Genomic DNA, 144,179 nt, shown 5'->3' on the forward strand with positions numbered 1-144,179 from the left:
AGCAAAGTGTTCTAGAATGGTAATGACTGTTTTGTCAGCATTAAGTGAAAAACCATCAGTTTGTAGTAAAAGGTTTCCAAATAATATGATAACACTTCTAATAAATGAACAATAATGACTGCAAACCATGAACTTTATGTAATTTTTGTTGTTGGGAAAATGACCAGGCCAAATAACATTTGATTTTCTCTGCCTGAGTCAATATCACACTGCAAAGAAGGCACTTCCTACATTGCTTGGAACCCTCTTTTTGTTAAACACTTGAGCTGCAAATATGGGAAAAGCCTAAAAAATAACACAACTGTCACAAATAAGAAGCAATTTTAATTGCAACAGAGATTATGTTAGATTTTAATACCCAGAGTCTTTTCTTTAAACTCATAGGATTGGAGAGTGTTTGTCCAGCTGTTGTACATTGTCCACATGTTCTGTCTAATCAGTATAAAGTTTAGCTTTCGGATATGAAAAAGAAAAAATAAAGTATTTAGACTAAGACTATTGAAGGGCTTTATAAACTGCTTGAACGATCAAGACTGTCTGAAAATGAGATTGTAATCCCACTGACCTTAAAAGAAAACCAAAGAAAAACATGATGCAAATACTCTCATCTGTCATTTATTGCTATATAATAGTCTCTTCGAGTGTATGACTATCAAATGTGCAGTTGTTTGTATGGTGTACACATAAACACTCAAAAGTCAAAAACTTGTGACCAGCTGCCATGGTGTGGACTCTCTAAGACCTCTGAAGGTGTCGTCCTGGTATCCGACTCCAGGATGTCAGCTGCTGCTTCTCGAGCTTCTGTCATTTGCAAGATGGAGCCCCCACCAACCAGACTTGTTTCCCAGACCCCACAGGTCGGATTTGGAGGCAAGGGCAATATGTTGAACTATTTGTTGTGCACATCAAACCATTCCCAAACACTTTGTGCAGTGGGCCGTTGCACATACCCAGCTCCCATCATCGAATAAGGTTTCTGTGAACGGGTGCCCTTGGTTTGCAGTGATGTCCATTTAAACTCCCCAATGCAGGGATTCCCAGCCACAAGCAACATACTCCCTCCTCCGCCTTGTCTTCTTCCCACAGTGCATCCTGGTGCCATCTGTACCCCCAGTTAAGCAATGCACATGTACCCAACCATCCATATGATGCAACACAAAGTGGGATTCATCGGACCATACAACCTTATTCCATTCATCCAAGGTGTAGTTTTCACAGACGTCTATTGCAGGCACTTACGACAGTGGAGTAGGATTAGCCGTGGGCACTCTGACTGGTTCAATGCTCCCTGTGTTGTGACACATTACCCCTGTAAATATCATTAAAATTATCTGTGATTTATGTCACAGTAGGCCTTCTGATGATTTATACCAGACTAAATAGCTTTTGTTATCCACTCACATCACTACTTTTTAGCTGCCCAACACCCTATAGGTAGTTTGCATTTTTTTTTCTTCTTTGTATCACAATTTATAGGTACTCCCCATGAAAGAGCAACGCACAAAGCATGCTGTTTCAGAAATGCTCTCACACTGTCACCTGCCCGTCAGCTCTTATCAAAGTCACTAAGTTCTTTACACCTGCCCATATCTCCTGCATTCGCTCATTGACTACGCATACTTGATGTCGGCTTTCTGGCTAACGTATCCCTGACCGTAACATGGGATGTTGTTTCGGGATTGTCTCAGGGATTCCCAAACTTGGTCCTGGGTGCCCACTGTGGCTTCAGGTTTTTGTTCCAACCAGTTTCGCAATCAGTGACAACACCTATTTTTTTTTCCCTCTTCTCTTATTCTACAGTACATCCAGAAAAGCAGAGCAGCATGATTTTTACATTCATAAGACATCTAGGAACATTTCTATTTTTGCTATGCATTTCAATGCTCAACTCTCTTTTCTTGATTTCATTATACAGTAAACCCTCATTTATTGTGGTTAATCTGTTCCAGACTCTACCGTGATTAATTAATTTCCACGAAGTAGGATTCTTTATTTATAAATCTAATATTTTCGCAGTTAGAGCATAGAAAACCTGTTTACGACCTTCTAAATACGTTTTTTAACATTATTAGAGCCCTCTAGACATGAAATAACACCCTTTAGTCAAAAGTTTAAACTGTGCTCCATGACAAGACAGAGATGACAGTTCTTTCTCACAATTAAAAGAATGCAAACATATCTTCCTCTTCAAAGGAGTGTGCGTCAGGAGCAGAGAATGTCAGAGAGAGAGACAGAGAGAGAAGCAAATAATCAAAAATCAATAAGCCTATTGGGCTACTGCGATAAAGCGGCCGCAATGAAGGGATCAATGTGAAGGTAGTCTTTCAGCATTTTTTACGAGTGTCCGTATCTTCTAAGCAAACAGCCTCTGTGCAAACTGCCCCTCTGCTCACACCCCTCTGTCAGGAGCAGAGAATGTCGGAGAGAGACAGAGAAAAGCAAACAATGAAAAATCAATACGGCTGTTAGAGCTTTGAAGTGTGCGAAGCACCACGCGGGAAGCATATCGTATATCATTGAGGAGTTTTAATACGTAATACGTGCTCTGATTGGGTAGCTTTTTAGCCATCCGCCAATAGCGTCCCTTGTATGAAATCAACTGGGCAAACAAACTGAGAAAGCATGTACCATAAATTTAAAGACCATTGTCCGCAGAAATCCGCGAACCAGCGAAAAATCCGTGATATATATTTAGATATGCTTACATTTAAAATCTGCGATGGAGTGAAGCCGCGAAAGTCGAAGCGCAATATAGCGAGGGATTACTGTATTTTGCCTTTTTTCTGTGTAGTTTGCTCCCTTCAATGTATCTTAATAATGACAATTAAAAACGAGCAGAGCGGACACCCAGGTAAACACCCAATCCTGAAAGGCTGTACCTATTTTAGTGTCAGACCCACTAATTTAGTAAATAATTAAACAATTAGAACTCCTGGAAAAGTAGAATGAAAATCAAGATGAAAATATTGTTAAAAAGAAAAAAAATACATTACTCCCATACAACTGCTTAGTACATTTTATATATATATATATATATATATATATATATATATATATATATATTATTTACCAAACTTAGTTTTCTCATTTCTATATTGTTCCAAAACACAGAATTTGGGAAATAACACATCACTTAATCAGCCCAGGAGTTCAATTAAAAACAGAAGATGGTTGGAACAAAAACCTACAGCCACAGTGGGTCGCCAGGACTGGGTTTGAGAATCCTGTGGTCTAAGACAGGGGTGGGCGATGTCAGTCCTGGAGGGTCACAGTGGCTGCAGATATTTTTGTTCCAACCCACCTTCTTAATGAGAAGTCAGTTATTGTTAATGAAGCATTTATTCTTCAAATGACATTTTTCTACTTCATTTTAGTGGTCTCGCTTGTGGAGGTTCTCCACCCTTAATTGCTTGTCTTAAACCGCTGCATTCAGTATTTTTATTGGCTTCTTATTAGCAATAAGATGCAAATGGCAATGGGTCGTATATGATATGAAGCCTAAAACAGATCATTTTCAGTCTGTCACATTTTACTCTTAAGTGTTTTATTAAACCAAATAGTGTGCATGATGAATCCACACAGATGTAACTGGAAACAAGTTAGATGGAGAAGCGCTGACTCCATTGTCATTTGCATTTTATTGCTAATAAGAAGCCATTAAAACAGCGAATGCAACTGTTTACAACTGAAATAATTAAGGGTGGAGAACCGTAACAAGTGAGACCTCTAAAATGAAGTAGAAAAATGTCACTTGAGCAGCAAGTGCTTCATTAGCAATAATTCACTCCTCATTAAGAAACAGGGTTAGAACAAAAACCTGCAGCCACTGCAGCGCTCCAGGATCGCCTTTCCTACCTTTAGTCAGTGTCATTCGCTTCATAGGCCAGTGGCAGGTACCAGGGGTCGTCAAGTCCAGTCCTGGAGGACCACCGTCGCTGCAGGTTTTCATTCTAACTGCTTGTTAAATGGGTGCCCTGTTTGTGCTGCTAATTAATTCCTTCTGAATTCATTTTAATTCACTTGCTTTTTAAAGATTTATTCCCTTGAATTTGTTCCTCGCTCCTCTGAATTGCTTCCTATGTTTCCTTAAACGGCACCCAAACAGAAATGAAACGTGAAGTGAGTGAGCCGGCAGAAGACCAACTAAGTCAGGGCCTCAAACTCCAGCCAGCTGCTTAATGAGGCACCGATTCTTGTCATTAAGTAAACTCGTTCTTTAATTCAATGGCTTGTTGCTGGTCTTGTGCTGCATTAGCATACATTTCTGAAATTGTTGATTTTCACTTTTTTTTTATTAATTTTATTACAATCCATACATAGCAATCAAGTTTTTACAAAAAGAATTATGTTAAGAACAGATCGATCCCCACCCCTGAGAGAGAGAGAGCAAGCCAAACGGTATAAAATTAAGGCTTGTAAAATACCTAAATTAATAAATTCTCTGTGCAACTTATTTTAAAATATTACTAATTAGATCCTGCCATGTTTTGAAAAAGGTCTGTACAGATCCTCTAACTGAGTATTTGATTTTTTCCAATTTTAAATAATATAACACATCAGTTTCCCACTGACTTAAAAGAGGAGAGTTTGGGTTCTTCCAGTTTATCAGAATAAGTCTGCGTGACAACAGTGTAGTGAATGCAATCACAATTTGTTTGTCTTTCTCCACTTTAAACCCATCTGGAAGAACCCCAAACACAGCTGTTAATGGGTTAGAAAGGGATTGTGAGTCCAAGACTGTCTGAAAGGTAATTAAAAATTTTGGTCCAGAATAATGTTAATTTGGTGCAGGCCCAGAACATGTGACCTAGTGAGGCTGGGGCTCGGTTGCAACGCTCGCAGGTTGGATCTGCCCTGGAAACATTTTGGAGAGTTTTAGTCGAGACAGATGTGCTCGATATATAATTTTGAGTTGTATAATTGTATGCTTTGCGCATATGGAGCTCGAGTGAATTCTCTGCATTGCTACTTTCCACTCCTTTTCTGATATATTAATTGAGAGATCTTTTTCCCAGTGTCCTCTTGGATCTTTGAAAGGAAGGGATTGTAAAATGATTTTATATATTGTAGAGATAGAGTCTAATTCCTTGAGATTGAGCAATATTTTTCCAGCATGGATGAGGGTGCAAGATGAGGAAAATCTGGAAGGTTCTGTTTAACAAAGTTCCTGATAATGAAGATAGTGAAAGAAATGTGTAGCTGGAATGTTAAATTAGGAATGTAATTGTTCATAGGAAGCAAAGATGTTGTCTATATAAAGATCTCTAAGCAAGTTAATTCCTAATTTTTCCAGATATTAAAAACTGCACATGTTTGTGAAGGTTGAAAGAGGTGGTTCTCTTGCAGGGGTGCCACAGATAGAAGCTTCTCCATCTTAAAATGCTTTCTACATTGGTTCCAGATTCTAAGTGAGTGGAGCACAATTGGGTTATTAGTGTATTGCCGATAACGTGTGTTTATTTTCGCTTTTCTAAGAGCACAGTTAAAATGCATTTTATTGCATTAATTTGCAGCAAAAACAGGTCACTCATTAAGAAAGGGTTAGAATGAAAACCTGCAGCCACATTGGTCCTCCAGGACTGGAGATGGCGACCCCTGGTGTAGATGGTGCCTATAAAAAATTTCACTCCTTTGGACATTTCCACATTTTGCTCTTCTCCAACACCGAATCACAGTGGATTTGTTTTGGCTTTTGTGACAATGAGCAGCAGAAAAAAAAGACTCTTTAATGTCAAAGTGAAAACCGACCTCTGCAAGTTAGTCTTAATTAACTACAAGTTATAAAACACAAAATTATTGATCACATAAGTATTCACCCTCTTCACCTCAAAAAATGAAATCTAAGCAAGTGAAAGTTTTTATATCATGCAAATAAATCTTGTTTTTGTTATTGTAAGATTTACTGACTAATCAGAAAATGTGCATTTACGATTATTTAGCTTACTTTAAGAAATCTTGTCAAGTTAATTTTGCTTGCCAGACTGTCAGATTCTTTTTTGGCTAAACAAAAGCAAAACAACTCCCATTTCAAGTTTGTTTTTTTATTCTACTTTTTGCATATGTATTTTTTGCAGTATTTAATATGACATGTCTAAATTATGCTTGGTGCAGACAACTGGTGTTAGAATTCACATCATCATTAGTTCGGTTGGAATCTCCTGTCTGTGGTTTCAGTTGCTCGTACTATAAGTGCACCTTATCGGGAAGATCTAACTTATGGTGAGCCACTATGGTGGCCTAACCTTCACAATGAAGACACAAAAACACTCTAAGCAACTCAATGAAAAGGCATTTGAGAAGAACAGGGCAGGGCTGAAGAAAAGAAAATATCCAAGTTATGGAATATACAATACAATAGAATTTATTTTTTGTGTAGCCCAAAATCACACAAGAATTGCCGCAATGGACTTTAACAGGCCCTGCATCTTGACAGCCCCCCTTGATTCTAAGGAAAAACTCCCAAAAAAAACCCTTGTAGGGAAAAAATGGAAGAAACCTTGGGAAAGGCAGTTCAAAGAGAGACCCCTTTCCAGGTAGGTTGGGCGTGCAGTGGGTGTCAAAAAGAAGGGGGTCAATACAATACAGTACAATACACAGAACAGAACAAATCCTCAATACAGTATAAAAATACAAATTTTACAAGTACGGAGCAGAATTTAACAGTAGATGAAATCACATAATATGATTTGGATTTGTTTCTAGTCCTGGAGACCTCAGCCATCAAGCTGCCTCCCCCATTTGGCCATTCCACAGCTGAAACAGTGCTGGGACAGCCAATCTGATTAAAGGACCCCTCTATTCCACGATCCCTGTGATCCTCCATCAGGGATGACTTTACCTTAGGCAGGCAAAACAACTTGGGTGGTGGGCCGTGGCACCAAGTACCTCATTTGAGTACCGAGAAGAGAAACAGAATAGGTGAGGGTTAGTAACAAATTATAATTATCATGTTACTTATGTTTTAGTGCTAATGACTAACAAACAGAGATGCATTCTGTATAGTTAATCAGCAGCTCTAGTCGGGGTATGTTAAACTGAAGTAGGGAGTCTTCAGCTGAGACCGAAAGGGCATCTCTTGTAGTAGCAGGCAGACCATTCCACAGTTTAGGGGCCCTGTAACTAAAAGCTCGACCTCCCACTGTTATTTTATATCCTTTTAAGAATTGGAAAGAATATGATACATATGTAAATCTAATGAGAGCAGGCCATCCACAAACACTGAGTGATTGTACCAGAAGAAGACTAATGTGGGAAGCCACCAGGAGAATGCTGAAGGAGCTTCAATTATGAGCTGAAATTAGAGAGACTGTGCAGCTGGCAACTGTTGCTTTAGGGGTGCTTCACCAGTCATAGCTGTTATGGGAGAATGACAAAGAGATAACCACTGTTAACAAAAATGTATGTGACATCTCAGCTAGAGTTTGTAAGAATTCACGTTGGAGACTCTGAAGAAGGTTCTCTGGTCTAATGAGTCTAAAATGGAGCTTTTTGACCATCAGACTAAACACCATGCATGGCATTAGCCAAACACGACATAATTTCTAAAATACACCTTCTCCACCATGAAGTATGGCAGTGGCAGCATCATGCTGTGAATATGTTTCTCCGTAGCAGCCCCTGGTTGGCTTGTGAGGGTAAATAGAATGCAGCAAATCCTGGACTGAAACCCAATACAGTTTGCAGGAAACCTGCACCTTAGGAGGAGATTTATATTCCATCAAGACAACAACGTCAAACATAAAGCCAAAGCTACACAGGAATGGCATCTCCTATATACTGACTGGAAGGGGGGTGTACTTACTTCATCGATTATTTTGTGTTTTATTTTTGTAATAAATTTAAATCACTTGGCAGAATTCGGTTTTCACTTTGACATTAAACAGTCTTTTTCTTTTGATTGGTGTTAAGAAGACCAAGTTAAATCCACTGTGATTCAATATTTTAGAACAATGGTCTCAAACTCCAGTCCGGAGGGCCACAGTGGCTGCAGGTTTTCATTCTAACCCTTTTCTTAATTAGTGACCTGTTTTTGCTGCTAATTAACTTATTTTGAATTCATTTTAATTGACATGTTCTTGAAGACTCAGACACCTTAATCTTTTCTTTTTCCTTAATTAATCAGTCAAACAATAATGAGATATAAAATGAGTCAAAACATAACCAGCAAACTGTGTCCATCATATAATAGCTGAAAATAAAGAAAGATGAAGATCTCAGGAATGCTGGTCAGCTCAGATCCACAAAACATTTTAACTGTGCTCTTAGAAAAGAGAAAATCAATAATTTTGAAAACATCTGCTATTGCACAATGTGAGCAGCAGCAAGCCATGGAATTAAAGAACAGGCCTAATTCACAACAAGAATCGGCTCCTAATTAAAAAAAAAAACTTGTTGTAGTTTGAGGCCCTGACTTAGTTGGTCTTCTGCTGGCTCACTCATTTCATATTTCATTTCTGTGTGGGTGACATTTATGGAAAGAAATGAAGCAATTCAGAGGAACGATAAAGAAATTCAGGGGAACAAATCTTAAAAAACAATTCAATTAAAATGAATGGAAAAGGAGTTAATTAGCAGCAAAAACTAGTCACCAATTAAGAAAAGGATTGGAAGGAAAACCCTGCAGCCACTGCGGCCCTCCAGGACTGGAGTTTGAGACCACTGTTATCCATCCATCCATTTTCTAACCCGCTGAATCCAAATAGGGACGCGGGGGTCTGCTGGAGCCAATCCCAGCCAACACAGTGCACAAGGCAGGAACCAATCCTGGGCAGGGTGCCAACCCACTGCAGGACACACACAAACACACCCACACACCAAGCCCAATGTAGAATCGCCAATCCACCTAACCTGCATGTCTTTGGATTGTGGGAGGAAACCCACACAGACACGGGGAGAACATGCAAACTCCACGCAGGGAGGACCCGGGAAGTGAACCCGGGTCTCCTAACTGCGAGGCAGCAGCGCTACCACTGCGCCACCGTGCCGCCCCGAGACCACTGTTATACAACATTGAATCACAGTGGATTTAACTTGGCCTTCTTAACACCAATCAAAAGAAAAAGAGTGTTTCACGTCAAAGTGAAACCGATTTCTCTGCAGAGAAAGACCTACAAGAGCAATGTTTTGTGTGTTGTGTTGATAAATATGCTAAATTCCTTTTGTATTGAGTGATATGTTTGAGTTGTGGTCAATGGGTAACCCGTTTTTGCGGAGGAGTAAGACCTACAAATCTACTGATAATCTTTGGTGTTTGTAGAGAAAAGGAAGATTATTGTTACACTTTATCTAAATTCATTTTTAAGTGCAAAGTGTGACACGATAAACCCTTGTAGTGGAGTGTTAAATAAGTGATATCTAGCATGTAAGTTTAAAGATATTTTGCATGTTTATATTTGTAAGCTACAGAAATTGAGTGTAATAATAGTAGACAGTGTTTCAGGAGACATGCTTTGCTTTATTAGTAAGAACAGCGTTGCTTTGATGTTTACCTACCCAAACTCCTAGTCTTTAGGATGGGTTCAGGATGTGAAATTCATGGCTGAGGAGGTTTCTGCGTGTGTCAAACTAATTCAGCAAGGATTACTGTGTTTGGATTTGTATGAGCAAATTATCAATTCTCCACAAGATGGATATAAACTGCCTAAACAAAGCAACTGGTGGATGAGTTGTGCCTGAGTGCTGTTCTTGGTAAATGGGACAGGTGGACTTATTCTATTGGTTGTTGGAATTGGACTGTGGCGGAAATAGAACTGGATGAACCAAGGGAGTTGGCTGCACCCACTGGTCTGGGATTTGGATGGGAATGGTATAAGTTAGTCACCCCATGTTTAAGTCTTTCTCTGACTTTCTGGCCGTGAAGAGACAACCACCTCTCTCTTTTGTAATTTCCCCATGCTGAAGACAGCTATGCCTTGGCAGCCATGTTGAGACATGCATGTGGCCTGTTTCAATAATCCACTTGTTGCGATGGAAGATTTTGCATATAACTTGATAAATGTTTTGTATGTCTTTATTTATAATTTAGGCAAAGCAATGTAATTTAGTGTTACTTTGGTGAGAGGCATTCGTGTTTGCCATCCCCAACACTTTATGACTAAGTCTCTTTGTAATTATTAGACAGGATTTGGGTGATGTGTCTTAAACCAGTTTGGTGAGTGTTTCTTTGCTAAAGTTTTTCTACCCCCACAAGTAGGCTAAGGTGTACTTTAACATATGGTCTTGGGGGGGTGGTCTCTTTGATGGCGGTAGGTGTTAAGATGTTCTATTTCCCCCATTGGTCTGAGGTATGGCTGTTTGGAATTGTCTCAGAGACCTTTAAGTACCATGATGTCCTATTGGCTGTAGGAGCTGGACAGAAAACCCATAAATTTGCTTGCTCAACCACATACTCTCTCTCTCACTAACTTCTGAAAGAAGCATCTCTTGCTAACCTGCGATGATGAAGAAGTCTCTCTCTTTCACAATGAAGAGCAGAGCTTGGCAATCATATTGAACAGGCTTGTGGCCTGTTCTGAAGAAAACTGAGCACCAATGATGCCTTAACTAGAGACATTAAGTAACAAACAAGTCTGTGTGCCACCTGAAACTACACATCACCGTTTAATCAGGTTGTATGGTTACCAATATTCAAATGTACTTTGCATTTTCTTAGTATTTATGAATATTATCAGTAATACATTATTTTATGTGTAACTTAACTCCTGCTTGTCTTTTTACTACATCTAATTGCCTGAGGTTATAGATATAGAAGGGAAGGTGGGGATAAGTTATATAAAATAATACCTTATAAACAGTGGTAAGTCTGTGAGATTAGGCATTCTAAGGCTACGTATTAATAATACAATAGGGGAAAGTAGAGCAAAATATATTACTCTACCAAGATAAAACACCATTCAAAGATCATGTGGTAGCAAAGACAAACCTAGACTGAAGAGAGCCACCTATGGACACAAGATGCACTGCTACTTAGGCTGCAATGGTACGTTTGTCATGCTCATTTTATTTTTGCCCATTATTTTGGACATATTATCAATAATACATAATTAGAGACCCTGGAGAGGTGGAGATATGCTCTAGAGAGGAAAGGAATGAAGGTCAGTAGGATCAAGATAGAATACATGTGTGTGAATGAGAGGGAGGTCAAAGGTGTGGTGAGGATGCAAGGAGTAGAGTTGGTGAAGGTGGGCAAGTTTAAATACCCTGGCAGGGTGGAGTGGGTGGAGAAGAGTATCAGGAGTGATTTGTGACAGACGGGTACTAGCAAGAGTGAAAGGGAAGGTTTACAGGACGGTAGTGAGACCAGCTATGTTATATGGGTTGGAGACACTGACCAGAAAGCAGGAGACAGAGCTGGAGGTGGCAGAGTTAAAGGTGTTAAGATTTGCATTGGGTGTGATGAGGATGGATGGGTTTAGAACAAGTACATTAGAGGGTCAGCTCAGGTTGGACGGTTGGGAGACAAAGTCAGTGAGGTGAGAATTTGTTGGTTTGGACAAGTGCAGAGGGAAGATGCTGGGTATATTGGGAAAAGGATGTTAAAGATAGAGCTGCCAGGAAAAAGGAAAAGAGGAAGGCCTAAGAGAAGGTTTATGAATGTGGTGAGAGGGGACATGCAGGTGATGGGTATAACAGAACAAGATGCAGAGGACAGAAAGATATTGAAAAAGATGATTTGCTATGGCAACCCCTAACAGGATCGGCCTGAAAGATGAAGAAGAAGGTCAACATTACATAATTAAACATGTATTTTAACTTAAGCTTGTTTCTTTACTCTGACTAATTGCCTGAGGTTACAGATATGGAAGGGAAGGAGGTAGAAAGTGCTAAACGTACCTGACCACAGAGGTGCAAGTGTATGGGATTTTAAACATTTTATTAAGGTCTACACAATAAAGAGTATAAACTGGGAAAATAAGGTCACCACAGGATCCTAAAAGACAAAATAACCTTCTTTTTTCTTAATAACTCTAAAATGAAACAAGTCAAAGATGTCTCAGTAAGTCCAGTGTTCTGGATGTGGTTGGAGACTTCTCTACAAATACATACATGTTGGTAGGGAGAAGCTTAATTGTCCTAATTTATTTGATATTTAATTGAAAGCCGACTTTCAATTAAAAAGGCTAAGCAGTGTAAAGATTTCTTCATCTCCAGCTGTGAACTGAAGTAAGATGTTGGTAAAGTACTTACATGGCTGAGTGGAAGAGAGGGTAGCTTGTCATTAGTAATCATGATATTGAAGCTGAATGCAAGTGGTAAATTTAAAGCTGTATATGTGTTATGTAAATGGGTTTACTGCCAATTGACTAGTTGTGTTGCCATTTTTTGCTGATCCAGCCCTTCATTATAGTCTCCCTGCAAACAAAAAATGTCACTCCTATAAATGTGTAAAGCTTCTGCATTTCAGATATTACTTGATTAAAAAAGTAAGATAAGCTAAGGTGCCGACAAGGGTCAATATCCTGAACATGCAATAGTGTAAAAACCTTGGTGATGAAATAGTAATAAAAGAAAATTAATTAGAGAATATAAACACGTTTTATTCTGATAAAACACTTGAGGCATCTAAAGCTAAAGCAATGACAATACGATGAGCTACAAAGGAGCATCAAGTTTTGGGCTCTCTGAAGCATTCTAGGTCTTCACTCTCTGCTCCCTTCTCCAGTGGCGAGATCTCAGGCATGCTTTGCACTCTCCTGGCTACTGCCATCCCCATCTCTTCATCATTTGGCCATTGTTCCTCCTCTTCGTTAGCACAAGTGGCAGTGTTTCTAAAAGGATTAATGCGCAGGCGAGACTTGAAGGACATCAGGGACAAGCTCTTGGTTCGGCGCTTATCCCAGTGATGGGGTGGTGGTTTGAAATCCTGTTTCTGCTGAGGCTCTTCATCAAGAGTATCACAAAGAACACTGCGGAATATGCGAGACACCTCATGAACATCAGGCTCATATTCTGTCACCAATTTGCGAAATCTGCAGAGGAACAGTTGCAAAATAATTACCAAAAAGGACCTGAAGGTTCAGAGGAGTACATTGTTCAGATCCAGCATGAATGCTTAACCTTCTGTTGAGTTATGAGGACCACACCACTGGACAGTAACTGTGTTCCATTAATGCCATTAAATTCCACCAATGTACCAGGCGTTACCTACTTGTGTTTAACAAGGCTGGCTGTTGCAATATTATATAAAGTTTATACTTTGCCAATTTCCTGAAAGAAAAAAAACATACCTACTGCGGAAGGACTGTAGTAATAAAACAATATAATTTAATGCTTTGATGTAAAAACTAGGAACAACCTGTTCATCCAGTAAACAGCCTTTGTGCTTAGTTGTTTCCTGGTAGGCAGTAATATAATTTCACTCTTTGAAGTGTCAATGCTTATTCAAAGAGTGCCAGTAATGTAATTCTAACTGTCTGACAAACACATACAGGTAACAACCTTTTTATCTCCTCAAACTGCTTCTCTAGAAAATATTCTCAGGTTTGGACAGTATACTGGACTGCTGGCTCCCAAAGCGCTTTGTAAATAAGTCTTAGTACAAGTGGATACAATAATCTATTCCTTGGAAAGTATCCAAAACATTCTGCACTTTCAAATGGATTTTAACATTTAATGGCAAAACAAACACTTAAATCTGAAGACTAAGCCTACATGTTACCTAGACATTATTAAATCAACAATTACCCCTACCCTATTTGTGGTGCACACAAAACCTGTTCTTAATACAAACACATTAGCAGGCATTTGGGCCTAATTTCCTGTTTGTAAAACCATGTGTTTATTTAAACATCCATGATATACCTGCATTGTCTAGTGACAGCACAGAAGGTGATTTAAGTTCATTCGTTAATGATGTGTTAACATGTTGCAGTGTTATGCTATTTAATCACTGGGGCATTACATTTACTGTTCACTTTTTATTGATTATATCAGAATTCAAGTGTGTCTCAAGTTTACACTTACACTTTGTTAACTACGCCTTTAAACAGCTCAGAAAATTCCAGAAAATGGTGACAAGCCTTTAGGCTATTAGACAATTAGCTTCTGATATCCAGTTATGTTAAGGCTTACTATCAAACTCACTGAGTCTTTGCTTAACATAAAGGGAAAATCAAGAAAACAATTGTAGACCTCCATTAATCTGGTTCATCCTTGGGAACAACTTCCAAACATCTGAAGGTTTCACATTCATCTGTACAAATAGTAGTACATAAGTATAAACATCATGGGGCCACACAACTGTCATACCACTCAGGAAGGAATTGCATTCTGTCTCTTAGAGAAGAATGTACTTTGGCATAAAGACTGCAAATCAATCCCAGAACAGCAGCAAAGGACCCCAATGAAGATGCTGGAGGAAACAGGTAGACCAGTATCTATATCCATAGTAAAATAAGCTCAATATCGACATAACCGGAAAGGCTGCTCAGCAAGGAAGAAGCCACTGCTCCAAAGCCACCATATAAAAGCCAGACTGCAGTTTGCAATGGCACATGGGGGCAAAGATCTTACCTTCTGGAGAAATGGCATCCGGTCTGATGAATCCAAGATGAATTGTTTGGTTCCTCCTTGGTTTGGAGGAAAAAAGATGAGGCTTGCAAGCCAAAGAACACCATGCCAACCATCAAGCATGAGGGTGGGAGTATCATGTTGTGGGGGTGCTTTACTACGGGAGGGACTGGTACACTTCACAAAATAGATGGCAGCGTGAGAAAGCAAAATTATGTGGATATTCTGCAGCAACATCTCAAGAGCTCAACAAGGAAGCCGAAGCTCACTCACAATTGGGCAGCAAAATTTGGCTTCTAATTGAGACATTTGATTGGAACAAAAACCTGCAGCCCATCAGGACTGAAGTTGGAAACCCATGAATTATAGCATTAAAATTATAATTGAAACCCAAACATGACTTCTTTTGTACTGTACGTCTGATACCTGTAACTTTTTTCTTTTTTATAAATGATTGTCTTCTTAGTCTGCCTTTTAACTGTAAGTTCTTACAGTTCTTCATTTTCTGCCATTAAAGCTTAAAACTTATCTTTCTAACTTACATACTAGTAAATGGTGTAACTAATCTTTTTGTTCTGGAACACAGTAATACTAAAAGAGTATTCTGTGATCATTTACCAAGAGCTAAAGAAGATTAAGTCTTGCTGTGAGTCTAATGACTAAAAGACTTGCTCAGACTTGGGCTCAGCATGAGGATGAAGACATTATAAAGCATAGTCTACCCATTTGAATTTCTGGGGCCTCATGTGTAACCCCGTGCATAGAATTCACACTAAAACATGGTGTACAGGCAAAACTGGAAATGTGTGTATGCAAAAAAATTCCACATTCATAAAACTGCATATGCCAAGTTCCACACACATCCCTTTTATAAACCCCAATGAACATTAAATTTAACATACATGCATGTGACAGAGACACTCGAAAGTTCAAGTTCAGAAAGTCGCACAGTGCTCAAAATACAAAAGAAGTAGTTAGATATCAAAGTCACAGTGAAAAGGCAAGTTGCATCCCACTGCCTGTTTATTCTGTTTCAGACAATATTACAAAAGCCAACCCCTATACTGAGGACACAAATCCATGTGGTGATGGTGTTGCTGTGCAGACACCTCTGCCTCAGAAACCGCTTAGCGACCATCTGGCTGTGTGCTCACAGATGCTGTTCTGGAGTCACAAAATACAATAATGGAATAAGGAATATAAAGGCTATATGACGTGATATTGACAACAAATTAAATGAATTGGTTAAAAAATAAGTGCTGCTGTATCTGATTACCTGGTTTTACATTCTGCTAATTACATTCAAGCAAAGTGGCAATGCTGTCCAATTTGGCAGATCATTTGGTGGGTCAGGGTTAGGGTTAGATTCATCATACCGCATCTCTTCAAGTACGGGCAAGCCATGATTATGTGCCACATTATGCAGCACACTAAAGGCTTAAACAATGTGACACATTTGTCCACACTGTGGATATAGAGCAGCACATTAATAGAATGGCAATGCTTTCTATTTACATAAGCAAATTAATTATCTAAAGGCACCTTTATAGTGTACCGTCTCTGCTCTTGTTCTTCTGCAGTTCACCCAAAGTCCCAGCCCCTTGATGACATCACTACAGGTCCACCCACTGTTGATGTCACTTCTGGCCAACACCGATGACATTATTTCCCATACTCAGAATCCATCATACTGCCACATCAGTTCCTGTTCTGGTCATCAATACTCCACCTCTTTCTTTTGTCCACCATATTTAAGCTCAGTTATTAGCCTGTTAGCCAGTTCCATTTTGAACTCCTTCTTTAAAGATGTGTTTTCTTTATTTTTGCAGTATATGGGGAGGTCATCCCCAAACCTTTTTCTGTCTGCTTTCTGCTTTTTACTCCAGTAACATTCATGCACTATAATAACTTTTAACACCCAATGTGAATGTGGTGCAGTATCCTTGGCAGTCATTACCTACCTTAGTATTACAGGCCCACACTGTGAGGGCAGAATCTTCACACAGAGATCCTGTAACTCAAGGAGTTCTCCTGGGGATAACTGGAAGGTGACACGGGGAGGCGATGCAAGCCAGCTATAGTCTACACTGGACCTCGCCGACCTTCCATAACTCGTTCATGCTGTAGCTTCTCACAGCGCTTGAGAAGTGACTCGAACTCCAACATTAGCGTCTCTGACACCAGTTCTTCTGTTGAACGGGGGCTGGGCAAAGGTTGGGAACCCAGAGAGGTAAAGAGAGACCATGGGAACATCTAGAGAGAGAGAGAGTGAAAAGTATTACATGGAGCAAAATTGTTGTTTTGTAAGACTCTTTACTTTTTTCCATATTGCACGTGATAATTCCCTAAGATCCTATTGTTAAAGCCTAGCAAGAGTGCTTGTTAGCACCATCTCAACGCTTCATTAAGATGTGCTCCTATGCCATAATCAGGAGACGGAGATTACCTCAGAGATCTAACAGTATCTATGGATACACCTGAAAAAGCTCTAGTGATCAGTTCACTCCACAGAGTCACCGGAATTACGAGGGCTCACCGCCTTCAGATGCTGTGTTGCTAGGAAAGGGAATACTGCAAGGGTAAACTAGTAAATTGTTTGTCTAAGTATCTGTGAATCGTTCATAGCTTCATATTTCAGATTTTTCCAGGATGTTTTGGTCTTTAGTTTTTCCATCCTAAATATGATAGCTTTTGGTTAGTGCTACTCCCAGCTAGTTTCAGGAGAGAAGGCTCAGTCATGTGTATAACAAAGATCTGCTACAAACCTCTATATTTTCATATTTGTGAAGAAAGGGACTTCATGCAGAATGATGCAGACTTATTTCCATATGATCCATGACAATCTTGGGGTAATAATAATTGTTTACATTTATATAGCGCTTGTCTCACTACTCAAAGCACTCAGCAATTGCAGGTTAAGAGCCTTGTTCAAGGGCCCAACAGAGCACAGTCCTCATTGGCATTTATGGGATTCGAACCGGAAACCTTCTGATGGCCTAGCGTTAACCTAGTTGGAATCCCACCCTGGGCTGTAACATCTATTTGTCCCTTACCCTGCCCTGTTGGTAAAACAACACAAAATTGTGGAAAAATAACGTAATGGGATGAAAAAAAAAACTGTCAAACCCAAACCTAAACCAAAACAAGCTTTACCCCACTTTGCAAGTCACATGATTTCAAGAAACTTAAAGGAGGAAGAACATGACAGCTTGACAGAGATATCTACTTCAGTCAGAACAGCTCTCATACCCTCCATTAGTGGGTTTGCAATGAAGTAAAACTTTGAGAAAAGCAGCTTTTGGTTTTTATGTTGCCACTTTGATGCTGAAACACCCATTATCCAACCCGCTGAATCCAAACACAGGGTCACAGGGCACGAACCAATCCCGGGCAGGGTGCCAACCCACCGCAGGACACACACAAACACAGCCACACACCAAGCCCAATGTAGAATCGCCAATCCACCTAACCTGCATGTCTTTGGATTGTGGGAGGAAACCGGAACACCTGGAGGAAACCCATGCAGACACGGGGAGAACATGCAAACTCCACGCAGGGAGGACCCGGGAAGTGAACCCAGGTCTCCTAACTGCGAGGCAGCAGCGCTACCACTGCGCCACCGTGCTGCCCGATGCTGAAACATTGGCATCTTTATACTGATATTTTTCAAGCTCCTTTCTAATCCAGTAATTTTACTTTATCTTCTGCAGCAGGCTGCCTGATCTGTGATGATAATAATCGGTGGATTGATTATGTCCCAAGATCAATGATTCTACTGACGGTTCAGATGCTGGACCCCATGTTGAGGGTGGAAAAACAAGTCTAGCAGAACCAGATGTTAACTCATCCGCCATGTCTGGTAAAGCAATCAGATCATCATCATTGGACCTGGTTGAAGCTATCTTGTTAAAATAGCTTGTCAGATTGGGTATCTTTTGTGCTAAAGATAAGGAAAAATGCCTTGAAGCTTGTTTAGCCTTGCTTAAATTGACAAACCTGTCTTATTTCAACCAGTGTGAGTTCTAGCAAGGAGGATTAGGACAAATCATGCTCAGTAACTGAGGTAAATAAGCATCACCTTTTAACCTGCTTTATAACAGGCTAAAGATGAAGCTTAGTGTAGTGCTGCGGATGGAGAGTTAATGAAACTCACGTTTGACAAAAAACTCATGTTTGATGTGAAATTCAAAAATTTCTTGAGCATATCCAGTGTTGCTGCATTCTATCCTTTAAATGAATCTGATTTGTTTATTACAAAATGGTAAGCCATTATAAACTAAACTATCCATCGAAAGCAGTAGGAATTAATAATACATAATATCTAAGTTATGTCATTTGGCACTATTGTACCCTTTTGTCAATGAGAGGATATTCTTTGAGCATATTTAGTGACGGGGTGTGGGAGACAGAGGAATGGACTTGCACTCCGACAACATTGGTGGTAGGTGGTTCATAAAAGGAGCACTAGGGCCAAACCTGCTGTCTCCTTCTTTGGCTGCCTTGTGTGTTCTTTGGCTCCTTGCTGTCCTTATTGCTTCCCCCCATGCCTGTGCATACACACATCCCCCATAGTGTTGCGCATCATTTTTACTCAGGGATCAGCGTCGACACCATCTGCCATACTTTTCTCCAGTCAATACAAATCCAGGATCGTATCTGAGGCAGCCACACACGTTTAGCAGTCATTTTCCTGTAAATGTGTCTCTTACAATTCTACCTGAAGTCCCCTCTTCCACATATGCAGGAGTAGCTTTTATAGACGTAATGAAAAAATGCCATGTTTTTTTAGGATCAACTATATGTGCTCTTTTACATTTAAGTCTTATTGAACTTGAAGCTCACATACAATGTAGAGCTTTTAAAACCACAAGACCAAATAATAATTACAAAAAAAGCCGCTTGTCATTTTTAAGAAAATTGTAATGACAATGTTTGTATGTATCTTTAATAATAATAAAGAACAAAATGCTGCACTCATTCATTCAACCTCTTCCTTATTTTCAACAGTCCAACTTGCTCTTTTTTTACTAGAGAGAATTTAAAAAGACAAAATGCTACCTTGAGGATGTTTTGAGGATCAGCCAGTAAAATAGAAACACTAATAATAACAATTGGAAAGGATATCCTGGTATTTTTAAAGATGATTTTCACACAGATGTTTGTGGTTACTTTCAATGCATAAAAAGTCAATTTGCTTCCAACAAACCTGTAGGATCTTTGGGGTTGACACCACCAGTTAAAATACTGTTATAGGACAACTTGACAACTACAGCTTTACAAAAAAAAAACTTTCTATACAAAAGCAACTAGTAAAGTTGTCAAACCCATTAATCATGGCATCAGGGAGTGGCAACACATTGCAAAATGATTAGCACATGCAAGTAAAAATTTCACTGTACCACTGCATATCAGTTTGCTCATTTTTGCATCTGCTGCATTTCTGTGCGGTATTGGCAATGCAAAGAATCACGAAAAGGTCAGTATGCAATAAAGAAGGCTTTTTTTGATGAGTGAAACGATGCTAAATGTATTTATCCAAAGTTTTGTCAGTGATGATGGGTAATGTTCTTTAGGCTTCCCAAACATCATTGGCACAACAGACTGCACTCATGTGTGAATAACTACACCACCCGCTCATTAGAGGTGGACTATGTAAAATTCAAATCATTCAGAACATCAGTGCATAGTTTAATCATTTTAAATGGCATTGGCATATATGACCACTCATCATGTGCAATATTACATTGTGCTGAGTGCAAATTCCTTCAGGAGCAAAATTGGGGCACCACACCAGTAACAGAAGCTACAGCTCTCTTTTTGGTTGTTAAAGGTCATGTAGAAAGACAATTTTCCCTTGGGGATTAACAAAGTATATTAATAATAAAAAAAATAATGTGCAACCTACAGTATGTTTTCAAATAAATGTATATACTACTTCTCCTAGTATGTGCATGCATACAGTGCATCTGGAAAGTATTCACAGCGCATCACATTTTTTTCCACATTTTGTTATGTTACAGCCTTATTCCAAAATGGATTCAATTCATTTTTTTCCTCAGAATTCTACACTCAACACCGCATAATGACAATGTGACAAAAGTTTACTTGAGGTTTTTGCAAATTTATTAAAAATTTAAAAACTGAGAAATCCCATGTACATAAGTATTCACAGCCTTTGCTCAATACTTTGTCGATGCACCTTTGGCAGCAATTACAGCCTCAAGTCTTTTTGAATATGATGCCACAAGCTTGGCACACCTATCCTTGGCCAGTTTCACCCATTCCTCTTTGCAGCACCTCTCAAGCTCCATCAGGTTGGATGGAAAGCGTCGGTGCACAGCCATTTTAAGATCTCTCCAGAGATGTTCAATCGGATTCAAGTCTGGGCTCTGGCTGGGCCACTCAAGGACATTCACAGAGTTGTCCTGAAGCCACTCCTTTGATATCTTGGCTGTGTGCTTAGGGTCGTTGTCCTGCTGAAAGATGAACCGTAGCCCCAGTCAGTGGTCAAGAGCGCTCTGGAGCAGGTTTTCATCCAGGATGTCTCTGTACATTGCTGCAGTCATCGTTCCCTTTATCCTGACTAGTCTCCCAGTCCCTGCCGCTGAAAAACATCCCCACAGCATGATGCTGCCACCACCATGCTTCACTGTAGGGATGGTATTGGCCTGGTGATGAGCAGTGCCTGGTTTCCTCCAAACGTGACACCTGGCATTCACACCAAAGAGTTCAATCTTTGTCTCATCAGACCAGAGAATTTTGTTTCTAATGGTCTGAGAGTCCTTCAGGTGCCTTTTAGCAAACTCCAGGTGGGCTGCCATGTGCCTTTTACTAAGGAGTGGCTTCCGTCTGGCCACTCTACCATATAGGCCTGATTGGTGGATTGCTGCAGAGATGGTTGTCCTTCTGGAAGGTTCTCCTCTCTCCACAGAGGACCTCTGGAGCTCTGACAGAGTGACCATCGGGTTCTTGGTCACCTCCCCGACTAAGGCCCTTCTCCCTAGATCGCTCAATTTAGATGGCTGGCCAGCTCTAGGGAGAGTCCTGGTGGTTTCGAACTTCTTCCACTTATGGATGATGGAGGCCACTGTGCTCATTGGGACCTTCAAAGCAGCAGAAATTTTTTTGTAACCTTCCAAGGATTTGTGCTTCGAGACAATCCTGTCTCGGAGGTCTACAGACAATTCCTTTGACTTCATGCTTGGTTTGTGCTCTGACATGAACTGTCAACTGTGGGACCTTATATAGACAGGTGTGTGCCTCTCTAAATCATGTCCAATCAACTGAATTTACCACAGGTGGACTCCAATTAAGCTGCAGAAACATCTCAAGGATGATCAGGGGAAACAGGATTCACCTGAGCTCAATTTTGAGCTTCATGGCAAAGGCTGTGAATACTTATGTGCATGTGCTTTTTCAATTTTTTTATTTTTAATAAATTTGCAAAAATCTCAAGTAAACTTTTTCATGTTGTCATTATGGGGTTTTGTGTGTAGAATTCTGAGGAAAAAAATGAATTTAATCCATTTTGGAATAAGGCTGTAACATAACAAAATGTGGAAAAAGTGATGCGCTGTGAATACTTTCCGGATGCACTGTATAATTTTCACTTGCTTCCAAGTGCTCTTCACAATACTCACATTACCACATAAATAGTGTTTAATGTGTTACATTCATAAACTAGCAGACGTATTTCCACTTTTGTTTAATTATAGATCATATATAGATAAGTTCTATCTTCTTCATTTTATAAAAATGAAATAAAACTGTAAATGTTTCCAGGCTATCTCATAATGCACCATGCATTCTAGAGCTTGAAGTAGAAACCTGATGGAACTGTTTTTATAAAGGCAGAGTTTTTTTGCAGCCTTTGTTGATTTTTGTAAAGCCTTCGACACAGTTCATCAAGCTGCCCTGTGGGACATCCTGAGACTTTGCGTGATCCCCTCAAGGGTGTTGAATACCATGTACACTGTTGCTGAATAGCCTATACACTGGTACGGTGAGTGCTGTGCAGAGTGGAGGCAGAACCTCTGCATTTTTCCCAGTTCATTCTGGGGTTCGTCAGAGGTGTGTTCCTGCTTCTACTCTGTTCAATGCATACATGGACTGGTAGTTGGACAGGGTCACTGGGTCCAGCGGTAGTGGGGCATCTATTCGTGAAGAAAGATTCACTGATTTTGACTTTGTTGACAATGCTGTGATCTGTACAGAGTGAATGGAGGCTCTGATTGGGGCTCTCAAGAGATTGAGCAAGGAGTCTGAGTGTCTGGGCTTGCGAGTGTCCTGGATAAAAATCAAGATCCAGGCCTTTGATGACCTCTAGGGCACAGCCATCTGCAGTGTGTCTGTCAGTGGAGAGGGTGTCGACAATGTCGAGATGTTTACTTACCTCGACATGACATTCATATCTGTGGTGACTCTTCCTATGAAGTCAGTAAATGTATTCGGAGAGCATGTGGGGCCATGAGGTTGTTGGAAAGGGGCGTGTGGCGCTCCCGATATCTATGCAAAAGGATGAAGGTCAAAGTCTTTAGAGTCCTAGTGCTTCCTGTCTTGCTTTATGGTTGGAAGACATGGACACTATCCAGTGACCTGAAACAGGACTCCTTCGGCATTCTGTTGCTTTGGAAAATCCTTGGGTACCACTGGTTTGACTTTGTGTCGAGTGAGTGGTTGCTCATGGAGTCCCAAAAGGGAAGCATTACCTGCATTGTGGGGGAGCATTAGTTATGGGACTATGACCATGTGGCACAATTCCCCGAGGGTAATCCAGCTCACAGGATCCTCATTGTTGAGGACCCGAGTGGCTGGACCATGCCAAGGGGATGCCTACATAACACCCAGCAGATAGATAGTCATTTTGGGAGGGTAGGACTGGACCGCATGTCTGCCTGAAGCGTTGTCAACCAGGATCCCAAGCTGTTTTGTTATGTGGTGAGCGTGGCAATGTGCTTTACCAGTGCATGCTCCCCAACAAGACCTGACCGGACCTGACTGTTTTTATAACAATACAGTGACATTTGATGAAAGGGTTGATGAAGGGGGAAGTGGCACATGAAACTCAGAGCAACAGAATACATCAACATGTGATTGAAGATAATGAGGTGAGAAGACTGTTGGTCCCCCATGACAATTCACAAGATGTTTGGTTATGATGGGAAAGGTAAAGGTACAGTGAAATTAATATCGCAATATAAGGCAATCTGTCAAATTTGGGCCCCATCGTGAAGTTTCAAGTGCCAGGAAACATTAACATGTGATTGAAGATGATGAGGGGAGAAGACTGTTGGTTTCACATGAGGATTCACAAAGAAGTTCGATTATTTGAAAAAGGATGCTGGTACAGTGAAAGTTGTCTATTAAATTTGGGTTCCACCATGAAGCTTTGAGCACCAAGAAATGTCGAGGATTCATGAAAAGCTGCTGGTAGTCTATGTTAAAAGTGGAGGAGGTCAAGGTACTGCCAGCCAACTTCAAGCAGTGATCCATTCAGCTTCCCACTTAAAGTTATAGGTATTGAATCTGCAGATGTTTCACTCCTCTGATAAATGTTCTCAACAATTGTTTCTCTGGGTGGTTTAAATTTCACAAGTGTGCACAGTCATGGATGATCTAAGCGTGTTCAGTTAATATGAAACATATTTTATGGAACTCTTTAAGCCTCAATAAGTCCATTGCAAGTGAGAGTTACTCCACTAAGTCTAAATTTCATAAGCTTATTTTGTGAAATACACTCCTTCATTCTTTAAGCTTTTCTTTTTTTCACCTCACTGTCCTGTTGCTTGCAAAAAGTTGCCAAATTTTAGGAACTTGTCTCTGAACAGCTAGGTTAAAGTTCCATATATTTTTCTTAGTTCTTTGAAATTAGATTTTTTAAGCATTCAGAAATGATTTCCTGATTTTTTTTTTAAATCATAGCCAGTTTCCTCTACTCTCTTAGGGCCCTGGGTCTTAAGCCAAGGAAGCCTGTGCTTTAATCTGTTCCTGCCTCTGGAATACAGATGGAAAGCCTTCTTGGTTTTAGTGCATTGCTCACAGATTCAATAGTATGCATTTTTCACCAATTGGTAAACTGTGCTTTTTGCAAGGAGTGTTTGCAATGGAATATTGTTCTACAAATTGTGGCTAATGAGTACAACAACCTTACCTTGAAACTTCAGTCTTAATTACCTGAAAAATCTCTAAGTCTATTTATCATCACCTACCAGCAACAAATTATATACCAAATGTGGTAACGCATTCTTATTACTGCTGCCCCTTTAATAATTGCAATGCTGGAAAAATTTAGAGTGGCTAATGAACCAATGATAAACGTTATTAGGGTATTAGTCTAATTATTGTATTAGCCTAATAGACATAATACAAAAAACTCCATACTGTACATGAGAAGGTATAATTGGAAATTCAACTGAGAGTCTATGACGTAGGAGTAATAATCAGGAGACAAATATGCTGCTCTCACCATAAGTACAGTAGGAGTCTTAGGTACATGAAAGACCTTTAACTTGTGATCTGGAGAATGAAAGAATACACATTGTGCTCATAGAATCAATAGAGCCTTCTGCTGGCTTATTTAATAATTGAGGGTGATCAATTATCCATGACATAACCCACATAACAGATCTGGAAAAATGAACAGAGGACAATGCTCAGTTTCTAGATAGCTTTTTTGATTTAAAGATGTAATGGAATACTGTTTCAGACAACCTACTACTACTTCTGCTACTAATTAACTTCTTTTAATTTATTTGCTATTTAAGGCGCAGGCCCTTTAAATCAGGGCTGAGCAATGAAGGGCCACAGTGGATTCAGTTTTTTGCTCCAACCCAAGTGCTTCTTAAGAAATCATTCATTGTTCATGAAGCACTTATTGCTCAAGTGACTTTTTTTGGCTTCATTTTAGTTGTCTTGCTTGTTAAGATTTTGAACCCTTAATTGCTTATTGTACTCTTTAACAGCTCTATTCATTGTTTTAACTGCTTTTTATTAACAATAAGAGGCAAATGACAAAGGAACCAGCAGTTCTACATCTAGCTTGTCTCCATTTCTACCCGTGTGTATTCATCATTCATGATTTGGTTTAATTAAGTACTCAGAAGGAAACTGAAGGGAAAATAAATAACTGAAAATGATTCATCTATTTTAGGCATTAAATCACTGCATGTATCATTAGAAAGGGAAAAAATCTATGATTTAAGAATGAACTGACATGGTAGAGTTAAACATAAATAAGCCATGAATTAAATAAGATCTGTTACTGGTGAGGATTGGCTTCTAATTAAGCAACTGGCTTGGAGCAAAAACCCTGCAGCCACTGCGGCTCTACAGGAGCGTCATGCATAATGCCGTGCATAGAATTCACACTATAACATGATGTAAGCACAAAAGTGGAAATGTGCTTACACACAAAAAAATCCAGATGCATAAATTTGTGCGAACGCCAACTTCCACATTCTTCTGCTACATAAATCCTGGTCAGCATGAAAAGTAATGCATGTGCACGAGCCTGCTGTCCTGCCCCGTCTCCTCCCAGAATTATGCCTCTTTGAATATGCAAATCAATATAAATAGCCCTGTTCTGTTCTGTGAAAAGGCAATGGCAAAAGCGCAGGGGAATATAGAAGAATTTCAGCAAATACCAAGTGGTGGCAAGGAAAAACGTACTATTTTTTGGTTTAAACAGTGATATAAACAACAAAAGGAAGTTGATCAAGTGACGTAGAGTGTCGGAGAAACTCGAAAGCTCAAGTTCACAAAGTCGTACAGTGCCCGAAATAAAAAAGAAGTTGTCAGATATCAAAGTCGCCATGAAAAGGTGAGTCGTAGCACACCATTTGAGTGTCATATGAAAGCTTATTAGGGTACAGAGGAAAAAAAAATAGGCACACAGTGGGGAAAAAGCACAAAATGTCAACTTTAATCTCTAAATTTCCACTTTAATGACATAGTGTATTTTGTCATTAAAGTAGAACATCATAAACCTCATCTTAAAATTGTTTAATTTACTAGTTTCTCAAATCCCATCGTAACTAAAGTACACGTTAAATGCTTTGTTTTGTATTTGTTCTTCTATGTGCTCTATGTGTGTGAATCACTACGTGCTTCTTAAACAAGCTTTCTCTACCTCTGACAGGACATAGAATCCATTACATTTGTGATATTACAGCTCTCTGAATAATTAAAATACTGAGATGTATACTTGATATCATTTTCATGATGATAGGAGTTAAAGCATGTTATTAAACATGGGAACACGGTGGCACAGTAATTGTTCATACCTCACGCAAAATGCTTGCTGCACCGTGCGTGACCTTCAATGAAATAATTTATTGCGGCAGTACTGTCTCTTTCAAATGTACTAACCTCCAATTCCTGTCCTTCCTTTTCTTTCTCCAAGTAACCAATTGCCACAATCAGCTCTGTAATAGACGTTAATCCATCTGTAAGCTTAGAACACTGATTCTTCAAAACTTTTAAGGAACATTGAAATATCTTCGTAGTACATGTTTAATTATTCCATCCATCTATCATTCCCTTATCGCACCAGCCCCGGCAAGAATACAGTGCAAGGCAGGAACAACCTGTGAACGGAGCGCCAGCACCTCGCTAGCTCTGCGACACCGTGTCCTCACATGTTTAATTATTAACAATATAAATTATTTAAATGAAGTTAACGTTTTATCTATATAATTTAATAAACATATTTTGCTGCACTTCATCTTCAAAATGATATTGTCATCATATGTAAATACACGCTTTATAAAGTGGCTCAGATTGTGCAATATTATAACTGTATCGCAAGTTTACAGTGAGATAATTGTACTTATAAGTACAAAGTGTTCTACAAGGAGCACTTGATGGACTGATTGAGTGCGTTTATAATTCTTGGGATGAAAGTTTCTGAATCGTGGGGTCCGTACAAGAAAGGCTCTGAAGCGTTTGCCGTTTGAGAGCAGTTCAATAGACAGCATGGCTGAGGCAGCGTGTGCTTGATGCTATATACCGATAATTCTCTTTCCAGTCAGCTGCTGCAGAGCTGTGATTCCCCACTCAGATACAGTGATATAAATACTCCTAGTGGTGCAGTGAGAGTAATATGGAAAAAGATGATCTGCTGTGGCAACCCCTAACAGGAGCAGGTGAAAGAAGAAGAAGAAGGTGCAGTGAGAGTAACAAAACTAAAGCAGTTATGGTATTTAGAATAGTTTGACCATTCCGTGGACCATTATATTGTTACAGGTTAATTACAATCAGATGCATTAAACTAATAAACAGTATGCAGTTAATTTCAGTGTATTTATAAAGCCATGTCAGGGATGTGAATCTAAAAAAAAAGGGAAACCACACTGGAACAGTAACACTGCTTTGATGCTGGGTGCCGCCAGTTTGCAAACCTGAGCGGAGAACTTGCGTATGCCAGGGTTGGAGCTACCGTGAAAATGTACGTGGCTTTACGTCAAGTTTAGGTTTTATACATCGCGATTTGAACGTGGAAACGTTCGTAGGCAACATTTTTGTGCGTAAGCACTGTTTATACATGAGGCCCCAGGATTGGACTCGGCCTCCTCGATGTAGATGTTTGCCTACACTGGGCATTTGTACATTAGTGAGAAAATCCCTGAAGGGATGGTAGCGCCACCAATCAGGAGATTTATTACAAAATTGCAGTGACTGCCAGTTTTTTTGCCTTTTGTGCACCTAAACAGCATTCAGACAGCACAAAATGAAATTTAGATATGTACAAGTAAAGATCAGAACAAGCACTATAGAAAGCAGCACCTCTATGTCCGCATGTTGGATTATAGTTTTCTTCAATGAAGGATGACTGATCAGGAAAAACATGCTGTAATAAATAGAATTCAATCTGGGAAAACGTAAACATGGTGTTGACGCCACTGATTGAAAACATAAAACAACAGTATAATCACTTTGAGTGCTGCAGTCAAAGAACTCACTTTTGAAGTTCCAGAACAGACCAAGATTTGTCCCAGTTTTGTTTTGTTCAACATGATAAAACGTTACTACTCTTTTGAATAGAACAAGTTATTCAAATCAATAAGTTTGCCAATCCAACTCATCTAATTTCTCCAAAATAACAACAAATTGAGTTTTGAAGGTCTTCAGAGTAATACCATCTACTTCATTTGCTAGATTAATTACCAACCAGCCAATATTAAAGGGTTTGCAGCTATTATATGCAGGGAGTGCCTATCCTGTGGTCTGAATGTGGATCCCAATGCCATGGCGCTGTGACTGGAACACAATGCTGTAAAAATGGTGTCATCTTTCGGATGAGATATAAAACTGAGATCCTGACTCTCTGTGGTCATAAAAGATCCCTGGAAATCCTTTGTAAAGAGTAGGGTGTATCCAGATGTCCTTGCTAAATTGTCCACCATGGCCCCTAATCATCCCCTGTCTCTGATTGGCTAACTATCTCTCACCCATTAAACTCTAACAGCTAATGTGTGACAAGTGTACTGGTGCAAAATGGCTGCCATTGCAGCATCCACCTGCACATTAGTGGTAGTTGAAGTGGCTCCCCACTCACTGTGTACTCTGAATACCTTAAAAAGTGCTATATAAATGTAATGAATTATTATTATTATTATTATAAATAACCATGCATCTGTTACAGAAACAGTCTGCTTTCTGGAATTCCTTGGTGCAGTTAGTACAAAACACAGAGAGGCCAGATGTATTTTAAAATAGTCTCCCTCATTTTATGTTGCCTAGTTTGAAATACTTTTCCCCAAGACACCACTAAATGTTTCTTATTGTCATTTGTCTCAGTATGAAACACAGTAAGGGTACAAAGCATCTAATTTGTAGAGCCTTCTGAGAAGGATGATGGCATAGTGGATAAACTGTCTGCCTCACTACTGTAGTGGACTGCAATTTGAACCGTGTCCCAATAGCAGCCTATGTTGAGATTTTCCTCTCTTTACATAGACAATGCACAAAGCTATGTGGATTAGTTTAATAAGCAACTCTAAACAGTAATTTTAAACATCCAAGTTTTACAATTACAATCTACAGTTGAAAATCACTTGCTTTGCTTTACTGTCACCTTCTTCCAGCCAAAAACAAGAAAAATGTGTTATAATTTTGTTTAGGGCCGCTCATTATATGTTCTATCTGTGCTAAAAATTAAATATAAAAAATTTAACTTAGCATTAGTATAACATATATATTTTAAAACATATCACATATCACTGACATATACTGCAGTTTCTTAGTAAAATAACATAGTACATTCTCAAATCAACTTAATCTAAGGCAGGACTGTGGCAGAATCAGAATATATGACAGGAGTCAACCCTGGATGGAATGCCAGTCAATGACAGAACCCACTCAAATCACAAACCCAGACAGAGCCAGAGAAGAGATGCCAATTATCCCAATACACTTGTCTTTAGGGATGTGGAAGTAAACCTCATACGAACACTAAGGGAATGTGAAATTCCACACAGACTACATGTGTAACACTAAAAGGTCTCAATATAAAGAAACAGGAGTCAAGTTGTCGTGAAATGTCCCTGACATTACATTTAAGCACAATAAGTATACTCCTTGATGCATGGCACACCTTGATGTCCTATTTGTGTTGTATAGCATGAACAAGTCAAATTGAAAGGTGAATTGGAAACACTAAATTGAACCATGTGCGTGTGTGTTTGTGTTCCCAAGATGGACCGACACCCTGTCCAGGGTTTGTTTCTGTCTTGCTCCTTATGCAAGCTGGGAAAGGCTCCAGCACCCTCCGTGACCCTGACTTGGATTAAACAAGTTAGAAAACATGACAAGTCTTCTTGAATGCCCCTAAGTCACTGTTGCTTTGTGAGACTTGAGGAGGCTCTAGACAGAACAGCTTGGTCACCTGAAAAAGTGCTTGACACACCAGTGCCATCTGTGATCTGATGTTATATTGCCAGGTGGATTGCAATCCACCTTTGACTCAGTTTTCACAAGGTAACATTCCTTCTTTTCAGTTTTATCCAAATTAATTTTCCTAGGGAATGAAACACTACTTAATACAGAGAGAGAGAGAAAGAGAGAGTGAGATGCGTGGATGGGATGTCAGCAAATTGCAGGGCATATAAGCAGTAAACCTTTAAGAAAAAAGCCATAACTGCATAGGAAGGTAGCATGCAACTCCATTCAGAAGAAAAATAAATAATAATTTCATTTTATATAATACCTTTCTCTATCAACCATTATCCAAGAGCACTTTAAAGATAAAGGTGGCACAATGGTGCAGTGGTAGCTCTGCTGCCTTGCAAAAGAAGACCAGGTATCGCATCCTGGGTCCTCCCTGCATGGAGTTTGCATGTTCTGCCCATGTCTGCATGGATTTCCCAGTAAAGTCCAAAGACTTTAGGTAAGGTGAATTGGTAATTGGGTTGTGTGTGTGTGGATGGGTGTATGTTCACCCTACCAGCGTTTGTTCCTGTCTTGCGTCCAATGTTAGCTGGGATAGGCTCCAGCAGCCCCACATGACCCTGTTCAGGACTAAGTGGGTTATAAAATGAAAGACTTTAAAGATATAAAGCTATAGCACAATTGCTTATATTTTGCACTGTTGGTGTAAGTGTATGAAGTGACTTGCTCATGTTCATACAATAAGTTAAATACAAGGATTAAATTGACAACATTGTGGTTTAAAGTTCAACATTGTAGCCAATCAAGCCACGCTGCCAAAAAATTAAATAGCCTGATTGACAGTCACATCCAGGTTATGGCAGTCAGTCAGCCAAATTCTAGCTAATAGATTTGTGGGTTGAAAATTAAAAAGGCACCCTTCCTACAACCAAATCAGGAGCAACCAACCTGTAAGAAAGTAATATGGAAATTATGAATGCAGAAAATTTGTATGTAAAATTCCAAAAAGCCTTGATGAACTTATTTTAAAGATAGATTATTGTATCTGCGTTATTTAATCCACTTATCATTTTAAAAACTTATATTCTGTCTTTCATTGTAATCAAGGTTTCTTTATCTATGTTTTAATGGAGATTTGCACCCTTTTGTAAGATGCTGAGCCTTGCTTAGTTTTTTTCTGATTTGACTCTGTCATTTGTTATTTAAAGAATTTAACTTTTCCTGCTTACCTTTCCAGTATTGCAGTTTGGCAACAGCAGCTGTCCTTCTGAAAGAAGAGGCTAGAATTGTCTTTGTGGTATACACAGTTTGTGATTTCTATATTTGTTTTTGTAAATGCTGCCCTGTGTGCTGCAGCTTGCCCGTCTGAAAGTGCTGCACATCCCCAGGTATCAGTCTATGGTTGCTGTCTTATTCTAATCCTTTATTAATACTTGCTAAGCTGCCAGATTTCACTTGCCTCAGCAGATAAATTCAGTGAGCACTGTGTATGAGGAAGGAAGTCCATACTGTTGCTGGAATAAACTTGCAGACATCATGTGGTTTATTATTCCAAGAAAAGAATTTGCTCTATGAACGTGTTTGATAGCTGAATAAACACATCAGGACAGTGGAATACAAGCAAATTACTTTGTGATACAGCATTTTCTGAACCTGCAAAGCCAAGAAGATGGCATGAAAATAAAGACGGGGTGCAAAAGCCTCTGAATGGCACTGTTAGCTTTCCAGAACTTCAATAAGCTAGTAGGGAAATATGAAGTCACTCGTAATTGAACCAAATATGTAAAAAATGCATACTCAAAAGGAAACAAAACCTAGAAGTCAGTATGATCAGGACCATACAGTTTAAATGACATGCAGTAAGGTATTAACTATTCTTTTATGCATCCATTAACCTATTTATTCAGTCCAGTTAAGGGTCATAGGGGCTGGAGCACCTGGCGCAAGGCCAATACAGAACTACTCATTACAGAACTCTCTCACACTGGGCACTGATCCATTTAAACTAAATATTTTTGCAATATGGAAGAAAACCAGAGAACTTGGAATAAGCGCACACAGACCCAGAGGGATTGTGCAAACTCCTCAAAAATGACAGTGAGATTTGAAATTGGACTTTGGAACCATGAAGTAGCAGTGCTAAGCAACATATGTTAGTAGTTGTAACACACTGCATAAACTTAAATGAACATTGGAAAAGTTTTAAAAAAAATTACATTAAAATTTTGTATTGGGTTGTCCTCAAACTTGATTAATAGTAATAAAATAACATCCTAACTTGTAAAATCACACACCTATACAAGTGTATAGAATGGGATCCCATTTCCCAACATATACACTGCATTAAAATGCACTGCAACTCATTCTTTGGGGTTTTGGGGAACTTGTGGCCTTATAATCTGGCCAACACACATATTTTTGTTTTTAACACATGTGATGGTGAGGGTTGGCTCCTTGATTCCTCTTCAAGAATGGGAGCCTCTTGAACCCAACATTGTCAGTACCATAACCGAGATGAGCATGGCAGATGAGGACAAACCACACTTGGAGCAAGGGGATGGTGTAAAGGTGAATCAGTGCTTTTATTAAAAAACAAATCCAAACCAAATGTTCAAAAAGTACAGTACTTCATCAAAAATAAATAATCCAATAAAAACAAAGGATAAGTGGAGGTTAATAAATCCATTAAAAATGACGTTAAAATCAACTGACAGGAAACCGTCTTTACTAAAAGGCCCGATGCTTTCTTTCTCACTGACAGCTCCTCTGCTTATCTGATACGGGCCTTGCAGCAGAGGAGTTGCCCTAACAGCAGATGCAGCTGACCTTCCTCAGCTCCAGGTCCCTGCTGTCCCATGGCTACGGAAAGGCTCCGACTCCAGACTTCAGCTTGGGTCCCCAACAGCCAGGGCGCTCACACTGGGGCTCTCCTCCCAAGCCTCCTTGACCCCCACTGTCTTTCCGGTATTCCACAGTGAGCCACCTAAAATTCTGGTCACTCCTGCTCCTCATGCAGCTCAGCCAGAGAGACCATTACCAACCGCCCCACAAAGTGTCGGCCATATACCCCTTTCCAGTGCTCACTTCCCAGCTGCCTCCTTTCTCTCCCTAAAGCCTGCTCTCCTTAGCTCACTCACTTCCGCACCTGCTCCTTCCGCCTCCTGCCTTCTTTCTGTGTCAATTAGCACCTCCCGGCTCCAATTAGGGTCATGGACGATCCTGTACCTGTGCAGTTAGTGTAGGGCTGTCCACTCCTGCATTGTGCCTGGGAACCACTCTTGCCATGCTACCATGCCCCCTCCTACCAAGACGTGAGTGCAATGATTATTTATTTAAAAAGATGCAGATCAGCCACAGACCTCCGTTAACCACAATACATTATGCCAAATTATATTTCATAAATTCCAACTGCCATGACACAGCCAAGTGCATCTTTTGTACCTCAGTCTTGATCAGGCTATGTGGAAACCATATCAAGTTCTCCACATTTCTCAAAGATATCGATAATTTTGATCTAGCAGAGATCCTTTCAGTTAAATAACGAATCATTTACTTGAGGAAACTGGTGAATTTATGACTGAAGGCAGGAAGCAATTTTGCACAGAAAGAGTCATGGGAGTCTGAAACAAATTACTGAGTCAGTTGAAGCAGAAACTTTGACAACTTCTAAAAAGTATCTGGATGAGATACTGCGATAATGTAACTATTAGTCAACCAAACAAGCTTAATGAACTGTGTAGTCTGCTCTTGTTTGTCAAACTTCTTACATAATGTTTTGTAGCATTTAGTAAAAATTATTGACAAAAGTTCAAAAGATCTGCAAGCAATAGAAATTTAATGTAATGAGTTCCAGACTGAAACTAGAATGGCAAGTCCCTTAGTAATATGATGTGTGGAGGCCACTCCGTTTCATCGTAGTATTATAGAAAAATGAAAAAACCCTCAGAATGAAGAACATGTGTGGAATTACAGTATTCTAAAGGAGGGTGAACTTTATAGTTCTTCCTAATTATATGTTATGAGCAACAGATTTTAGAGTTTGGGTGCTATTTAGGGGAGCTCTGTTTGACTGTGAAGTAAAATAGACAGAGAAGTTCATCTGATGTGAGGGTTCTTTTAGCCTGGCCATTTGCTTGCTCACTGAATTCACATAATTAATTTAGATGTTTTGGAATCTGAATCTATTCCCTAATGTCATAACTATGGAAGAGAAATATGTTTCCGTTTAGTAGAATCCTTCTGCTAAGCACTCCTTAAACATTTTAGATAAGCAGAAGCAGAAGTAGAAAAAGTTTAAAATGACTATTTGTATTGGCCAAATAATTTTTTGCACTGAAACATTTTCTTATTAACACATTTCTTCCCCAGTCCCTTTTTTGCACACATTTTTAAACATCTCGTAAATGAAAGATTTACTAGTCAATGGAAATCACTTTGTAATCAATTACAAGTCTTCCCACCTACAGGACTCGAATCTACATCCTCACCATTATTAGCCTTAGTATGGAGTTGAAATCTGTGACCTATGAGAATATTTCGATGTTTTCACTCCATAATTCTATTATAGTGTACCCTGTTTATGACTGTTAACTAAAATGAAGTATTTCTTCTTTCTAGCACATGTCTACTAGCTTTGCATTCCATTCATGTCAGGCAAGACTCCTCTTGGTTACTAAGACCACTCTGCCACTGAAGGTCACAGCCTGCTGGTCTTATATTGTAACAGGTTCTTGCACTAGTTTTGTCAGAACTTCACCCACTTAAGATCTTTATCTGTAATCAAGGGTATCTGATCTCTGTCACCAATGTAAAGGTTTTTCATTGTTCCCTTGCCAAGGCTCAAATCCCATGTCTTTATGCTTTTTCTCTTTCTGGCAAAATGGAAAAACTATTGACTTAGTTGGCTCAGAAGGCCACTATGTGTTTTATTAATAAGTCATGACATGACTGAATCTGCTGTGACAATAATATGTTTATTTAAAAACAATATTTTATATTCATTTTATGATAATATTTTGTGTGTGTGGGTGTTCCCTGTAATTTACTGGACCTTTATCAAGGAATGGTTCCTGTCTTGTGCCCAGTGCTACCAGAACAGACTCCAGCCCCAATAAATTTGAACAGGATTAAGCTAATTTAATAATAAATGTATGGATGGATTGATTTACCTGTGAATAACAAATTAGTTGTCTATCATTCGCACAACCTGCTTCAACCAATATTATGTTGCAGAAAGTCAGAGCCTATCTTGAGAACATTTGGTGATAGTAAGAACATAAACTTTGCAAAGGCTAGCAGTCTGTCATAAGGCACACTCATTCAAGAACTCACTCATGCAGGGTCATTTAGACTAGACACAAGAGGCAATTTAACATGAATATCTTTGGTATGTGAGAGGAAAAGTGAAAAGGTCAACTGAAATGACACATGTACAGAATGCCACAGCTCCCCCACCAAATACATACAGACTTTCAAAATCAGCTCTGTAGCTGAAAGTGCAGTTTGCAGCAGGCAGCTTTTTGGTACCTCTTCATAACCATATTAGACTCAATGCTAGAACAAGAATTATTATATGCTGAGGTGATTAGTACCAATAACTGCACTGTTTCATATTACCTGAACCAACCAGACAACAGCACTAAACATATACAGGATAATGGAAGTATATCAGTATGCAAAGACTATTCTTCTAGATAAGCAGTGTGGCCAAAGTATTAGATTTCAAACATATAAACCTGCTGGTTTATGCTACCACTGCCTGGTTGTGGGACTTGCAGCATACAATTTAAACTATACTGTATGTCTTAATAACTGTAAGAGATATACATGAAAAAAATGGTACTATAGATACTATCTATATATCAAAGCTGCTATTCATCTAAAGGAAAATAAAAATGCATTTTGTTAAGTATCACGAATTAAACACCTTATTTTTATTTATTTGATATTTTCCTTTTTATGATTCATTATTACTACATCCCTGGCACTTTAATTATGTTTTTTCAGTATTATATCCCCAGGTCACTAGATTCCACAATGTCTAGTGCTGACAGCTTCATTCCTTGTTCAACATTTTCAGCCTCAATGAAAATATGAGTCTAATTAATAACACTACAGATTTTTTTCCATACATGTTAAATTTGCAGGGAAAACTTGGGGGTTGGAGGCAGAATTGGCACTCCAGCCACTGTAAAAAAAAACTCACACTGCTCCAGTGTGTTGGTGAGGTGTCACTTGTTGCATGGATGTACTTGGATCTCAGTCAGTGGTTTGCCATATGGTGGGTGCAGCAACACATACAATATAAGCGCATGCTCCCATCCTCTTCCTCCTCCTCCTCCTCCTGCAAAATAGCAAGCAGACTGAGGTAACAGGTAGGTGTTTTCTATCATGGAAATAAATCCAGATTAGATTACAGCTCTATATTCATCTTCATCAGTTCTGATACAGTTGATCAGTGGTGGCATTTGTCTACAGTACAAGATGAGAGATTATTCTAACATGGAGATTACAAGCTAATATGTCTGCATACGTAGCTCTGGAACACAACCATTCAGGGCATTCTCAGGGCATTGAAGGTGCTGAGGTATGATGAGACAGCACTTATGGTTGACAAACCTAATCAGCATAAATAGATGAACTATTTATGGATACCCTTTCATAACACAATACGCACTCTTGGTCCATCCGTTTTGCCTGGAGTGGGTACAGCTGCTTAGAAGCATGTTGTTGTCCATATACCAAAACAAAACCACCTTAATCTATCTGTCCTGTTTACTTCCTCGGCCTACCTCTAATTTATTCTTTCTGCATAACACCCTTATACACATTAGTTCCCTTCTGTTAATATATTTAAATAACCCTGTTTTGCTTGAAAATTATTATTCAGGTTGCCTCATGTGGTAATTCAACTGATATCATAGATTGCACTGAAAAAAAACTCAGGTTATCATTTAGTGCATCTCCTGGTCAGTCCAACTACCTCTAAACCAAAACTCATTTGTGCCATTAAAAAGACGGAGAGACCCTAGATTCTGGATTCTCCTGGATTCTCCTGCTCTGGCATGGAGATCTGTAGCACCTGGTAATATGTAAGTTTCTTGGTGCACCCACCCTTGAAATCCCTTTTTGGATTCAGATCTGGTGGTTATAGGCAAACAAATAAGAAGGCAAAGAAGACAGTGGTGAGAGCAAATACACAGGCTTTGGAAGATGTGCATGACAAAAGATGGAGAGAGATGATGGAGAGAGAGAATGTTATTTAGAATAGCAAAGGCTTGGTACAAAGCTAGAAAGGAATTTAGTCAGATAAAGCAGATAAAAGGTTAGCAAGGTGAGGCCTTGAGTGAGCAAGATAAGATCAAGAATAGATGGAAGTGATACTATGAACAGATGCTGAATAAATAAAATCCAGAGGTAGTATTCAGGGATGGATTCCCAAATGAAGGGTAGTACCAAGCATAAGAAGGGAGGAAATAAAGGAGGCACTGAAAAAATGAAGAATAGAAAGGTAACAGGACCAGTGGAAGCGTTAAAGGGTTCAGCAGAAGAGGGAGTAGATGTGTTTTGGGATCTAATGCAGAAGATCCATGAACAGGAGAGAATACCAGAGGAGTGGAGGAAGAATGTGATTGTTCCCATTTATAAGGAAAAGGGAGATATTCAGTATGGGGGAGCCATTGAAAAGAGTGGATAAGTTTAAATATCTTGAACCAGCCCAAGATGCAGAATTAGATGCAGAGATAAACCACAGAATGCAGTATGAATGGATTAATTTGAAGAATATACATTATCAGGAGTATTGTGTGGTCCAAGAATTAAGGCAAATGTAAAAAGTAAGGTTTTTAAGACAAGGAGTGGTAAGGACAGCAATGATGTATGGAGCTGAGACATGGACAGTTAAGGGAATACAAGAAAAGATAATGCCTGTCATAGCATTGCTGCTCTCTTGCATTCAATGTTTTTTCTGTGTAATGCACAAACAGAGGAAGGCAGGTTCAAAGTGCTGCTAAAGTCTGAATTAGAGCCAAACAGACAGATCATATTACAGTCACCTGTCTTAAGAAGCTGGTTGGTGTGCATTTTATAAGCTTCGTCAAGAAGGCGCTACTTTTAACTTGAATATTCCTCAGTACTGGTCTAAACTGCAATTTGCTCGTAAACATGTAAAATACCTGAAATTTCCCGACTCCATCTTTCTCACTATGATAAACAAAAATTTTGGCAAATGAGCATTCAGCATTTACATCACTCATTCTAGGATTCTATCTTTTGAGCTCCGTCATCTATTAAGCTCTTTGTGAGGTTAAAGATCCATTCTTTCCCATGTGCAGTTTAAAATATTAGGTTCAGCTGTTAACATATGACACTTCGTTTTGATTTTAACCCTAACATTTTTGATATTCAGTTCTGTTGAATTCACACTGTATTCTCTGCAGTATACCAGTTTGTTACATATGAATATAAACAGCAATTTGTTGTACATAAAATTTAACTATCTTTCATTGTAGTTGTTGTATTGTTTGCTATGAAAGCTACTATATAAAATGTTGAAAGATTAATGATACATTAATTGCAACTGAAAAGGATCGAAAACTACAAATTACTGAAGCCATTTGTTTCCAATTTAATAAAGTTCACCATTCTACTTTTATAAACACGAAATGATGCCCCCGGCAACAGTATGAAACTTTCAAGAAGATGAAGAAAATGACAGTTACAGAGAATTCCTTAAGTAAAACTATACAGTATGTGTAACGAAGTAGACAAAAGACCCCAAGAGAGCACCACCTGTTATCATTTTTGCCCGCACTACAACTTGATATATAAGTCACCCACCAGAGGAAGTCGCATCAGTGTACACCTCAGTCTTCTTTCAGAGAGAAACTATTCACACAAAAATAAGGAAGAAGGCTGCATCAGGTACTCTAGAAACAATGGCTATAGAATACTGTGAACCAATGGGAAATAGTAATGCCAGACTTGCCTAGATGTTTACTGTACATAAGATGTTCCAGCTTAGAAAGAGAGGTTAACTGTGAAAAATTGTCACTTTCTGAACCCCTCTCCCTGACTGTTTATGAAGTTCCCTCAGTCTAACATTCACATTTGACGCACCTTTCGTTCCTTGTAAATGATGTTTTTACCTGTTCAGTCTATTTTGGTTTCTGCCAAATACTTGCCCTGTTAATGGACTACCCATATGGCTATAATGAAACTACCCCAATGCATTTTCTATACTGGCTTTAATTTTATTATACTGTCTATTTTGTTATGTAGTCATTGATGACCAGTTGGGCAACAGCTTCACAGGCTTATCTCTCTGTGGTGCTATTATTAAATTGTTAGCATTGCATTTCAGGATGATATCTATTTAGTGTTAGATGGCTTTCCAGTTTACTGTAGCTGTTTTGATTACTCCAGTATACTCCAGTATTAATGACTTTCTAAAGCTCTTTGCGTTAGTACTCTCCTAACATGCCATATCAATAACTGTTCTCTTACAGGAAGTTTTAACTTATCATCAAAGGCTTATGTTAATTAACAAATTATGTTAATTAAATCAATGTAATAATCTATAAATTCTACCTCCTAGGGAATCCTGTCATCATTGCCTACTTCATATCATCCTGTCAAACTCCTAAAATATTCTTACAATACCAAAGCTCATTTAGTTTTGATGACCCCTGCTCTGGAGGTTTCTTTCTTGATCTTTCTGCAAGTCCCAGTAGGTTTAAATGTTCACACCACACATGAAAAATCAGCCTGATGAAGGGCCCTTAGCTGCCTCGAAAGCTTGCATTTGTAATCTATTTAGTTAGCCAATAAAAGGTGTCATTTAACCCTACTTTCTCCTGTACCATACTGCCAAGTAAACTAACACACATGCATTTGGGAAGTAAGCAGACACAGGTAGAGTGTGCACACGCCACACAGACTAGGACAGCATTCTAGATTTACTTCACCACTAACACACTCTAACTATATGTGTGTTTATTTTAAACTTATGTATCTTTTCTGCATAAGTGGAAATGGGTAAAGAGTACATCAGGTAAGCTGATTTGTGTTTTCTGTTATGTAATGTGAAGCTCTGAATTTTAATACTTTCGTGTTTACCATGGCAGAGAGAGAGAGAGATAGAGAGAGTGCATACTGGATGTAAGTAAGCATTTCACTGTACTTGCACACATAACAATAGTACTGCTACTTCTGGGGATTTTCTTCTCTATGCATTCAGTTCTCATATTCTTTACACTTTTATTTCACTGTGGGTTTATCATGCATTTGAATTATTTTGAAATGTTGTTATATTATTTTGCATCGTGCACTGGTTTGATAGTTAATACAATCCCATTATCTCATTCAAAAACATGTTCTATCACAGTTGCCAAATTTTATATACACACCCTCAACAGGTCAATTGACCTCAAAATGCTTGTGCTTGGGGTGTGGAATGAAACAGCAATACGCACAGAAACAGTCACACAAATGCAAAAACATACAGATTCCATTGTGATTTGGTTAAGTAGTGATCCTCAGTTCAAGGAGTCATGAGCCTAAAATGCTTTACCCACTTTACAGATCGGACTGACGGAAAGTGTCTGAAATTATAAAGTATGATATTTACCAGGGCTGGGTAAGATGGAAGGTAACATTAGCACATTCTGCTTGCACTGGATAGCACATCTACTTAGGCTAAAATTATGTTGTTTACATGGCATGTGCATAATGGAAAACAAGGTGGACATGAAGTAGCACAGTGACAAAAGATGATGATATGATGATATGATTATCTGAATAAACATCAAGGCTATCCTAAAATCAAATGGAATGAAAAAGATGTGTGCAACCAGCATGAGAAGGTCTGTAATATATGACGACATGCTTAATAATATAGCTTTTAATCATATAAAGCATGTGGAAATAAGCTATATGCAATACAAATCAGTTTCAGATCTTTGAAATGTACTGACATCCATTCCAGAGTTTGCTAGCTGCATTGCTTCTATCAGCAGCACACAGCCCTATTTGGCAAAATATATATGCAAATTAATGGATAAAAAGGGAAGAATCTTGCAACCTCGGCAACGAAAAAGTAACTGCAAATCTATATTTCATTGCATTAAAAAAGGTAAACAGGAAAATGAATCATGGTTGATTCTAAATTATATACGTGTAGTCTGGATTTAGGAAACAGGGTGCCCATTGAGGGACTGGCGTCCCTTCCAGTGTTGTTGCCACTTTGTGTCCAATGCTGTTGGGCTTGGCTTCCCATAATGCTAAATACTGATTAAGTGATTACAGTAACTATATGAAGGACGACAACGTTTTAAATTGCACGTCCTGGGAGCCACACTACCTGCACCCTTTGCATGGAATTCTTTATGAAACACCATTTTCCCCACTAGGGGGAGCTATGTCGCACTCCTCCCACGCTGCTCAGAAACAGCAGGCGGCTGATTATGAAGGGTGAAAAAAAAGTTGATGACGTCGCCCGTAACTCCACCCCTCTCCGTGGATAGGCTAGGAGGCGCGAGCTCGGAATAAGCTCGTGAACGAAATGGGATTCGCTACAAAAATAAAAGAATGTATATGAAATACGCTGTTCAGGGTTATGAACTACAAACTGTATACGGTAGGCGGAGTGGCTTTTAAAAAGAGTTTTCCTTTCCTGAGGACAAATATTATAGAAACGCATAAAAAGGTAAGTTCGAACTTTTTTGTCATTGCGACGGTTTTCAGTCTTTCAACAAAACGTCAGCACCACAGCTTTGTTTTATTTCAGGCATAGTTCATCGGTGTAGACCTCTGAATGCCACGCTGGGAATAGTTTCAGTTTTTTTTAACCACGCTAAACTGTCGTGGATAGTGGCATCGCTTTAGATGGCCGTTAATGATGAGTACGTTAATTCTTATGTGGTGAATTACTCGTTACACGTGTCGTTTGTTGTTAATATGTTATGTTAACTTTTCTTACGTTTACACGTACTGTGCATAAAAAAAATAAATAAAAAAGAAATGCTTTGTCCCGCCTTCCCGGCGAGACGTTTGACTCTGATTGGAAAGGTGGTCAGAGTTGGCGTATGAGAAGTCTATCCTTGGAGCGCTGATTGGCTCATTTGTGCCTTTAGGTCGACCCATCCGCGCTTTCTGCCACAGATTATAGATGGCACGTGTTTTTTTTGTCAGGGCTCTCTGCCTGGGTATTGTGCAAGCGATCTGTTGTCCCACAAGGCTGAAGATGGAGATGGTATTTACATATATCATAAATATGTGACTTTAATGACTGAATAATAGAAAGGTGCCGTCTGGTTTGAGATGAAAGCATCCAGTCAGATCACTTATGAGATGCTGAAGGATTTGAAAACTAGGACGTTAATTGTGAACGAAGATCATTAATATAAACAATACGGGTCTCCGTGGCTTTCACATTTTCTGAAACATATTAACAGGGGTCTAAAAGTGCCTTCTTTTCAACATGAACTGTAATTGTTAAGTTTAATTGACAGACGTAAGGGGAGACTTTTAGATTGGGTTTCTCAAAGCTGAAAGAGAAATGGCCAGTCTTTTGTAACAGTAAGACAATCATAGGTGGAAAGATCGCACAGGCTTCTAGATGGAGTAAGAAATAAAAACGAGCCTTGAGGGGTTGTAGAAGAGGACTGAAGACTTTGCAAAATTCGCGTAGTTGAAGCACATCAGGGTTGTACGTTTAAACCAGATCAGTTACAATGTGCTAAGAACAATTATCTTAATTTTTTTCCATAATACTTTTCAAGCAACACATAGTGCAGATTGCCATGTAAGGTAAAATATACTGCATTTAGTTAACGGTACAAAATAATTTAAAGTAGGCACATTTTAATATTTGTATTTAGTTTTGTTTATTTTTGAATAAATATAAAATAATTAGTAAATGTAAAAACAACTGATGGATAAGCTTGCATGGCATAGGTGTAGTTTATGCAGGTTTTCAAGGCAACTGACATTCATTCATTCATTGTCAAACTGCATATTCAGTTTAAGAAACCCGGACCTTATCCCTCCAGCACTGAACACCAGTTTGTTGCAAAGCACATTCACACATGCTGGGACAATTTAGACTGCCATTCCATCCGTCTGTTCAATTTCAGACTTGCAAGGGTTGTGGGAGGCCAAGATCTACATCAGCACCAATGGATGCAGGGTACTGTATGAACCATCCCTGGCCATACTAGTCAATCACAGAGAACACTCATAAACACAAAGTCCCAGGTTAACCTAACATGAATATTTTTTGGGTGCGAAAGAAAATCCAATAAGATATAAAGATAACATCAAAATTCCACACAGGTAGAAGATGTACCTGATTCAAACCCATGACTCTGAAGCTCTGAAACAACACAGTGCAGACAGAACATGGAATTTAAAGTATAATGTCAGCAGGTTTTATGTAAGGAAAGATCGATTAGATCCAATACACTTAGAAATGGGAAAAGTGGGCAAATGAACAAGGAAGGCTGAATTAATGCATTTTTACTGAAGTAAGACATCTTCTGTTCATAAACAGTCAGCTAAATGGCATCTGAGACGGCCACAGTTCAAGAGTTAATTAATTTACAGATATGAGTTCCATTTTTTGTTAATCAGTTTCAAACTACTTTTGTTTTCATGTCTGCATAAACAAATCTGTGACTTTATAAGTACTCATTAGGTAATTAGTAATTTGTAATGTTGGTATCTGAATTTAACCTGAGAACTTGTCACAGTGGTATACATCTGCTCTCAGTGAAGAGCACTTTACAAAAATATGATAGTCAAATGTGTTTCAAAATTTGATTCAAAATAAATTTAAAAGACCCTGCAGAATGGTAAACATTTACTATTTGTAAAACTTTAAATTGTTGTTTTGAGAAATGATCTCTTTCTGTTAATTAAACTAGTATCACCTTTTTTCCTTTGTTGCCCCCTGTTTATGTTAAAAAAAGATACAATTCTTAAAGGTTCTGCTTGTGCTTACTTGAACATCTGGATTCATATCTTGTTAGGTCATCTTCTTAAGAAATGTATACAACCTCAGGTAAAATACCTCACGTTCTCTTTAAAGGTTTTCAGATGACGTAATATTTCACCTGTGGGTGAAACAGGTTCAGATGTTGGCTTTTTGTTGCTTTGTATAGTATACTATGCAACTAGCTAAACCAGTTACTCTTGATTATTTTATGTAGTTGTGCACGCTATACTATGGAAAATAAACATAGTTTTAAGGAAGCTGACCATTAATACATAAATGCTGCCGAAATGCTGAAAATGTGATTATAATTGTGAAAAAAATGAGAGGGGGAATATTTACATATTAGAAAGAGTCTGTGATCACAGGGTGACTTTAAATGCCAGAGCTTCCTCATGTAGATTTTAAATGTTCTTTACTTATACAAATTATACAGTATATCAAGTTTACAAAAGTCTGTATGTTCAAAACGCTTATTAGATTAAATGAAAAAGCGGTACACCTCTGGGGGTTTGTTACTCTAGACACATGATGTCAGCTTGTTTCTGTGTGGCAGCACACTAGCAGCACAAAGTAATAATCATCCAACCCTGTTGCCATATGGTGCAATCACATTTCTGTGTAACGAGACGGTTTAGGAAAAGGCTGGGACTGTCTGCCCTGAGAACAATAATGAGAGGATTTGCATCTTTAGCCAGAATCAAAACACAGGTATGTTAAAAGTTGTTTTTTCATGATAGATACCAGCTGATTAGAATTCTTTCCCTTTTGGCAGGCCTATTTACTAGGATGCATTGTTTATGCACTATTAACACCTACTTGCACCATAACAAAAGTGAAAAGCAGAGATTACATTAATAGAATTTCTTTTCCTTAGTTGTCTGTAGTAAACTGCTATTGGCTATTTGTACAAAGTATAAGTGTTTGCATTTTATTGGCTTTTCTTTGCTAGTATTTATCAATACTGAACCCATTGTACTGTAATACAGCACTGTTAATGAGATGCTGTTACTATGTGTCTCCTTTAGATATGTTTCATTTGTGAGCAGTTATGCCTAGGGTGTGGCACCAGCCTGGTGATATTTTTCTTGTTTTAAGGATTTATGAGAGTGTTGTGTTGGTGTGCTTTGATGTATGTGAATCTCACATATGATAACATAAACATGTTTTGACCCTATAATGATGTTTTGACAGATATTAGCTACTGCAGTTCCAAATTGGTTTACTAGGACATATTTAAAGCTTATGAAAAGGGAAAACCCTTCTTATTAATTTGTGAGGCACTTGTTACAAAGTAAACTTAATCATAGGTCCCAATCAGTCTTCTAATTGAAACCCATTTATCAATAAAGCACACATTTCAAATAACTGAAAAACACTCTGCATTCCATATTTTAGCTGCAGTCACCCCTATAATTGAATATTGGTGAAAGTATTTTAATTATTTTACTGCAGCAAAATGTCATATTTTATATTATTTAAATTTTAAAATGTATGAAACAACAAAATATAAATGTATGATTCTTGACTTTTAATAGAGAATACTTTGTGTAGAAATGAATCAACATACCAGGTTGAACTGTAGTGATTTGCTTCTTGTTTCTTGGTTTAGTGACAATTAGTAAAATGACTAGGCCACTTGTGTCAATGTCTCTGACCAAACAATCAGAAACATACTTCATGAGGGTGGCCTGAGGGCCCACTTGGGCCCTGTGTTCACTGCCCGGCACCGTGGAGCTCAATTGGCATTTACCATAGATTACCAGAATTGGCAGGTCCACCACTGGCACCCTGTGCTTTTCCCAGATGAGAACAGGTTCGTCTTGAGCACATGATGTGACAGATGTAAAAGGGTCTGGAGAAACCGTGGAGAACATTATGCTGCCTGTAACATCATTCAGCATAACCTTTTTGGTGGTGGGTCAGTGATGGTCTGGGGAGGCATATCCATGGATGGACACACATACCTCTAGAGGCTAGACAATGGCACCTTGACTGCCATTAGGTATCGAGATGAAATCCTTGGACCCATTGTCAGACCCTATGTTGGTGCAATGGTTCCTGGGGTCCTCCTGGTGCACGACGATGCCCGGCCTCATGTGGCAAGAACATGCAGGCAGTTCCTGGAGGATGAAGCAATTGATACCATTGACTGGCCCCCACACTCACTTGACCTAAATCCAATAGAACACCTCTGGGACATTATGTTTCAGACCATCTGACGCCATCAGGTTGCAGCACATATTGTCCAGGAGCTCAATGATGCCCTGGTCCAGATCTGGGAGGAAATCCCCCAGGACACCATCCGTCATCTCATTAGGAGCATGCCCCGACGTTGTCAGGCATACATACAAGCATGTGGGGGCCATACAAACTACTGAGTACAATTTTGAGTTGCTACAATGAAATTTCAGCAAAATGGACTAGCCTGCCACCTAATTTTTTCACTTAGATTTTCAGGGTGTCTTTGAATTCAGCCCTCTGTAGGTTGATAATTTTCATTTCCATCAAGCAATGTGGCATCCTTTCATTCCTAACTCATTGCCCAGTCCATATCAGTATAGCTGTCCAACATGATTTTTTTCCCATCTTGTGTGTTTTCAAAGTGTTCCTTTCATTTTTTGAGCAGTTTATTTTGTCAAAACAAAGTGGAAATTGTGTAATTGTATTCAAAATTCAGAAAAAATACATAGGTCTTTTAAAGGCAGAAAATTCAAAGTGGAGTGTCATAATTGAAGCTGGCTCGTTCTGTTTTTTTGAAGTTTTGCTGAAGGCTCTCTAAATTGTCTGTGCTGATGTTTTGTATTTTTTCTTCTATTAAAAGATAAAAAGGTCATGTAATAAATCTATCCATCCATTATCCAACCCGCTATATCCTAAATACAGGGTCGTGGGGGTCTGGTGGAGCCAATCCCAGCCAACACAGGGCGCAAGGCAGGAAACAATCCCCGGATGGGGCGCCACACACCAAGCACAATTTAGGATCGCCAATTCACCTAACCTGCATGTCTTTGGACTGTGGGAGGGAACCGGAGTACCCAGCGGAAACCCTCAGACATGGGGAGAACATGCAAACTCCATGCAGGGAGGACCAGGGAAGCGAACCCATGTCTCCTAACTTCGAGGCAGAAGCGCTACCCGCTGCGCCACCATGCCGCCATAATAAAGCTGTTGTTATTATTATTACTTCATAGAGTCTCTTGTGTCAGGCACTTTACAAGATTTTTTTTTTAATCTCCACACACCTAATTATGTTTGCATAGGGCACACGTCTCCATCTCAATGATGTGGAACTCGAAGATCAACCTGCACATTTGGCAACTAGTAGAGACAACTCATTATTTATGGTATATATGTTTCTTAAAAAATATTTTTTAAAAACCTGCATTATTTACTTCTCTTTTCCACCTCTAACTAAGTCCAACAGAGCCTGTAATGCAAATGATCAGCATTATATACCTGGGGGTGGTCCCATTCACTGTTGGCTGTTACTGCTCTGGAGGATGTCGCTCTGGCCTCGCAAAGCATTATTTCTCCTAAACAGGCTGATTAATCAGTAATTCAACAAGCAAGAGCAAACCTAGCAAATTCGCTGTGAATAGTGCTTTGGCGAAATTCGCTGATCTACACTAGTTAAGACATACAGATAACAAACCAAATTGTTGCAACCAGCATTTCCAGTAATATGCCTTTAAAGTGTGGAAGGAACCAGTGTGGACATATCCTTGACATGCAAAGTTAACATGTCTGATGGTGGCCTGGCCTGGACTAGATGGTACATGCAAGATCTTTTTAATTCAGCCAATACACTAGGATTTAGTTATATGCAAGCAATGCTCAGAATATGGAATTTGCTTCTAAGGTGTCCAGTGTGGATTTGCTTGAATGTGGTAAACACATTAGGTGAATCTAAAACCTGCAAATCAGAGCTGAGATTAGTATTTTATTTTAATCATTTTTCAGTGCTTAAGTAAACATCTAATTCTGTGTAAAGTATAAAAGATACGTTTTTTTTTTCTTCAGAAAATTGATAGCTGATTTTTAGTTGTAATGGTGCATTGATGCAGTGTTTAATGTTTCAGGGTTACTGAAGTTGTGGCTGCAAGCTAATTGATGATAAAGATAAAGCAACAGCCTGTGGCATTTGATTTTGACTCTCAGTGAAAATGAGCTGGACTCTGGATAACTGGAAAGCAGATCTGCCTCATCGAGCCTTACAGAAAGTTGAGGACTTGGAGGTACAACTTGAAAAGCTGAAGAAGGAGCGCCAGCAGAGGCAGTTTCAGCTAGAAACTTCAGAGACAGCTCTTCTTAAGCTGAAGCAAAAGGTAAGGATTTGTGGCACCATAAGTCACACTGGCTAGTTGTTTGATATGAACTTTTATAAAACATCCTTTTTCTGTTTAATTGAGCATTAATAATGGTCAGTTAATAATTTTGGGAGTTTTTCCTTGTCTTTCTGGAGAGTCAAGGCCGGGGGGCTGTCAAGAGGTAGGGCCTGTTAAAGCCCATTGCGGCACTTCCTATGTGATTTTGGGCTATACAAAAATAAACTGTATTGTATTGTATAATAATAACAAAAAATTGCACATTGGCCTGCTAATCTCAGAGTCTATTATTTGAGTTTTATATTGCAAGCAGATTACAAGTGGGTTAGTATGGTTATTGATTGGCATATTAATTCTTGCTTTTAATTTTTTTTCCTGGGATACATGCTTTATGGTATGGGACTATGCCTAAAAGATTAAAGCCATCCATTAGCTTGAAACTTGTTTTCATTTTTGTTACCATTCCTTCTGATAGGGGGCCACAGTTAACAATCACTTAACCTCCTGGCACCTCTGGCATAATACCAGAACAGTTCTGGGCAGCTGTAAATAAAATGTAATGCCTTTATATTTTTTAGATGTTGCATAATGTTCAAAAAATGTGTGCTTGAAGGTTATGTTTAACTCAGAAAAGAAAAGTGATTTATTTATAAAGATGCAACCGGATAGTCTCTTTTCTGGAAAAGGTATCCAAAATGCAGCATTGAACAAGTTTACATTCGTATTATTAGTTACGTGTTTTTGTAATAAAGGTTTTTTTTTATCAAATAAATGAATTAACCTTTGTTCAATCAAATGCTATTTCCAGAAAAGTTTTTCTTGATTTCAGTGTTGCTCCTCTTGATGAAAATATAAATGTTGCACTCTCTTAGCTACTTGTAGATTCAGCCATTATAAGGTACTTTTTGTTGCTTTGTTTTTCAGTATGATGAAAGCTGTAATGAAGCCTCCTCTTTAAAAAAAGAACTGAAGAAGCTTTTAGAAGACACAACTTCCTTGGAACGAGCTAAAGGGCGTCTATCTCATGATCTACAGGTGAAGGATGCTCAGGTGTGCAGTTTGGAGGGACAGCTTGGCTCTGCACGTAAACAGATCGACTCTTTGCAGCAAGAGCTCAAACGGTATAAAGAAAGCCTAAGCAATTATTTACAGTGGGAATCTCTTTGTTACCTTGTCGTGGGTGAACAGCTGGCTTTGTTTACCTTTACTGAGTGCTGTAAAAGCAAACTGAGAAACCTCTTCAAATAATGCACTGTTGCCCTTTTCCCTGTTTTGGTTCTACAAGAATGCTGGATGACTTTGCAGAATTATTGATATTAGTTAACTCCAGAAATACTTACCGACACACTTAACATTTCTGTTTTAGGTGTATTTTTAGATATATTTCTGTTGATTATATTTCAGAATCCATATATTCCAGTATAGGGTTGTGAGATGTTGGAGCCTTTTCAAGCACAGTGAGCAGCATTAAGCAGTGTATCATAGGTCACATACTCACTTACAAGTAGTCAAATCAAAATTGCATACCAAATTAACAAGATTGTGTTTGGAATGTGAAAGGCAAGTTGTTACCTAGTGAAAACTACAAGAACACACGTTCACTTTCTAGGCAAGGTTTTGAACGCAGGCTTCGGCACTAACCACTGTCCAGCTGTGAAACACTGTATGCAACAAATATATTACAATTTATGTTTTGTACTTGCATTTTTGTCCAAAAAATTATAATTATTTGGGATTATATTTTTATGTACACATTTAATTGAAGAAATATCAGTCGTACTGTATATTTCAGAGAAGAAAATAAACAAATTTATTTTAAATGTCCATTGATGTATAACATAGAGTATTGTCTTATATACAATGCAAAGTTAATTTTGTATTATGAAAGTTGCATTGCTGTTGCTGAAGCTGCTCCTCTGTCTGGAGATGATACTGTTTAGTACGGTGAATATGTAATGATTACACAGTGAACTCTTATTATTTGAGCGACTTAAATGTTAGGAGTTGACTTAATAAATGTCGCCATTCTGTCCTGGAACCCCCTTATAGTTCTTATTGTGATTTGGTTAACATGTTTGACTAAGAAAACACTATTCCAGCTTAGGAGCATACTAGTGTTGATCACTACCCAATTTAGTTTTTTTCCTTTAGAATATTCAAAACGTTTTGATGAAAATATTCTAATTTGCTTATTTAATTTTTTGTAAGAAATTTAACAACATATCTACGTTAATATTCATAACCAGTTATTGATGATGTAACTTCTAGATCTTTTTAATTGTAATGGCCCTGCATAAATTTTAACTTGCTGAATCCAGATATGTGGGTTTTAAATATCAGTTGAGGAATTCTCATTTTTCCCTTGTGTGTTCTGAATTCACTTAGTGTACAAGCCGAGCTGGAAAAACTACAAAATGCAGAACATTCAGGGGAATCTGTGCTTTTTTCTACTCCATCCTGGAACTATGCAAGCTTTTCAACACCTAAAAGAGATCAAACCGGTTTGTAATCACTATATCTAGTGCGGTTTATTCTGGTCTGTGATGGACTTATCCTTAAAGTAACATTTGTGTGTTTTATTTGTACCATAGAATACCGAGGGGATGGTAAAGAAAGAGGTTTCTTTGAAAAGCAACCTGCCAATCAGGAGGTTAATGCCAAGGTGAATACAAATACAGTGTGCTCTGGTTATCTGCACTGCATAGACATCATTTGTCCACTTTAAACAGAAAAAACAGTAGAAACAAGATTTAGATTTTTATATTGCTTAATAGTTTTTGGTGACCTCCAAAATACACTCTGGTGTTCATTTCATTTTATTGATTTTTAACATACTGTATAATACCTTGCTTGGTTCAAGGGCCTTCTTAATGCATTGTTCTGTCAGAGAGTTTAGAATTGGTTTCAGTGGTTGGACCTCAACATTTGCATCTAATATTAAAATGTAAGTGTATGGGGTGATCTATAATGTTGAGATATAGACAGTTGTGAGTGGCTACAGTTTTATGTTTGCTTTCAGCATTAAATGTCACTGTCCTAAAATATTTATTTTATGAACTATGTAAGTTTTTTTCAATTATGAACTTAACAATTTTAAATTAATCATTTTATTTTAATTGTAGATTCTTTTTAATACTTTATTTCAAAAAAGTAACACAGTTACAATCAAGCCGATAAAATTGGCAGAACTTAGTCAGCAGCTTAAATAAACACATATTTAACTAATATTTAGTTTAACACAATGAAACATCCCTGCAAGTAGTTTTCCTTTGGAAAGTCAAACTGTACTGTTGTAACACATATTGTATGGGCAATATGAGCAAAAACATTTCTTTCTTGAGCAAACATGAAGTTAATTTTATATAAGATTTGTTTCCTTAAGTGTGTTTGGATTTCCATCCACTTAAATGTTGAATTATTATCTTGAAATCAGAATTAATAGGCATAAACTGACATGACTTCGAGCTTCTGTATGTTTTAGTCAGAAATTACTAAAACACTATGGCTGCGAGTAATAAAAGATATACTGTTTGTGTCTTTTTAAACTGCAGTGCTCGTTACAATTATCTGTTGTTGAAAAGAGCCCTAATCATGGAGGCAAAGTCCGCACAATGACAAATTCATGTCATCAGGATTCAACACCAGTCTCGCACACAAACTGTTCATCTGAAAGAGCAACCAGGAGGGGAAGGACAACTCCAAGTTCTCCCTCCTGTTTGTTTCCCTGGGAGCAAGATGATGGACCTCAGAAAACAAGTAGCCAGTCAGGGTATAAACCTCCACATCTTCAGACAAAGAGCACAGAAGACAGAGTTAACAGTTCTGAGCACATGGGGATAGAGGAACAAGAGTTAAGAAAAGGAAATGAAGGTGAGTGCTGTTGCATTGATCATTTTTAAATACCAAACCAAAATGCATTTTTCTTTATTTTATTCAATACCTGCACTTGTTTCCTAATATACAGTACATAAAGGGTAAAATGATGATACAGCGAGTAGTGTCATTATGTCATATGGCCTGGAATGTGACATCTGTGCTTCCCAGTATTCACAGTGTTTGCATGGAGTTCCTGTAGAAATTCTGATTCCCACTTACAGTCCAAAATCTTCTGTTAGGTTGCCCAGAAACTCTAAACTGGAACAATGTTAGTTTGGGTGTGTTAATGAGTGTGCCGCACAGTGAACTGGCATCATTTCCAAACTTGGCTCCTGCTGTATTCCATGTTTATGCTTGTGTACACTCTGGCCTTCTGTACAAGAGTACAAGGCGGTAAGGCATAAGGTGAAGAGAGAGGTGGTGAAGGCTAAAGAAAAGGCATATGATGAGTTGTATGAGAGGTTGGACACTTAGGAGGGAGAAAAGGACCTGTACCGATTGGCTAGACAGAGGAACCGAGCTGGGAAAGATGTGCAGCAGGTTAGAGTGATAAAGGGTAAAGAATCTATCTAAATATACTCACAAGCGAGGAGGGTGTGTGGAGCAGATGGAAAATAGTACTTTGAGAGGCTGATGAATGAAGAGAATGAGAGAGAGAGAGAAGGTTGGATGATGTGGAGATAGTGAATCAGAAAGTACAACTGACTAGCAATGATGAAGTTAGGACAGCTGTGCAGAGGATGAGGAATGGAAAGTCTGTTAGTCCAAATTACATACCTGTAGAAATATGGATGTGTTTAGGAGAGATGGCAATGGAGATTTTAACCAGATTGCTTGGAATCTTGGAAAGTAAGAGGATGTCCAAGGAGTGGAGAAGAAGTGCACTGGTGCCAATTTTTAAGAATAAAGGGGAGCTGTACTAACTACAGGGGGATAAAATTGATGAGCCACAGCAAGTTATGGGAAAGAGTAGTGGAAGCTAAGTTGAGAAGGAATGGTGATGATTAGTGAGCAGCAGTATGGTTTCATGCCAGGAAAGAGCACCACAGATGTGATGTTTGCTCTGAGGGTGTTGATGGAGAAGTATAGAGAAGGTCAGAAGGAGTTGCACTGTGTCTTTGTGGACCTGGAGAAAGCATATGACAGGGTGCCTTGAGAGGAGTTGTGGTATTGTATGAGGAAGTCAGGAGTGGCAGAGAAATATGTATGAGTTGTAGAGGATATGTATGAGGGAAGTGTGACAGTGGTGAGGTCTGCAGTAGGAGATGCATTTTAATTTGTGGAGGTGGGATTACAACAGGGATTGGCTCTGATTCCTTTCTTATTTGCAATGGTGATGGACAGGTTGACAGATGAGATTAGACCGGAGTCTCCTTGGACTATGATGTTTGCTGATGACATTGTGATCTGTAGCGAGAGTAAGAAGCAGATTGAGGAGACTCTGGAGAGGTAGAGATATGCTCTAGAAAGCAGAGTAATGAAGGTCAGTAGGAACAAAACAGAATGCTTGTGTGTCAATGAGAGGAAGGTCAGTGGAATGGCGAGAATGCAGGGAGTAGAGTTGGCAAAGGTGGATGAGTTTAAACACTTATGATCAGCAGTACAGAGTTACAGGTGCTATGAAAAAGATCAGTTCAGACAGGGTGGAATGGGTGGAGAAGAGTGTTAGGAGTAATTTGTGACAGACAGTTATCAGCAAGAGTTAAAGGGAAGTTCTAAAGGGAGGTAGTGAGACCAGCTTTGCTATCTTGGTTTTAGACGGTGGCACTGACCAGAAAGCAGGAGACGGAGCTGGAGGTGTCAGAGTTAAAGATGCTAAGATTTACATTGGGTGTGACAAGCATGGACAGGATGAAAAATTAGCACATTTAGGTTCGGCTCAGGTTGGACGATTGGGAGACAAAGTCAGAGAGGCGAGATTGTGTTGGTTTGGACATGTGCATAGGAGAGTTGCTATGTATATTGGGATAAGGTTGTTAAGGATAGAGCTGCCAGGCAAGAGGAAAAGAGGAAAGCCTAAGAGAAGGTTTATGGATGTGGTGAGAGAGGACATGCAGGTGATGTGTGTAACAGAGCAAGATGCAGAGAACAGGAAGATATGGAAAAAAGATGATCCACTGTGGCAAACCCTAACGGGAGCAGCCGAAAAAAGAAGACGACTCTCTGGCCTCCTTTGACTCAATAGTGTACAAAATATGTTTAGAAGTTAATACTAGATAAAATCCTGGTCTTCTCCAAGTTAGGTGAACTATTTAAGTTTAAAAAGTTGTTTATCTTGGTGTCTGTAATTGCTTGCTTTATTACATTTTCAATTATTACAGTCATTTTTGTTTTATTGCTTACTCAGCATTACCCAAGGTAGAATAAAGTGCAGATGCAGTAACTAAATAAATTTCCCAAATGGGAGAATTTTGTCGACCAAACCAAAATTTCACTGACTAAACTCACTATGATGAACAACTTTACATACCTATGCCAAGTTTCAGAAATAGGGGCACATTCCTCATAGAGTATTGGTGTGGTCACTAAATAGTTCCCCAAGAGGAAAATTCAGAACAAAACATGTAATTTTTTTTAATATATTTTATAGTTGATTATAGATTGCATAATTTAAATTGTTGACTTCAATATATTTTACAGTAGCACTTTGAGTGTGGTAGAGAGTCCAGCCCCACTCAAGGAGATTGGTTCCAGAGTCCAAGCTGTGCGTCGAGGTGAGTCCGACTAGATCTAGCCGGAACCTCTCGACCTCGCGACTAGTTCAGGCTCCTTCCCCTTCAGAGAGGTGACATTCGTCGTCCCAAGAGCCAGTTTCTGTAGCCGAGGATCAGACCGCCAAGGTCCCCGCCTTCAGCCACCACCCAACTCGCACTGCAACCAACCTCCTTGGCCCCTCCCATAGTTGGTGAGTCCATGGGGAGGAGGACCCACGTTACCTCTTCAGGCTGTGCCCGGCCGAGCCCCATGGGTGCAGGCCCGGCCACCAGGCGCTCGCCATCGAGCCCCACCTCCAGAGGGGGGGCCCCGGTGACCCGCGTCCGGGCAAGGGAAAACGTTGTCCAGAGTTTTTGCTCATCATTGGAGGTTTATTGAACCGCTCTTTGTCTCATCCCTCACCTAGGACCAGTTTGCCTTGGCTGGCCCTACCAGGGGCATAAAGCCCCGGACAACATAGCTCCTAGGATCATTGGGACACGCAGACCCCTTCACCACGGTAAGGTAACGGTTCAAGGAGGGTGGTGACAGTTTCTCGGATTCAGGAGGAACAGTGTGGTTTTCGTCCTGGTCACGGAACAGTGGACCAGCTCTACACCCTTAGCAGAATCCTGGAGGGTGCATGGGAGTTTACCCAACCAGTCTGCATGTGTTTTGTGGACTTGGCAAAGGCATTCGACCGTGTCCCTCGGGGAAACCTGTGGGGGGTGCTCTGGGAGTATGGGGTACCGGACCCCCTGATAAGAGCTGTTCGGTCCCTGTACAACCGGTGTCAGAGCTTGGTCCGCATTGCCGGCAGTAAGTCGATCCCGTTTCCAGTGAGAGTTGGACTCCGCCAGGGCTGCCCTTTGTCACCGATTCTGTTCATAACTTTTATGGACAGAATTTCTAGCCGCAGCCAAGGCGTTAAGGGGGTCCGGTTTGGTGGACTCGGGATTGGGTCACTGCTTTTTGCAGATGATGTTGTCCTGTTTGCTTCATCAGGCCATGATCTTCAGCTCTCTCTGGATCGGTTCGCAGCTGAGTGTGAAGCGGCTGGGATGAGAATCAGCACCTCCAAATCCAAGACCATGGTCCTCAGCCGAAAAAGGGTGGAGTGCCCTCTCAGGGTTTGGGGAGAGATCCTGCCCCAAGTGGAGGAGTTCGAGTATTTCGGGCTCTTGCTCACGAGTGAGGGAAGAATGGACCGTGAGATCGACAGACGGATCGGTGCAGCATCCGCAGTGATGCGGACTCCGCATCCGTCTGTCATGGTGAAAAAAGAGCTGAGCTGTAAGGCAGAGCTCACAGTTTACCAGTCGATCTACGTTCCTACCCTCGCCTATGGTCATGAGCTATGGGTAGTGACCGAAAGAACGAGATCGCGAATACAAGCGGCTGAAATGAGTTTCCTCCGCAGGGTGTCTGGGCTTTCTCTTAAAGATAGGGTGAGAAGCTCAGTCATCCGGGAGTGGTTCAGAGTAGAGCCGCTACTCCTCCGCATCGAAAGGAGTCAGATGAGGTGGCTCGGGCATCTGATCAGGATGCCTCCTGGACGCCTCCCTGCTGAGGTGTTCCGGGCGCGTCCAGCCGGGAGGAGGCCCTGGGGAAGACCAGGACACGCTGGAGGGACTATGTCTCTCGGCTGGCCTGGGAACGCCTTGGGATTCTCCCGGAACAGCTGGAAGAAGTGACCGGGGAGAGAGAAGTCTGGGCCTCTCTGCTCAAGCTGCTGCCCCCGCGACCCGACCCCGGATAAGAGGAAGAGAATGGATGGATGGATTTTGAGTGTGTATTTGTATTTATAGAGGAATGTAATTTTAAGAAAATGTTCATAGTATTGAATCTTTGAATTCATTAGCATAATATTAGTTAAATATATTGGATGAAAATTAATCCTTTATTGTATTTTTGCCTTTAATTTCCTCACTGATAACTTATGTTGCAATTTAAGGCATGAGAACCACATTTTGCATTAATACATTAACAGAACCAAGGAAAATGCTCTCTAAGATGCTCTATATATTAACATTTTCTTTTAATTCTCTTAGAATTTGTAATGTTTATTTTAACTAGTAGAACAGTTAAAGAATTAGTCTGACCTTGGTTCCTTTTGACTCTTGTTTCTATGTACAGTGCAGTAATTGCAGTGCTCAGTGAGATTAGGGACTTGTACACATTAAACTATTCTATGCTACTTTTTTTTTCTTCCACCTAGTGAATGCTTTTATTGTTCCTTCTTGGTACATAATAATTTATTTGCAGTTTAAAGTTTTAGTTTTCACCTGTGCTTCTTGTAAAACATTAGATGTTGAGTTACATTTCAGATGTCAGAAGAACAAAACAATTCTCAAAAAATGAAAACACTTTAGATATATTTTGGTCTTTTTTTGTGAGAATTTTCATTTACAATAAAATTACAAGTCTGTCTAGAAGTTTCTAATGGATTAATATACAGTAATCCCTCCTCAATCGCGAGGGTTGAAATTAGCATTTTCATTGCTTTATTTCATTTTACAAGTGCTGGGTGTTAAGATTGTACTTGCACTCATTCATTGTTAAAATATTGCCATCCAAAACAAAAAAAAGAGTGACTCTGGTAAATCAGATTTTACACAAGTAATCTAAAATAAGACAGGTTTTGTTTATTGTTTATGTTACACGCACTTACACTTGTTCTGTCACTAACATAATAAAAAAGGTTTGGTTAAAATATTAAACTTAAGTAATAAATGTACCATACAGTATAAATAACTGGGGAAAAAAAGCTTTTGTGCCTGATGATTCTGTTAGATAAGCCTGTGTTAGAGGTTTATTTTGTCTAAATGTGGAATGCTGTCAGACACCCGTTTTGTTGATTAAAGCTGTGTTTAGTAATTTTATACAGTACTGTATCTACTCTTATGGCTTAGAGACTCGAACATCAATGGGCTACTAGTCTAAAGTCTTAAAAATGACTAGATATATCCAGTTCGATCTTGAGGTTTGGATTTCACATATAATAAATAAATGCTTATATTAAGTGCTTTCAGTAGGAAATACTCCATTTTTTAAGACTGACATTTTTGAAAGAAGGACAAGATACTTTTATCCAAGTTCTCCTTCTCTCCTGTATGCACATCTCCACCACCACTCCAGTGCTGTCTGCGGTGGGCTGGCGCCCTGCCTGGGGATTGTTTCCTGCCTTGCACCCTGTGTTGGCTGGGATTGGCTCCTGCAGACCCCCTTGACCCTGTAGTTAGGATATAGCGGGTTGGATAATGGATGGATGGATGGATGGATGGATTTGTGCTCTGTAAATATGGAACATAAGAAACGTTATACAAAAGGCGGGATGAGGTACCAGCTGGTTACTCAGTTTAATGACTGGGTGAATAAAAGGTCAAAATAAACAGCACTTGAAGGTGCTTAAAAACAAAAATTGTAGATCATTGAGAGCTCTTGGAAATCTCAATCACTGAGTCCAAACTGAACAATCATGCCCAGTGAAGTCAATTATATATCGGCGTCCTGGAAGAGGCAGGACTTCAGGGTAGTGGTGGAAATGGGTCAGAAGTCCTCCATTGAGTGAGCCTTGGAATTGCGGGAAACAAAGGAAGAGTGATTAATGAAAGTGTCCCCTCACTACTTGGGATGACAGTACAGCCTTTCTGGGAGCCTTTAAGATGTCCCCAAAACACATGTTGGACAGCATGTACAAAAATGATTGTGACAAAACATTCAGAAAAAGAGAAAGGCCTAGTTGGTAAGAACAAGAAAGGAAAATTTACAGCTACTGTTTCCCATAATGAACAGCAAGTAGTGGTACAAATATGGAAAATTTAAAATAATAATTCTTGCTGAGGATGGTTGCTTTTGTTGTTAGAAGTGGTACCTGTGTCTAGTATAATTTGAAATTTTAGAAAGATCCAGCAGCAGCGTTGCTTTGTCCTGCAAGACTACAGTATTGCTTCATCAACCATAATGTTTGGGAGATAATGTTAAAAATAAAAAAGGATTGAATGGAGTGTTCAACACTAGAGTATCCAAATCAAAAATCTGCATTTGAGTATTTCTAATTACTGACTTTTGTTGGCTTGTAAGGTCATTTCCTGGCTAGCTGTTTGTTACAATGTGACCTTGTAGATTTGATTGATGACTGATTTGTTAATAAATTTTGTAAGATGTTTTACTACATGCTTATATAATTTCCTGATTTACTGAATTAGTCGTAATTGACCAGAGCAACTACATATCAACCAAATATCTCAATTTACTTTTCTAGAAAACTAAATATATATATATATATATATATATATATATATATATATATATATATATATATATATATATATATATATATATATATAGCTTTTTATATAGTTTTTTTTTAACTTCACTTTCAGTTGCAGGACTAGAATTTGTGTGGTCAACAGTAACTATAGTTGGCTTCAGGTGGAGGTGATCTAGAAAACCTTTTTTTTTTTTTTTTTTTTTGTTCTCTTAGGCAGCAAGTTACTTACTTATTACTTACTTACTGCCCTTATGCCCTCTGGCGTATAGGGCAGCAACAAAGTTCATCCACAGCTGTCTGTCTTTGGTTATTGTCTCCAGTGTACCCCAAGTATAGTTCATAACTTTCATCTCGTTCTCCACTGTTTTTTGGCAGATTTTTTTTGGTCTCCCACATTTCCTACTTCCTTCTGGTGTCCAGAGTTTTAATGATGGTTTCAGCATCTCTCTTCATCACATGGCCCAACCTCTTCCAGCGCCTCTTCATTATGATACTACCTAAGTCCTCTTGTTGACACTGGAGGAGGTCGCAGTTGGAGCTGACCCATACAGCAGTGTAGATAGGACACAGTTTAGATATTTTTAATTTGGTGTGAATGCTTTACTTGGATGACTTCCACACACATTTTACATGGTTGTGAAGGCATTCCTTGCTTTTCCTAGTCTGCCCTTTATGTCCTCACCTGTCTCTCCATCTTGGCGGACAACACTGCCTTGGTAGTTGAATTTCTCTATCCTGGGTAGGTCAGCACCATATTATTTGATTGGTGCAAGGAATTCCACATTCATTGTCATGATTTCTGTTTTCTCCGTCCCATATGGTCATCAAAGAGGCATAGGCATTCTGTTTTTTCCTTGTATGTGTTGGGGAGTGTGGGACAGCAAGGCAAGATCATCTGCAAAGTCAAGGTCTTCTAAGGTGAGGAATAGAGTCCATTTGATACCCCTCTGTGTATCTTCTGTTGTCTTTCTCATCACCCAGTCTATGCCAGGTTGAAAAGCATGGCAGACATCACACAGCACTGTCTTACTCCTGTCTTGATGTCAAAGGATAGGCTAATATTACTTATTGCACAGGTAAATTCTGCATAAAAACTTCTGATGATATGTGTAATCTTGAATCTGCTATAGACTTTCTCAGTGGATGCTGTCAAAGGCTTTTTCCACAATGTTTATGTGTAACTGCCTTTGCCACTCTGTACATTGCTCTTTGATGTTGTGCAAGGTAAAAATTTGGTCAGCCTCTGTTCTTTCTGAAGCCAGCTTTTTCTTTACATAGGCAGTTGTCAACAGCAGAAGATGACCTTGGTAAGAATCTTACTAGTTACAGACAAGAGTGTGATGCCCAGCCAATTGCTGCAATCTGTCAGTGCACCTTTCTTGAGAATCTTAAGTTATTCATTTTGTCCATTCTTTTTATATCTGCTCTTTGTTCCAAATTGAACAGTGGTTGCAGGATTTTGGCTGCCATGCCTGGTTCGACTTTGAATAATTCAGCATTCAAGTTGTAATTTTCTGGTGCTTTGCCATTCTTGAGTAGTTTAATTGTGGCTACAATCTCGTCTCTCTCTGGTGGATCTGTGTTAATCTTGAAGTCTTATTTTGCTTCTCTAATCTGATACCTCATCTGCTAGTGGTCTATTCAGGTCTTATATTTGATCGATCTTGACTCTTGTTCCTTCTCGTGTTGTTAACAGCTTGCTGTTCTTGTCTGTCACTGGTCCACTGGCCCTTGTTTGAAACTTTCCACTTATCAGTTTGGTGATTTTGTAAACCCTTCGTTGATTTCCTTGTTCAGCTGCTTCTTCAGCCTCTTTTGTGAGTCTATCTAGGTAGGATCTCTTGTTGGTTCTTGTAAGTTTCTTAACTTTTCTGTTGGCCTCAGAGTAGTCTGCTTGGAGTTTATTCTTACGTTGTACTGATTTTGCATCCAACATCCTCTTCTTGATTTTATGCCTTTATTCTATGGCTGACCATCTTGCTGTATCCATTTTCTGCTCTTCTTTCCCTTTCTGTACCCTAGACTTGCTTCACTACTCTGTTCATTGACTGTTGCAATATTTTTCCACATAGTGTCAGTTATATCTATTTCTGATACTTACTCATGCTCTTCTCATTTTGAGTTTCACCACTGCTACAACAAGATGGTGGTCGCTTCCTACATCTGCACCACTCCCAAGTTTCACATCTTGTAGATATCTTCTCTGTGTGCCAATAATTTTCTCTCCCCGTGTATAAGACTGTTTCTCCAGTGACCGTTTTTAACTTGACTGATCCTGTCCATCTGCTTTCACTGACACCAAGTATGTGTAGGCTGTATCTCCTCATCTCTGCTGTTACCTGTGCGAGTCTGCCTGTATCATACAGTCGTGGCCAAAAGTTTTGAAAATGACATAAGTATTGGTTTTCATAAAATTTGCTGCTTCAGTGTTTTTAGATATTTTTGTCAGATTTTTTATGGTATGGTACAAGCATTCCACTTTCCTATCTTGGTCTTGGTTCTCACTGTGTTCAGAGCTTCCCTTTATCATGTCAGTAGCTTCCTCTTGGCTTTCACTATTGGCAGTCTTAGAAGCCCCACATGGAGACTCAGGGACTCCATCGCAAACAGCTGTAGACTGTTTCTTTGTTGTTGTTTCCATAACAGGGGTTTTTTATTTATTTTTTTAAACCAGTTAGGGTCATTGGCCCTGAGCTGAAACCCCAAGACTGGAGGACCGTTGGATCAAGATTGGTCTGGTCTCTACCCTTTGACCTGTCTGTCTTTGGTGGCCCTAACAAGAGATATATCTCCCACCAGCATAGCTCTCAGGGTCATTGAGACACACAAGCCCCAGAACTACGACAAGGTTTTGATCTTTTCTGAAGAGGAAGCATGTTAACCACTTGGAAAAGTGGGTATTATAAAGTATATTCTTGTAACATCTTTGGATAGTTCTTTAACTAGATTAATGAAATGTAATCAAAGCCCCACCTCAGAACATTTGCAGCTAGGTCATTAGTATCTCTTATGTGCTCTGTGATTATCATAAGAACTTTTGAATGGTAAAGACAACAAACATTTTTTCCTCAGAAAAGATGGTACCAGTATTCTACAGTATTTATTTTCTGCTTCATTCTGTTGTCATGAACACACCTTTAACTGCCAAAAATTTTTTGGTGAACCTTGAAACTTTGTTGATTCTGAGTGTATATCTTTAGTTAAGTTTTAAGGTTTATGTGTATCTTGTAGACTAGTCCCCTATTGTTGGTGTACTGACTTGACTGCCCTATGTAGTATCAGTATGGATATAGAAATGGAATCAGGAAATGTTTGTGGTACAGAAAGCTAGCTAAAGTCAAAGCAGGTATCGAATGTGAGACAAACCTCATAGTCAATATTAAAAAAAAACAACAATATATATGTAAACTGAGCCAAGACTTAAGTCTTAAAGGAACAAAAAAGAAGAACCTGAAAGTTTCTACTCCGATTTCAAACTAAGATTTTAAGAAAATAATGATAAGAATTTTAGGTTGTATTCACAAACGGGACAAACTAGCCAGTGTCCAATTTATATCCACAACCCTGTGATGTTACATATTGCACACTTTCTGTTGACCTTGCCTAGAAAATGCCTAGCACAGGGAAAGTAAATAGCTCAGGATGGCGATATCCTTATGTGACAAGTCGCATCAATGGATTGCTTAAATGGATAAATATAGATATTTATAGCTTGTTTTCTTTTGTGAATAGTTATCTTGGGTCAGAAGAGGAAGCAGGGTGGTAAAAGCTCCAGTAAGCCGTTAATTCACAGCTTCAAGGGTGTGTACCTCAGAGTGGGTGAGATCATTGGTCCATTGCAGTTGAGGGGCTGCAAATAAATAGAAGAGTTAAACTGAAAGAAAGTAGTGAGATTTATTGGTCCTGGGAAAAAAGATTAGTACTTTCTGGAGGGAGTAGAATGACAGCAGCTTGTATGTCAGCAGATGGGCATGCAAATATGTTCAAAAGAGAGTATTTGATTAGGTATAGAGTTCTGTGAGAGGGAGCTTGGCTTGTGGCTGGCATCATAATGTAGAGCCCCATTATATATTCTCACACATTAGTTCAGTTAATTGATATTGACAGTTAAACACTGCTTAAATATAAGTATAAATGCTCTTATAGTTTTAATAGTTTTTAATCATTAATTGCACTACTGTTTTTTGCTGCTAAAATATACATCTACAGTATTTTCAGTATACACTTGTAGACATTCCTAATTCCTGAAGTGTTATAAATATGAATTACCATTTTAATTAGGTAGTACTTTTTTTGCCATAACTTATATTGTGTGATACTCGCAAACTAATAAAAAAACTCACAAGTCTATCAAATGTTCATAAGATGTTTATCAAGAAGACGCAACACAAACATTCTTAACCAGTAAAATATACAAATTTTGCTTTTAAGTTTGTTGTTTATTGTTTATTGTTGTTATTTTTCTAATGGAAAATGTGACCTGCTGTACTAAACACAAGCTTGCTCACCATCCAAACTCAGACCAACCATGTCAGTTTTAATTGACGGACAAAATAACAATGTCTGAATTTATTAAAATAGCCTGTCTTGTTGTTTGTCTTATTTCACAGGACAACTTTCTTTTCTTAAAGTTTATTTTTCCACTTTCTCTAATGCAAAGGCAGGTATTTCGGTCTACCCTGTTCTTCTGGAAACGTCTGCCTTACTGATCCCTGTTTACAGGAATTTAGCAGCAAAAAAAACAAAATTGGCACGCATGTTACCTGAACTACTGTAATACTTTGCAAAAGGGAGCGCAACAACTAAATTACTATAAAGCTTAGAAAAGCAGATGCTGGAAAAAAACTAAGATTTCTAAAATGCACAAAGGGGAGCTGAAGATGGTGGCTGTCACAAAGACAAACTTTGTATTTCCTCTGTGTTTCCATCATGTAGTTGCTGCATAATAAGTGTTATGATGCAACAGGCATAGAAGTGGGCTGCTGGGGCAAAAGAAAGTGCTAAAGTCCAAACACTATACCATTCTTGACAGCCCAAATCAGTAAGTTAAGTCTCCAGTCTATTCTGAAGTGTTCAGACCTTATATTTGCTACTCTTTTCCTTTGTAAGTTTTGATTCTTTAGTGACAGAGGGATTGGACTATAAACCCCAAAGTTTCTGGTTTAGTCTTTACTGTGACTTGGTATAATAAGCCTTACCAAATAAATGAATCTACCCATGAACCAATTTAAAAAAAAAAAAAAAAAAAAAAAACTTTTACTTTAGCTCTGTTTGTAATTGTGAAGTGCCTTAGGATGGTATTTTGCTAAAGAATGATAGTGAAATTAAGATTGTTCTATTCTTTGTTTATGCCTATAAATTATAAGAGCTCTAATGAATGGTTAATGAATGTGATTTCATATTGATTAATTTATGTTTATTAAAAGCATTGCAGAATACTGTGCATAACTTAGAGATATGGATCCAAACCCTTGAAAAAGAGGCCCAGGCTCATTCTCAGGAAGTTCAGAATACACAGTCTCAGCTGAAGATCCTCAAGGAAAAGCTTGCAAGCAGTGAACAGAGCCTCAGCAAATCCCAGGATGAGCTAGCTGTCAAGACAACAAATTGTGATGCAGCTCTATCAAAGGTATTTTTGTTACCTAAAATAATATTTCTGGCTTTCTTTCTTTTAAAGACCTTTGTATTTTAATTATGTTTTTAAGCTAATCAGAACTATACCATTCTATCTTACATTACAGGAAATTTAATTTTAACAGTATTTATATTTTTGTAGTGTACAGTGCATTGCAAAAACATAGTTTTCTAATTCTTCAGTGTCAGTGTGCAAATTTATTGTCATGTGTACATAGTGCACTGAAATTCTTAATTGTCTTCCTCATAATATTGGCAGTAATGTAGTACCTACAACAGACAAGAAAAAAGACAATGAATGCAATGTCAGACAAAAATATTTTGTTGCTTTTTACTGTGAGTAAAATTGAGTATCAGAATAATAAAGTGTGTTAGATCGTAAATCATACGAATAATTGTTTTTCTGTAGTGAATAATTTACGACAGGGGTATTATTACATGGGTATGTCTTGGGTCTTATGAATTAAATACTGTATCTATACTAATAAAAGGCAAAGCCCTCACTCACTCACTCACTCACTCACTCACTCATTCATTCATTCATTCATTCATTCATTCATTCATTCTCCAACTTCCCGTGTGGGTGGAAGGCTGAAATTTGGCAGGTTCATTCCTTACAGCTTCCTTACAAAAGTTGGGCAGGTTTTATATCGAAATTCTACGCGTAATGGTCATAACTGGAAGCAGTTTTTCTCCAATTACTGTAATGGAGATGAGCTTCAACGCCGTGGGGGAGTTTCGTGTGACATCATCACGCCTCCCACGTAATCACGCAGTACATAGAAAACCAGGAAGACCTCAAAAAAGCGCTCAAGAAAACATGCATTATATAATTGAGAAGGCAGCGAAACAATAAGAAGCGAGCGAGTGACATATACAACCATATTCATGAGTTCTGCTACTTCGGAAACAAAGCACGATGTAAACCTACACTTTAAATTAAGTTCATAGACAGGCTGCCGCTGGCGTTTGTAATTTAGTGCCTGCCCATATAAGGCCGTCCGTCAGCGGCAATCCAATAGCAAACTGCCACGGGTAAATATTCATGGGTGAAGGACTGTGCTTATGGAGAGGAAGATGAGATGGTCAGGGTGGTGTTTGACACAAACTCAGCAAAACTGCGAGAGAAAGTTTGAAGTGCCAGGACTAAGGTAACATTAAATAAAGCTATGGACATAGCACGAGATGGCACCAGCACAGCTGGGAACCTTCGATGCAAGTACACCAAGTGGCTCACGTGAACTGACGCAGTGCACAGATAAGAAGCAACAGTTCCAAAGAGCTGAACAAAACCGAATTACACAATTGAAAAGGCAGCAAAAAATATGAAGCGTCTGATAAGCATATTCATAAATGCAGCTACTGTGGAAACAAAGTACACGATGGAAAAAGTCAATGTCCCGCTAAAGGAAGACAGTGTAAAAAAAACCCGTGCATGCAGTGTGTCAGGTCTCAGATAAAGAAGAAGACGAGCTGTTTATTGATGCAGTAAGAAACGAATCGATGAATGAAACCTGTCATCTTTACAACGATTGACAAACACGGAATGTAACTTGAACACAACACATCCTACACATACGAACCTGATTGAAAGAAATAATGATAATCAAATCCTTGATGATAGCAACACTCAGTAACACTCACAAAACAAATACTGTATATTGACAGTCATGTTACGTTATTTTTAAAATGTTCCCTTTTCTTTTTCTAGCTTTTTTAACACACTACTTCTCCACTGCGATACGCGGGTATATATATATGTATATATATATATCCCGCTCTACATACTCGAATAATGGATACTTTATTCGCCATCAATGATTGTTTTGGTAAAGCCATACTCAGTGTATTCATTAGATGAACGGTAAAAAAGTAAGAGCGAAGGGAGGATGACTCATTGAGGCATGCAGGCTGTAGTGTTGGCGTCAACTCTATCTGAATTGCGCGATCACATTTGAAAAATATATCTTTTCAAGTTCTATTTAGTCCATATGTGTCAAACTCAAGGGCGGGCCACATCCGCCCGGTGTAATTATATCCGCCCGAGATCATTTTATATACTGTATTATTGTTATTAAAGCCCGGGTATATGAAGCGCTGGTAACACAATAAACTACAGATCCCATAATGCAGCGCTTCAGCTGCCTTGGCGAACACTTACCGCTTACTAGAGTTATTGCGCACTGAGTTTACACGGCGCTTTGGTGACTTTGAAGAACAAAAAAAGTCCGTCTACATGCGGCTCGAACCTTGTGCATGTTTGGTAGCACATATCTGTGTGAGAAGCTCTTCTCAGTGATAAAGACTAACAAAACAGCACACAGGAGTCGCCTCACTGATGAGCACCTGCAATCCATCCTGAGAATCTCCATCACAGAACCTCACACTAAACAGAAACGAACTTGTGGCCAAAAAAAGATGCCAGGCGTCCAGCTCTAAAATGACATATGAGCAAAGACAACTGAATGATTTGATTTGTTATTGCACGTAAGAGCGGGAGTCAACCGTTTTAACAAACAGCGTATTGCACTGATACGAAATAGCTGTGTGTGTATATATGTAGATATGTATGTATATGTATATATATGTTTATATATGTGTGTGTGTATGTATGTATATATATATATATATGTATTTGTGTGTATATATGTGTGTGTATGTGTGTATATATGTGTGTGTATATATGTAGATATATGTGTATATGTATGTTTGTGTGTCACAACAGTGACAAAACAATTACACTGACAATCAGGTTACGTTATTTTCAAAATGTTTCCTTTTCTTTTCATTGCTTCTTTAACACACTACTTCTCCGCTGCGAAGCGCGGGTATTTTGCTAGTATCTATATATAATATGTTCATTTTCTCACATGCGTAAACCTTTACTGTGATAATGGTGGTGTGGGGCCTATCCAAACACAATTAGGTAAAGTATAAAAACCAACCATCAATACAAGGAACAATTACACATCAGTTGTACAGTAATCCCTCACTATATCGCGCTTCGACTTTCGCAGCTTCACTCCATCGCAGATTTTTTATGTAAGCATATCTAAATATAAATCACAGATTTTTTGCTGTTTTGCAGATTTCTGCGGACAATGGGTCTTTTAATTTATGGTACATGCTTTTTCAGTTGGTTTGCCCATTTGATTTCATACAAGGGACGCTATTGGCGGATGGCTGAGAAGCTACCCAATCAGAGCACGTGATAGATAGATAGATAGATAGATAGATGCTTTATTAATCCCAAGGGGAAATTGTATGAAATTATGTATTAATTAAAACTCCTCAATGATATATGATATGCTTTCCACATGGTGCTTCGTATACTTAAAAGCTCTAACAGCACCTATTGATTTTTGATTGTTTGCTTTTCTCTCTCTCTCTCTTTCTCTCTCTTTCTCTCTCTCTCTCTCTCTGTTCGCACACTGACCTAGAGGATACGGACGCTCTTTTAAAAAATTCACATTGTTCCCTTCCTTGCAGCTGCTTTGTCAGGCAGTGCTTCACATGCTTAAAAGCACCTATTGATTTTTGATTGTTTGATTTTCTCTGTGTGTGTGTCTCTCTCTCTCTCTCTCTCTCTCTCTCTCTCTCTCTGACATTCTCTGCTCCTGACGCACACTCCTTTGAAGAAGAAGAAATGTTTGCATTCTTTTAATTGTGAGACGGAACTGTTATCTCTGTCTTTTCACGGAGCACAGTTTAACTTTTGAAAAGAGACAAATGTTTGTTTGCAGTGTTTTAAAGTCCATGTCTCTACAACCTCCTGTGTTTCTGTGCAAATCTGTGACCCAAGCGTGACAATATAAAAATAACAATATAAACGTATGGTTTTTACTTTGCGGATTTTCACCTTTCGAGGGGGGCTCTGGAATGCAAACCCCGCGATTGAGGAGGGATTACTGTACTGGACCAGTGTAGTGCTGTAGCTATATATAAAGTGTACAGACTGTGTTCAGTAGTAGAAGTTCTTAACTATTGGAAAATTAAAACAGGAATTGACACGTGTAAATGAATAAAAAGGTAAAATGTGCAGTATATGTATTATTTATTTAACTGCTTATAAACACTTCTCTAGGAACACACTACAGAAATCAAAGAAAAAGAAACTGAAAATGTGGAAATGAATCTACGTAGGATTAGATTTTTCTGCTCACAATCATCACATTAATGTCTTTTTTTCAACTTCACCAAGTCCCTAGGCATCATCTCCATTTCCAACAATCTTCATCTCCAACAATGCTAAAACAACATTTTGAATACATCTGTCTTCAAGATCCATTTGATTACATCTGACTTCAAGATGCTTATTTTAGCAGTTGCAAATATGTTTATGGAAAATATACTACAATGTTCTGTGAAAGATGGTAAAAATTGATTTATCCCACTCTTGCTGCCAGTCAGAGGTTGTGATGGTAGATATTTTTCAGTTTAAAAGAGTAGATGGTTAAGATTGTGCATTTTCTTTAAAGAAGGTTCTCAAATATACACAGGCGTTTGCTTAGTTTCAGTTTGTAGTTGTCATATTACCCCCAGAATAAAAGTAAAATATATGGTATAAATTTGCTGGCTTCCCTTTTTGTACATTTAGAGGCTTGGTAATGGTTATTCGTAATTTTTTTGGCTCTGCCTAGCTTTTTTTTTTGTTTTGTCATGATGTTCACATCAAACAAACAGCAAAGTAATTACATCTAATTGGTACTTGTGGCATTGGTTTCTCATTAAAACCATTCAAGTGGTAATTAAAAACATGAAAAAATTTCAAGAGAAAACTAGTCATTCATTTGCTCACAAAACAGTCTGAATTTGTCTGGGCATAAAATTAACAAGGCCTCTTTATTAAAGTAAATTAATTATCATTTTCCTGGTAACATTCAAGAACTTTCCTAACCGTGTAGCATGGACTGAGGCACACAGCTCAGATGCATTCACTTGATGAACAAACAAGTCCAGATACCCTGCTCTATTGGTACCAGGGGACTCCATGTGTCTCACAAAATTAATATAAAACGATCTTCATTACTCTTTATCACCACCACCATGATTTTTGATACCCAGCATAATGGATCTAATAAGTAATGGATTTTTCACCATATCTTGGTCTTTCCTGTCTGTGTGAATCAGTATGAACCGTGATTTATCAGACCAGACAACACTTTTCCAGTCCTCCATTGCTGAATTTCATTAGACCATTAAAACTGATCTTGTTTATTGCCAGCAGCAGTGGAATGTGGTATGGTCACTGGCTTCCATAACTCCTCACTGGAAGTGCGAGTAGGGCACTTTGTAAATACTTCTCATGACAAGTTCTTATCCTAGTCACTTTTTAAGTCCAATTCGTAGGAGTAATCCTGAGACACTTGACAAATACAGGCCCTGGTTTCTTCTTTAGCATCAATGATGAATGCAATTGATGTGCTGTTCTCTGAAGTAACTCACATGCAGTGTTCTGTGTAGTTTTTCACCATGTATAAAATAAGTTAAAAAATAAAAGCGTTTCCAACATTTTTACAAAACTAATCTATCATAAGTGTTGTTAGCACTTTAAGTTCCTGTAATTGATGAAAATTTGAGAATTAGTAATGGATAAATTAGCGCTTATTTTTAATTTTTATAAAATTGATGGATTGCACTAGAAAAGACCATACTTTTTGTTTGTTCAGTCTGAGGCAGGATTTTAGGAAGCGTTTTACAGATGCCCAAATGGTTTAAAAAAGCAAAATAATGGAGTTTTAGCAGAAGTTTCAATTAAATATTATATAGAATGCCTTGTGGAAGATGTTTGGATCCTTTAAAAGTTAGTGAATATTGGTTGTTATTTACACATTTTTTACAGTCTGTATTTTTACCACCGACTTTGTTTTAAGAACATTTAAGTATTAAAGATAAAGTTAGTAATTTATTATCAGGTATTTAAAGTATAGAAATGAAAATATAATTCTTGCAAAAGTATTCAGGCCCCTGAACTCTAGTCATAGTAACTTAAAGTTTTCCTGTCACAGATGTAAATGTCTTACCATTAGATATTGCATTTGAGCAAGACTAAATTTCCTTCCACATTTTCTGTAAAAACTCCAGTCTGTTTTGGAATTATTAGCTGCAGATTGAAAGGAAAAATAATGTATGAAAATGAAAAAAAAGAAAAATACTTGGAGACAAAATGGTGATTTGCATCGAATAGGAAAGAGGCACAAAACTTTCTCTTTGCTTTATTGGCTTAATACTGAAGTCGTGGAAACCACATCACACCAGTCGGACACTCCCTCAGCAGGGAATGTTAGTCAAAAGTCAGAATCATTAAAAAAAAAATAGGACATATGATGGAAATCACTGAGAAGCCAACAGACACCTTAGATGTCCTTTAGAGCTTCTAATTTGCATTCAGGTAATGCCAGGGCTATCTGGGTGAAACTTTAAAACTTTCTTACACTACCCATGCTTCAAGAAAAAAAAAAAGTTAATTTCATATGGCGAAGGCAGCACCATGTCCTGGGCATATTTCTCATCAACAGACACTGGGTAATTTTTTTTTTTTTTTTGAAGAAGTAGCTGGAGCATAGTAACAAAGAATATCACAAGGAAGTTTGTTTCAGTGACATCTGGGAGAACATTCACCTAACAGCAAGACAGTGAGCCACAGCTTTGGAGTGACAGAACAGTAAAAAAAAAAAAGTAAATGTCGTCATTGAATAGTCTGGTGAAAGAATTAACCTCAACTTGATTAAGAATGTGTGGGGAAAAACAATCCGCAAAAAGATGTCTCATATATGGGAGTGAAATTGAACTAATATGCATATTTCAGTTTTTGGTAATATCTAAAGGCAATTGTTTGTGTAATTAAACTTTTTTCTTCCTAATCATGTGAGATTTTAGATTAAAATACAGATAGAACAAAGAAGTGTAGGTTTCAAATGCAGTAATAAACAGTTATAATAATATGTGTTATTTCAATTCAGTACTTTAATAGACAGTTAATTGTTGGTAAAACCAACAAGTTGAATTATCATGGGATTTGTGAGACTTACCAAGTCCATCTACTTCTACACCTGAAGATTAATATACACACAGAAACACACACATACGTACTTGAAGTTCCTAGCCACACAATTACAAGTGATGCCAAACTTCTAGTCGCTTTGTTACTGTATATTGCAGATAGGCTTCCATTCACTTAAGCACTTATAAGAGCGGTACCAAATTCCTGTCACCCTAGGGACTCACTATCATCAGCACTAACAAATATACAGCTGTCCTTGTGATACTTGAAGGCCTTTTCAGTTACTGTATACAAAAATGTACTAAATGACTTTAGATGTAAACTCTTTCAATTTGTACATAAAGTATCAGTGTTATTTATAATTTGATATACATATTGTTTTTGTTATTGATCATCATTTAGTGTCAGTCTCTAGAGCAGAAGTTAAAGCAGTTAGGTGAAGAGCTAAACTGTCAGAGACAAAATGCAGAAATTGCCAGGAGAGCAGCTGAACAACGTCGAAAGGATCAAGAAAAGGAACACCACAAGGTAAAGAACCATTAATTTCCTTGTATAAGCTTCAAGGCCTGTTTTCTAATGCAGATTAGTTCTTCATGTTATAATGTATCTTTTACTTCACAAATATAGTCATTTCTTTTCAGTTAACTGGCAGTGGCATTTCTTGCAGGAACTTGCAGAGCAGCAGCGTTTAACCCAGAATTTGGAAAATCAGCACAAGTTAGAAACTGATAAATTAAACCAAGAATTGCAGCAGGCAAGAAATCAGCACCATGTTCTGCAAGCCCAGATAGATAAGGTGAGAGTCTTTATTGTAAAACAGGAAATGTAGTGTATCTATTTTGACAGCAGTGAATTATACATTATAGAAGTGCTGCACCAGTTTGTTCATGGAAAAGAAGCAAAAAGAGCTTGCCCACACTCTTGCCTTTCTCACTTTTCACCTCCTATTGCATTCCAATTTTCCCCACCACACACTTAGTTGTATATTATGCCTGCTTATTCCATTTCAGGTGAAATACAGAAGGTTTAATGGCTAAAACTTACTGTCCATTACTTAATTTTTTGCCTCAGTATGTAAGTAACCCTTACTAATTGACTGTCAGTGTGCTTTAGTGTTTTGGCATTTGAGCTTTTTTAATATTGTTATATTGTTAATGTATCAGGTTATATGTAGTATATAAATAATACCTGAATTATGTATTTTTTGCCTCTCTAATTTCTAGCTTTGAGCATTATATTGCAAATTAAAAGTTTAGATTTTTGCAATGGGTGTTTATACTAAAAAAATAATTAAACAAATTACCATTTGGATTAAGAAAATTTCTTTGAGATACTAAGATTTATATATAACATTCCCAACATCATTATTTTAACTTTATTTTTTGTACAGCTTCTTCTTAAATATCTTAGGTTAAGGGGTAGTTTTGATTTTTTTGATACTTTAAGCAATCTTCATATAACAAAGTCACGTTTAGCTCTAGATGCATTTCTTAGTATAATTTGAAAACTGTTCTTTAATGCCTGAGTTTGGTGTGGTGTAAGGAGAAAGCTTATTATTAGGGCTTTGCCATATATTGTCCATGATAACACCTGTATAAATTTTATGTGATAAAAAAGTGTCATCTTGCGATTTCAAAGATCTATTTTGCCTAGCGCGCATAGCAATGCCATACGCTAAAACATGTCTGGGAGCGAGAACAGAGTGTGAGCCTCAGATGACGATTTAGTACCCTAAAAAGAAGCTACTTCAATACTATGGCAGTAGTTTGGCTACAAAACGTCAGACTTCCAACAAAGCACAACACTGTAGAATATATTCAAGAAAACTGTTACCACTAAAGGTGGAAACACAATGATCTTGTTTCACCACTTTAAACAAAAACACATCGTCCAGTACAACCAGGCTATGAAGGCACCCAAGGAGATACTAGATGTGCAGCCAAAAAATGAACAAATAACTCAACTGAGCATCGGTGGAGCATTGGCTAGTTGCACTCCATGCGACAGGAAGAGGAAACGGTGGATGGAAATGACTGATGCGGTTACATATTGTTTTAGGGCTTTAAGCAACTGGTTAAAAAGCTTGACCCAAGAAACAATATACAAGTAGAAAATATTTTTTTTTCCAAAGACATCCTTACCTGTAATGTATGAAGCATGCAGTGACAGAATTTAGATTAATTTTAATAAACTGTAAAAATAATTTTTTTTTTTGGAATCACTGTTTGAGAAATGCCTGGTTAACATGCTGAGCACAACCCATCTTCACAGTGTCTCTGTTGTGATTGGTTGATTGACGGTTTGTATTCTGTTCATGCATTGGGATTGTCCAAAAGGAGCAAATGGGAAATGTGCGAGGGTCTGCTCCCCGACTCCAGCTCCTTTTGGGTTTGAAAAGGGAAACGAGAGAGAGAGAAAATGACTTGGAACACAAATACATTGAAAGGAAGAAGTTTAATGATAAAGTACAAAAGTAACTGCTGAGCTTGACCACTAGCATCATACTTGGTAGCATAGCAGCTAAGAACTGATGGCGACAGATCTTAGCGTGCCAGTAAGTTGCCATCTGGACTGGCTTACAATCACGAAGAAACAAAAAAAAAAAAAAATGAAATGAGACAACATTCTGTGAGTCAAGAAAGAGAAAGCCTGGGTTTCCTTCAAACAATGTTTGGTTTCCATGTAATATATTTCCACAGTTATAAAAAGAAACTTAATACTTACTAGTTCTCTTTAATCCCTGAAACACAGTACCCCAATAAAACTGAGTCATTATCTACCCCTATTCTTCATGCATAAACTAATCTTAAACTGTGAAATAAATTTCACATATCGTCAAATTAACAACATAAAAATGTTAATACAAAACTTGTCAGTTTCTTTTTTGTACCACTATGAATATAAATATAAATTATATTGCTTTGTTGTTATCACCTGAGCATGCGTTTAGGCCCATAAATTTATTGAGAGGTACTAAAGCCTATAAGATTGTAAATTAATTTATTGTGAAATTTTGACAATAAGGCTTGTTAACTCTTAAAGTGTTTACCTGTACAGTTCTGACATTCTAACTTGCCTCATTTCACCGTATATACATTTTAAGTTTACACAAGAAATTAGAGGCAATGCAACAGTTCCAGCACTGATATTCTACCTCATTTGATGATAATCCAAAAAAGGCAACTGTTTTTAAGTTTTGACAGCATTTTTATTATATTTTTATAAGCAGTGATATTTTACATTTTGACTGAAGGTTTGTTTGGATTGCTACTGTTTGTTTACATGTGTTCTTAAAATTTGAGGTCAATTTAATTAGTGACAATATAGTTCAGGGACTAAAGTTGAGTTACTTTAGTTATTATAATTGTTAAACTAAAGTGTTAAGCAGCTCTGTTATATTTAAGATTTCCAGGGAAAAACACTACCTAGGCTACTTTTGTGCTTACATTTTGATTTATGCTGTGTCACACTGTATACATTGGTGTAGGTAGTCTGTCATCAATAACAGTAGCTCATTGGAAAAAAAGGATGGAAAATTTTGTGTGCACTAATAAAATGCTGGTGATAATATGTTGTTCAGTATTTTCTATATCATTATAAATATCATTATTGCAAATTTCTTTGAAATACCGTGATATAATTTTGAGGCTATATAGCCCACCCCTACTTAGTTCCCTAAAAAACTCCCAGTTAGAGGTATCAGGCTACAGTTGCTTTGCTGTTCCCATGTGATTTTCACAGCTCTGTATAAATTCTTTGCAGGCACTTCTGTTTCTACATAACACTTTACTTGGCTTTCTCACTGATTTATACTGTCCTGTGCCACCATTGAAAGGGCACATTTACAAAGAAAAATAAACCCCCTGGTTTAGCTATATACATGGAATGTAAACAGGTGAATGATATGATGTGTATTTTCTGACCTCTACGATTTGAGTAAATGTATCTATTATTGGTTTCAATCTCATTGTTAGTAATCTAGATTACCTTACAGAGCATTATAGTTCTGATATAATGCACCCTGTTACTGTAAATCTTAGGAATTAAGGTCAGTATTTATATGATCCACTGTAATAAAAGGATAGGTGTCTGTGTGTCTATCCAGTTGCTATGTCTTTGTCATTCCAAAAGAGAGTACATCGCAAACATTTTTAGTAATAAAATGCATTGCATTTGTCATTCCAACAGATTGCACATCACAAACATTAGCACTGCTTTTATGAATCCGTACCAAATGGCATATAACGGGGACATATCCATTACTTGGTGCACTGCAAATGTTAACGCTAAGGTCTACATTGATTACTTAGATTTCAACCCATCTTAGATAGGTAGTACAACTAGTATAAACAATGAGAATCCATTCGTTTAAAGTCTGAGGAAGATATAAAAAAAGAGTCACATACTAGAAACTTCTTTTTAAAGAACTATTTGTATCAATAAAATACTGCTTTGTCATTCTTTTTTATTTGCATGTTTGTTTTCTGATCAGATCTTGCTGCAAAAGCAGTGTGCAGAAAAAGACTTAGAAGCTGCACAAAGTAAATTGCAGTGGACGGAAAAGGAGCTACAGTCCAGTCAGAAGGCAGAAGCAGATCTTCAGATTAAGCTCACGGTATGTATTTTTAAATAGCACTTCCTTTAAACTAATGATTACTATTTTACAGTATATACTGCTGTCCTATTTGGATCAAATACTAGTATCCAGTTTTGTAGTTCAGATATGGTACTGTATCATGCCATATACCTGTGCATGTCCTTCTCAGCAAAAACACAGCTTCAAACATTGTTCCAGTTGATGAAAATGGAATGTTTTACTTTGACTGCTATGAAAACAATAGTTGAGTATAGCAAAAGCACACTGACAGGTTAATTGATTTATAAATGCTCTGCCTATGTTCATAAATAAAAGTGGAAATTAAAAAGGCCAATCCATGATACACTGTATCAGTAAAATAACAGCATGAATTAAATACATACCTTTGTCTTTCTGAAATGTAATTGCTTACTACATGTATAGTATTAACTCGGATTACTTGCATAATATTTTCATGTGCCCCTTTCTGTGCAAAAATGGAGCTTGAAAATGTTCCCTTTTTAAAGATACTGAAAAAAGTCGAACAGTAGTAATATCTTGTATAATGACATACAATATATAGTATTAGGGTTTGAATAAAATTTTTCAAAGCTCTTCTTAATAAGTGTTCTTGCAGGTGAAATTTTGAATTGGTGTTTTAATAAAAAAGACTTTATTCTGTTCTCTGTTTTATTACTTTCTGTGGTGCAGGATTTACAACAACATAAAGAACAGTTGACTGCTAATCTCGAGCAGAGCCTCAGAAAGGTGCAGCAACTGGAAGAACACATAAAGACAGTAAACCAGGAATTGTTAGAGAGGAAGAATAGCTCTGAGGACTTACAAGGCAAGTAATTTAAAGCAAAAATATTAAAATGGATAGCCAATAATCTTAGCAGTTTACATAAAGGAACTGTTTAGGCTAACTAAAACTGTCAACTTCAAACTGTTAACATTCTGTTGTGTTAAACTGGGTGTTATTACTGTCTGAAATTATTTGACCATTTGAGTAACAGAAATACACAAGTAGTTAATCATAATAATAAAAAAATAAATAAATACTTGGTAGAAATACTGCAGCAGGGCCATGGCAAATAATTATGAGTTAGGCATTTAGTTTTCAACACTATGCTTACCAGAATGGCACACTACACTTGAAATATTTAATGCCTCAGATTGTTGCACTTGGTCCCATCTGTTTCCCAGTAAATTTCTTATCAATAAAAATTATTTTTAAGGTTTTTTACGGTTACAAATATCATTGGAAGTGTTATTAAAATATTTTTGCTTATATAAAACCTGTGGAAATTTCAGTAGAAGAAAAATCTGAAAATTATTATTTATTTGTACATTGTAATTTCCAAGAAAAAAAAAATGTTGAAAACGGATATTTTTTTATAACTTCACCAAGACCCAATAATTTTAAAAAGTCCATGAAAAAAATCTTGTGTTACTCATGTCACATAATCCAGTTATATGCTCACAACATTTTAAACACATGCATTTTTGCTAAAATATTGTTAAATAAAATATTCTCATATGAATGAAAATGGAAAGCACTCGACTGCGAAAGAGCATTTCATTTGTACACCCGCCTCCCGCCATTACATTACATTTATGTCCATAACTGGGGTACTTCAGGATTACTTCGTGTCCATGTGTGAAAACACACCGTTGATTCAATATCTTGAATATGCACAGGCGTATTGTCTTCCAGATAACATTTTCACTCACTTTCCTGTAATCTTTAATTTTACATGTTTGTCAGTGAGTGCATGCTTTTTGTAAATATCCTGTGAAACAAAATGTTAGCCAATGCACAAGCTGTTACTGGGCTGGACTCTTTACCAATGAATGAGGCAGGGATGCAGTATTTCAATTCAAAATCTTGGCCACATCTGAGTACACTCAATTTTAATTTCTGGGAGCATTTTCTGGAAGTGGTTTATTTAACTTTATTTTAGTAAAAATATAAATGTTTGGGATGTTGTGAGCATACGACTGGATAACTCAACATATGGATTATGGCCTTTTATATCAAGACTTTCTTTCCCCATTCTTCATGAAACATGAGATTAAAAGAATTTTTCAGCTGCCACTTACTCCATGTAGTTTGTAGTAACTTAGAAAATTAACATTTTTGGGGTGTTCCTTTAATGACAGCTCTTCTGTGTATTTTCCATTATTGGAAGGTAATAGTCTATATATGATATCTACATTTCATTTATGCCATTTGCAAATGTTCAGCATTGTTGAATGGCATTTTCTTACCTTGTAGCTGAGTTTTTAACATATAGTTTTAAAGTTTTGGGGTAAATAATTACTATCTTGCTTGGTTGTGCTTCTGCTTCTTGGCACCCAGGGTCCTTGGTTTGAATCCAGTACCCAGTCATTATTTGTATGAAATTTTCCTATTCTTCTTGTGTCTGGGTACCTGTTTTCCTTCTTCATTCTACAGACATGTAAATTAGATAAGTGTAGTGATTGTGTACATGAATCACCTTGGTAACAGAATGGTATCTTGTTCATGAGTGCAAGAAATGCTCAGGCCTCCACAACTCTGAAGTAGATTAAGTGGGTGTGACAATGTAAGGTTTGGTTTCTTTCTACTGCAAGAAATAGTTGTGTTATTCAGAATGATCAGATTTTTAGTTGATATTTAATTGATAATTATGTGATGTAAAATTGATGATTTACTGTATGTGATTCTGTTTTGAATGCAGCCAAATATTTAGGCTACACGTCTCCAGTATCCATAAGGGCCAGCCCAACAGGTGAAAGCTTCAGTCCAAGAATAGTGTTGAAAGAAAAACATCAAATTCAAAATAAGAGAAAAGATACCTTGAAGAAAGAAGAGGTAAAAATAATATCCAAGCCTTGCGGGAATATTGAAGAGCACTCCATATCATCTTTTAACAAAAGAGAGCCGGGTGAGGGAATGGATTCTGAAATTTCAGAGCAACAAAGAATGATACTTGGTTTTCAAGAGTTTCACGAGAGTAAAACTGAACAAAGGGAAGAAAGCTATCCTGTTAACCAAGATGAGGAAAATGGAAATTCTTCCTTTACCTCTGATGATTTAAGTGTAAAAGCTCCTGATACTTTGGAAAGAGAAATCAAAAGATTGAAATCTGATTTGAAAGAATCTCAGATAGAACTGGATCAAAGGCTGGAGGAGTTAAATATTCAAAGAAAGGCTGCAAGAGACTACCAGGCAAAGCTGAAGCAAACTGCTAAAAAACATTCTGTAGAAATTGACAAACTTCAAAAAACAAAAGATACATTTAAAGAAAGGATAGACTGTTTAGAAAAAGAGCTGGAGGTCAAAAGAACAGAAGTAGTTAATCTGAAAGGTGTTAATGCTTCTCTGGAAGCTCAGTTAAATTCACTAAGGGATTCAAGAGATTTAGAAAAAGAGATAATGCAGTCTGATGATGCTTTAGATCACAAAAACAGTTCTGAAGCATTTCAGAAACAAGAATGTGCTTTATTATATTTGAAGGAAGAGGACACTGTAAATGAAAACACAGAATTCAAAGATTTGAAACAAAATGAAAAAAGAAAGCAAGTGGAACAGTGTTGTGCTATAAACAAAGAAGCTAGCTTAATTGTGTCTGTGAATAATAACAACTGTAATAATAATATTAGCAGTTCTCATCTAGTAGAGTCTGAATTAAATGAATCATTTTCAACAGATAATAATACTACAATCATTAAAGAACTGCAGGAAAATCTGAGCACTAAAGAAGCATTAATGAAGGCAAGAGACAAGGAACTAGAAGATCTTCAGTCAAAATTGCACGAAATGGAAAGTTTAATACATAACAGGGACATGTTTGCTTTATTAAAAACTATCAAAGAGTCAAAAGATGTTCATACATCAACAGATGGGATGACTGATCTGTTACAGCTGGATCTAGACATGGAAAAACTGCACAGAAAATGCAGAGAACTAGTATGGGAGAAAGACCAAGCAGAGAAAAAGACACTTGAGGCCCAAAGCAAATTTGACAACCTCCAGTCTAAAATAAACAGAGAGACGTCTCAGCTAACTTTAGCTTTTGAAACCCAGAGCCAAAACATTGAGAACTTGTTAGCTAATTTGGAGGAAAGGGACAATGCTGTTGAGCAACTTAGCCAAGAATTAGAGGTGACCAAGCAAAAGGTGTCAATACTGCAAGAGGAAAATAATGTACTCAGTGCTAAACTATGCATGCATGTCTCTTTGGACAAGAAAATTGAAGGGTTACCAGAACACCTTGAGAGCAGAAATAAATTTGAAAAAGTCAGTAAGAATAAAAATGAGATAGAAGAGCAGTTAACTAACAAACAGCAAACACCACTAGAAAAAATGGAAGCTATATTTTGTGAAAGAGACACATGGTTTACAACAGCCAGCATTTCCTGCAGTGATGAGGAAGAGAAGATACCTTTCAGTATTACAGGTAATCCTGCAGTGAGAGATACACTAAGCAGAACACAAATTATTACAGAAGACTATCCAAATAGAATGGTGTCAGGAGTTGTAGAAACAGATTTTGTAAACGGTAAAACACTGGGTACTACTGAGGTCTTATTAACTACAGTTTTAGAAAAGCAGCAAAGAGAACTAAACCAAAGTCAGGATAGCAATAAACAGAAGGAAAACACATTTTCACCTTTAAATAATTTTCAGATGGTCATTAACAATGAGGAGAATTATACTTCTCTTTTGTCAGTTAGTTCTGAATCCTGTGAAAAGACTATAGGGTGTAAAATACATGAGATCAGTGAGCAAAGATATACATGCAGTCCTGTGACTGAGGATTTGGACCTGCTGAATATTGTCTCTTATCCTCAAGAAAACGGAGACAGTGGGAGCCAACAAGTTGTACAAACTGTGGATTCTAATGCCCAGTTTCCATCAGAATATAAAAACTTGAAACTTGCACTTGAGCAGAGTAATAAGGCACTACAGGAGCAGAGTGACAAAGTTCAAAGGATGATAAAGGAGATTGAGGATGCTCAAACTTGGAAATATATGTTTATTAAGGAAATGGCCCATATTTTGAAATCCTGCAGAGAGGGAGGAGACCAGCAAAAGGGCATCACTGGAAATTTGCAAAGAATGGTACAGGAGTTCATTAATAAGAATCTGGATGATGAGCTGTCTGAGCTGCAGGATACACTAGAAGATTATACAGCACCAGTTCAACAAACAGAGGAGAAAGTGACAGCTATTGTATTAAATCAGGTAAGCCAACTTACTTTTCTTTCCTTTTTGTTTCACTGTAAACTTTCTACACCTGTTCTGACCCTGTATACAGTACTTGTTCTTTCCAATATGTGCCCAATTGCTTAATCTCTTTCTTTCGTATTTGAAATTCATCCTTCTCTCCCATTACACCCATTGTTCCTTTGCATCCTTTTCACTTTTAATGGCTCAGAAGAGAGTAATTGTGGGATATGCAGGTGGAACCAAACTTTTGACAAAAACACACTTGTATGCCAACAGTTACAAGTAAACCTAAGTTACTTAGCTCAGTGATGTTATAAGAATCTATAATACCAAGAAAAAACTGCACAAACAGGTGTGATTCTGCAGTGATATGTTTGACACCACTATCACTTCTTAATTCTATGATTCTTTTTTTTTTTTCGTTGCTCTTCTTTGCTTTCATGTAGTTTTATGTGCCTGGTTAATGGGATTGGGAGTCATATCTGTTATCTTGTTGGACATATTACACATTTGCTGCTCTGCTTTCTTGGTGGTCGTTCTTAAAGTAAATGTAAAAGTCTGATCTTAGAAAGAAAATATTTAGTATTTGTTTGTGGCAAGTTGAGCTGTTACTACTGGATTAGTTTAGGATATTTCAGCATAAAGTAGTAAATTAAATAATTTACTACCTTTCAGGAAAATATGGGCTACACTTATTTATATAATGAGAAGTGAAATTCCCCTAGTATAATATATTTATATTAATGTTCTCCAAGAATGATAACATCATTAATATAACTAGCTATTTTACATGGCTTCATTCAGGAAATTTCCTAAGATAATGGGCATTATTCCTGTTAACTGCATGTATCAGATGTACTATGTAATAATAATAATAATTAATAATTCTTTGCATTTATATAGCGCTTTTCTCACTACTCCGAGCGCTCAGCAATTGCAGGTTATGGGCCTTGCTCAAGGGCCCAACAGAGCAGAGTCTCTTTTTGGCATTTACGGGATTCGAACCAGCAACCTTCAGATTGCCAGTGGAGATCCCTAGCCTCAGAGTACTTTTCTATATACAATATTTTATTTTTTTGGACCGCCTTACTCTTTAACATGCTATATACAAATGCCCAGAAGTAAACATTTATGCTGTAGATCAGTTCTTGCTTTTTCTAGTGACTGGCCTTGGCTTTCGTTGATGGTCATTGGAAAAATTTAGTTTCACAGGAAATTATATCATTTTGAATTCAAAAAGGAATAGTGGGAATTTAGGGTATGAATATTTCACCCTGTGGCTCTTCCTGTAAAAAAGTTGCTTAAATCAGAATTGAATGTAATGGTTTGATCTGTAATCTTATACCATCACAAAGTTTTGAAGCATTAAGATGCAATATAAACTGAATTGGGGTTTACTTTAACTTACTACATACAGCTTTGACTTTTATAGACTGAACAGTTACATGGGGCATACAGTGAATTGAACATTTTAAGCATTACACAGAAAAAAAATGTAAAAGAAATAATATTGTCAGCTATGTACATTTTTCTAGTGCTTAAAATGGAAAAAATGACTGGTGGTTACTTGGCATCTTGCTTCTCATAGTCGGTGTCTTGTTCCCTCTTGCCTTTCGTTAGAGTGAGGGTGGTCATTGCATCGTGCTATACTAATATTTAAATGGGGAGGGGGGTAGGTATAACAGTAGCAGCCCACTACTATGCACTGCAATGTCATGCCCAACAACAACATTTATGTATATAGCACATTTTCATACAAAAAATGTAGCTCAAAGTGCTTTACATAATGAAGAATAGAAAAATAAAAGACACAGTAAGAAAATAAAATAAGTCAACATTAATTAACATAGAATAAGAGTAAGGTCCGATGGCCAGGGTGGACAGAAAAAACAAAAAAAAACTCCAGACGGCTGGAGAAAAAAATAAAATCTGCAGGGATTCCAGATCATGAGACCGCCCAGTCCCCTCTGGGCAATCTACCTAACATAAATGAAACAGTCCTCTTTGTATTTAGGGTTCTCACGGAAGGACTTGATAAGGATGGTCACGTGGACTTCTGGCTTTTAGTCCATCAATGTTGGAGCATCATGATGCTTTGAGTAGGTGGTGGTGGCGCAGGCCACAACCACAAAGAAACTGGAAAAAGAAACAGAAAAGAGAGTAGGGGTCAGTACGGATTTTAGAGCCACCATGAATAGTTATTATGATGAATTGGACATGCAGAGTATCCGAATTAAGTTAAAGTGAAGTTCTGAGAAGGCCATGTTAAAGTAATGTGTTTTCAGCAGTTTTTTTAAAGTGCTCCACTGTATTAGCCTGGCGAATTCCTATTGGCAGGCTATTCCAGATTTTAGGTGCAGAACAGCAGGAGGCCGCCTCACCACTTTTTTTTAAGTTTAGCTTTTGGAATTATAAGGAGACACTCATTTGAGGATCTAAGGTTACAATTTGGGATATAGGGTGTCAGACATTCCGATTATATAAGATGGAGCGAGATTATTTAAGTCTTTATAAACCATAAGCAGAATTTTAAAGTCAATTCTGAAAGACGCAGGTAATCAGTGCAGTGACATCAAAACTGGAGAAATGTGTTCAGATTTTTTTTTCCTAGTTAGGATTCTAGCAGCTGCATTCTGCACTCGTTGCAAATGATTGATGTATTTTTTGGGTAGTCCTGAGAGGAGTGTGTTACAGTAATCTAATCGACTGAAAACAAAAGCGTGAATTAATTTCTTTCAATGATATAAGAGGTCTAACTTTTGCTATGTTTCTTAAGTGAAAAAATGCTGTCCTAGTGGTCTGATGAATATGCGATTTAAAATTCAGGTTACAGTCGACAGTTACCCCTAAGTTTTTTACTTCCATCTTAACTTTGATCCTAATGCATCAAGTTTATTTCTGATAACCTCATTGAATCCATTTTTGCCAATCACTAAAATTTCAGTTTTCTCTATTTAGCTTGAGAAAATTACTATTCATCCATTTAGAAATACCAGTAAGACATTGTGTTAGTGAATCGAGAGAGTCGGGGTCATCGGGTGCTATTGATAAGTAAAACTGTGTGTCATCAGCATAGCTCCTGTATGTTCTGTCTGTAGAGATTTCTTTACTGAGCTGACTAAGCATTTAAATTTACCAAGGCACGCCACTGTTTGTCTTTTGTTGTAGCTAGGACATGAAGTTACAAGCCCCTTTACTTAGCATGTTTAAATGCGCTTCAATAACCTGATTGCTCACAGAAACCTAATTTCTAAAATACCATGTAAACCCTTATTCTGTTTAGAGAAATGGGGATATTAGCCTGTAAGAAACTGTGGTACAGCGGGTCCATGGCTCAGAAAGTCAATGTTTAAAATAAATAAATGATTACCGCACTTTCATCTTTGTGTAGGGGCATGGTAGTGTGGCGAGTGTGGTTCCTATGCGTAATGCAGGAGTGGACAGAGGTGCAGGATTGCCAGTGACACTAATTGGCGGTGGGAGCTGCTGATTGTTGCATCTGCGTCACATCCACTTTTTAAAGGAAAAAACAGTCTGGCCAGTGACTGAGAAAAGAATGTGGTTGAAAAGGAAATTGAAGACAGGCAGAGGCAGAGATAGAGTTCGAGAGTACCCAAGCTTACAGAGTGAGGAAGGTGGTCGGAAGTGAGCCTCAGGGCCGTGGGAGCTGGAGGTTAGGAAAGGGGCACTCCTGCTGAGTGCTGTCTGGGGTGTAGGAGTAGCATGATTGATGGTGTCTCTCCACACGGGCCGAAGGTGAGCAGCAGGAGAGGCAAGTGGGGCTCAGCAGGTTGCCCTGCATATGCATAAGGAAGGGTGGCAGGGAATGGAGCCCGATATGAAGGTTGACTGCACCTGTCTGTGGGTGCCTCCTCCTTTAGCCAGGTCCAGACAGGATAAGGGGAGGAGATGCCAGGTTTAAAGGGAAGCATTGTGGCTCACTATTTTTATGGACTGTCTCTGGTTTTTAACTTCATTGTTTTAATGGATTATTTATTAAACTGTTTTTACCTCCACCAACACCATTTCATTTTAATGGATTATTTGTGTATTTGACATTTTTTTGAAGCAGTACACAATTTGTTTGGACACTTGTTTTGAATTGTCTTAATAAAAGTACTGTTCGCTTTTTCACTATTTCTTTGCTTTGTGTGTGTTTTATCTTCCTCTGCCAAGCTTTTCCAGTTACGTTATTGATGGTGTCGGGTTCAAGAGGCTCCCAGACAAGAGTGGGAACATGGAGTTGACCCACACTGTCACAGAAACCTCATTAACAGAGGCGCAATTCTCCACAAATAATCAGATGGTGTGGCCATGTAAACCCATAACTGAGTTAATGTTAAGGATTTTGTAGTCTGCACATGTCTGTTGTGCTGTATCAGCCTGCACTTGCTTTCAACAGCCACAGGTAGAAATGTCACCAAAATACATTTCCAGAGGCCAATTTTCAGGTGGCTGCATTATTGGTGACCACATTATTCCTTCTCCTGGCTGAAGTAATCTGTCTCACTATTTCAGAAATTGCTACATTTATGTCGATGAGCTGAATGTACAGTGCTAAGCTCAGCAACACTATCTCGAGTAGAGTAGAGTAGAGTAACATGTTAAAAGCAGCGTGCATTAAGTAATCTGATTACTTTTTAAAGTAACGAGTAATGTAATGCATATCTTATTGAAGTAAAAATACCTGCATTGTTGTTATTCCAGCAGTAATGGGTGTTAGGCAAAAAATGGCACACACTGGATCCTTTGCAGTATTCAATTTCACAGCCAATTGGAAATGTTTGCTGTGTGCAATTCAGTAACAGAAATCTACAGGTAAAGCACCAATTTGACAAAACATATTTATAAAAAACAAGAAAATTATCACAGGCGTCATACTTATTTTCGGATTCACAGTGGTCTATGATATGTTTAACTCTTTTTTTTGCAGTAAAATAACGTTGAAGTGTTTTGTCATGTACATTATATGTACTGTACATAAGTCCAATCAACAATCCACAGGAAACAATACCCTTCAAATTTGTATGTGTATATATATATACATATATATATAAATATATATATATATATATAATTTTTTTTTTTTTATATAGAAATATATTTTTCTTCGCAGTGGTAAGAAGTGACAGAGTAGGGTGTTCTGTGTGTACCCAAGGAGGTAACTTTCTAAGCATGTCTATATTGAGCTTCAGGAAACTTTCATCCTTCACGTCTGCTAGCTACTTTTATTTGCATAAAGTGGCAGCTGCACTTCTCTCTGTAATTCCTTACCTTATTTTGCAGTGCAAGGGAAAAAAAAACAATGTGCTTACTAAAAATAGTTTGGTCGTAAAACAACATTACCAACAATAATTGGACAAATTGAACAAAAAAATGGGATTCGGGTCTGGGGAACATGCAGACCAGTCATTGGTATCAATGACTTTGTCATCCATGAACTATCTACTCACTCTGGCCACATGAGGCCGGGCATTGGGCTGCACCAGGGGGAACTCCAGGTCCACTGCACCAACGTAAGGTCTGACAATGCCTCTGGGGATTTCATCCATGTACCTAACAGTAGTCAGGGAACCATTGCTTAGCACGTGGAGGTCTGTGTGATCCTACAAGGTATGCCTCCTCAGGCCATCACTGACCCACTGCCAAACCTGTCATGCTGAATGATATTGCAGATTGCATAATTTTCACCTCGGCATCTCCAGAGTGTTTCACATCTGTCAGATGTGCTCATTGTGAACCTGCTCTCATCTGTGAAGAGAATGGGGTGCCAGTGGCGGAGCTGCCAATTGTGCATTTTGTGGAGAATGCCAATCAAGATGCTTGGTGGTGGACTGTTGGGCACATGTACCACTAGAGATTGTTAGGCTTTCATGCCACCCTCATGGAGCCAGCTTCTTACAGTTTGGTCAGAAACTTGCACACCAGTAGCCAACTGGAGATCATTTTGTAGGGCTCTGCCTGTGCTCCTCCTCATGTTGCTGTGTTGATACCCTTCTGCTTCCCTGTCCTGCTTTCCTCATGAAATGGCCAATCTCCTGGTATCTCCTCCCTGGCTTTGAGACTGTGCTAGGAGACACAGCAAACCTTCTTGTGATGGCACTTATGGATGTGCCTATCTTGGAGGAGTTGGACTACCTGTGCAACCTGAATTGGCTGCAGGTATTGCATCGTGTTACCAGTAGTGACAAGGACACTAGCAAAACACAAAACTAGAGAAGAATCAGTTAGGAAGGATAATGGGAGAGTAACTGTCTGTGGCCACACCCTGTAAAACCACACATACCTTTTGCCTGTCCATTGCACCTGTTGTCACTTTCATTTGCACCTAACAGGTGAAGTTGATTCACAAGCGTTTATGCTTCCTAACTGGACAGATTGATATCCCTGCAGCTTAATTGACTTGGTGTTAGACTTTGATGATTAAGTGTTCCCCTAGTACAGCCACATATTGTGTCAAGCCAGTCTGTGCACAAGCAACCGAATGTGTGTGTGTGTAGATTTTTGGCTATAATGTAATTTTCTTAGCAGTGTTTGTGAGTTGTGTACAGTCTTGTCAAATTTTTTAAAGTTAAGGTGTCTGCTCCAGCAAATAAACAGCAATGTATAAAATCACATCTGTCTATATACTGAGTATTTTGCTAAATGAGAGCAGCATAACATTTTTAAAGGTACTTTGTGCCAATTTAACAGATTTTATTTTATGACCAAAACAAGACAAATTTCTTCAAAGCTAAAGTAATGTTAAGAAATGTATAAGGTGTTATAGTTTTTGAGTACCACACCTTACCATCTTAGATCAGTCATATTTTTTTCTGGTTTTCTCAGGTGAAGGAATTACATGAATTGGTTTCTAACCTCACTGAAGAGAAGAACAAACTGAAAGATGAACTGGAGCTTTGGAAAGGCCAAATTCTAGGAAATTCAGACTCCTCGTCTTGTAGTAATATGTTGGTGCAACCTGCCAAAGACACAATAGTTTTGGTTCATGAGACATTAGTCTCACTTCCATGTACAATGGGCAAGGCTGTATCATTAAGGACTGGAGCTAAAGTAGCAGAAACTGTTTCATACTTGGAAAAACCAAAGGATTCTCCTCCATCTCATCAAGTACAGAATACACCAAAGGATACCATAATCCACTGCAAAGAAGATGAGAATGACAGAAAGAAATGCAACATTACTTCTGATAAAAATGAGTGTGTGAGCTCTGGCATGGAAATTTCTGATGGAACAATCCTGCTTGTAATGGACAGTAAAGCTACAGTGGATAGTCAAACTAAGTTTAGAGATGATGTTGCTGGCAGCCATTCACCTTTACACATGGATCAACTATTACACTGCCATAACCAAAAGAACAATGAAGCATGTTTAGTTAATCACACCAATACCATGCAAAATTATGATAATCTGAAAGTGGGACAGAATAATTTATACATTTCTTTAGAGGGTGAAACAAATGTTAGTAAGCATTCAACAGACATTTCCAAACACAGTGCCACCGAGTCTGTTACTCACAAAAACATTTACACAGAGGAAATCAGAAAATTGTGTGATCTGGACCAAATTATAGACAATCAAATGAATCCCATCATCACACTTAGAACAGATAGGAATTTTACATTAGATGAGCAAAGCAAAGATGTTGATAATGCCATGACAACCTTTCATATCCCTGAAAAAGCTAGGGAAACTGGTAGTCTAACCAATAACCTATATGTATCGGGCAGTGATAAAATGATAGAATTTAGAGGTGCAACTGACCAAATTAGCAACATAAATAATATATTAGTATGCCAGTTGAAAGCAATAAACGGTGATTGCCAAGAGACTGGGACACCCATAGCTGAAAAGACCTTATTTGAAATCCAGCGTTTAGATAAAGAGAAAACAACTGAATGTCTAACCAATGCAAATTTTGATTCCAAGCCTGAAGTAGTTGATAAAGTCACCATGGGAGAGAGGTGCAAGATAAACAAAGAGGATGTCTATGATTTCAGCTGTTCTTCTAGTGAACATATGAACAAAAGAGAACATACAACTACACATTGTATCAAGCCAGAGTCAGAGCAGAAGCAACTGAAGTTTGCCTCCCCAGAGTCAGAGTCGGAATATGTTACAGCTAATGTTACTGATGTTGCAGAGGAGCATTGGAAAAATGCCAACGTCATAAACACGCAGCATGCTGATAACTCAGATTCTGCTCTAAACGTTATGGAACAACAAAGCAGAATAAATGATGGCTCAGTATTCAGTCCTGAAGAGGTTAAGTCTCTGGTACTTAATGAAGAAGAACTGCGGATGATGGAGAATGGCATTGGCAATGGTGAGTGTTAAATGCTGGACTCTTTGATATTATAGAGGTTCTTTCTCTTTAACAATATAGGAAGACTGCAGGTAATATAAACTATAAACATAGGTTGAGTACCAAGAAGTGTGTGTGCATGTATCTGTATCAGTATATCAATCCACAATCTAAATGTTCCCATTCTGTGGAGTTTTTTCCTGTGACTGTAAATATCTCCTGTTGAATACCTTGTTTGATTACATAGTTGGTTTGTTCATCTTGTTCAATTGCCTAGCAGAGTTTCTCAATTTTGCTATTTGTCAGCCTCTCCTCCATGTGGATCACCTTGTCATATGGTCATATTCACCATGTGGTCGCAATTGCAGTTGAGTGGGATGAGAATTAGCACATCTTAATGGAAAATTATGGATTTCTTATTCTGCAGATTTGCAGTAGCAGTTTTCTTCAGTGGAAGAGTTCAAGCATCTTGGCATTTTGCTCACAAGCAAGCTTAGATGTGTTTGTGAGATTGACCAAAAATATGGTTGCTGAGATGGATTGTAGCTTCCCCGCAACCCTGCTCACAATAAAGCAAATTTAGAATATGGATGTACTGGACTGTAGCGGTAAAACAATCCATAGATGAATCTCTTTGGATTTACTGGTCAATGTAAATCATTGCTCAGCTTTGGTAGGTCCCCAAATAATAAGATTGCAAGTACAAGTGAAATTAAAGTTCTTCCCCATGGTTAGCATGTTCACTTCTTGAAACAGAATGAACTAAATAATACAGGACAATGTCATAGTAGAACTGTAGCCTTATCAAATTAAGAGGAGCTAAATTGGGTTGTTTGGTCATGTAATGAATTTGCTTTGGATGTCTCTCACACACAGGGACCAACCACTGCAAGAAGACATGCAGCAAATCCAGGACATCCTAGATGAATTCCCTAGAATTATCTAGAGACAGTTGCTAAAAACTTTGTGCCCTGCCACCCTTCAGCTTATTGCATTGCCACCACAGCTCTGTTATTTAAATTGGAGAACGGGTGGTATTCACACTGGGCCAGATCTGGAGAACAGAGTAGAGTGGCATCTCATTAAATCCACAGCTTTGCAGAGCAGACTTTGTATTCATATAGTGTGAGCATGGGCATTGTCATAAAGGTGGGTAGTTGACAGCACTTCTGTCCAAGCATAATTTGGATCATTAACATCGACCATTTGGGGCACACAGTCAAAAAGGACTATAGCCTCAACATCTTAAAAATATATGCCCATTATCTTTCTGGCATTTGCTTGGATCCAGAATTTCTGTGGTGTTGGAGAATCCCATCCTTCTTATGTTTCACTTGTTTTTTGGAACTTAGATATAGTAAAATATTTACAGAAGCACTGATTGTTTTGGCAAGTATATGAAATTTTAAGACTATAACTCCTGTTTTAAATTGTAGAGCCTATTATTCATTTGCCTGTTACCTGTAAAAGTGGTTAACTACTTAAAGATTAACAACATAATAATGGCATAATTTTAATTCACTTTATTAAAAAAAAAAAGTATTTTGTTCCGTCAGACACTTTAAAGAACTTTTTTGTTATGTGTTTTATTCAATTGTCTGAAGAACGTCAAATATAGTTTTTTTCTTAAGATTCTTGTATGTTGTGATATAAATATTATTGGATTTCCTTTATTTTAGTGCAGTTTTATGTCATAAAAATCTGAATTAGTCCAAATATTGCAATTCTGGCTTAATTTATATATTTAACAATTTTGGATTTATGAATAGTCTTTTATCATACTAATATCATAAAAAAATTAGGATGCATGAACTCAAAATCAAAATTAAACATATTATGAACCTGTAGTATATATCCTAATCATCCATCCATTATCCAACCCGCTATATCCTAACTACAGGGTCACGGGGGTCTGCTGAAGTCAATCCCAGCCAACACAGGGCGCAAGGCAGGAAACAAATCCTGGGCAGGGCACGCACACACACACACGTACACCAAGCACACACTAGGGACAATTTAGAATCGCCAATGCACCTAACCTGCATGTCTTTGGACTGTGGGAGGAAACCCATGTAGGCACGAGGAGAACATGCAAACTCCACGCAGGGAGAACCCAGGAACTGAACCCAGGTCTCCTAACTGCGAGGCAGCAGTGCTACCCACCATGCTGCTTTGTACTTGTTTTATGTATATGTGTTCTCTTAAACTGTTCTTTTGTTTCTTTTTTATATACCAGATTCTGCATTACTTACATGGCCTGAGTCCCTGAAGGAGCATTTAGGAGCAACGTCTTCTGAAGCAGAAACTAATCTCCAGCTGTGCAGTGACTTGACCTTAGAACGATATGATCACACAGTCAGCAGTACCTCATGTGAAAGCAAGGCACTAAATGAAAGGTCTTGGATAGATGGTGAAATGATTACAAAGGAGCTTTGTAGTACTGAATTACTCCCTTCCAGTAGCCAAACAGAAATTCATACTAAAGTTCAAAGAAAGATTGAAAATGAGTGTCCTTTACATAGAGATGTGCAGTCAGTCTGGACACAGACAGAACATGACATGGTACCCATCTTCTCAGATAAATTAAAAGACCGTACAATGTCTGGAGTGGCAGAGTTGCAAAGCAAACAAACACAGACAGAGAATAACTGCAACTGGCAGAAAGCATTGAAAGATTCACAAACACAGACAGAACTTCTGTTTGGGCCAGAAGAGAATAAACTAGAAATTGAAACTGAGATAGAGAATATTGAGGACAGCAGCTCAGTGGGAGATGATAAACTCCTATCGCTAGCATTTCCACTAGAGTCTAACCCAGCTGAAATAGCCGAGCGGATTCTGAGGAATCGCAATCGATTGTCAGTAGCATATGATGATACAGAGTATGAACCATATGGCCTACCAGAAGTGGTAATGAAAGGTGAGTTGTCAATCTTTCAGATATCACAGATTGTAAAATTTATTAAACAATAAGAGTGAATTTTACAGTAAGTGTTACCTACTCCATTTTGCCTTTATCTCCAAATGTTTTTGGGCTCTACCATAAGCCTATCTACTGTTTCCACTTCAACTTCCTCTTAGTACTATGTCCAGTCATTTAAATTGAATCCAGCATTTTTGTTTTCCTCATTTACATGTATCCTCACTTGCTTGACTGTTTCTTTCATACAGATTCCTTTGTGATGTTATATCTTTGGAATACTTGTAGTAAAGTATTTATCTGCCCTGTCAGTACTGTTTGTCTATTTTGCTTTGTTTGTTGTTAGTGCTTTCTGGCAAATCTTAAATGCCTTGTTTCCCCATTTTTTTGTACAGTGGATGATACTTTATTTTACTGTGTATCTGTAAGTGTAGCTGGATTATTGTCCAAGTAGATCCTGAAGGACAAAGAGTAACAAGGGAAAAGTAAGAATCTAAAGAAAAGCATTAGATCACTTCATTTATTTGGAAATTTGCCTTTGATGAAGCAACTTTCTGTAGAAGTTTAGTTCATCTCCAGACAATACTGTTAGATTAAAGGAGATATCAAATGAAAGGTCACTGAGAATACATTAGGTTATTGAGTTTTTATGCTACATGCTGTGTACAACAGTGTTTTATTTGAAATTGATACACTTGTAATATATTTTGCAATTTACACCGATTGCATACTTGACTTTTGATTGAGATTTAGAATGCATATAAATAATAGAAACAACACTTCCTTGATCTTAAATATAAGCTTTGGTAAAAAGTAACTCACTAAGAGAGAACAATGGACTTTTTATGTGCAGTATCTCAGTATTCCTTACGGGAAGACTGTTACAGTTCATCTGACATATACATTACTGCATAATGTGACCTTTGCACTGGGTGAGTCTTGTGAGATGAGCTGTTATGTTTATAGCAGAGCTTTTAACCAATAATTGAATTCAGATAGTTTTGTTTTTAAAATATTTTATAATACACCCCCTTGTGCATGTGCAGTGCAAAAGGTTGTACATCCTTGCTTAAAATGTCTGTTACTGTAAATAGTTAAGTGAGCAGATGATACTGATCACCAAAAGGCATAAACTTAAAGATGACACATTTCGGCATTTTATGCAAGATTAGTATTGTTTTTGTTTTGTATAATTGTACAGTGAATAAAAGAAAAGGAGCACCATGCAAAAGTTTGGGCACCCTAGGATATTTGAGATCTGATAACTTTTACCAAGGTCTCGGACCTTAATTGGTTCATTAGGGCAATGGCTTGTTAAACCATCATTAGGAAAGTCCAGGTGATGCAAATTGCAAAGCCATAATGACTCACAAAACCTTGTCCCAACAATCAGCAGCCATGGGCTCGTCTAAGCAGCTGCCTACCACTCTGGGGGGAAAAAAAAAAAATTCAGAAGGTTACAAGATGATAGCAAAGCATTTTCAGATAGCTGTTTTCTTAGTTCGTAATGTTATTAAGAAATGGCAGTTAACAAGAACTGTGGTGGTCTGGAAGACCAAGAAAACTTTCTGAAACAACTGCTCATTGGATTGCTAGAAAGGCAAATAAAATCTCCCATTTGACTGAAAAAGACCTTCAGGAAGATTTAGCAGACTTTGGAGTGGTGGTCCACTGTTCTACTGTGCAGCGACACCTGAATAAATATGACGTTCATAGTAGAGTTCACAGAAGAAAACCTTTCCTGCATCCTAGCCGCAAAATTCAGCATCTGAAGTTTGCAAATGAACATCTAAACAAGTCAAATGCCTGGTTCTTTGAACTAACCAAGTTAAAATAGAACTTTTTGGCCGCAGTGTGCAAAGGTATGTTTGGAGAAAAAATGGTGCTGAATTTTAGGAAAAGAACATCTCTCCAACTGTTACGTGTGTGGGTGGATCGATCATGCTTTGGGCTTGTATTGCAGCCAGTGGCATGGGGAGTATGTCATTTGTAGAGGGAAGAATGGATTCAAATAAATAACGGCAAATTCTGGAAGCAAACATCACACCATCTGTAAAAACGTTGAAGCTAAAAAGATAATTGGTCCTACAACAAGATAATGTTCTGAAACACCCCTCAAAATCTACAATGGAATACCTCAAGAGACCCAAGCTGATGGTTTTGCCATTGCCTTTACAGATTACAGATGTCAAAAGAGCAGTACATGCAAGATGGTCCAAGAATCTTGCAGAATTAGAAGCCTTTTGCGAGGATGAATGGGTGAAAATACCCCAAGTAAAACTTGAAAGACTCATTGCAGGCCATAAAAAGTGTTTACAAACTGTGATACTTGCCAAAGGGGATGTTAATAAGTACTGACCATGTCGGGTGCCCAAACTTTTGCTTCCTGCTTTTTTTTTATGATGGAAATAAAAATGTTATCTTTCTTAAAATATTAAAGAAATGTATCATCTTTAATTGTATGCCTTTTGGTGATCAGTTCATCTTCTGCTCACTTAACTATTCACAGTAGCAGACATTTTAAGCAAGGGTGCCCAAACTTTTGCATGCTACTGTATATTTCCAAGTGTTGTGTTCCTGTACATTTCCATGAGTTGGAAGGTCATTACCTTGCTACTTTCACAATACACTCTTAAAGCTTCATACACATTTTTAAATTCTCAAATACTCGTTTAAAGTTCCATGTCCTAGAAGCCATCCACTTACTTTCCATACTTTACAAACATTAACCCCCTTTTTTTTTTTTAGCCAATGGAGGTATGTTGCAGCTCCTGCAGTGTGATAATTATTGGTTTTGGGTTAAGTTCAATTGTTTTTTGAGGTACTTTTCTTCTTAGTATTACTTCTTAGTTTAATCATTTTTCATATTAATCATCTTTTTTAGACACCCTTTGTTTTTAATGACCAGGCCCCATTGCTGTCATTTGACCATCAGTGATATGGTACATGACAGCATCAGGCTTCCACCATAAAATGGTGGCATGCAGCTTCTTCAGTATCCCTTGACAGATCAAAGCAATGATAAAGAAAGTCTTTCTAGATATTTAGGGGCCAAAATCCTTAGATAATTCAGGTTTCCTACTCGCTAAACTTAATTTATTTTTGCTTTTTGAGTTTTGGTTTTGACATTTGATTCTCTGAATGCTCCCCTGGCCACTATCTATGATTTTGTGTGGCCTTTCTCCCCTTTTTTCTTTTAATTTCCTGGTTCATTTTTATCAAATTAATTGAGAACACTGCCAAGATGGTCATCAGGAAATGAGCAAACATGGTATCCAGAGGTGTATGTAAATATTGCAGGGAAACATGAAGAGTGGTTTCAGTTGAGAAGTCCTGCTTGTCTGCATTATATTTAAATATACCCTAAATCTATATACGAGGTGTGGCAGAAAAGTAATGAGACTGATTTTTTATTTACCAAAGTTTTTATTTTTTTCAAACATCTATGTTATCCCCTTCAAAGTAGTTCCCTTGGGCAGCTAAACACCGATGGAGACGTTGTTCCCACTATTGGTAGCAGCGCTGGAAGTCTTCAACCGGTATGGTCTTCAGCATGTCCGTTACACTCTATTGGATGTTTTCTAAAGTCCCGAAATGACGTCCTTTGAGGACATTTTTCAGTTTAGGCAAAAGTCACATGGACTTAGGTCAGGTGAATAAGGGGGCTGGGGAACCACAGGAATGCCTTTTGAGGTCAAAAATTCTGTTATGGAGAGGGCAGTTTTTCGGCACCATTTTGGCACAAACCTTTCGCATGTGCAAATGTTCAGTCAAAATTTGATGAACGGCAAATCTGTTCAAATTTAATTGTTCACTCAACATTCTTAATGTTAAACGACGGTTTGATCTCACAAGAGTGTTCACACGTTCGATGTTTTCATTGGTTTTCGAAGTTGAAGTCCTGCCTAAACGGTGTTCATCTTCAACGTGTTTTCTGCCTTCCAAAAATGATTTGTGCCAGCGAAAAACTTGAGCTCGGGATAAAGAATGTTCCCCATAGGCCTGTTTTAACTTTTCAAACGTCACACTTGCCGTTTAATGGCACAACGTTGCTCCAAATTCCGCTGTTCCATGTTGCGTGATGCACAACCAAAAACACAGCTTCGCTAATAGCAGTCACAAAAGTCACGTAGTTAACGAAAGGAGTTGAAACTCGCACTGAGCTATGGGAGGGTACTGATACACGTGCTCTATCAAGGACAACAGCGCAGCGTTGCCAGATCGCTTGCAGTGTTGCCAGTCTCATTACTTTTCTCTCACACCTCGTATATATAAAATCCAACATGTGTCTGTATGTCTTTCCACTTTTCACGGGAGAACTACTTAACGCATTTAAATTGGATTTTTTTCTATAATTTGCTTGAACATTACGGTTTATTTTGTGACTTCTTTCATTCAAGTATTAAAGTTCGCTTGCGGTACGGATTTATTTGTGCAAATCTGAGAGAGCAGCTGTGGGCCAAGGGGAATGGGGCGGGGCCCTCCTCACTTACGCACCAGCCATGATCAGATACAGTGCCAACATTTGACGTTGGAGTGCACCTACCTTCCACTTGGCCAGTATTTATTTATTGATTTTTAAAGTTTGTCCTGTTTCACTACTATTTGGGTGGAGCCGCAGGGGACAGCTAGATAAGTATAAATCAAACTTCAAGTAGACATCTGATAAGTGAATATTATGGTTATTTTATAATGGTGCAATCACTAATAGCAGTTTTGTCTTCATATATCCCCTGACTCTCAAATCTAAATTGTTTCAGCAAATAGAAAGAAAAAATTTAGAGTTCATTGTTATAAAACACATTTTTTCCTTTTTTAATATCCACATGCATTCATTTATGTGTGAGTATAAATGCAGCTGTGACTAAGGGATTCCATTGGAAAGTGACAAACTGCCCATCACTGAGACACAATATACATTTATTACCACTTTAGGAAAACTCTTGTCAGTTATTTTTATTGTGAAATGAAACTTCAGCCTGAGTTGAGTTACTTTTGTTTTAAAAAAAACAAAAAAAAAACAAAAGGTGAAATGCTGTACAAGCTTGAGGTAACATTGTGAAAGGGGCTTCTCTTGTCATCTTTGATATTTTGCATGGGTAACACTCAGTACCCACGGCTCAATAGATGTAATTGCATCCTGAAAAGCTAATAATTATTAATTAATAATTAGAACACTAAATAATTTATATTAAGTAGATGTTAATTTATTGCTTTATATTTTTACAAATGATGCATAGTTAAAATGTTTTAGTACTTACCATAAATGTCATCATTAAACTGATGAGGTATGTCCTGTGTTTTGTTTTTAGTCTTATTTTCATTTGTATTACTTCTTTATTCGTTTTTTTTTTTTTTGATTTTGTATTGATTTTTTTGTCTGAGTGTGGCTAATGTTTTGCTCAAATATTTGTTTACGTATTCTTTTTATTACTCTCTTTGACTGCATTTTATGCTTTGTGAGAATATTACTAAAGATGATGGAGTTTTTTTTCCTTCTTTCTCAGTGTGTATTTAAAGTTGTTCCCAGAAACTTCTTCTCATGGTACATTGAGGTCCTTGCTGGTAACACATTTGTATTTAAAAGTAATGTTGCACATATTGATTAAGTCCCTGCATTGATGCATTGATGCATTGATGCAAAAATAATGATAATAAATTTCACAACTTGATTTTTAAAAAACAATACTGTTACAATCCTATATTTGACACTATGAAAGCCCATACAAATTTTTAAATTTTTAAGTACTTTTCAGATGACTGAAGTCTTACATTTATTTTGAACATATTTTACATATTTTTAATTTTAGTGGTTGATATTTAGAGTTATGGTTTGATGAATGAAATTAATATGTTATGATCAGTCTGCTCATTCAATTTAATCGGACCCCATTAGCAGGCTTCTGGTCAAAAGAAACAAAAATACAAAAAATGGTAATAAGTCACTTAGAAGTATAGTCCTTTGTTACCTGACCAGAGGAGAGAAATAGAAACAGCATAGACATTTTTTGATGTAGTTTGTTGCAGATAAGACAGAGTAACCTGATATCTACTGTAAATATCAGAGCTGCAAGGGCCAGTTTGACCCATTAGGAGTAGTTATCTTCAGGGGCATTTTTAGAATTTGGCTACAGTAGGTTTAAGTTCTGCCACAACAATGCACAGAACCCAGCTTCCATTTTATGCCATGTTTATGCATAATGCAAGCTGCTTTTATTTATAATGTGCATTAAATCCTCTATAATAAGGACTAATTTGTGGTAGCCTTGCACATATTGTTTTGTTATTCCTCATTATGAGGGATTATGTGTGTGTGTGTTTTGTTTAAATCTTGGATATTTGTGGGTCTGGTATATTTCTGTTCAAGCTCATAAATGATGTTAGGAGAACAGAGTGGAAAATATCTTACAAGCAATTTATCAAAATTGAACTGCTTTGCATCTTACATCTTTTTGTACTTGCATATATTAAACAATCTAATTATTAATGCTGTTCTAAGTATCTCAAATCTTTTCTTTTAGGCTTTGCTGACATTCCTAGTGGTCCTTCTTGTCCTTATGTTTTAAGAAGAGGTCTTCTAGGCACTACATTGCTATCTGTTAAACAAAGACCAACTTCAGAGGACAGTCCCAATTTGTGACAGGTACACAAAAAATATTAATTTACAAATTATTTGAATATTCCTAAAACATTATAGTCGTTTTGTGTTAGCGTTCATTTTTTCTGAATGTATAGTTGTCATGGTAAAGTACTAAGGGGCGAGAATCTGTAGTTTCATCAATTCACAAGCAATTATTTACATGATTTTGAAGTTTGAAGACACGTTTTTTGTGAGTGTAAAAAAAAAAGTCACAATTCACCAAAAAATCCATTGAAGTACAGTATATTCAAGCTTAAAGAAATGGAGAGAATAGTGTATAATCAATAAATCTGTGTAAAACAAAGGCATCTTTGAAAACTGAGGATGCAAACAGGAAGGACGTCTGATGCATTTGGATAGCTAGATTAAAAATGGTAATGCTCTCTGTTTCTTAATTGCCTACTGGATCACTGGTGTTCTTTTTTGACTAGCAAAAGGTTAAGCCTACTAGACACAATTAATATTGAGAAAGAATGATGTGTCTTCTTACCAGGATTTCTAAACATCATCAAAAGAGAGCACAAACTCGGTCAGAGACAGCACAAATCTGATAATACACAATGCATCAAAACAAAGCTGGATACTGAAGCATGTTGTTAGGCAGCTACTTGATAGGACTGAGCTGGACCAGAGACTAATGGGTAGAGACTGTGGGGTTCCATTCAGATCAAAGCTCATGCCTCCCAGGCACAGATAGCAGCTTAGATGTTATCAATTCTAATAACAGATGAGGGACAAACAATATTATTTTTCTATGGCAACAGATACAATTGATCAAGCTACAGTATTGCTGGTCTAAAAAATGGAATAAAAACGGTATTCAGTTCTGAGTAGTTGCACCATGTAATAATAAATAATAATAGCTCTTTACATTTATAAAGCATTTTTCTCACTACTTAAAGCAGTCTCCACACAGGAATGACCCGGGAAGCAAACCCACAATATCCTAGTACAAACATAGCAGCACACAGCCACTGTTACAGTTATTTTATTACCATACAACTGAGCATTGTAAGTTTGCAGTCAAAGGCTTGATATCAGCTAATTCAGAGTGTTTAAAACTTTTGTGTCATTTTTATAGTGATTTTTAAATATGCCCTGTACTGCATATACATAATCTGTTCACAACAGGGCATATGCATACTCTCACTCATTCACACTGAGCTCATTTAGAATTGCCAGTCCTAACCTTCTTATACTTCATATGTGGGAGATAAAGTGAAGCAATAGGCAGATAACCCACGAATACACAGGGAGCATGTGCAGTTTCTGACCATGAACTTGAACCCATAGTGTTACCATGATGCTTCTTAAATAAGGATTATCTACCTTAAAAATAAACATGTGATGTAAAATATTGACCAAGTGATAAGATCAGTCCCTGAAGCTAATGTTTTTTGTTATTTGTAAGCTTAGCAGTATATATAACAGATTAGTGACTAATTTATTTTTCCTTTTTTTTTTTTAGTTTTACTAGAAATTGTTCTACAGAAAATCAGAAGTTCAAAAGTTACCGTTTTTAACTAAATTGAAAATTTAAAAAGAATGATTTTACAAAAACAATATTCTAAGCTCTTTTATTTTATCAGATTAAAAAATCTAGTGTTTAGTTAAATGAAAAGTGCTCTTTAAAATGGCTTTTATTAGGTAATTACATCTATAAAAAGTATAATTTTCTCTACATTTCAGCTTTGTCTCCTTGTTGTTATTTAGAATTTTAACATTACTGTATTTTCCTCAATATACCCTACATATTGCCCACTCCTCTGTATAACTCACATAGTTCGTCTGTTTCAATATAAAAATATGAATAACCTGCATATTTTTCAGTCTTTCATTATAAAGAAAATAAATAACCAGAACACCTGAACAAATTAACATGCAACTGATGATAACTTGCATGTTCATTCACCGAGCATTTGAGAGCTGATTTTCCTACTCTCGCTTCCCTGTTCTTGGATAACAGAACAGCATTGTGAAAGTTTCTCTTTTACATGAGATCTCTCATTTACTATTGTTAGGTGTACGAGTATGCAAATAAGGCCTTGTTTTCCCCATTAAACATAACAGGAAATAACCACAATATTTTTATGATATTATTATAACATCGCGTCTTTATAAAGCCTTTTCAACAGTGCACCTTTTATTTACCTTTGCCAAAACACATTTTTACACACTGTCTGCGCTACTGCTGACCATTCACATAACATACATTGCCTAAAGTAATAAAGCATAATATTGTTTTGATTCAGTTGTAAATGAAAAAGTACAGCAGGTATTAGTTGACCACCCGCCACCACGCACTGCACACTTAACTGACATTATAGGCAAGTCCAGCATGCTCTGTCATCTACCAATGGCATGTGTTGGTTTTTTTTTTTTATATGTTTCATTTATTTACATTCCATTTAGCCACCAAACTAACCATAGACTATGCTTTGTCTGGTTTACTTTAAATTTCTGTTCATTCATTATTTACTTAATCATTCCCTGATAAACAGAATTATTATTGCAGAATAATTATAAAATTGCTTTAAATTAAAGTATCACAAATAAAAATGCTAGTGGAGAATTGTGAAGGTGGGATTTGTGTAGAATATGCAAAAAATATTATAAAACAACAAGATATAGCAGGACACAAATAAGGTGCCTTGTTTATTAAACATACTGAAGCTGACACACAGGATACACCACCCTAGTATACTGAAATAATCAATTTTTTTTTTTTTTTTTGATATAACAACAACAACATTTATTTATATAGCACATTTTCATACAAACAGTAGCTCAAAGTGCTTTACATATTAAAGAATAGAAAAATGAAAGACATAATTATAAAAAATAAATCAACATTAACATCGAATAAGAGTAAGGTTCAATGGCCAGGGGGGACAGAAAAACAAAAACTCCAGACGGCTGGAGAAAAATAAAATCTGTAGGGATTCCAGACCATGATACCGCCCAGTCCCCTCTGGGCATTCTACCTAACATAAATGAAACAGTCCTCTTTGGATTTAGGGTTCTCACAGAAGGGCTTGATGATGATGATGGTCACGTAGACTTCTTCCTTTTAATCCGTCCATCATTGCTGGAGCATCATGAAGCTTTTAGTAGGTGGAGGTGGCGCAGGCCACCACCACAAAGAAACCGGAAAAAGAAACAGAAAAGAGAGTAGGGGTCAGTACCGATTTTAGAGCCACCATGAATAGTTGTTATGATGAATTGAACATACAGAGTATCAGGATTAAGTTAAATTACGATTAAAATGAAGTTATAAAAGGCCATGTTAAAGTAATGTGTTTTCAGCAGTGTTTTAAAGTGCTCTACTGTATCAGCCTGGCGAATTCCTATTGGCAGGCTATTCCAGATTTTAGGTGCATAGCAGCAGAAGGCCGCCTCACCACTTCTTTTAAGTTTTGTTCTTGGAATTATAAGGAGACACTCATTTGAGGATCTGAGGTTACGATTTGGAATATAAGGTGTCAGACATTCCGATATATAAGATGGGGCGAGATTATTTAAGGCTTTATAAACCATAAGCAGAATTTTAAAGTCAATTCTGAATGACACAGGTAACCAGTGTAGTGACATCAAAACTGGAGTAATGTGTTCTGATTTTCTTTTCCTAGTTAGGATTCTAGCAGCTGCATTCTGCACTAGTTGCAAACGATTTATGTCTTTTTGGGTAGTCCTGAGAGGAGTGCGTTACAGTAATCTAGTCGACTGAAAACAAACGCGTGAACTAATTTCTCAGCATCTTTCAGTGATAAAAGAGGTCTAACTTTACTTATGTTTCTTAAGTGAAAAATGCTGTCCTAATGATCTGATTAATATGTGATTTAAAATTCAGATTACAGTCAACAATCACCCCTAAGCTTTTTACCTCCGTCTTGACTTTTAATCCTAATGTATCCAGTTTATTTCTAATAGCCTCATTGTATCCATTATTGCTGATCACTAAAATTTCAGTTTTCTCTTTATTTAACTTGAGAAAATTACTATTCATCCATTCTGAGATACAAGTCAGACATTGTGCTAGTGAATCAATAGAATCGGGGTCATCAGGTGCTATTGATAAGTACAGCTGTGTGTCATCAGCATAGCTGTGGTAGCTCACGTTGTGCCCTGAGATAATCTGACCTAACGGAAGCATGTAGATTGAGAATAACAGCGGACCCAGGATAGAGCCTTGTGGAACACCATATTGGATATCATGTGTCTTCGAGTTGTAATTCCCACAACTAACAAAATATTTTCTCCCTGTCAGGTAGGATTCAAACCAATTTAAGACACTGCCAGAGAGGCCCACCCATTGACTAAGGCGGTTTCTAAGAATGTTGTGATCAATGGTGTCAAATGCAGCACTCAGATCTAAGAGGATGAGAACAGATAAATGGCCTCTGTCTGCATTTACCCGCAAGTCATTTACTACTTTAACGAGTGCAGTTTCTGTGCTGTGATTTGTTCTAAAACCTGACTGAAATTTATCAAGAATAGCATGTTTATTTAGGTGGTCATTTAACTGCATAATGACTGCCTTCTCTAGAACTTTACTTAAGAAGGGCAAGTTAGAGATGGGTCTAAAATTTTCAAGATTAAAAATTAGTCATAGTTGGGTTTAACTGTCTATCTGCACTGTTACACTAATGTGGAGAAAATGCTGCAGATCATTGCAAAGATCATTCAGTTCTTTCACTACTGAGCTACTGACTAATAGTGCCTTAGCATATATAAAAGAAAAATGGGTAGGGAACAGGACAATTTTCTGTGGAGGAATGTTTTGGCAAAATTAAATAAACATGAAAATAAATAAATGTATTGTGAAATGTCAGTCAGTCATTTTCTAACCCGCTTACGGGGGTCACGGGGAATGATGGAGCCTCTCAGCTAGCATAGGGCACAAGGCAGGAACAAACTCTGGACAAGGGTGTAAGTCCATTGCAGAGCAAACACAGACAGACACAGAGACACCAACTGCATACTAGGATCAATTTAGCGTCACCAATCCACCTACTCTGCATGTTTTTGGACTGTGGGAAGAAACCGGAACACCCGAAGAAAATCCATGCAGACACGGAGAGAACATGCAACTCCTTGCAGGGAGGACCGGGAATATGAACCCTGGTCTCCTTACAGCGAGGCAGCAGTGCTACTACTGTGCCACCATACTGCCCTTATTATGAAATGTGAAATTAAATAATAGCAAAGCAATACACAAGTGTAAATAATTAAATGCTTTGTGAAATATGTTTTTATTTCTTAATTTCATGTGTTTATTTCTTCATGCAATATAAATGAAATATGGCTTGAAAACTAATCCGTCGTTTTCATCCATCAGAGTTAAGAAGAAGGATTCTAGCGAGTACCAGTTTAGTTAATGACTGCATTTAATGTGTTTTATCAATCATGGGTAATTTTATGTGTCTTTCCTATGTAGACTACTGGATCACATCACTTCATACAGTGAATCAATTTTTTTGTGAAGCACTCTATGCATTGCAGGGGTTACATTAGCTGTTTTTTTTTCCCCCACATGTGCTTTTTAAAGAACTCTGAACAAGTCGTAATCACAACGTGTGATGCAAATGTACTATATATATTATATATATGAAGAAAAAACATAATTCTTTCTTTGTTATTATTTTCCAGCCCAAGTTATTCAGAGTTCTTCTTGCTGAAGTTTTCGTGGAAAAAACCAAGTTAATCTACTTAAGTGGAGGTTTAAAAAGGATATACAAACAACACTGTGAAGTTGGGTAGGATGTATGGAATACTGTATACTATATAATTGAATTGAACAACGTCTGCACTACTTAGAACACCTTTTGATTTATTGTTCACCAGCATTTATTTTACCCATTGACCATGGGGATATTTTGTATATTGACCAATGACTATTATACTGCCCTGCTATAGAAAATGTGTTTAATTTGTATTGTAATGAAAATATGGGGTCACTTCTACTTGTATACTGTATAGTAGTGACAAATCTAACATTCCAGTAAAGATGTCTTCTTTATCAGCTGAAGTAGATTTGTAGCAAATTTATAGTATGGACCTGATGCACATCTGCATAGCGAAAAATGTACTTTGTTTTGGTTCTGATCAATAAAAATGTATGCCTTGCTGGGAATTCTTGGCTATAATCCCATGGCTACCACAGTGCCTTCATTAAATAGAGAGCATTTAGTTGTTACTTACAAAAATCTGCAGGAGTAGTTTAAAGTCACAATGAAGTTTCACCTCAGGCTTCTATTTTGAATGTCAGGTTGCTTAAGTAATTTTGATTTTAAGGGTCCTGATCATTTTTAGGCATCCTTGGGTCATACATACCATAGGCTATTATTAATAAAGAGATGAAAGCAAAATAGACTAATCTCTGCAAACAGCATGAACAAATATTTGTATCCCTACTCTTGTACTTAACGTCTTTTAGTAGATTCAGTGCAAGATTTAAGCCTCTAGCTTTAATCTGGCATGAATTACCAATCACCGTGGCAGTACCGAGCAAGTTTATAAACTTGACTGGTATATTTTTGGTAAATATCATGCCATATTCATTTCATATGTGACTTAACTGTGCACCCAACATCCTGTTTGTTTTTGTCACATTGTCTTTTGCCTGCTGTTAATAACATAATTCAGGAGCTAAACATGGCCTATTGAGTAGCAAACCTGCATGTACGCTAAGCAATTTTATGTTTGAGATGAGGACCCTCTTTCTAAATTTAAAACTTTACTTCTCTATCTTTTACCAATTTACAACCTTTATGTTGTCTTTACCCCATAGGTCAGTGTTTTGATGAATACTAAGTAAAAGACTTTTAAAGGGCAACATCCACATAATAATGGAATTGTTGGCCCTGTTCTGCTATGCTGATCAGTAGGATACCATGAAGGTATTTGTATAGTTTGGACTCAGCAAGTGAAATTCTGAAACACTTACCTCAACATTTATTGCTATGTTCCTAGGCCAAACAGTTCAAATCCTGTTATAGCCATATTGTACCCATATAACAGATATTTTGTAAGTTGCATATTTTAAAAGTGCAGTTGGGTGTGATCATGGTTCTTTTTTGTAAGTTACTGCCTTTTGGCATTTAACAGCCTGTTATTAAAAGAACAGCCTGATTAATTTTTTATTTTTTTTTGCTGAGCAGACATCTTAAAAGGAAACTACTTGGCATGTGTTTATGTGTCATTAATTTGTATCAGTTAAAACATTTTACTCTGTTTATCTTCAGGTCTACATACCTCTTTGACCAAACAAAACATTTAATCTCTTCTTGCTGGGCTTTTAAACAAATAAATCTTTAGCAGACATTTCACAAATGATCTGAACCCACATTTGATAGGTTAGTAAATCTGGGCTGGGAATTTCCAGCTTTTTACATGATTAGGTTACTCAGGTGGCACGTGTTGGGCCGACTCAGTCTGACCGGGTAATCAGCCAGTCAGTCCGGGTGCCTCTGCTAGTACTGAACCTGTCACCAGTGTGTTTTGTTAAAAGTCCAAAATGCATCCAGAGTTGTATAAAACAGCTAAACAAGCTTTCAGAAGTAATTTTACGGTACTGTATCTAATATTTTTTCGTTATCAGCTGTACTAAACATGCTTTCTGTTTTAGACATAAATGTGACTGCTTTTGATTAACTGATAATGTTAAACAGTTATAGCACTCCAAAATATGAAAGAGACTTTTTTGTAATATTATCTTATTTTTTGTATTTTAATTTAAAAGTATACTGTGTACAATTAATGTAATTAAGATTGAATTTTGTTTTGCCAATTTATTTAGTTTGTAAATATGAATTATTCTGCCTTTTGACCACTGCCTTTAATGTTTTACTTTAACCAGTGATGCCTCTTTCCTTCTATGAATTTATAAATAAAACCTGCACTAACTAGCAAAGTAAAGAGAAAAAATTAGAGTACTTGAATGTTTTTCAGTTATCTGATTTATGAACATAATGTTTCGTTTTCTGAATCTAAACAGTTACTGCTTTATGGTCTTTTTTTCTGCTGTTTGTAGGATGTTTTGATGAACCAAGAATGTTATGTAATGCAGTAAACTTTTCAGCAATAAAAATATACCTTTCATATGCTGCCAGCTGCAAATGTCAAGAGAAAAAAAAACATTTACAAGAGCAATAATCTGTTAAAGTAATTTCTAATCTAAGAAAACAGGGCTCCCCATCTGTAAAGGTTTAATTAAGTCATCATCTCTCTCTTGTGTGCCTCTAGGTATTATGGTTAATGCCATTACTACTTGATCCTGCAGACTGCACTGTAACTACTGCCGAGTCTTTATGTTGATCTTTATGCTGCCAGTGGTATGTTTTTTTAACATAATGTGCCTGTTAAAAACACACTATTTAATAAAGTTTTTTTGTAAATTCATACAGTGAAAATGTATTTTTAATTAGGTGAAAACAGAGACACAGTGGGTATTGCTGATCCCTCAGAGGTCCATGAAATGGGTTTGAACCCCAGTTTAGATCACTGTGTGTTGCTGATGCTTCCTCTTGTTCACCTAGGTTTTCTCCAGGTATTTCAAGTTTCTTCCCACACTGGAATGACATGAGCGCTGAGTTGATTGACCATAGTAATAAACGGTCCAGTATGGGTGTGTGTGCACATGTATGTGTCCTTGGAGGAAATGGTGTCTTGTCAAGAATAGGTTCCTACATCATGCACAATGCCCTTTTAGATACCAACAACTACAGAACTAAGTTAAGTGACTTTGGTAAACAGAGAAATTAATATTCATTCATACCTCCTGTGATTAAGGAAACTGTCCAGCTTCAGATTTAAATGACAGGCACAGTCGGCGCTCCATATCCATTGGGGTTTGGTTCGAGAACAGAAAACAAGATCCACTGTTGCTCAAGTCCCTTATGTAAAATAAAATAAAACAACATAGTATTTGCATATACTCTACACACATCCTCCTGTATGATTTAAACCATCTCTAGTTTACTTAAAATACCTAATACAATGTAAATGCTATGTCAGTAGTTGTTCTACTATATTGTTTCGGAAATACGGGAAATAAGTCTGTTCTTGTTCAGTACAGATGCAACTATGGGCATGCCTAACTACATAGTACAAGTTAGCAGCAACATATCACTTTCTTTCTTTCTTTCTTTCAAAACTTTATAGAGTTTTATTTCATTTGATGACCTGAAAGAGTAATAGAGTAAAATACAGAATATTTCAAATACAACTGCATATATAGAAAATATAATTATAAATAGAGAAAATATATATTGTCTCTCTCGCACGCACACAGACACACTGTGTTAACACTCCGATTGCAGATGTTGGTGCTTTAGAGGATGCTCAATAACACTGTAACGGCCTGGGAGGTCTGAGAGACAGAGAAATGGAATTAGTCTTCTCACAGTGATTACTGTTGACTGTCCTTAAAAAGGACCATTTGGTTTCTTCTGCACTCAGGTTTTCAATGGCACCACACACCCCCAGCTGCTTTGCCCCTTTGTAACTTTATGCATGCAGCCCAACTCCACCTCACTACATATGTCAAAGGCAACCTTCATGCAGCAGTGTCCCTCTGGCTCTCTTTGAATTGATCCAAGGTCAAAATCTGAGATTTGCCATTGGCCAAGAATCCGGCCCAAGTAGCTTTAGCAGCTGGGAGATGTTGTCAAGTGCTCTGTCCACACGCCCAAACTTGCCTGCTTCTCACAGGGCTGCTTCATAGCCAGCTTCCAGGTATTCGTGCCCCCTCAGGCAATCTGCGTCCACCTGAGAAGCATGTCCCTCACTGGTCCCTAAGGTCACTACAATACTAATATCTGTGGAGACTGAGAGCTGCGGATCTTGAAATGTTGAAGGATGAGTCTTCACAATTGCAGATATTTTAGTTATAAACTTAGTTATATGAAGTTGTTTCATCTTTTTCTTTTCGTCATCAAACAAATCTTGAAGTGGTTGTAGGGACATTGTTATCCCCACAACAGGTGGGAAGTTACATCAGGATATACATTCACGGCACTTCATTCACATGGGCTCAGCATATGGCAAGTTCAAGTTTTGCTTTTTGGAATTTTATGGGGTTTTTTTTCTGAATATTTTCGATCTGTGATTGGTTGAATCCAGTGGTGCAAGAAATTGTGAACCTTTCAGGTGACTGCGGTGTGGAAGACATTTCCAGAGGCTGTAACCATTTTGGTGGCTTGGAGAGAGTTGAAGAGGTGTTCTTTATTTTGGTAAGTGTGGGAAATATTGAACTTTAAACTTCTTGTCAGCCTACATGGCCAGGTTTTAGCCTTCTGACTTTTTAAACTGTGTAGATTTATTTATTGGAAATTTTAACCTTCACTTTTATTACTGTTTTCGTGGATTATTTATTGAGGAAGGAACTGCAATGCACTTTTAGGACACTGCTTGGATTGTTAAGGAGAAGCACTTTTCAAATTTACACTAACCTTTGTTGATTTGAAGCCTCACTGCGTTGGCTTATCCTAACTATTGATGCTGTGGGTTCAAGGGACTATGTGAACTGCCACTTACCTGGACATCACTGCTCCATTGTGCACATTACTGATTTTTCCACAAAGAAAACTCATCAGACAGAATGTCTCCACTGTCGGCCCCTCCCTCCCCAGTGTTACCTAGCAACTGCCTTATCCTAGTTTAGAATATTAGAACTTCCAGTGACTTTTCTCCTCCACAAGAGATAATAATAATTCTTTACATTTATATAGTGCTTTTCTCGCTACTCAAAGTGCTTCAGTGAGTGGGGAGCCACATCAGCCACCACTAATGTTTGGCATACAATGTGATGAATGCAATGGCAGCCATTTTGCTCCAGTATGCCCACCACACATGAGCTGGTAGGTGATGACGTGATGAGAGAGAGAGCCAGTTAGAGACATGGAATGAGTAGGAGTCAGAATGACTAGGCCATGGTGGGCAACTTAGGCTGGACATCGGGATATACTGTACCTGACTCTTCATGAAGGATGGCCTGGAATCTTTTATGGCCATAGAGAGTCAGGACCTTGGTTTTAGGTCTCATATGAAGGACAGTGCCATTTTTATAGCACAGTGTCCCCATCACTGCACTGGGATACTGAGATCCACATTCAGACCAAAAGGTAAGCTCCTCCATCTGGTCTCACCAACACCTTTCCCAACAGCAACCCAAGCTTTTCTTAGATGGTATTGGCCGGACTTGAACATGGTTAGCTTCAGGTGGATGACCTCTTCCGAAGTGCATGTGGAATGGCTGCTAGCTAAATTAATTAAATACTAAATGACAGGCTGGAATCCAAAAAAGAACGGTATTAATGTTGCTGGAAGTGAAATGCAATTCAGGATTGCCTAAATTGTTTCTGTCATCACTAGTCACAATTCTTTACCAGAAAGCTGCAACAAGTGGGGGAGTTTTTAATAATATTAGCGTCTTTTTTTATATTTGATTGAGGTTACAACATTCACCTTACAGTGGTGTTCACGCCTAAAATGTTGTGTTTGACGTTGGAGGTAAAACAAAGTTGAAGTCCTTGTATTGGGTTAAGTTCTTTGGATAGTTACCAAAATAAAGATTGTGGATATTGGTAGTTGAATTTATGGAATAAAATAAAAAAGGCAAGCAAGAAAATGTGATTAATGTGTAAAAATAATAATGTAAAGAGAAATTGAATTTGCACAACTGTAAAAATATTAATCTTACTTCATAATTTTAAACGGCCACTCATATTAGTAATGTTTGTGAGCCATTTAGAATTGTATGTATTCCTACATTACTTTTACTTAAAATATAATCTGTCGTCTAAATCCTAATAAGAGATACGTAGAATCTGATTAAACAACACAAAACATGTACTCTTTCATGTCTTTATAGATCGCAAAATTCATTGAGCATTGAACATTGAGATTTAGTAACTGGGGGCATCTCAGTTATTAGCAGTTATATCAACCAAACGTTGCAGTAAGCTGTACATCAATTCTGCACCTGGGCCTGAAGGTATTTTAGATGCCTTGCTACTTGCGCTTACAGGGAAAACCTGGGGTTTGGTGTGAGGATTGGCACTCCAGCCTTCGTAAAAAAAAAACCTCACACTGATCCAGTGTGGTGCTGAGGTGTCACCCGCTGCACTCAGATCCCAATCCAGATGATTCATCATGTGGTGGGTGCGGCAACACGCTATCAGTGTATGCTTCCAACCAACCTTACTTGTACTTTGACTCATTGACGTTTTTGTAGATCGTTTTGCATGAATTGCTCACTACTAGTCAAGCCATGGAGTTTTAGTTGAGTTAGTTTTTGTACTTTGCCATTTCGGAATGCAAAAATATCTTCTGCTTCAGGATGCAACTGTATACAGTGGTGTGAAAAACTATTTGCCCCCTTCCTGATTTCTTATTCTTTTGCATGTTTGTCATACAAAATGTTTCTGATCATCAAACACATTTAACCATTAGTCAAATATAACACAAGTAAACACAAAATGCAGTTTTTAAATGATGGTTTTATTATTTAGGAGAAAAAATCCAAACCTACATGGCCCTGTGTGAAAAGGTAATTGCCCCCTTGTTAAAAAATAACCTAACTGTGGTGTATCACACCAGAGTTCAATTTCCGTAGCCACCCCCAGGCCTGATTACTGCCACACCTGTATCAGGAAGGGGGCAAATAGTTTTTCACACCACTGTATATGTACTGTGTTTTGGATTATTGTTGAGCTACAGGACACAGATTCATTTTGGTTTTATCTCCTTGTGATATATGCTGACATTCTCCTAGTCCAGTATAAAATTTGTTGTGACTTGCCACCATGCTTCTTTTGTCGAGACGCATTGTTGCGTTTTCACCACACTTTTCTTATTTACGCCACTAAGAATAATTTTCATCTCATTTGTCCCCAGGACATTTTATTTAGGATTTTTGTGGCTGTCTAGGTGGCTTGTAGCAAACCTTTTCAGCACACAGTGGTTTCATCATTCCATGTACACAGCTCTTGTTTGTTGATTGATTCAACATTACATCACAGTTTAGGAGGACACAACATTCTGAACAGGTCACGCTTTCTTTTTTTCCTTGCTACTGGACACAAACGCTTAACTGTGACCAGTACCAGACTGTCTGCTTTAAAAAGCACAAGAAAGCTATTTCTGTCTTTCTTCAGCTGTCTGAGGTCAGAGTCAAACTGATGGTCCTGAATGTGATGTGTTCAAATCTAACAAAAGCTCATTTTTATGCAAGCTTGTTAATTCTTTATTTGTGCACATTGTGAATGAGTTGGTATTGATTTGTTTTCTTGGAGAAAGTAAGCAATACATTCTCCTGCAAAAAATAGAGACAATGGGAGCCAGTGTGGTTATCTGGGAAGGTCTTTTTGTTGTGTGGTTTTGTATTAGTACTGAAGATAACTTCATGTTCTGACAATTTATGATTACTGTGCAAGTCTTAACCACCAGTCACCCCCTCGAAATCTTGTCAGACGCAAAGTATTTTCTTTCCCTTCCTTTGCATCACCTTTAATAGCCTCCTAAAATGGTGAAATTCTATTAGATTGTAATGTAATACAGCTGGTAACAATAGGCAGATCGGTGTCCAAGTGGCCTTCATATCCATTGATTTGAATGACTAATGGATGTCCAAATGAGTGAGCAGATGCGGGAATAAGTGGGAGGTGGGGGTTTACAATATGCTTGAAAAGTAATTTTCTATTTCTTTGGTCTCTGAATCACTGGCTTCTACCGTATCAGAAATGTATTTAGCAGAATAGTGTGCTAAACCTTATCAGAATAGCTAAATAACCATTCTACTTATTAGTGCAGGCAATATATTAGGTAGGTTGAATAAAATGATGGATCTATTCATATTTATTGTTAAAAATATATGCAGCATGTACAGCGTGTGTGTATATTTTTTCACATACAGTATATATATACATATATACATACAGTGTATATATATATATATATATATATATATATGCATACAGTATATATATATATATATATATACATATATATATATATACACACACACACAGTATATATTTGCATTTGCAGCTGGAGATCCACAAAGGGAGAAAATGAATCACGTATCTATATACGTATATATATACAGTGCATCCGGAAAGTATTCACTTCACAGCGCATCACTTTGTCCGCATTTTGTTATGTTACTGCCTTATTCCAAAATGGATTAAATTAAATTTTTTCCTCAGAATTCTACACACAACACCCCATAATGACAACGTGAAAAAAGTTTACTTGCGGTTTTTGCAAATTTATTAAAAATTTAAAAACTGAGAAATCACATGTACATAAGTATTCACAGCCTTTGCTCAATACTTTGTCGATGCATCTTTGGGAGCAATTACAGCCTCAACTCTTTTTGAATATGATGCCACAAGCTTGGCACACCTATCCTTGGCTAGTTTCGCCCATTTCTCTTTGCAGCACCTCTCAAGCTCCATCAGGTTGGATGGGAAGCGTCGGTGCACAGCCATTTTAAGATCTCTCCAGAGATGTTCAATCGGATTCAAGTCTGGGCTCTGGCTGGTCCACTCGGAGACATTCACAGAGTTGTCCTGAAGCCACTCTTGATATCTTGGCTGTGTGTTTAGGGTCGTTGTCTTGCTCAGTTTAGATGGCCGGCCAGCTCTAGGAGGAGTCCTGGTGGTTTCGAACTTCTTCCACTTATGGATGATGGAGGCCACTGTGCTCATTGGGACCTTCAAAGCAGCAGACATTTTTCTGTAACCTTCCCCAGATTTGTGCCTCAAGACAATCCTGTCTCGGAGGTCTACAGACAATTCCTTTGACTTCATGCTTGGTTTGTGCTCTGACATGAACTGTCAACTGTGGGACCTTATATGGACAGGTTTGTGCCTTTCCAAATCATGTCCAATCAACTGAATTTACCACAGGTGGACTCCAATTAAGCTACAGGAACATCTCAAGGATGATCGGGGTAACAGGATGCACCTGAGCTCAATTTTGAGCTTCATGGCAAAGGCTGTGAATACTTAAGTACGTGTGCTTTCTCAGTTTTTTTATTTTTAATAAATTTGCAAAAATCTCAAGTAAACTTTTTTCACGTTGTCATTATGGGGTGTTGTGTGTAGAATTCTGAGGAAAAAAATGAATTTAATCCATTTTGGAATAAGGCTGTAACATAACAAAATGTGGAAAAAGTGATGTGCTGTGAATACTTTCCGGATGCACTGTATATATATATATATATATATAGAGATAGATAGATAGATAGATTGTGAACCACAACTGGGCACTCCAGCCACCCCAACCTGAGACAGACAGGCAGAGACATGAGTTCTAGCACAGGACACATTTTATTTACAAATAGGGAAGCGCTTTTCCGTCACTCCCCACAGCAGCACTGTACAAAGCACCAAGCATACACTTCCTTCTTTTCTTCTTTCTTCTTCTTTCTGCCTCCACTCCTCCACTGACAAGCTTCGCTCTCTTCCTCTCAACTCTGGCTCTCCGAATGGAGTGAGGCAGCTCCTTTTATGTTACTCCTGTGAGTGTTCCATATGGCAGCTCCCCCTAGCAACCCCCACAGAACCGAACATGGCTGCATCAAACTCCAACTCCCAGCATGCCCTTTGGAAATCCGTGGTGCCAGAGCCTCCCTTGGGGACTGCCCTCTAGCATACCGGGAAAGGTAGTGTCTTGTGGATGTTCTCTTTCTTGCTCCTTCCATCCAGCTGGCATCCCGGCCGGGTAATGGCCGTGGCCGCCCATCACAGTATCTATATACACAGTATACACGCACACACATATGCTGAGATGTCAAATATAAACAACAGTATTTTGTTAATTTTACTGGATCTGAGGTTTTGTGAGAAGCAGTTAGGCATATCCAGCATATGAGTGATGTTAGTTATACAGTAATAACTCAAAGGTTGTACAAATGTTTAAAAGACATAGAATGAAGTATCTATTATTATTATTCATATTTTGATCATTACTCTCTTGTATTATATGTATTTTAATAAATTCTTGTTAATCATTGCAAGTGAGTGTGATGATACAGAGAGTGGTGACATGCTGCATTTTTAGTTTGACATACAAGTAAGAATGTTACTACTGCTACAAAGTATTCACCCTTTTTGATCTTTCTTCTATCTGTTCAGTGGAAAAATTTCACCATATGAAATTCTCTGCTAGTAAAATTGGAGCTTTATCATTTATAGGAGACAATGACTGACAAATGTCTGAAATGCAAGACAGCAGTGAATGTCATTTATGAGGTCATGTCCTGAGTGGATGACGCTCAGTGTCGAGTGTGTGTTTGTATGCTCATAGCACAGTATTTTTCAATCAAGTATCCAAGTTATTATAATGGTTTGAATCATTTGTGCATTAGACTTTGTGGGGTCCTGGAAAAGAACAGTTTGTATGCATGACCATGCATGTTTAATTTAATTAATAAATGTAGTTCACATTTAATTTGGAATTATCTATAAATAAACATTCACCCCTCAGAGTCAATATCTGACGTCAGCTCCATTGGCAGAGTTTCTAGCCTCTGATATTGTAGTGCCTCAATGTTTATATAGTGCCTTTCTTAGAAAACTTCATAAGACAATTTACAAAGCCCAAGAGCGTACAATTCAGAACAACACTGCTTTAAATGTGTGAAAAACCCCAGAGAGACACGCTGTTCATATCCATTCATTTACTTGTCCCAGCACCACTGACATTCACAGAGCGCACTCACACACGCCTACAGTTGTCAATTGTCAGTCTAATTTGCATGTCTTTGGAATGTGGGAGGACACGGGGACAACATGCAGGCGCCACACAGACAGTAAATGGGGTTACAATCTGAGTCCAGTTTCCCAGAGCTGTGAGATTAATCTCTATACCATCATGCCACTTGTGTGCTCATGTAAAACTTTACCCATACACAGTCAGACAACATTTAGCTCTTTAGTGTATGTAACCCTAATAGACCAATAGCTGCAAAAGGTGCCATATACATTGTATATTTTTTATTCTGATTTATTAAAAAAAGGCATCTTGCCTGAAGAAGGGGCCTGAGTTGCCGCGAAAGCTTGCATATTGTAATCTTTTTAGTTAGCCAATAAAATGTGTCATTTTGCTTGACTTCTCATTAAAAAAAGGCAAAAATACATTGTTTCACAATGTAGGTGCACATAACATCTCTACTTACAAGAACCAGTCCTGAATGGAATGCCAGTTCATTGCTGTGAAATCTGAAACCACGTCAGTTTTCAGTCATCAGACAACTCAAGTGAATTTGTGACTTTGGTCTTTGGGAGAAAACTCACATGAACACATGAGCACCCCTGACAGCATTTGAACTACTAGGGACATTCCTGTCACCCACCATATCTGGAAATCCTAATGAGTAGTTGAGCCCACCTCCTTCTGTACTCCCTTCCTCCTCATTACTCTAAATGAAATTAAAATTTCAGAATTTATTATACAACAGTACAATCTGATGGGCCCCATGCATCACAAGTGCTTCTCAAATGTGTACACGGTAACTTCAATTTAGATACATTAGCATAACTTTTTCATTCTACTACTTGTGTTGTTTCTAATATCTACATGGACTTAAAATAGAGTTGTTTCTTGAGTTTGCACAGTTTCGTGATCTTTTTTTATCTGTAAAAACCAATATGGTGGAATATAAAGATATTTTAAATCGTTTCTCCCGGCTTAAGAATACAGATGGGAAATTGACAAGATATGAAATGTGTTGTGGGTCCCAGCAGGGCTGCTTCTCCTTAACTCTTTTAGGGCTGATGTTGACTTTTGTCGAAATTCAGGGGTAGAGGATGGTAATCAGCTGTAAATTGCGACAAAACTCACCCTTACTTTTTAGTTTGACTCTCTTTGCTTGAAGAAAAGTTATGTAGCTTTATTGATTTGACCTCGATTCCCTGTGCGTGCATGAGAACTGAAGAGCAAACATCTGGAGATACTAAAGCATATGTGCAAAGCAAAATACTCCATGGACGTTTTACGTATTATCACTGAATCGCACTCTGACTTTTCGGAGTCTGATGCAAGTGATCTGGAGATATATATCGAAAATGAAAGTGAGGTACCAGCATCAGCCTATTGGTCCCCAGCTGATCGTGGTGCTGAACACGTAGATGATACGCCTACAGCAGCGTTCGCTTAGGAGGACCACCACTTCTGATGACAAGAGGTACAAACCAGATTGCATCACACTGCGATTGCCACCGTCGCTCACCTGTTGTGCGAGGACAGAGAGGTAGCCGGCGCGCCATACATTCCTGCTGGCCATTAAGCTGCCCCTGTGCAGCCACTCCTGCAAGAGATGCCGAACAGGCACCAACAGCAGCCACAGCACGTAGCAACAGACGTTTTATGTTGACTTGTGTGAAACTACAGTAGTGCATTGTGTGCTTTTCAAAAAACGTAGTTTCTTGGAAAAAATATTCAGCCCTCAAAGAGTTAATTAACCCCATGGACCCCTTAAAAGCTTGAAAATCAAAATTGTGGCTGGGCACTAAAATAACATTTTAAAAGCAAATTATCTTGTTATAAATCACTCTGTACTTTACTCAGTTTGTGAAGAAACACTGTGTCAGAGTGCAGACAGCTCTTCACAAGCCAGATTAGAAGGTGGTGGTCTGTAAGCACTACAGATACTGGGTGGGGCAAATGATTAAATGGCAGCCTTTAAATCAGGAGAACAGGTCGGACACTTTCATAGCAAACAAGTCGGTCAGAGACTCACACTGGTAAATAGTGTTTGTCTGCACAGGGCATTGCCTCAGAGATTTGTGAGGATTGTGTTGATGATAGCAGACTGATAAAGTAATACGGACAGTGACTGCGTGAGGATAGCCATGACTTGTACTCGGTTCATATTTGTCATTTTTTGAAAATGGAAAAGTGAAGAAAATAATCTAGTTAGGTTCTTAGGGTATATTATTACTGTCTATTACTGTTTTATCACTGCTCACTAAGCCCATTAATAGATTTTCATTTTAAGTAAACCACGATTTAGAGGTGACATGATTGAAGTTTTTAATAATATTAAAGGAAATATATTATGTTAGATTAGACAGGACTTTATTTGTCCCCAGGGGGAAATGCAGTATTACTTTTTACAGAAGCTGTTTAAATAAAGCCTCGCAGTTAGGAGACCCGGGTTCGCTTCCCGGGTCCTCCCTGCGTGGAGTTTGCATGTTCTCCCCGTGTCTGCGTGGGTTTCCTCTGGGTGCTCCGGTTTCCTCCCACAATCCAAAGACATGCAGGTTAGGTGGATTGGCGATTCTAAATTGGCCCTAGTGTGTGCTTGGTGTGTGGGTGTGTTTGTGTGTGTCCTGCGGTGGGTTGGCACCCTGCCCAGGATTGGTTCCTGCCTTGTGCCCTGTGTTGGCTGGGATTGGCTCCAGCAGACCCCCGTGACCCTGTATTCGGATTCAGCGGGTTAGATAATGGATGGATGGATGTTTAAATAAATAGATAGACAGACAGACAGACAGGCAGTATGATCTGAAAACACACCAGATTGACAAAAAATAAGGAAAAACATTTGACTTGACAGTCACAGTCACGGTAAAGCATTATGCATGCAAGTTGCTCTTTGTATAAAGGAACCCATCTAGCATTTCATGACACGCTTTTTCTGAATAATTCATTGGCTGAAAGTCCTCAGAGAGGATGTCCAACAGCCATACCACATGCTCTTCAGAAGAGGTCAATCACCTGAAGCTAAACGTGTTCAGGCCTGGCCAGTTCTTGGATGGGAGACCAACCAGGAAAACCTTGGGTTGCTGTTAGATGAGGTGTTGGTGATGGCAGCAGGGGGCACTTACCCTATGGTCTGAATGTGGATCCCAACGCTGCAGTGAATTGGACACTTCTTCTTTCAGATGCTCCCATTAGGGGTCGTCACAACAGATCATCTTCTTCCATATCTTTCTGTCCTCTGCATCTTGTTCTGTTACACACATCACCTGCATGTCCTCTCTCACCACATCCATAAACCTTTGCTTAGGCCTTCCTCTTTTCCTCTTCCCTGGCAGCTCTGTCCTTAGCATCCTTCTCCCAATATACCCAGCATCTCTTCTCTGCACGTGTCCAAACCAGTGCAATCTCGCCTCTCTGACTTTGTCTTCCAACCGTCCAACTTGAGCTGACCCTCTAATGTACTAATTTCTAATCTTGTTCATCCTCGTTACACCCAATGCAAATCTTAGCATCTTTAACTCTGCCACCTCCAGCTCTGTCTCCTGCTTTCTGGTCAGTGCCACCGTCTCCAACCCATATAACATAGCTGGTCTTACTACCATCCTGTAGACCTTCCCTTTCACTCTTGCTGATATCCGTCTGCCACAAATCACTCCTGACACTCTTCTCCACCCATTCCACCCTGCCTGCACTCTCTTTTTCACCTCTCTTCCACAATCCCCATTACTCTGTACTGTTGATCCCAAGTATTTAAACTCATCCACCTTCACCAACTCTACTCCCTTCATCCTCACCATTCCACTGACCTCCCTCTGTATGCTGTCTTGTTCCTACTGACCTTCATTCCTCTCCTCTCTAGAGCTTATCTCCACCACTCCAGTGTCTCCTCAACCTGCTCCCTACTATCGCTACAGATCACAATGTCATCAGCAAACATCATAGTCCACGGGGACTCCTGTCTAATCTCGTCTGTCAATCTGTCCATCACCATTGTAAATAAGAAAGGGCTCAGAGCTGATCCCTGACGTAACCCTACCTCCAACTTGAATGCATCCGTCACTCCTACCGCAGACCTCACCACTGTCACACTTCCCTCGTACATATCCTGTACAACTGTTACATACTTCTCTGCCACTCCCGACTTCCTCATACAATACCACAACTCCTCTTGAGGCACCCTGTCATATGCTTTCTCCAGGTCCACAAAGACACAATGCAACTCCTTCTGACCTTCTCTATACTTCTCCATTAACATCCTCAGAGCAAACATCGCATCTGCAGTGCTCTTTCTTGGCATGAAACCATACTGCTGCTCACTATTCATCACCTCACTTCTTAACCTAGTTTCCACTATTCTTTCCCATAACTTCATGCTGTGGCTCATCAATTTTATTCCCCTGTAGTTACTATAGTCCTGCATATCTCCCTTATTCTTAAATATCGGCACCAGTACACTTCTTCTCCACTCCTCAGGCATCCCCTCACTTTCCAAGATTCCATTAAACAATCTGGTTAAAAACGCCACTGCCATCTCTCCTAAACACCTCCATGCTTCCATAAGTATGTCATCTGGACCAACGGCCTTTCCATTTTTCATCCTCTTCATAGCTGTCCTTGCTAAGCTGTTGCACTTCCTGATTCACTATCTCCACATCATCCAACCTCTTCTCTCTCTTGTTCTCTTCATTCATCAGCCTCTCAAAGTACTCTTTCCATCTGCTCAACACACTCTCCTCGCCTGTGAGTATGTTTCCATCTTTATCCTTTATTACCCTAACTTGCTGCACATCTTTCCCAGCTCTGTCCCTCTGTCTAGCCAATCAGTACAGGTCCTTTTCTCCCTCCTTAGTGTCCAGCCTCACATACAACTCATCATACGCCTTTTCTTTAGCCTTTGCCATCTCTGTCTTCACCTTGCGCCTTATCTCCTTGTACTCTTGTCTACTTTCTGTATCTCTCTGACTATCCCACTTCTTCTTTGCCATCCTCTTCCTCTGTATACTCTCCTGTATTTCCTCATTCCACCACCAGGTTTCCTTTTCCTCCTTCCTCTTTCCAGATGTCACCCTTACTACATCTGCTGTAGTTTCCCAGCTGTCTGGTAACTCTTGACTGCCACCCAGTGCTTGTCTCACCTCCTCCCTAAACTCAACCTTGCAGTCTTCCTTTTTCAACTTCCACCATTTGATCCTTGGCTCTGCCCTCACTCTCTTCCTCTTCTTGATATCCAACATCATCCTTCAGACCACCATCCTATGCTGCGTAACCACACAATGGCACCATCCTTCAGATGTGGTCATTAAAGATTCCTAAGCAACCTTTAAAGGGTGTATCCCAGTGTCCTGGATGAATTCCTTGCCTCAGCCTAGTCATTCTGGCCATGTAACCATCCCCCATTTTTAATTGGTCAGCTATCTCTCACTACTATACCACCTTACATCTCATATGTGGTGTGTGTACTGACGCAAAAGGGCTGCCGTTGCATCGACCAGGTAGATTCTACACATTAGTGGTGGTTGAAGTGGCTTCCTACTCACTATTTAAAGCACTTTGAGTAGTAAGAGAAGTGATGTATAAATGCAAAAAATTTTTATTATTATAATGGTACTCAGTTGTGTTTTAATTCTGTTGCTGTCACTTTAAATTGAGTTCTTCAATAAGAACACAAATGCTAGAAAGTTTATTTTCTCCCTGAGAACCATAGACTCATGAGATAAATTACCAAGATAAAAAAAAAAAAAACTCAAGAGAGGGCTAGAGAAACAAACAAAATCTGCAGGGGTTCCAAGACCACGAGACCACCCAGCCCCTACTCAACATTCTACCTAACATAAATGATCTAAATCATTCGTCATGGTTTTCAGGCTTCACGTGGAAGAATTAGATGATGAAAATTCTAATTCTAAAGGTGGAGATTAAAGTAAGACTTTACGGACTTTCAAAACTTGACTTTATGTTACTTTGGAGGAATTAAGTGGATTGGATTGGTAGACTTTGTTGGGCTTAATCTACTAGTAGGACAACAGGAAGAGGCCTTGATTGGTGTGCACTTCAAAGGGAAGCTGGAGCAGTTTTTCACACAGAGTAGGTAATTGTGCATGTGCCAGAAATAGTGGCAATTCTGTGTGACTTTTGTCAGAAGCACAAGGTGGCATTGCTTTTGTTTGTAGATTGATCATCTCAGTGTCATGTAATATAGCTAAGGTTAATGTATTTTCTATTCCGTAATACCAAGGTAAGAATTCAGCAAACACTGGAGGACTTATTGGACCCACTGATTATCATGGGGTATTTCTCTTAATGCATAGGCGCATATTGTTATCATTTCTTATATTCTTAAACACAGCCTGTTCTGTTTTTGTTACTATCATGCTTGGTCATCACAAACATCTTTAATAAGGACAATTTGGTTTCTTTAAGTTATATAGTCTCATGGGCAGTGTTGTCTCTGTGCATGTGTTTCATTTTGAACAGTTTGAAGGGACAAAAGAGTAGAGGAGTTCTTGGGAAAAGATGGAGAACCAGTCAGTCCACCCTGTTTAATGCCAAGGTCCAAACAAAAGAACTAAAATAGGCGTTCAGTTACATAAGAACAGAAAAGAGGCATATACACTGCCTGAATAGCCTATTCTGCTTCTCAATTTGAGAGGTTCTGTTGAGTGGGTGTGCAGGATCTCTGCTTCTTGCCTGACACCATTCCTTATAAGAATATCGGAAAAGGCAGAATTTCTGTTGGGTAGGCTCATTTGGTTTGTCTGCACTGCAGAGAAAGAGATGATACAGTTCGAGTGGGCACCCCCTTTTGCCCAGGTGTTGTACTCCAAGTGTCAGCAGAGTCCTTTAGGGGATCCTCATGCAGCCCAACATGACAACAGAAAAGACAGGAATCGGTGATGCTGCTCAGTTAGTTCAATCAAAATATGAGCACACTAGATGTTGAGTGGTGTGGTGGTTGGTGCTTCCGCCTCAGAGCTTAAGGAGTATGGGCAATAGTCACTTAGTGCATTTACTGTACATATGCTTTAATTATCCAATTATTCACAGAATTCTGATTTCTAGAATGCTAGGTAAACCATTATTCCAAATAGGGAAATCAGGTTATTGCCCCGTGGGTTCATCAGAGGTAGATTTCTCTATGAATAATCTGATTATGTGGCCATGTAAACCCTTAATCAGGTTGTTGTTAAGGATTTTGTAGTCCGTGCATGTATTTGTTTCGCATCGCTTTAAGCAGCCATAGGTAGAGGTGTCCACAAAATACATTTCCAGTGATAAATGTTCAGGCGATCGCATTATTCCTTCTCCTGGCTGAAATAATGTCCCAGTATTTCAGAAATAGCTAAATTTGTGTTGATGAGCTGAACGTACAGTGCAAAGCTCAGCAATACAATCTCGAGAGCAGTAGGGAAATGTATTAAAAGTAACATGCGTTAAGTAGTCTGATTACTTTTTAAAGCAATGAGTAACCTAATTTAATATTTATTTTTATTGAAGCAAAAATACCTGTGTTTTTATTATTGCAGCAGCATTGGGAGTAAGGCAAGAAGCACATACCAAGTCCTTTGCAAGGCTCAGTCACACCTCCAAGCAGAAAAGAGTGTGCTGCATGCAATCCAGAAATGGAAAACTACAAATAAACCATCAGTTTGACTAACCGTAACTATAAAAACACTAGAAAATGATTACAGGTATCATGCTTATTTTCAGATTCAAGGTCACTTATGATGAATTTTAACGCTTTTTTTTTGTGCAATTTAATGACGTTGGAACTTTTTGCCAAAGTAGAACTCCAGAAGATTACTTGTACTTGTAAACGCAAGTTATTGAGAAATCAGGTTTCTGCCTTAATCGCAGTGAGTGTGTGGTGTCGGCATAGCATTCTTTCTGCAAGATTTCTGGGTCTTCTCCAAAATCCCAAATTCTCCACTATCCCAAAGTGAGTGTCAGGTCCTCTCTTGTATCCAGTGTAACTGATACAGGATCAGGCTCACTGCAGCCTATACTAGATTAAGCAGATTCACAAAATGAATGGATGGAGTTACTGTACAGTAATTGGCCATTTACTTAATATTGTCTTCCACCAAGATCCAGGCTTTTAATGACTTCTTGGGCACAGCCATCAGCAGTGTGTCTGCCTGCAGATGGAATATCCAGAGGTTTACTTACCTCGACAGTGACATTCATGTCTCTGGTGACTCTTCCTATGAAGTCAATAGATGGATTCGAAGAGCATAGGGAGTCCTGAAGTCACTGGGAAGCTCCCAATATTTTTGCAAAAGGACGAAGGTTCATATCTTTATAGAGTCCTGGTGCTTCCTGTTTTGCTATATGGTTGTGAGATATGGATGCTATCCAGTGATCTGAGACAAAGACCGGACTCTTTAGGTACTGTGTCACTTCACAGTCCTTGGCTACTGCTGGTTTGACTTTGTTTCGAACAAAAAGTTGCTCACAGGGTCCCAACTAAGGCACATTACATGCATTGTGAGGGAGCATCAGTTACGGCACTGTGGCCATGTGGAGCAACTCCCCAAGAGTGATCCAGCTCACAGTATCCTCATTGTTGAAGACCCGAGGGACTGGACCTGGCCAAGGAGATGTCCACGTAACATCTGGCTGCGACAGATAGATACTCATTTCCAGGGGGTACTGGAAAACATGTCTGCCTCAGGGGTTGCTAAGCAGGACCCCAAGGTGTTTTATTGTGTGCCGAGTACCAGTGCATGCTCCCAAAACTGAGCTGACCCGTCTTCCACACCAGTCAGCATTTTACTATCTTCCACATATCAGCAATAACAGCATCAGTAAATTGGCTGGACATTTTTAAATATTGAAAATGGTTGGGGCCTTGTGCCTTAGGCACTCTGCATTGCTGTACTGGACAAATGGGGCTTAGAAAGTGAACTGAAAGGCTGAATTTAATATTTGAATTTTCATCTACAAGGTTATTTTAAGAGCAAAGTTTGTAATATGAATACCAGCTCTATAGTTTTTATGGTCTGTCATTATGGAAGCTTATAAAATTAGAACAAATCTCTGAATAGGGAATAACTGAATGCTTAAATTATTGAAAGTTAAATGGCTGTTGAAATGTGGGCATTATATTACAATCACAGTAATGACATAAAAAAATGTTTAACTTAGGAAGAGCAAAATATTTTGTTAAACACGTAACATTCGCCTTTTCTTTAATATACAGTACATAATAATAATAAAATTAAGGAAACTAATCAATAAACCTTTGGTTTATATTATAAAATGATAAAAAATAATTTTGGTGTTTCAGTGTATACCGGTAGTTAATTATCTTATTGATCTGTAATGCTAACCACCTGCCTATACTAAATATATAAATTAAGAAACTGTTCTTGTTTAAAAACAGACTTCATATGTTCTCATGTGTGCGGATGGACTTCATTTTCTAAAGGTGTGGATTATGTTGTCCCAATGCTCAATATAACACATGGGCTCAGCACGTTGCGGATACCTGACAGAGTCCATAGCCGCTATGTTCCCGGGGGCTCCAAGTTTATATATAGCCCTAATCTAGGTGTTCGCTATCCAAAAAGTAGTAAATAAAAGCTGAACTATTAGAATTCTTTTAGTTTAAATAACATAACTGAGGACACTAGTGAAAATTAAGAGCTGTTTTCTTTAAAAATCTAAGAAGCAAAGCTTGCCAAAATGGTTGAGGGAACCTACAACAAACTACTGAGTCATATAGCTGATGTGAAAAGCTTTTAAAGAATTCTGTTGTTTAATTAGGACAGTTCAGCTATTAGCTGACTAAATGAGCTCAATGGGCTGAAGGGTTCACCTCTCATTTGTCAAATGTGTTATGTTCTTGTTGGATATAAGTGCTTATCTTTTAAAGACAGAGCCCTCGCAGTGAGTTACAAATTTGATGACGCCGGACTACATTACATTATATAAAATAACAAAATGACTGTTGGCATGAAGCAATGAATCAGTGTCTTCAAAATCCAAGGAGACTCCATGAAAGTAATGAGTTCATCAATAAGCCAGTGTCTTTTACTGCCATTATTCTTGATGAAGAAAAGCATTCACCCATTTTCTGTTTCTCATGAGTTGTGGCCTGGGGAGCAGAAGGCAATGGCCACTTTATAGGGATGAATACTGATGGGAAGACTGGCCAGCCTGCCTGGTGATGTATGTGGATTGCTGCCACCTTAAACTTGTGGTGCACAATACAATAAGTGTGACAAGAAGAATCACGTGTACAGTAAACACCGTTTTCTCTTTTTAGCCAAGTTCAATATAAAAGAGAGTGAGCATGTCTCCTTCAGTTCACTTGCCCTTGTTATTATGATCATCAGTTATCTGTAGGAATGCCTCACAAATGAAAACCTTTCTCAGCTAGCCTCCATGTTATGTCCTCTTCCTCTTGGATATGTCTTGCTTCCTCCTTTATGCCACTGAGCACTTATAGCTCTTGTCTTGCATCTCTGGTCACTCTTGAGCTGTGCAGAGAAGTCCTTACATCCCCTGAAGTCACTGAAGCTGTTATACATGTCTCTGCTCGAATATATTGATCCACTTTTCAGGCACAGTTTTCTTCATTTCACTGTAATGAGCATCTGGAGTCCATTTTGATAGCACTGGGCATGAGACAGGATTTGTCCTTTATAGTCACGTGCACTGTCTCTCTGCATCACAATTCTGCATCACTTGTACGACATCACTTGTATGACTGCTCCGTGTACGGCTTTTATTTTTCTACCTTTTACTCTATTTTACTGATCACTCCTATCACTTTCTTTTATGCGGATTCATTCCCTGGACACTTTTTACTATTTTTTCCAATGTGAGTTTCCCCTTGGGATTAATAAAGTATCTATCTATCTATCAGAGGTTCAAATCCCAACCTGACTACATAGGGGTTTCATGTCCTTTGAGTGTCTGCATGGCTTTCCTTGTCACATTCTAAAGATGCACAAATTAAGACACCTCTAAATTGTCCTAGTGTGGTTGAAAGTGTGTGTGTCAAGGAGACCCAAGATGGACTGGTACCCTGTACAGAGTCAGTTCCTGCCTTGTGTCCAGTTCTGTCTAGACTGAGTAGTTAAGTAAAAATGGATATATGGATGCCTTTCTATACAGATATATGACAAATAACAGGGCAGTAGTATAACTAGTGTCACTCATGTGCGCCTGGGGACCACCATTCCAGAATCCGAGAAGGTAATCAATACCACCTTTTAGATGAGAGGAAGCACTGATGCTAACCATTTCTTCTTTCTCCACCACAGTCTTCACATTTCCAAGGTTGACACCTAGCCTTGCCCACATAGCCCGGAGAAGGCTCGACCCCTTCCACTCAGAAAACCATTAAACCAGGCTATCCCCAGAAGTAGGTGTTCATTTTTGGACCTGGACTTCAACTGTGACAGAGTTCCTGCTGAAGTGCTGTATCTTTTAGTCTGTGAAAGTCTTTGTACCTGGAGTGCCAAGCACATTCATTTTTGTTTTTTTGAGGTTTTTTTTTCAGTTAAACGGGGTTGCCTGGCTGGCACCCCAACCTTTCTTTGGGTATCCTCGGTCTGTTCACACTAAGAAAGTTGATATAAAATGCTCGGAAGTTAAGACCAACACTGCTGTAATGGTGGGCATGTTTAATTCTAATGTTCAACAGGAAGCTGAAGCAGAAAAATGCTGAGTACTCCAGTACATGGAAGCCCACCGTGTTAGCAACAAGGCAATGGTGTGTCAACTAAAGTAGACGTCCAGATGAATTGATCAGTGTGTCTGTCTGATCACTGGTGTGAGAGTAAGACTTTGTCAGCATCAATCTGCAAAGGGATAAAGCAAGCAACCAGATAAAACACTACAACAATGACTCATAACAAGTGACATTCTCTTGAAATGAGGCAATCATGATGATTGGAGTGATTTAGAAAATGCATCTCTTGATCGTAAAACAAAAACGTCTCTTGTGATTGATGGTTCAGATTTTGATTCTCTGCCATACTGCAGAGATGAGAGAAGTTTATGGCTGAGGTGTTTACTCTCCTATCACAGCTCACATTTTATTTCAGCAGCATTTTATGATTTTTATGCAGATGCCGAAATCCTTAGACAGGGGTTTCAGTTTTATGTGAAGATATTTCCCAGGGATGTTATGAGAAGGGTCAAACTGCAGCTCAACATTGTTTCTCTTCTATTTTTTTTTTTTTTGGACTTCCTGGCTTTGACCCCTGCTTCATCTTAAGCTGCTCTTAGTGTGTTCTGTTTTTTAACTTGTTTGTTTTTACTGTTTAAGCAAACAAATGTGTGCCTTATGCTCAGTCCTTTAAAATTCTTCAATAAAATATGAAATATTCAAGGAACTTCATTTGTTTTTGCTTAGCCAGAGATTGTTATGCTTTTTTTCCTTTTAAATGTTGGTATCTCTAGACATTTTGAAATTCCTGGAACTTTTAAAAGCCTTAGCCCCATTTGCAGGCCTAGGCAGCCTTGGAGCCTGATGGGTGAATTTGGGGCCAAGCTGCCTGGGGTTAGTTCTGTTTCTGATGTTTTAGACTACTGTGGCCCTTTTCTAGCTTTTGCATTATTTTAAGGCCTGATCATCCTTTTTTGACATTTTGTGTTCTGTTGTGGCAGGAACACAATCAATGTATTGATAAAAGAAAAAATACCTACGCAGATAGAGTAAAATAATTCTTCCTGATCCAGAATGTAACTGTAATTATGTAACTACATCTCAACAGTGGGCGTAGTGTAAGGTGAATGTCACACAAGATACTTCATGGAATGACACAATTGACTGGTGTGTCGCATGTTTTAAGCATTATTGGATGTTATGAGTTAAGACACTTCCAGATGTGCAACAATAAAAGTATACAATTATATACTTATTCTATAATTTAGAAAGTGAAGACACTCTGCTGCCTTTGTCAGTGTTGTCAGTCCAAGCCCAGGTCATCACATGTCTGCAATGAACTTTCCAATGCTCTTCTATTGCTGCTTTTCTGAAATCCATGTTGAGATTTTGAGTTTTGGTGATATCCCACAGTCACTTAAACCCTTTGTCAGATCCATCCATCCATCTTCCAACCCGCTGAATCTGAACACTGGGTTGCGGGGGTCAGCTGGAGCCAATCCCAGCCAACACAGGGCACAAGGCAGGAAGCCAATCCACTGCAAGACACACAAACACACCCACCACACACTAGTGCCAATTTAGAATCGCCAATCCACCTAACCTGAATGTCTTTGGACTGTGGGAAGAAACCGGAGCGCCTGGAGGAAACCCACTCAGACACGAGGAGAACATGCAAACTCCACGCAGGGAGGACCCGGCAAGCGAACCCGGGTCTCCTAACTGCGAGGCAGCAGCGCTACCACTGCGCCAACGTGCCACCCCTTTGTCAGATCTGCCAACTGATTTCTGTTGTCAGACTTCACACAAATGCTAAGGAGCTTTAAATGTAAAGTCTGAAAATATGAAGTTTTCTCCCCCACTAATACAGCCTGTGGCCTACTAGCATAGAAATCCTATGTCTCTCTGCAAATGTAGTTAACAAGTCCTGGGTGTTTGAAGTTACAGAAAAACTTCTGTAAGAAAGGGAAAGTGTGTTAAAGGGCCAGCCAGGGTGCCATTTGAACACAAAGCCTTTCAAAAAGCGTAATCTTAGTATCTGCCATTATTATTACGGATTCCTAAAGAGAAGAAGGCTGCCACAACCTTTGAAACTATAAAAGAAAACATTACCACAATAATACATGGCTATAAATAACTTTTCTAAAGGAAGTTTCACATTTCCTTCTCTTTCTCTCTCTCTTGTGAGCATGGGTACTTTATTTCACCGTGTTAAATGCATTCACTTATCTTATCAAGTGTGCTCGCTTGACTAATACAATCAGTGGCGCCTAATACCTCATTTTCACCTGCTTGTAAATTTGATTTGTTGCAGCAGAACCTGAAAGCAGCAGTTTGTGCAGGACAGCCCTCGGGTGGTACTGCGGAGAAGAATTTGGCAGGACAGGGATGAGAGAGCCGCTGGTCACTTATTCCTGGAAGTGGGTGGCTCAGTTTTTCTCCACATATAGAAATCCTATCCATCACGCAGTGATTTGCTTTCATATACAGACAATGTTTTAAGTTTGCTTAGAAAAAAGATAATTATTTCTATTATTTGTTAACTCAGACCTCTGGTTAACATTACTGCCTCACATGTACTGTACATGGTCCAGGGTTTGGTTACTGTCTGGGACGACTTTATATACAGTACTCTCCCGGCATTTGGGTGTTTTTTTTTCTCTTCAGACTCATTCTTGTCTCCTCCCACATCACAAACACAAGTAGATCAGGTTAATTAGTAACTTAAAATGTTGCCAGAAAAACTCAACACCTCTTTCACATGAGACTCCCAGCCCCAAGAGTGCAGTAAGAATTAGAGGAGTTCAGAAATATAAATAAACAGTAATACAATATGTCCACTTCTGTCATGATATACCAAAGATTCTGAAAAGAGAAGGATGAAAGGATAGTACACTGGTGGATTGCTTCCCTATAACCCTCTTATTCTTAATTTGGAATCACTAACCCCATCAAAACAAGCTTTAATTCAGATAAGTGGTAACAGAAAATTTGTTTTCACTTTGCATCTTTTCATGTATCCTGTGGTGTAGTAAGTCGATCTTTATGGAAGAGGACTGGTATATGTATTTAAACCTGACCATATGTATAGTACTGTATAAGAAGTCCTATTGTTTTATATCCTTTTTTATCATCATTCTTAGCACATTATGTAGATTTTCTTTTTTTGTAAATTATTTTTATTATTTGTTATTACTGTTGCTTGCATGGGTGCCGAACCTTTAATAGCTTCACGAATCCTTTGTTTGTCTGTGTTATGTTTCATCATCAGCGTGCGCCTCTCCCAGTTTTCATTGTGTTAACTGTAAGAGGAGGAATTGAGCACTCGAATGTTTTCTGTTTTAACATTACAGCCTATTAATAATAAACATTAATAGTTAAAGTAGCTCAGTGTTGTTTCATTACCCCTTTGTGGTGGTTCACACAAAACGGCAACATCGTGAGTCACAACACAGGACCTTTGGAGGTTAACCAGATTCAAAAAGAAAATCTAAAAAAGCCAGCGCAGTTCTGGAAAAACTTTCTTTGGAGAGATGAAACCAAGATCAACCTCTAAAAGAATGATGGCAAGAAAAAAGTATGGAGAAGGTGTGGAGCAGCTCATTATCCAAAGCATACCACATCATCTATAAAACACGGTGTGATGGCTTGGGCGTGCATGGCTGCCAGTGGCACTGGGACACTAGTGTTTATTGATGATGTGACACAGGATAGAAAAAGCTGAATGAATTCTGAGGTGTTCAGAGACGTACTGTCTGCTCAAATCCAGCTAAACGCAGTTAAATTGATTGGGCGGCGTTTCATGATACAGATGGACAATGACCCAAAACATACAGCCAAAGCAACCCAGGAGTTTATTAAAGCAAAGAAGTGGAAAATTCTTGAATGGCCAAGTCCGTCACCTGATCTTAACCCAACTGAGCATGCATTTCACTTGTTGAAGACTAAACTTCGGACAGAAAGGCCCACAAACAAACGGCAACTGAAAGCCGCTGCAGTAAAGGCCTGGCAGAGCATTAAAAAGGAGGAAACCCAGCATCTGGTGATGTCCATGAGTTCAAGACTTCAGGCTGGCATTGCCAGCAAAGGGTTTTCAACCTAGTATTAGAAATGAACATTTTATTTCCAGTTATTTAATTTGTCCAATTACTTTTGAGCCCCTGAAATAAAGGGATTGTGTTAAAAAAATACTTTAGTTGCCTCACATTTTTTATGCAATCTTTTTGTTTAATCCACTGAATTAAAGCTGAAAGTCTCCACTTCAACTGCATCTGAGTTGTTTCATTTAAGATTCATTGTGGTAATGTACAGAACCAAAATTAGAAAAAAGTTGTCTCTGTCCAAATATTTAAGGACCTAACTGTACACTGTACTGATTTGTTATCACAGTATCCTGTAAATCCAAACACGGCTGAAACACTACCTTCTCTATCTTACACTCATAGCTTGTCAGAGTCTGTTTGAGAAGCATCTTGCATAATGCAGAATTAACCTTGGACAAGATGGAAGTACATTGCTAGGTTAAGCTTCAACTGCCTACAGATATAGGTTGAATATTGTAATACAAGATCCTCAATTTATTAATTTTCTTAACATCTCAAAAACTGTATGTTAAAATGTATTGTTAAAATTTTTATAGCAAACTTTTCAATTTTCCTTCACATGCTCAAAGTTTATGTTTTGAGTAGAAGAAATATTCTTTGCTCTGCTACCACCAGCTTTTTTCTGGGTTGCTGCTTGGCAGACTTTTGCTATGTGGGCGCATATGTAATCTGAACTTTTCAGCTGGAGCTTGAAGGGTAGAGCACTTCTAATGACCCAGTGGTTGATTTTTCATGTTGCAGTTTCAAAGGGCATGAGCTTACACATCTCATTATTTTGGAGTGACCGTCGCCCCTGTCATGAATCACATTCATTGCTTATGTACAATACAATCAAGCACTATGTGCACTGAACAGAAATTGGACATTTAGGAACATTTATTTGCATTTCTGCTTTTGGCATTGAGTATTTGATACTGATATAGAGGTAACTTTTAATACTATCCTTTGGCATTTGTAGTACATAATAATATAATGTTTTTTTTTAATTTTATTTTATTAATTTTATTACAATCCATACAGAACAATCAAGTTTTTACAAAAAGAAGAATTATGCTAAGAACAGATCGATCCCCACCCTTGAGAGAGAGAGCAAGCCAAACGGCGTAAAATTTAAGGCTTGTAAACATACCTAAATTAATAAATTCTCTGTGCTTTATAAACTTATTTTAAAATATTACTGATTAGATCCTGTCATGTTTTGAAAAAAGTCTGTACAGATCCTCTGAGTATTTGATTTTTTCCAATTTTAAATAATATAACACATCGGTTTCCCACTGACTTAAAAGAGGAGAGTTTGGGTTCATCCAGTTTATCACAATGAGTCTGCGTGTCAAGAGTGTGGTGAATGCAATCACAATTTGTTTGTCTTTCTCCACTTTAAGCCCCTCTGGAAGAACCCCAAACACAGCTGTTAATGGGTTAGGAGGGATTGTGAGTCCAAGGCTGTCGGAAAGGTAATTAAAAATTTTTGTCCAGAATAATGTTAATTTTGTGCAGGCCCAGAACATGTGACCTAATGAGGCTGGGACTTGGTTGCAACGTTCGCAGGTTGGATCTTGTCCTAGAAACATTTTGGAGAGTTTTAGTCGAGACAGATGTGTTCGATATATAATTTTGAGTTGTATAATTGTATGCTTTGCGAATATGGTGCTCGAGTGAATTCTCTGCATTGCTACTTTCTACTCCTTTTCTGATATATTAATTGAGAGATCTTTTTCCCAGTGTCCTCTTGGATCTTTGAAAGGGAGGGATTGTAAAATGATTTTATATATTGTAGAGATGGAGTCTAAGTCCTTGAGATTGAGCAATATTTTTTCCAGCGTGGATAAGGAAAATCTGGAAGGTTCTGTTTAACAAAGTTCCTGATTTGAAGATAGTGAAAGAAATGTGTAGCTGGAATGTTAAATTTGGAATGTAATTGTTCATAGGATGCAAAGACGTTGTCTATATAAAGATCTCTAAGCAAGTTAATTCCAAATTTTTTCCAGATATTAAAAACTGCATATGTTAATAATATAATGTTTTATCCAGGGTTATATCCCCTGGCTTATGTAAACTGTTGCTTAATATATTATTTGTTATTGTATGTTGAATATTTTTCTATTTAATTGTAATGCTTAAGTGATTAGTTATGTACCCTGTCCCCTTAAAGTTGAGTTTTGGGGAGGAGCCAACATAACATGTCATTTGAGGACCGCCCTCACCCTATAGAAGCCCCAGCTGTTGACCATGTCCTCCAGATCGACAATGTGTCTTTGAGTAACTATTTTGTGTTTTTTTTTTTCTGGAGTTTGACATTTTCTTGCTGTTTTTTAAATTACTTTTTGATTTTGGTTGCTTTTTCTGGCACACCTGTATTGCTTGTTTTTGTATTTACCTAATCTTTATAATAACTCTTCATTATTAAGAAAAGCCACAGTTACATGGTCTCTCTCTCTCTATTAATTAATTATTGAATTTACTAAAGATAGAGGAGGGTTTTGTTGCTGTGATTTCCTTATCGTGCTTGTGCCGCCAAAACTTGCTTTAAAGTGTTGGGGGAAAACCCTTTTTGAACAGTAGGTCTCAAAACTGGGTCTAGATTTATGTGGCCCGGGCTTCCATTTTGGCATTTCTGGGACATATTACACAACAGATAGAGTTTCATTTTGTGTATGTGTGTGTGTGTGATTATGGTATTATTCAGGTGATATTTTATTATCACCAGTGCTGATAGCATAATACACTGTGAATGCCCTAACTGAATACCCCATGTGTCCGTAGCCTAGGCACTGACCACTTCCCAGGGCTAGTTATATCCGAGGATGGACTGGGGCAAGGGAGTAAACATCAGGAGACGTAATTGTCAAAAAAACATTTATTCAAAACATGGAAAAATTAAAGTGCATTCCAAAACGATATATACAACAGTTCAGCTAAAAAGCTGTTAAATTAATAATCCATAAAATGGTGACATTAAAAAAAACTGTTTTAGTGTGTATAATAAATATATATTCCAAAGAAATACACTAAAATTCCAAAAGCAAGAAGTAAAATCTATGTGTGTTTTTTCTTCCTCTTTCTAAGTCATCACCTTAGCCGGTACCCGCAGGCACAAAGCTGCCACCTCTTTTGGTCACTGCAACTCCAAGAGCGCCATGCCCTTTGCCAGTTGCTACCACATCAGAACCCCATCCTTTCCCCCACTGCCATGGTCTCGCTCACTCTCTCGCTAGCTCCAACTTTCAGCTTGCTAGCCAATGAAAGCATCACATTTTCTCAGAGCTCCTCCAGTGCTCCATCCTGCTCTCTGTGTTTTTTTTTGTGCGGATCTTAATGGTAATGGGGCAGCTTTTGTTCTCTCTGTTGCTCATCTGTAATCTCCAAGATCTCTTCTCAGATATTTCACATTTTTGTTATTCCTGCTTTATCTGTTCATCCACTTTTTTTGTGGGGCACACATTCTTTTTTTCATTATCTTTTCAACTTGAATCTATTAGTCATTTTAAAGACAAGAATTGTTATTGTTAAAATATACTTTGTTACTCAGTAACGATCATTACATAAAAACAAACAAAATCCTTACAGTGATAGGATATTTTAAACAAATGCAAACAACGTTTGTGAAGCTGTCTGTGTATACCTGAGTAGATAAACATAACAATGACAACTAGTAGTGACTTATGGTGACTAGTGGGCCTCGGTAGGTAATACTTCTGTTCAAGTGGGATTTGGTGAATGTTGAATTAGTGAAACTTGAAAAGTAGTACTAGGGTGTTGTACCGTGTTAGCCATTATGAATGTAGAGAAGAGCCAAGCAAAATGACACCTTTTATTGGCTAACTAAAAAGATTACAATATGCAAGCTTTCAAGGCAACTCAGGCCCCTTCTTCAGGCAAGATGTAAGATGTCATTACATCTTGCCTGAAGAAGGGGCCTGAGTTGCCTCGAAAGCTTGCATATTGTAATCTATTTAGTTAGCCAATAAAAGGTGTCATTTTGCTTGGCTCTTCTCTGAAACTTGAAAAGAAAATTGAGTAGCTTCTTGAAAGAAAGGGCATGCTTTTAGAACATAAGCAGCATTTGGATGAGTTGTTTCTGGATGAAATATCAAATTCGAGGGCCAGTATTGCCCCCAAGTCATTGAGGCGTAAAGGCCAATTTCCTCAGTGGCCTGCCACTTGTCACAGGTCGATTGAGGCATTCTTCAATCCGGCACCTAACACACACATAGCCACTGATTGTCTTTAGCAAGTTCAGCAGCATAAATATCAACCAAGGTCTCCCCCTTCGCCTCAGTCTAACTCTGAAACCTGTAACAGACTTGATCTGCTCACACAGACTGTGGATTGTGTTTCTTTTCACTACCATCGTCAATATTGTGTTCTGTTAGTAACAATAACAATGACATCTTATTTATTGGGGACTTTATGATTAAAAAAATGTGAAAGTTGTGTCAAGACATGGCAAAGTACATAAAAGCTGTTTCCCAAACACCCATGTTTCTAACAATGGACAGCAAATGCCCAGTATTCTCAGCAAATCAGGGAACATTAGATCTGTGGTAGTCCATGTTGCAGTAAATGACACTTTTTATGGGAACTCTGAAATCATAAAAGAGGCCCTGCAATCTTTAGTAGACTTTTGGCTTTTAACTCCTGGCTGGCATCATGGTATGAGGTCCGAAATATCACTTTTGTGCAAAACTGGGATTTATTTTGGGAAAGATAGAAATCTCAAAGCTCCTTTTTTGCCTAAGGTAATTGAAAAGGTTGTAGCTGGTCAACTTTTAACAGTTATGAAAAAGCATAATATTTTCTGAAAATTTCTGTTAGGATTTAGAGAAAACCACAGCACTGAGACTTGTTTATTCTCAACCCTTAACAAAACCAGTTTGTCTAGGCTGCAACTGGTGCAAAATGCTGCTGCAAGACACCTCACCAGGGGCCTCATGCATAACGCCGTGTGTAGAATTCACACTAAAACATGGTGTACGGACAAAAGCGGAAATGTGCGTACGCACAAAAAAATCCAGATGCATAAATCTGTACGTACGCCAACTTCCACATTCTTCCGCCACATGAATCCTGGTCTGCGTGAAATGTAATGTTCGTGCTTCCTGTTAACCCTTCCCAGACTCTTCCCAGAATTACGCCTCTTTGAATATGCAAATCAATATAAATAGCCTCTTATGTTTTGCGTTCTGTGAAAAGACAATGGCAAAAGCACAGGGGAAAAAGAAGAATTTCAGGGAATACCAAGTGGAGGCAAAGAAAAACATACTATTTGTTGGTTTAAGTATTGATACAAACAACAAAAGGAAGTTGATCGAGTAACAGAGTGGCGGAGTAACTTGAAAGTTCAAGTTCAGAAAGTCGAAAAGTGCCCGAAATAAATAAGAGGTGGTCAGATATCAAATTCGCAGTGAAAAGGCGAGCCGTAGCCCACCACCAGGAAGCATATTAGGGTACAGAGAAAAAAAAAACAAAATAGGGGCACAGTTGAAAAAAAATGTCTAAATGTCAACTTTAATCTCAAAATTTTCACTTTAATCATTTAGTTTATTTTGTCATTAAAGTAGAATGGCATAAACTTAATCTTAAAATCATTTAATTTCTTAAATCCCATCGTAACTAAAGTAGCACATTAAATGCCTTTTTTCTATGTGTTCTTTTATGTACTCTATGTGAGTGAATCACTACGTGCTTCTTAAACTGGCTTTCTCTTCCACTGACAGGACACAGAATACATTACATTCATAAAATTACAGCTCCCTGAACAATTTAAATATTAAGATGTATACCTGATATTTTCATAATGATAGGAATTTAAGCATGTATTAAACATGGGAGCACGGTGGCGCAGTATTAGCAATGAGCTGGCGCACTGTCCAGAGATTGTCACTGCCTCCTGTAAGATGCTTGCTGTGCCGTGCTCGACCTACAATGAAATAATTTATTGGAGCAGTACTGTCTCTCTCAAATGTACTAACCTTCAATTCCTGTCCTTCCTCTTCTTTCTCCAAGTAACCAATCGCCACACAGTCAGCTCTGTAATAGATGCCAAGCCATCTGTAAGCTTAGAATGCTGATTCCTCAAAACTTTTATGAAACATTGAAATATCTTCGTAGTTGTATAATGTAATAAACATACTTTGCTGCATTTCATCTTAAAAATGATATCAAGAACACCAAGAAGATAGTGCTTGGAGATCTAAATCGACTTAGAAGCCAGTCGTCTTCATATGTAAATACATGCTTTTTAAAGTGACTAAGGTTGTCAGTCAGTCATTGTCCAACCCGCTATATCCTAACACAGGATCACGGGGGTCTGCTGGAGCCAATCCCAGCCAACACAGGGCACAAGGCAGGAACAAATCCCGGACAGGACACCAGCCCACTGTAGGGCAAACCCAAACACCAAGCACAATTTAGGATCATCAATGCACCTAACCTGCATGTCTTTGGACTGTGGGAGGAAACCGGAGCATCTGGAGGAAACCCACACAGACATGGGGAGGACTTGCAAACTCCACACAGGCAGGACCCGGGAAGCGAACCCAAGTCTCCTTACTACGAGGCAGCAGCGCTACCACTGCGTCACCGTGCCGCCCTGACTCAGGTTGTGCAATATTATAACTGTATTGCCAGTTTACAGTGAGGTGATTGTACTTATAAGTACAACAGTTCCTACCAGGAGCACTTGATGGACTGATTGAGTGCATTTTGAGCACTTGGGATGAAACTGTTTCTCAACTGTGAGGTCCCTACAGGACTGTATGGGTGAGGTTCATATAGACAGTGTGCACAGCTGAGACCACGTGTGCTAGATGCTATATCCCAATAATCCGATCAGCTGCTCTACAGCTGTGATACCACACTCAGATACACTGGGTCAGATACTCTGAGTGGTGCACTGACAGTGACAACGCTAAAGCAGCTATAGTATTTGAAATAGTTTGGCCATTCTGTGCACCATTATATGATTACGGGTTGATTACAATCAGATGCCTTAAACTAATAAATGATATGTGGTTAATTTCAGTGTATTTAATAATGCTGCATCAGGGATGTAAATCTAAAAATAAAGGGAAACCACACAGGAACAGAAGCACTGCTATGATGCTGGGTGTCGCCAGTTTGCAAGTTACGGCAGGGATTGAGCTGGCATGAAAATGTGTGTGGCTTTACACCAAGTTTAGTTTTTATACATCGCGATGTGAGCATGGAAACGGGCGTACGCAACATTTTTGTGCATACACAACGTTTATACATGAGGCCCCAGGTCTAAATCCTCTGCATATATCACCTCTATTTTTGCCTCATTACACAGGCTGCCAGTTAGTTACAGAATCCAGTTTACTTATAAGCTCTCAATGGTCTCACTTTAGTATATGTTAAAGATATGTTGAACATTTATCATATAGGCAGGTCTCTTAGATCAGTTTGACTAGTGCTTACATGTTATTTCATACACTACATTAAAATGATTGATGGCCCTCAAACTCTACAATAATCTCCCACTTGATATTAGAACATCTAATTCTGTAACTACATTCAAATCTCAGTTAAAAACTTTTTTATGTTAGACAAGCATTTCTTTCTTGTTAGTTTATTTTACATCTTTTTATCATGTGTTTTATTTACACGTCTGTTTTTGTAATGGCTTGCTATATTTAATCCCTTTTTCATTTTTTATCTAATTTTATATGAAATATTGTAATGGGTTTTTTTCTGTTGTTGGAAAGCACTTTGCGCATTTCACTTGAAAGTTGTCTATAAATAAGATAATAATAATATCATCATCATCAGTGTGGTTGCTGCATAATTCATCCTCTTCATCTACCTTTCGTCATCCTCTTCAAAATCAGTGATCATTTTGTTTCTTTCCCTCCCTATTGCACAAACACTGCTCCCTTTAATTCTCCAAAATCACCCTCAGCTGCAGCCCTCTGAGACTGTACTGCTGTCAACTGGCAATCATTCAGCAATAACCACACATAACGTCATGAGCACATCTAATACTGCTGGCATCTAACACAATGGGGTGTGCTGCAACCGTTAAAAAGGATTAAACAGAAATCTATTCTAATTAATTCACCCCAAACTCTTCTCACAACACTTCCTCGGGTTAGTTTTTTTTTTTTTCTAATTCTGATGTGATTTCACCAAGGGTCTGACTGAAGATGTGAACACACCAATCTTACTCAGGTGCTGACCAAAACAACCGGACTGAGACCATTTTGAAAGGGTAGTTTCAGTGCGGTACCAAATGAACCCTGGAACAGTTGCTATGATAAGTGAATTTGATTTGACACAGGATCATTCTAAGTACAGGAAATACTGTGCATTATGGGTGATATTGTGCAGGCTGTGGTAGTCACACTAAGTATCTGCTGCCAATAATTAGGAAATTTCATTTGCAGCCTAAGTCGAGGGTTAACATGGAGTATTAAAAATGATAAAAAAGTAAAAATAAATATGCACGTAACATATCACAATTTGCATATATCAACTCGCTCGATTACTAGTCAATCAGATCAACTCTAGCACCGTATTTAGGCTCATAGCCTTTCACGCAAGCGACTGGACAGCACCTGACCATCTTAAAAATAAAAATAATAAAAATTACATACATAGGTGATGAGAAATTAATATGAGTGGCCTGTGTGACCGAGGATCAAACCGATCAATATACAACAGGAGTGATATGAGTAGTGGGGCACCCCCTCGATGAGCACACTGACTTTGACATATGTAGTAAATCTTAATCAAACATTTCAAAATGAACATCATTAACAAACACTTGCAACAGATAAGACTGGTAAACTTAATTGTGGTTACATTAACGTCATGGCTACTGAAGAGTAAATATGCAACATCATACAGTTAAATGAAACTCACCTATTACATCTGCTATCGTAAAGCTGAAGCACATTATTGTATGCCATTAGCAAAGCATGTCTTCTTTTGTACCCTCGCATATTCCAAGCACGTCCTTTTTGTACCATATATAGTAACGTATAATTTTCAAGTAGTCTTTCAGTTCTATAATAGCCGTTTTGCTTATAGAGCAGTGTTTGGTAAATTAAACACATAATTATGGAAAATGCGTCAGTGCACAAATGCAACTGTTGTTGACCCTTCATGATATTTATTTCCTAGGAAAGAAGTCCACAACAAACTCATGAGGTATTTACTTATATGTTCAGTTCTTTTGAAAGTCCGCAGTGTGAAATGCAACTGAACTAAATGGATACTAAAACAAAGTAATGAATCATTTTTTCTGCTTGATTCAGGACAAAGCAAACAGAATAGGAATGTGAAAACGCCTTTAGAAGATTATTTCTCATCATTTAAGCAAAGAAACCTGACTGCATGTAACACATGCAAACTTCTCTTTTTGCTCCATTACTCACAGGGCTGGTGGTTTACATTTTGTTAACAAACACAAAATCATATACAGTACTGTATTACCATTAACTAACTTTTCTTGTGTAGGTAATTATGCCTTGCAAAAATCTGATACAGTATAAATTACTATTGGTCACTGCTCTAATGCATGCATTATCTTTGTGAAATAATTTGATTGATGGAGGCATTTGAATCATTAATTAAATTTACATTTGTGAAATTTAAATCTAACTTTCAGACAACCCAATGAAAATAACATAAGGAAAATCTAGTCTGGAAATCAGATTTAGGTCTGTGGAACTGTCATGCTGCACACTAACAACTGTGGCATTGTGCCATCCCACCTCTGTAGCACATCCATTAATTTGATTAAACTAACCTGAAAAGTTTAACAATAAAATTGGCTTGAAAAATGTGGTACTAGACAAGTTGTGAAATGTTAAATATGGTATTATTTTCAGTAATCTCTCAGCAAAGAAAACAAGCATGAGTATACTTTTGGAAGGTCTCCTATTGCCATTAGTCTTTATGTCCACATTAAATTATTCTTTAGATGTGGCTCCTCGTTCTTCCTTGCGGCCCTTGTTGAGCTGCCAGCTAGTCCCTCAGACTCCAGTTAATTAGACAGAGTGATCGATCTGCCCATGAAAGGTTTTGCTCAGCGCACACTATTTGTTATGACACCTGAACTCTACAGGCTGGCATGCATCACCACAGATACAACATAAACAGGCTGGCACCAGGGCCATAAAAGCTGCACATTTTAATGTCTCATACACAAAAGGACCTCATTATTTATCTGCAATAGCAAAGAGCTTGGAGTGGAAGGGAGTATATTTTTCCATTATTTTGAGATGGAAAGCATTGATAAAAAGGCACACATTCCTCCTGATCCAGAAGTACCAGCTGTTAAAAATTAAATAATCTAAATGTTTGAACTTGGTTTATATTGTGCACATTTCAGCAGGCAACCTGGCCTAACAGTTGAAGTCCTGGACTATAAACTACAAGGCAGCTTGTTCATTCCTCACTGCTGACTCACTGAATGACTCATGGAAAGTCACTACTAGCATGCCAACTGTGGAAATATAAGACAAAATGACAGTCAAGTGTTCAGTTTATTATTATTTGTGTCTTAGAGAGCACAGTGGTTGGGTGTTTAGTGCTGCTGCCTCACAGTTCCAATAATTCCCAGTTCAGTCATTGTCTGTGTGGAGTTTGCTGTGTCTCCCCTTGTCACAGTGCTGTTTATTTGTGCACCCCTGTTCAATTCAAATTACAAAGACATACTAAGTATAGGTTTACAGGCAGCGTCTCAAGTCAGTGGTCTCTGGAGCCCTGAAGCAACAGTAAAACCTATTGTCTGCTCACAAACATGCTTAACTAAAACCATAACAAATATGAACAAGTAAAATCACATCCTCTTTAATAAAAGCCCTGTGTGCGTCCAGGTGTCCGTGTGTGTGTGTCTTCCGCTGAAGTGCGCATGCGCAGGGCCGCGACACACATCGCACCGTGCCCTGCCCATGCGCACAGCACCTTGGTTGCGCACACACTCGAAGCGAATGGCCTATTCATGGCAGCGCATAATAAGCAAATAAAGCACACACACTGGAAGCTGGGCACACAGTGAATGGCCTTGCCGCGGCAGCGCATGATAAGCAAATAAAAGACATAATTGCTGGGAGAGTGCTGATTAGGTAGTCGCGGCCGCGCACATAAAATCCGTTGCTGGGGAGATGCCACACGTACAATAATCAGCTACACGCCAGCACAGATTAAAATACTTGCTTGAGGAGACGACACAGTCACGATTATTAACTGCACGCCACACATTACATCAGTTGCTGGGGACACTCTGCTGATTGACCACTGTTGTGACAGAAAATTAAAGTTATATTATGGACATCAAAGCCAGTATTACTGTCAGAGAAAATTACAGGCATTTTACGGAAATACAAACCAGTATTACTGTGAGAGAAATTTAAAGGCACACAATACACTGACGCATATTACAGCCACATACAAGCCAGTATTACTGTAAGAGAAAATATTACGGACATATCTACTAACAACATGCCACCCAAAAAAAAAAGGACATGTCAAGCAGGACAAAAGACACAGACAATCAAAACCTATATAAGTAACATCTCCTGGAAGAACGGTCAGCTCAACAAGTAAACATCAACAGAAGAAAGGCTGAAAGACAAAAAAAAAACAAAAAAAACGAACAAATAGATCGATTGAAGAAAAAGAAAATGAGCGTCAGAAAAATGCTAAAAGAGAGAGAATCAGAAGAGCAAACCTTACAAAAAGTTGCCATTTACTTGCCAGAACCAGTATTCAGCCATGGTCAGTTACACTCACCTAAAGGATTATTAGGAACACCATACTAATACGGTGTTTGACCCCCTTTCGCCTTCAGAACTGCCTTAATTCTACGTGGCATTGATTCAACAAGGCGCTGAAAGCATTCTTTAGAAATGTTGGCCCATATTGATAG

The 144,179-nt window shown here is 38.3% G+C and overlaps 1 protein-coding gene and 1 pseudogene across 1 annotated transcript; one reads left to right on the forward strand and one right to left on the reverse strand.

The window, feature by feature from the left end:
- Nucleotides 1–12,561: 12,561 nt before the first annotated feature.
- Nucleotides 12,562–31,776, reverse strand: LOC120539795 (annotated as a pseudogene).
- A 10,137-nt stretch (nt 31,777–41,913) lies between these two features.
- Nucleotides 41,914–108,190, forward strand: si:dkeyp-115e12.6 (centromere protein F). The gene is made up of 16 exons (XM_039769358.1): nt 41,914–42,097; nt 48,466–48,711; nt 49,636–49,832; nt 51,097–51,212; nt 51,303–51,373; nt 52,263–52,581; nt 64,981–65,183; nt 72,594–72,719; nt 72,859–72,987; nt 76,684–76,806; nt 77,479–77,614; nt 79,491–82,000; nt 88,814–90,311; nt 92,527–93,210; nt 99,732–99,853; nt 105,500–108,190. The coding sequence occupies exons 2-15, from the start codon at nt 48,550–48,552 to the stop codon at nt 99,848–99,850; spliced, it is 6,393 nt and encodes a 2,130-aa protein (XP_039625292.1). The 5' UTR covers nt 41,914–42,097; nt 48,466–48,549; the 3' UTR covers nt 99,851–99,853; nt 105,500–108,190.
- The last annotated feature ends 35,989 nt before the right edge of the window (nt 108,191–144,179 follow it).

Source organism: Polypterus senegalus, chromosome 11, assembly GCF_016835505.1.
Source record: "Polypterus senegalus isolate Bchr_013 chromosome 11, ASM1683550v1, whole genome shotgun sequence".
Lineage (NCBI taxonomy): Eukaryota > Metazoa > Chordata > Cladistia > Polypteriformes > Polypteridae > Polypterus > Polypterus senegalus.

Bases quoted from the DNA above. Each gene is read 5' to 3' on its own strand.
- si:dkeyp-115e12.6 (XM_039769358.1), top strand. From the start codon at position 48,550: ATGAGCTGGACTCTGGATAACTGGAAAGCAGATCTGCCTCATCGAGCC. The intron at 72,988-76,683 runs GTGAGAGTCTTT...TTTTCTGATCAG, and splicing joins TGCAAGCCCAGATAGATAAG to ATCTTGCTGCAAAAGCAGTG. The intron at 93,211-99,731 runs GTGAGTTGTCAA...CTTTTCTTTTAG, and splicing joins ACCAGAAGTGGTAATGAAAG to GCTTTGCTGACATTCCTAGT.